The following is a 129,838-nucleotide window of genomic DNA, read 5'->3' as shown; positions in this document are numbered from 1 at the left end:
TCAAGTCGTCGAGGAGAGAGATTTGAATTTGAATTTAGGTGAGTTTGGTTCAGCTTTTTGAAGTTGGGTTTTTTTAAAAAGTTGAGTTTTCAAAAAGTGTATAATGAAAAAGTGATTTTTCAAAAAGTTGAGTGTTTGGTAAAAACGATTAAAAAGTGCTTTTTGAAAAAGCTAAGTGTTTGGCTAGCATTTATAAAAGTGGAGGTTTGAGTTATAAATTACCAAAAAGGACAAGATATATATATATATATATATAAGAGAATTCTTTGTTTCAATTATCTCTCTTAATGCAAGTTATGGACACAACATTTTTACAAAAATTTCACAATAAAGTCTATATGACGAGTTTTTAATGGTAGATAAAAAAAAAATAATGTCATTAGTAGGTCCAAATGAGAACCAATAACAACTTACTGTGTAAAATTTATTATGAGAAATGTTACGTTCACAACATTTTTCGCAATATTTTCACAACAAAATTTATGTGGAAAGTTGTTACTAGTTCTAATTTGAACCCACCATTGAAATTACTTTTTTTTCTAACCAATATTAACTAATAACAATCTGTTACTTAAAATTTATTGTAAAAATATTACGGTAGCATTTCTCAATTAGGATTTTTTATTTTTTATATTATTTTTCCTTTCTTCATTTCACTTTCAGCCATACGTTTCATTTCTTTTTCTTTTTTTTCTCCTCCACACACGTGTCCACTATCTCTACCCCCTTCTTTTATTTTCCTTTTCTCCCTCATTCAGAACTTTCTAGGGAGCTCCATTATCTCTTTCTTTCTCCAGCTCTCTCTCTCTCTCTCTCTCTCTCTCTTTACTTGATTCCAAAACTCTCTCTACGATAAGAAAAATTTCCTTTTCTCCCTCATTCAAGAACATTCCAGGGAGCTCTCATCTTCGTGCTATTGCTCATCTTCGTCCCCAACCCAGTCCAGATGGGTCAGATGGCTTCTGTCTTCTGTCTTTTTTTTTCTTCTTTTTTTTTGCTTTTATTGTTATGATTTGATTAATTTTAAGATTGTGTTTTTGAGTTTGTATTCTGATAATCTGATTATATGATTGAGTTTAGAGATGTTTGAGAGAAAGATTGTTGTGTTTGTAGTGTTTATTTTGTAGCAGAGCAGCATGGAGAGGACCTTTGTAGCAGCACAGTGGGCAATTTGGTAATTTAACACTGCCTCAACGATAATATTGATGAAACGCGCATGGACTTTCTAATTATGGACCTCTGAGCTCCTTTTTGCAAATGTACGTTTTCTTCACAAACTCAAAACACAACTTTTAACAAAAAGTTGCTTTTTGAACCTAACCAGATGGGCTTTTTGGGCTGGGGGTTTCAAAACGTGCGTTTCAGCTTCTAAAAGCTGAAACAAACGGGCACTTAGAAACATTAGGTTATGCTATTGAGTTACAAGGTTCTTGGCATAATCAAACATGGTAAGACCCACTAAAAAATAAAAAATAAGAGGATGAATTTCTTAAAGCAGTCAAAAATCAAAAGATTGCTCAAAGCAACAAAGAATAGAGACACATATATCTTCTAACAACAGTATTAGGAAAATTCTTAATTTATATTGTACTATTAATATATAAGATTTATATTGTTTTTAAACAAATGCGTACAACATTGTACACTTTTATGCAAATGTGCATAATGTTATATTGTACACATTTATTTATTTTACAATGTAAATCTTACATTAAATCATTGATAGTATAATGCAAACATATATATAATTGTCCATAGTATTATTTAAGGCCAAATTAAAAATAAATAAATAAATTGCGTGCTTATTTATTACTTGCATAGGAGCCAACATATTCCTTTCCAAATATGTGTCCATTTGGAATATACTTATTTTGAATAACTTAATTATTTGCATAGTGTTACAAAAAGCTAAAAATTAGTTTAAAAAAAAAAACCACTACAAGCTAAATTATCCGTTAAAAAGCTGAGAAAAATACAAAAAGCATAACCTTTTTTAAACAACTCCCAAACTTTTTTCTCAACTCACTGAGTCCAGCTTATCACCGTATATTACTAGATTTAGTGTCTATTTGGCTAGAGCATATAAGATTAGCTTTTAACTTTTTAGTTTTTATGTATAGCTTTTTAAAAAAAGAATTTTTAAACTTTTTCTTACTTTTTCAAAATACAAGTATAATTTAACACAATTGCAGCAAAATTTTTTTTAGCAAAAAACTAAATAAGTTGTTCCCAAACAGATACTTAAAATGTTTTACAGAGGTGCCTAGAGCTAATGCTTTTATTTGATTCTTCAATGGAGGAGAATCTGGTTTAAATCCCCCTCACTTGTTGCTAAAAAAAAAAAAAAAAAAAAAATTCAAGATTAGAGTATTTGACAAAAGAAATTAATTTAACTAGCAAGTTGTTTCTTTTTTCAAATAAGTTTCTAGGAGTGAAGAAACTTTCGGCTTTACAATCATTTTAATTTGAAATTTTCTCATGTTAAGGCCCTAGGTTGCCAAAGATTTAAAAGCAAATATACCATTTTGGTCCCTATATTTTGATATTATTATCAATTTGGTCCATACATTTGAATAGCAGTCAATTTGGTTCCTATTATAATTTTTTGGGTGTTGCAATATAAGGACCTGTTTAGTTAGAGATTTATAATATTGTTGTTTAAGTATTGTAGAAATACGTGTAAGTTAAAAAGTGTTATGAAAATACGTGTTTAAACACTGAAAACTGTTGTTTAAACACTCCTACCAAACACTCCCTAATTGTTCATACATACATCATGTTTGTGGAGATTAAGCATAGTTCTAGGTTGTTCGAGAGGGATTAGAGATGCTTAATCTGACCCGGCGAATTGAGTAACGAGACACTTTCAGGATGTCTATACTTGTCTTTTAAGAATATTTGGTATAGTGCTCCCAACTTTTTCTACAGGTATGCTCGATAGTCACACAACCTATTAACAAGTAAGAACAAAGTTGAGAACTACTAGAGAGATGCATGGTTAGGCGTGCCCACTACGTGCAGAGAAGTTAGAACTTTGGTATTCCTTCAAAAAAGCTCACCCATTTGTGGCACAGCCTGTTAGCCAAGTTGGCTGTTACAAAGGGAATTGCAACCTTTTATATTGGCTGGTTGACCCCCTTTAAGTTAAGTGTAGTAGTGAATGCAAAATCTCTCTTGTTCACATCATGAACAAGAACATAGAGATAGAGGTATTGTTGGCAATGTGAGACAATCGGCAAACCGATCCTAGAGATATTTAACAATTTCTTTCATAATTGAACTATGAAAAACTCTTTAATAATAGTATAAAGTGGTCATACGTTTAGCAGTGGGTATAATTGTAACTTAAATTAGCACCGGGTATAGCTTTCAAATCACTTATTTATATACATACATATATATATATATATATATATTAATAGGTAAAAGTGAGAGAAAATCCAATTAGATTCTACAATTGAAGTACAATTTTGTGCCGTGCATCCTAAGTTATTTAATGGATAAATTGTAAATTACACCCCTAAAGTTTGGGGGTGATTGAATTTTACACTCTGAAGTTTCAGAATTTGGATTTTACCCCATGAAGTTTGGAGGTATTTAGATTTTACACTTTGACGTTTCAGAATTTGAATTTTACCCCCTATATTTTAAGAGTGTTTGGATTTTATTTTCCAAAGTTTTGGGAGTTTGGATTTTACTCCCTAAAATTTCAAATTTGAGGGTACAAAATCTCAATACTCCCAAACTTTAGGAGGTAAAATTCAAATTTTAAAATATAAGGGTGTAAATCCAAACACTCCAAACTTCAGGGGGTAAAATTCAAATTCTGAAACTTCAGGGTGTAAAATTCAATCACCCCCAAATTTTAGGGGTGTAATTTACAATTTACCCTTATATATTTTTAGAGAGAGTTTTATTTCTTAATTTTTGAGTCAAATGTGGGACCGCATCATAAATATCTATTTGTGAATTATTGCGTACAAAAACCAAAGAGTCTAGAATTAATAAACATAAAAAAATTTAAAATTGACAATTTACATTTTCTACCTAATAATATTCTTACAAGACTTTTTAAAAAGTTAAAAAAAAAATAAGAATGACTATCAATAATATTTAAATTATAAATGTGAGAATTATACTATGTATCTTAATGTATATCTTTTAAGTATATTCATGCCTATGCATGAGGGCACAAGCTAGTTAAATATAAAAGATTTATATAAAACGTAAATGCAAAAAAATAAAATAGTCAATACGCGGTTAGCCTAACCAAATGATCCTCATTATCAAAAAAAAAACAAATGACCCTTTAGCAAGTGTTTTTTGGCTTAGGGTTCCAATTAACTCAACCAGTAAAATTTTTTGTTTTCAAATAAAGGATTTGGCTTAAATTACACTTACACCAAAAATTGATTAACATATCGGTTTAATAGTAAAAAACAATCATTATAGAGTGAATACCATAAATTTAAATCCTATAACATCTATTAAAAAAAGCTTTTTTTTTTCTTCTTTTTGGGGTTTTCAAAGGGCTACTAAACAGCCCACCCGCGGCATGAAACTCATGGAGAAAACAATTTAAAAAAAAAAAAGAAGCCAAATAGAAAACAATCAAAATAGCCAAGTAGGTATAAGTGGGCTATATATATATATATATAGACTTCAATCCTATGCTCTACATGCACCTGGTGCACCACTTCTAAATTCAAACTAAAAGTCAATAAAAATAGATTTTCTTAGGTATTATTTAAATACAAAAGTATTTTCCATAAAACAAAATATCATGGGTACATTGAAAGGATTTCAAGTGAAAAGCATATTTCTAGTGAAGAATAGAGAGATGTATACAAGTGTAAGTTGAAATATGTGAGTGATCATACCTTAATGGTTGAATAATGGAATTTTTTTTTTTTTAAGAAATAAAAGCTATGTTTCAATGGCTTGAGCGAACTTAACACTCACTTGAACAAAGACATAGTGGGGATTGGGAAACAAAGTTCCTGGACTTAATGGGGAATATACGGAAAAACATTGAACATAAAAATTGAAGGGTTAGAGGCACAAGTGTATCGTTAATTTAAAAAAATATTTGCACCCACTCCATGTTTGTTTGCTAAAAGGGTTACAAGCAAATTCATCTCCATATTACAACTAAACCAGAATTATTCAAGAAGTAAACTTGGAAAATTCTGTGAATTTTTCGAATGGGTGTGCAAAAATATGTAAAATACTGAATATGAAAGTCTATTTATAAACAATGAAGAGTTGCTTTTCAAAAGACACACTTGAAATATCACTTTGGTTTATACAAACACTCCAAAAAGTTGCCTTGGCTGTTACTAGCCATTAGGAACTGAAAAATCATCTTTCCCTTGTTTTTCTGCAAACTTTTGTAGAATTTTCACTCACTGCAATTGCCTTAGTTTGAGTGATTATGACCTTGCTTGAGCACCTCACTCAAGCAGGTTTTCCATCTCGCTTGAGTGACTCTTGAGTAACAATCATGCAAGCTCTTCCATGACTTCACCCATATTCACTTGTATCTCACTCGAGCAAGCTCTAGCATGGGTACATTTCAAAGAATTACTTTGCAAGCTTCCAACTCTAAGGGTGAGTTTGGTTCAGCTTTTTGTAAAAGTGCATAATGAAAAAGTGGAGTTTTGTTAAAAGTGCATAATGAAAAAGTGGAATTTCAAAAAGCTGAGTGTTTGGTAAAAACTATTAAAAAGTGCATAATGAAAAAGCTGAGTGTTTGACTAGCATTTATAAAAGTGGCAGTTGAAGTGATACAACTCATAATAAGCTTGGTGATATTGAGGGGAAAATGAAAAGCTTGAAGAACCTTGTAAATGAAACACCATTCTAATCGATCATATTCCTTTTCTAAGTCAACCTTGATGGCCATGAACCCTTCCTTCCCCTTTTTCCTGTCTAGAGCATAGATTAATTCTTGGGCAATTAGGACATTGTCTAACCCTCTTCTTCAAGGAATGAAAGCAGCTTGCATAGGCGATATAAGATTACTTAGAAGCGGTCTAATGTGGCCAACTATGATTTTGGAAACCACTTTGTAGATCAAATTGCACAAACTAATAGGTCTATATTGAGAAATGAACTCCGGATTTTTACATTTAGGAATAAGGGTGATGAGAGTTTCATTCAAGTAAGCTGGCATTGAACTGTATGTAAATATGTTCTTAATTTTTGCGCAAATAGAGTGCTTGACGTCATGCCAAAAATGTTGGAAAAAACCCGCATGAAGACCATCTAGGCCTGGAGCCTTGAATGCCTTTAAAGCCCACAATCCTTCCTTGATATCCTCCTTTGATACCTTTCTGCCTAAATTATCCTGCTCCTCTTTCGGAAGGACTCGACAAGAGAAATATGATACATTAGAGCTGAGCATAGACACTTCCATACCCGTGGAGTACAGGTCAGAGAAACCCTTTTGAATGTGTTCCCTGATTTTGTCTTCCTCAAATATCCACTCCCCCACCCTATCTCTGATGCCTCTAATTTTATTTTTGTGCCTACAGACAACTGTTGATACATGAAAAAAGGCAGTATTTCGATCTCCAAAATTGGCAGTATTCAATTTGGATTTTAGGGCTCAAAACTCCTCCTCCTGAAGCAAGATTGAAGCATATTCTTCGATCAATTGCTTTTCTAGCCAAAGAAGGGACTCGCTGGGACTAGTGGCAAGACTTTTCTACACCCTATTAATTCTAGCAAGCACTCTTCTCTTCTCTTCTCCTTACCTTCTTTGTAAAATTTTCTATTGCCTCACGGAGACCAAAATCTTTAGCCCAAGCATCCTAGACCACTCTGGGAAAATCCAGGAGGAGCAACCACATGGTTTGGAAACAGAATGGCCTATTTGAGGCATTGGGGGAAGACCTATTCAGCTCCACTAATATAGGGTGATGATCAAAAAAAGTATGAGGTAGATGGGTAACAACTGCTTCAGGGTACATAATGCGCCATCCAAGATTAGCGAAGCACCTATCAATCCTTTATAAGATAAGATCTGCTACAAGTCTTTTGTTAGTCCAAGTATACTTCGGACCAGCAAAGCCTAGATCAATCATATTGCAATTATCGATGCACTCCTTAAATTCTAAGGCCCTGTTGATATTCACTTGCCTACCCCACACTTATCCTCCCCACATAGCACTTCATTAAAGTTTCCCAATAGAAGCCAGGGAAGGTCATGTAATTTGGCAACTTCAAATAAATTAGACCACAAAATACGCCTTTCAACTAATCTAGGACTAGCATATATAGCTGAAATAAACCAAGATTGGTTCGAGGAACATACCTTGACGGTCGCGTGGATTTCTTGTTCTATGGAAGCAAGCAAATTCACCTCAGCATCTTCCTTTTTCCACAACAGCCAAAGTCCACCCGCAAAACCTGTGGTATCCATAGTAATGGACCCATCAAAGGGAAGCCCCTCAATTATTCTTCCCACTCTGTCACCTCCAACCTTGGTTTTAGTGATGACCATGATTAAACGTCGGTGATTAACTGCCATCTCAAAAATCCTCCTCTTGAAATCGGGAAGTGAAGTAATAGAGAGAGAGTGAAGTGGTAGGGGTTTGAAGAAATTTCCAAGTTTGATGTAGGAGGTGAAAGAGCAATAAGTGGTGGGCTTTGAAAACATTTTAGGGGCAAGACTGTCTTTTCATTTTTTGTTGGTGGAGTAAACTGAGTTGGATTTTTTGGACAGGTATCAATCATTTTTTGGTGAAGAAACACCAAACCAGATACTGACTTGGTATTACTGAAATAGGATATACTTTCTCATGGTTACAAGGCCCAACAAGAGAAAAAAAAAATTCTTCCTTTTTCGAGATAAAATATCATTCACAAACTCACAACTATGAGTCTGTTTGGATACTACTTATTGCTAAAAATTGAAAACCTATTGCTGAAAATACTGTAGCAAAATAATTTTTAAATGTGTGAATAATGCTATGGACCCAATTTTAAAGTAAAATTTGCTAAATTCTATACTTGCAGGTCCCGTGAACAGTGCATGAGACCCAAAGAAAAAATGCCAAATGTAAACGTCCCTTTTTTTCAATACAATCCAAACGAAGCTTATATATATCTTATTGTGAAGAAAGCAAGCCACAATAAAGTTCATTAGTGCTCAATGTCCGCCTAGTACGACATATAGTTGGGCTTCCTTATCTATTATAGTTGGATCTTTAGAACAATCCAAGCAACTTAGCTTAGGTTGCTGGTTTTCTTCTATATAGACTTGAATCAGTGAGCTTCTACCACTAGAACACAAAGAGGGCAAGTTACAATGGAAGTGACCAATAGGTACATAACAACTAAGACCCAAAAAGAAAACGCCAAACGCAGACGTCCCATTTTTTTAGTACAATCCAAACGAAACTTATATCTTATTGTGAAGAAAGCAAGCCACAATAAAGTTTATTAGTGCTCAATGTCCGCCTAGTACGACATATAGTTGGGCTTCCTTATCTATTATAGTTGGATCTTTAGAACAATCCAAGCAAGTTAGCTTAGGTTGTTGGTTTACTTCTATATAGACCTGAATCAGTGAGCTTCTACCACTAGAACACAAAGAGGGCAAGTTACAATGGAAGTGACCAACAGGTACATAACAACTAAGACCCAAAGAGAAAACGCCAAACACAATCGTCCCCTTTTTTCAGTACAATCCAAATGAAACTTATGTATATCTTATTGTGAAGAAAGCAAGCCACAATAAAGTTTATTAGTGCTCAATGGCCGCCTAGTACGACATATAGTTGGGCTTCCTTATCTATTATAGTTGGATCTTTAGAACAATCCAAGCAAGTTAGCTTAGGTTGCTGGTTTACTTCTATGGGTTATGTTAATGGGCACTGCACGGTGCCCGTTAAGCACACTTTTTTCTGACATAATTTTTTTCTTTTTCTTCAATTAATGTCACTTTTTCAGTTTTGTAGGTATTATTTCAGATTTTTTTTACTTTTTCTGATAAATTTTTTTTTGTCTTTTCTGCCCTTAACTAGCACCAAGCGGTGCTGGTTAACATTCTCCTACTTCTATATAGACCTGAATCAGTGAGCTTCTACCACTAGAACACAAAGAGGGCAAGTTACAATGGAAGTGACCAACAAGTACATAACAACTAAGACCCTAAGAGAAAACGCCAAACACAGACGTCCCCTTTTTTCAGTACAATCCAAATGAAACTTATGTATATCTTATTGTGAAGAAAGCAAGCCACAATAAAGTTTATTAGTGCTCAATGGCCGCCTAGTACGACATATAGTTGGGCTTCCTTATCTATTATAGTTGGATCTTTAGAACAATCCAAGCAAGTTAGCTTAGGTTGCTAGTTTACTTCTATGGTTTGTGTTAATGGGCACCGCACGGTGCCCGTTAAGCACACTTTTTTCTGACATAATTTTTTTCTTTTTCTTCAATTAATGTCACTTTTTCAGTTTTGTAGGTATTATTTCAATTTTTTTTTTACTTTTTCTGATAAAATTTTTTGTCTTTTCTGCCCTTAACCAGCACCAAGCGGTGCTGGTTAACATTCTCCTACTTCTATATAGACCTGAATCAGTGAGCTTCTACCACTAGAACACAAAGAGGGCAAGTTACAATGGAAGTGACCAACAAGTACATAACAACTAAGACCCTAAGAGAAAACGCCAAACACAGACGTCCCCTTTTTTCAGTACAATCCAAATGAAACTTATGTATATCTTATTGTGAAGAAAGCAAGCCACAATAAAGTTTATTAGTGCTCAATGGCCGCCTAGTACGACATATAGTTGGGCTTCCTTATCTATTATAGTTGGATCTTTAGAACAATCCAAGCAAGTTAGCTTAGGTTGTTGGTTTACTTCTATGGGTTGTGTTAATGGGCATCGCACAGTGCCCGTTAAGCACACTTTTTTCTGACATAATTTTTTTCTTTTTCTTCAATTTATGTCACTTTTTCAGTTTTGTAGGTATTATTTTAGATTTTTTTTTACTTTTTCTGATAAATTTTTTTTGTCTTTTCTGCCCTTAACCAGCACCAAGCGGTGCTGGTTAACATTCTCCTACTTCTATATAGACCTGAATCAGTGAGCTTCTACCACTAGAACACAAAGAGGGCAAGTTACAATGGAAGTGACCAACAGGTACATAACAACTAAGACTCACATTGATGGTGCACCTAAAGAGTCCCACTTTGAGCTAAAGACTGAAGCTCTTGCTCTATCAGTTGAGCCTGGATCCAATGTTGTCATAGTGAAGAATCTCTATGTTTCAATTGATCCATACCAGATAAACCGCATGAAGAGTCAGAGCTCCTCTCAAAAATCCATTAGTTTTGCTGTTGGCATAGCTCCCGGCGAGGTAAGCCACCATTTAATACTTCTTTACCAAGTTAGATGATGGTTAGTTACTAGGGCCTGTAATGTTTGAGATGTTTTGTGTATGGATAGGTTATTGATACTTATGGGGTGGCAAAAGTGGTGGCTTCTGGAAATCCAAATTTTGAGAAGGATGACTTGGTTGTTGGTCTTATCACTTGGGGAGAGTATAGTGTTCTAAAAGAAGGAACCATTTTAAATAAATTGGATCCAATGGGATTTCCACTGACTTACCATGTTGGGATTCTAGGTAATTAATCACAACTTATCATCATCAACTTATGTATCAAATTTGGGTCTTTTGGGCTCAATTAAGGAACCTTTAATCCTTCCATTATCAAATTTGCTGCTGACTTTAATTAATAACTCATTACTTGTTTGTTAAAGGGTTAAGTGGACTGGCAGCTTATGGTGGATTTTTTGAAGTATGCAAGCCCAAGAAGGGGGAGAAAGTGTTTGTATCTGCAGCATCTGGATCGGTAGGAAGCATGGTTGGACAGTATGCCAAACAGTTAGGTTGCTATGTTGTTGGCTGTGCTGGAACCAAACAAAAGGTCACACTCATTAATTACACTTTGTTAATAATTTGAAGTAAATTGGATGGTTTGAACCTTAGTAAAGAAAAAAAAAATGATTTTGATTCTTTATTGAAAACTTAATTTTCATAATGGACTTGTTATAGGTAGAATTGCTTAAAGAGAAGCTTGGATTTGATGATGCATTCAACTACAAAGAAGAAACAGATTTGCAGTCAGCATCGAAAAGGTTGGAACTTTCAGATAAATCAGGATTGTAGTCAGAAGCTGATTAACACATCATAAATGAATTAAGTTAGTTGATTGTATGCGCATGCATTTGATTCTACAGGTACTTCCCAGATGGAATTGACATATATTTTGACAATGTGGGGGGTGAGATGCTGGAAGCAGCCGTTGATAATATGAATACTTTTGGTAGAATTGCTGTTTGCGGGGTAATTGCCGAGTACACGGATGCTGGAAAGCGAGCTGCTCCAGATATGCTAAATGTTGTTTACAAGAGAATCAGAATCCAAGGATATTTAGCCACTGATTATTTGAATGTGTATGCAGATTTTATATCAACAACTTCAGATCACCTTCGTACTGGAAATATGCAGGCATTGGAAGACATCACATCTGGTGTGGAGAACATCCCATCTGCTTTCATTGGACTCTTTCGTGGTGACAATATTGGGAAGAAGGTTGTTAAGCTTGCAGATGAGTGAATTAGAAGGAAAACCAAAAGGGAAAAAAGAAAAGAAAAGAACAATCCATTAATTATTAGTTGCTGTTGTGGGCATGGAAATTGTTGTTGCTAGCAATAATTTCAGAAACAATTTAAGAGACAATAATCAAGCAGAGCATTAAAATTAAAAAAGGAAAAAAAAAAAAAACCCAACAGCTTCTTAGTTGCTTTGTGATAATTTTATTTTATTTTATTTTATTTTATTTTCATAATTTGATAGTTACAAGGGAGAGGGAGGATTTCAATTCTGCGTTGGAAATATCAAGAGGCGCCAGTTGAGCTACTAAGGTCATAACAGTTACTTTGTGATAAATAAGAATAATAGATAAGATGAAATCCTTTGTCTTTAACTTGCTCTTGATTAAGCAATAATATTCCTATTTTTTGGGCAAAACAAGTTACTCAATGGCAAAATATGGAGTTTATTGAGGAGGCAATGGCAAGCTAAGACTATTATCATAAGTTTGGTATTGGAAAATTCCTTATGGAAAATTATGTATCAAAAAGGGCTGTAACAAGTATGCTTATGTAGTTAAAAACATAATAAAGAGTTGCTTGAAGATGTGCAAGACTAGGAGTTTTGCTCAAGCGAAACTTGGATTTGCTCTATCGATCATTAAAGTAAGGTAGAGAGTTTGCTTGACTCTCACTCGAACGAGATTATAGAAAACAAAATTTGACTCCAACTTGAAAAATGATTCATGTTGATTTTGAATTTGTTTTTGCTTTTGAGATTCAATTAGGGCTCAAAATGAGGTCTCTCATCCCAGTCATGTCACTTTTGATGGAGACAAGTGCTCTCCTTGAGCTTAAGTTATGTGCAGTTTTCTCAGTGTTTGTTTGAGATGGGTTAAAATTTTTAGCTTATTTGCAATTTTTACTACTATTCATGGGTTCCACTACACTTTTTAATACTATATATGGGTCCTATTGTACTATTCAGCTTATTTTTCAACTTTTTTTTTTACACTTTTTGCAAAAAGTTTTTAGTTTTAACTAAATAAGTTGTTCTTAAACGGATCCTCATTGGTCACAAATGGTGGCTTTATGTGAGTGAACAACTCAAGGCTCTAACCCAGAAAAGTGAGAAATTGTTGGTGCCTATGTTATCCGCCTTGAGATTGGGATGGTGTCACCATCGATATGGAATTTGAGGACTATGACGTTGCCAACAAAGTTTGGGAAAGTCTTGCTTCTCGATTCGTTGGGTATGATGGTGCTCATCTTAGGGTAGCACCATCTTATGGTCACATTGTACAGCTACAACAGGATATGGGGGCACGCACATTATGGACTTTCTTAGTCGCATAAGGTTTCTCTAGGATCAACCAGCTACTTCTGAACTTATCATTGAGACAACCCTAAGGTCAAATTTATCAATGCACATCGTGAGCAAATATGTCTACATTAGTTTTTAATGGGACTTCTACATGAGTGAATCTGTGTGCAATCAGTTGCTCTATCTCACTCCAATGCTTACTGCTAATCAAGTTGTCAATGAATTGGTTCGTGAAGACATCCATTTACAATCTCATCACTCCTCATAGTCGCACTTGGTTTTCTCCATTCCTGCCTTTGTTACTACTGCACCTATTTTCTCTGCTCCATCAAAAGGCAAAGACAAAAAGAGGTCAATTGGAAGAATCCCCACCTCATCTACAAAATCTATAAGGCTAGGGGCCACACCATGGACCGCTGCCATACTCATGCTAGTATTCTTTAGAATTCTATAGCCTTGGCTAACTTAGAGCCAATTCCACCACCGGTTGCATCAACACCTAGACGTGTTGAGTTTTCCTCTTCAATTGCCCCAACCTTCTCTGTAGCGGATTTGTAAGCTCACTCAGCCAAGTTATGCCTCAATCTTCCAATGCATCCAATACTGCTCTTTTTATGACACCATCTAACTCCTCTGAATAGTTTTTTGACTTTGTTTGCTATAATCACATGAATCCCAATTTTGTTTACACAGCTGCACACACTCCCAGTGTCTTACCTACTGTTCACACAGCCGATTGTTCCACCATTATTAGTCATCAGGTTAATTCCATCTCTACACCCAACTTGTCTGTCGCTAACTTCTATCAGATTTCTCAACTATATCTCAATCTTTTATCTGCTACCCTACTAACCAAACTTTGGTTACTTTTGCTCTTTTCCTCCACTAGTTATGATATGTCAGGAATTCACGATCTTAAGCGTTTTCTTGGTCAAGACTTCGAAATGAAGGATTTCAGTTCTCTCAGCTACTTTCTTGGCCTTGGAGTTTCCTCCTCGTCTGAACATTACTTCCTTATTCAAGTCAAGTACACCTTTGATCCATCCCTTAAGCTGGTATAGCCGACAACAAGATAGTTGACACACTTATCGAGTACAACAGTCTCCTGAATGCTTATGATGGAGGACATGTTTCCTAATGTTATCCTTTATAGAAAGCCAGTTAGGATTCTACTCTATCTTATTGTTTCTTACCCACTTATCTCCTATTTAGTCTACATTATCAGTCCATTCATGGCTACATCATGGTCATCTCACTATGTTCTCAAAATCTTTTGGTATATGAAAGACACCTTGTTCCATGGACTTCACTTTTCTTTTTAGTCACCATTGACTTTCTAGCCTTACTGTATTGTAGACTGGGCTAGGGATCCCACATATTGTCGTTCCACTACAAGGTATCGCTTTTTTTGGTGCACTTCAAGACATCTCACTCGATGTGGTGAACATCCCCTTTGCTTTCACTATTAAGATTGCATGTGCATTTGGGATGCTTAAAAAAAATAGCTTTTTGGTTTTTGTCTAATTTTTTGTGCGCAAATAATCTGACGTTCAATTTTTATTTTATTTTTTGTTAATAATCTAACTTTCAGTTTTTTTTAACACATTTAACATAAAAGTTACTAATAACTATATATTTTGATAAATACCATGCAAATAAGCTATGGAAATAAACATAAGTTAAACACACTAGTATATAAGAATAAACCAGGAAGACGAAAGGAAAAAAAAAAAAAAAAAACCTTTTTAATGGTTTATAAATGTTAATGAACATCCGATTGATCTATATTTGTTGTTGTGGTGATGGTAATTGTTGTTACTTGCAATAATTTCTCTAACAAGTTAAGACAATAGGTAAACACTGACAGGGGAAAAAGAAAAGTAAACTATGCATCATCATTTATAGAAAATAAAATCTGAATTCTTAATCATGAAATAAACTATAGAGGTGATTTGTTCCCAAAATTACACACACATACCAAAAAATTATTGAATGCCAAAAAATAAACTCAAAATTTGAGTGTTCCCTAGTGCCTTTATAGAGTGGAATTTTAAGAGAGGTGTTTTGAAATTGCTAAAGGTGAAACTTGCAACTCCAATATATGTGTGATATTTGGTAATAGGAGTCCTTAAACCAACGACATTTTGTTCATCCCAACCATTTGGCTCTCACAAATTTTCGCCCTTGAAAATATACAGACTTTCAGTGATTCCCAAACATAGCAAAATCTCAACATAAGCCCTGAAGTCAAACCCTAAAGTCATAAGCCCTTTGTGGGACCCCAAACAAATGTCCCGCCATTTCAAATGATTCAAAAAACCGCGACAAACAACGCCCTCACCTCCCTAACACAGAAATGCAGAACTTTGAACCAACTCAAGCAAATCCATGCCCACCTCCTCAAATCCCAACTACCCGAAAACCCGTACGCCATAGCTCCGTTCCTATCCATTGCCGCAACTTCCAAAAACCCTTCTTTCCTTTCTTACGCTAGCTCAATTTTTGACCATCTTTGTCACCGCAACACGTTCATGTACAATACTATGATCAAAGGCCATGTTCAATTAAATTCACCGATACCCGCCATTTTGTGCTATCTTGACATGTTGAATTATGACCTTTTGGCTAATAACTATACGTTTCCACCATTGATTAAAGCTTGTACGATTTTAGTTTCTTCTTCGAAAGTCATAGGCAGTTTAGTTCATGCCCATGTTGTTAAATTCGGATTACGTGATGACCCTTTTGTCGTTAGTGCGCTTATTGAGTTTTACTCCGTAAAACATGACATGGGAACTGCAAGATTGTTGTTTGATAAAACTCCAAATAAGGATGTGGTTATGTGGACAACGATGATTGATGGTTATGGCAAGATGGGGGATTTGGAAAATGCGAGGACATTGTTTGATGAAATGCCTCAGAGGAATGTGATATCTTGGAGTGCAATAATGGCTGCTTATTCTCGGGTTAGTGACTTCAAAGAGGTTCTTAGTTTGTTTAGGAAAATGCAAGAAGCGGGTTTGAAGCCTAATGCGTCGGTTCTTGTTAGCGTTCTTACTGCATGTGCTCATCTTGGTGCAGTCACACAAGGGTTGTGGGTCCACTCATATGCTAAGCGGTATAAACTTGACTCGAATCCAATTTTGGCAACCGCATTAGTGGACATGTACTCAAAATGCGGTTGTGTGGAATCAGCTCTATCAGTTTTTGAGAGTATTCTTAATAAGGATGCTGGGGCATGGAATGCTATGATTTCTGGTGTTGCAATGAATGGAGATGCAAGGAAGTCGCTGGAACTATTCAATCAAATGGCTTCAACTGGAACTCAACCTACTGACACAACATTTGTTGCTGTTCTTACAGCTTGTACACATGCAAAGATGGTTGATGAGGGTCTTAAATTGTTTGAACAAATGGGTACTATTTATAGGGTTGACCCCCAGCTCGAGCATTATGCATGTGTTGTTGATCTTTTGGCTAGATCTGGTATGTTAGAGGAGGCTGAGAAGTTTATAGAGAAGAAAATGGGGGGCTTTGGTAGAGGAGATGCGAATGTCTGGGGAGCGCTACTGGGTGCATGTAGAATTTATGGGAACATTGAAATTGGGAACAGAGTATGGAAAAAGCTGACTGATATGGGGGTAGCTGATTTTGGCACTCGTGTTCTTTCATATAATATATATAAGGAGGCTGGCTGGGACATGGAGGCAAAGAAAGTCAGGAAAACAATCTCAGAGGTGAGAATGAAGAAGAAACCAGGTTGCAGTGTGATAGAGGTGGATGGCAAGGTTCAAGAGTTCCTTGCAGGTGATCTTTGCCATCCTTGTGCACAAGAAATATATAAGATGCTTGATTTATTTTCCAAAATCATGAGGTTAAGAGAGTTCTTTTAATTAATTTATCGGTGATTTTAACAAAGTGGCTACCCATTTTGTTTGTTGTTTGTTTGTTCTTTTCTTCTCAAGATATAACAAAAATGGAATAATGAAGCAAAGCAATTCAATTTTGCAGCTATTTCCGAGATTTATAACATATTCAAATATTTAACATTCCGCGTACAATTTAAGTATGTACCATTTTCTTGCATGTTTCAGTAATCACTGAAATGGTGGCCATTAATGTAACATGAAAAAAATCGCATCATGTTAAATTCATTATGGTGGGCTGTTCATAAGTTAAAAGATATACTGTCAATTGATTAGTGACAATCTGATTACTATGTAGTTTGGACTAAATTCAGGGCCGTTGCATGTATTGGTTTAGGTTTCATGGCTACACCATTGCTGGTTCACATACTAACGAAACATTCAAGAAATAGAAGGCATGCATAATGCATCAACAAATTGAGAAAGGATGATTCACAGATTCAGTAACATTTAATTAATATGTGAACCTACACTGGGTTATTGAGCTACTAAAATATTGTATTGGGAATAGAAGGTGAAGCTGAATAGTAAATTTAGGAAAAGGCAGTGATTTCACTTCCCCTCTTAGTTCCTAATTTATTGTTATCCGTCATTTTAGTAGTCCATTATTATTTGAAAGGGCAAAACTTAGATACAGTATTTAGGTACTGTTCCTTAAGTTCCCTTCTTAAGATTTTGCCACGTGGATTTTTATTAATGAGATGGAAGTGTATTTTTTAGTTAAGTAGCCACATAACTAAATCTTAAGAGAGGAACCTAAAGAACAACACCTAAGGTACTGTACCTAAGTTTTGTCATTTCAAATAATAATGGACTACTAAAATGACGAATAACAATAAATTAGGAACTAAGAGGGGAAGTGAAATCACTGCCTTTTCCTGAATACACTATTCACTTTATTAACGCTAAAGGGGATGGCCATATAAGTGTAAAATGGTTAGAATGCCTAGAAAATATTTTCAGATTTTACTGTGTTTGTTTTGTTGTAAAATTTTGGTTAAACTTAAAATATTTTTGGTAAAATATTTTATAAAAACACATAACAGACTTCGCCCCCCTCCTTTGGTGGCCTGGGCTACTTGTATGCCTATCTGGTGGCTTGGGTTGCTAGTCCGGTGGTAGGGCCGGCCCTAAGCATTAGGTCACCTAGGCCATATTCTAGGCCCCCTACTAGAGGAAGGCCCCAAATAAAAGAGCAAAAAAATGATTATATATATTTATTTATTTATTGGAGATATAAAAAAACTTCTTAGTTTCACATTTTACCTCTATTTTTAATAAGGCTAAAAAAATTGAGTAATGTTAAAGATAATGCAAATTTAAATGCATAGGTCTTACAAATAAATGTGTCACCAATCATAAGCAATAATTCAAATAAGAAAATTCTATAAATACTATAAATTTCACTATGTAGCCTTTACAAATTGATATGACAATGAATATGATTTATGAATTTCAATAACCTAATAAATGCATATTTGAATTACTTTTTGTGATTAGTGATACATTTTTGTAAGCCTCATATTGTAAAATTTATAGTATTAATCCCCAGCATCATTCATTCAAATACTCGTTTACTATTTTCTTGAAATGTCACCAGTCACATTCATTACTACATTAATTTGTAAGTTTTTTATAGTAAAATTTGTTATACCTTTAGTATGTTCCTAAAAAAAAAAAAAGTCAAATTAAAAAGTAGGAATAATGGATTTTTATTTTTATTTTATAAAAAAATTATGATGTAAAACAATAGTTAAATATTATTTTAACTGATAACAAGATGGCCCATTTGAAGCTATCACCTTGGGACTCCAAATCTGTTGGGTCGACTGTGTCCGATGGCTAAAGGCCAAGAACATAGTCAGAACTTTGAATTAGGGGGGCAGCTTTACTGTTCACTGTGTGCGGCAATTTCAACCTCTGATTTTGCTTCTATTTAGCTGCTGAGAATTTTTTTTTTTTTTTTTTTTTTTTTTTGTAAGAACAAAATTATTTTTGTTTAGAATTTTTTTAAGGGCATGGTTGTTTATTTCAAATAAAATTGGTTAATTGAGCTTCATTTTTTCTAGTTTTACTACTGGTAATTTTTGTTGTTGAGCTATTTTGATTTAGATTTTAGTTCTATAAATTTTTTTATGGTTACTAAAATGAGGAAAATACTAGAGCTATAAGCTTTTTTTTATAAATTACTGAGACGATAAGTGGTTACTAGTAAGTAAAAAAATGATGTGAGTGGTGAACCAATTATGCAAACCAATAAGAATTTGCTACCAAAACAGTTTGTAAAAATATTGTAAAAAAGTTTGTGAGTATAGCATTATGCTTAAAAGAATCAATGATATTATTTAAGGGAAACAAAATGTAATTTTATATAACAAAATTGCTAAAAATAGTACACATATATGCCCCCAGTCTCATTATAGCTCTGTCCCTGCTAGTTCCGCCAAGGGTAGTTGGGAGGCACTAATTTTGATTGTTTTTGCGTGGGAACTATTTTATGTTACACCAAAGTACCAAACATCTGAAAATGTTTTGCAATATAATGTTTTGCTTTAAAACATTTTACAACAACACAAACTGAGTGTTAATACTTAATACACGTTTATTGAGAGGAGAAACCTTTAGATAGAGTGGTGGCTACTAGAGAGAAGAAAATTAGTTTTTTCCTCTCTCTCCATCTTACGTCTACACGGATTCAAGGAATTCATCAACAAAGGAACAACCCACACTCTTGGCCTTATATATAGTCATTGAGGTGAAGATCAAGTAGTACAAAGTTTGATTCAAGTTATTGGTAAGAATCTTTTTGGTTTTCAAGGTGGATGCATCAAAGTATGCGTTTCTTCTTACAAATTTTAGATTCATGCTTGTTTGTGGTTTATGCAAAAAATGAAGTAGATCGTATTTTATTTCTGTGGCGTATAATTATGAATGACATACCAAAATAAAGTTGTCAATAATGAGTTTTCAAAGTAAAACACACACACTGTTTCTCAAAAAAAAGAAAAAAAAAATGGTAAAACACACTATACATGGAGGATAGAGCAAAAAAAAAAAAAAGAAGTGAAGTTGATAATCTTTTTTTTTTTTTGGTTTAAACGATTTTCTCCTTTTTGAGTGTACTTAAAGTTGTATAATTTTAATAGAAAATTCTCAACTGGGAGCATGGTTGTCAAAATCGCAATCCGGATCGTAAAATTGCACAATTTTACGATCACACCTCACCAAAAAGTTTAAAATCATAGTAGGATTGCAAAAATGGTAGGATCATATGTAGGATCGTGTAGGATCGCATAGGATCATAGGATCGTATGAGATCCTACCAATCCTAACATTTGGCTTGATTTTTTTTTTAAGTGGGATTTATTTGGGTAAGATAATTCACCTAAACCCACAAGCCCAACGGGTTATCAGAAGCCCAATAATGAATTGAAGTCCCAAATTTACCCCTATGTCAACATAAAATCTCAAAAAAACTTATAGTACTTAAGTTTAACGTTTTCAAAAACAAAATTTCAAATATTTAGATGGTGAAATGGGATATGACAATGACAGTAATTAGATTAGAAAAACCTTAGAATGAGAATTTTCTTTTGGATTTCATATTTATAATTAGCTAGTTTACCTTAAATTAAGAATTCTCTTTTGGATTACATATTGTAAATTTGTAGTTAGCTAGTTTTTATATGCTAACTAGCCTAACTTATTTTGGATTTGGAACTTAGAATTTGGAAAACATTTTCCACATGTGTAGATAATATTTTGGTACTTAGTTGCTAATTAAACATGTACTGAACTTTTTAGATACATTATGTCAAAAGTTAAATATATTTTGTTTCGTTAGAATGACATAAGAATGATGTAGTGTGTGCAAATTACATTTTATGATACAATTTTTTTTTAATAGATGGATTCATATTTTAAGTTATTATATAGCATACAAAGTCATTATCAATAGGTTTTTTGCTTAAAATCTGAAAATAGGTAGGATCTTACGATCCATGATTCGATCCACGATCCTACCTATCTCCCACGATCCTACGTAGGATCTCGATTTTGACAACCTTGACTGGGAGGATAATATACCAAAGTCATTTAGTCTTACTATTCCAAGGGCCCGTTTGATAACGATATTCTAATAATGTTGTTTGTATTTTTTAGAAATACGTGTGGGTGAAAAAATGTAGGCGTAAATGCACTTTTAGTCCCTACATTTTGACGTTTTTCCATTTTAGTCCCTACATTTTATTTTCTCCACTTTTAGTCCCTAAAACCAATTTACGCTTTCCGTTTTAGTCCTTGAAACACTGTTCTGTCACCAAATTAACGGAAAGACTGACGGATTAATAAAATATTATTAAAAAAATTATTTAACATTTTTTATATGCCAAAATTAAAAAAAAAATTAATTACTCAATTTTAATTTAGAACAAAAAACAAAAAAAAAATTATTTTCTTTCAAACAAAAATTTTACTTTCTTTTAATTAAAATGAATTTTTTTAATTCCAATCTTCTTCTTTTTTTTTTTCCAGAAGATCACCACCGAATCAAACCCAAGCAAAAGAATAACAACCTAGCAAAGCAAAAGAATAGCAACCCAGCAAAAGAACATTATTACTTAAACCCAGATCAAACCCAGCAACCAAGAACACAAATCTAGCAACCAAAAACTCAAACCTAGATCACAACAACACAAACGAAAAAAAAAAAAAAAGAAAAGAAACAGAGACCAAACACAAACACAGACCCAAAGTTCTTCGTGTTCTTCCCAGATCAAACCCAGCAACCGAGAACACAAATCCAAGTTCTTCGTGTTCTTCCCAGATCAAACCCAGCAACCGAGAACACAAATCCAGCAACCAAAAACTCAAACCTAGATCACAACAACACAAACAAAAAAAAGAAAAGAAACAGAGACCAAACACAAACACAGACCCAGATCACAAATAGAGATTAAACACAAACAAAACCCAAATCACAACCCAAGCCAAAATCATCAGCAGACCCAACCACCGATCCATGTTCACAACACCCACATGCAAGCCTCCAAATTTTTCCCATTGTTTTCACGCCATCAAGACCCCACGGACTCCATGATCAAAACCTCGAAGATCAGCCTCTTGATCTGCTCGCCGCTGGTCAATATCGGGCTCCAATACCGAATCGGTGACTGGGTTTTGTACAACGGAGCCATAATTACACAGAAATAAACTATGGGTTTTCTTTCTAGGGTTTCATACACCTAATCAACGGACCTTCTTGATGGGTTCGATGGGTCGATGGCAACGGAAACGGCGACGGCAACGCAGACCTTCTGGGGTTTCTTTCTTCTATGGCAATGGTGACCTCATCATTGAGTCTTGAACGAGTTCGACGGCGGCGACCTCATCACTGAGTCTTGAAAGAGATCAGAGAGAGTTTGGGTCAGTCAGAGTTTGAATCAGATCGGGGTGAGGAGAAAGAGAGTTTGAGAATAGAGAGAGAAAAGGGTTTAAAAGTTGAATGTTCCTCTAAACAAAAAAAAAAAAGAAGAAGATTGGAATAAAAAAAAAAATTCATTTTAATTAAAAAAAAGTAAAATTTTTGTTTGAAAGAAAATAATTTTTTTTTTTTTTGTTTTTTGTTCTAAATTAAAATTGAGTAATTAATTTTTTTTTAATTTTGGCATATAAAAAATGTTAAATAATTTTTTAATAATATTTTATTAATCCGTCAGTCTTTCCGTTAATTTGGTGACAGAATAGTGTTTCAAGGACTAAAATGGAAAGCGTAAATTGGTTTTAGGGACTAAAAGTGGAAAAAATAAAATGTAGGGACTAAAATGGAAAAACGTCAAAATGTAGGGACTAAAAGTGCATTTACGCCAAAAATGTATTGAAATACGTATAATGTTGTTTAAAAACTGCAAACTGCAAACTATTACTTAAAATGCCATACCAAACAGTAAATGTACTCCAATTACTTTCACAACTTGAAGAACTACATGTTAAGCTCAATATCCTTATAGCAAAAATTTTCAATTCAAGAAAGTCATCTCCATATGAGTCCCACCACTTAGTTGATACATTTATGAAATACAATGTCTTAGTCTTGAGATTACTACTTATAAAGTTGAACTAAAAAAATAAAATAAAATAAATAAATAAACTGATTTTTACATTTTGGTAGGATCGGTAAAATCCCATAAGATCCTATATGATCCTACACAATCCTACAATTTTTACGATCCTTGTGCGATTCTAAACATTTTAGTGAGGTGGAATCGTAAAATCGTGCAATTCTATGATCCAGATCGCAATTTCAACAACCATGGCTACACTACTGCTGGTTCTCATACGAAATATTCAAGAAATCAGTGGATGCATAGTTCATCAACAAATTGATAAAGGATGATTCAGTCACATTGAATTAATATTCGAACCTACACTGTGGACTATTGAGCTACAAAAATATTGTATTAAATACAGAAGGTAAAGCTGAATGGTGTATTCAGGAAAGGCCATGATTTCCCTTCTCCACTTGGTTCCTAATGCATTGCTATCCGTCCTTTTAGAAGTCCTCCATTATTATTTAAAATGTGGAGCAATGATCCACCAATGGTTACGAGGTATCAGAAGGCATCTTTCAGTAGTTGCCTTGCAGGAATTTTAAATGTCAAGCGCACTGCGTCTCATGAAAATCCTCTGCATTTAACAAGCCAGTGATGAGGCGTCTGAGCCTTGCAGCACCTGGACCTGGCTTAAGTTCAGTGGTGTTGGCTATCACCTGAGGTAGCACAGTTACGTTTGCATTTCCTTGAGAATTAAACCATCCACCAGGTACATATCCATCAGCATTGCGGCCCAACAGCTCAGAATCAATCCTCTCAAGTACTGACTCATTCCTGCCAAACTTCCTTGCGAAGGGGGCATTGCTGTCTACCATCCTCTGATAGTCATCAACAGTTAGAAAATGAGGGTGTTGTTTTGGAGGGTTGTCCCATGATATAAAATGGAGGTCATGGTTTACAGTAGTGTTCCGGAACTCTGGGGCATTGCAGATGACTGTGTGGAAATAACCTTCGGGTGAAGAAAGAAAGTTGGCATAATACATAAGGACTATCCTTGGGAGGTTGTCCCAGCCCCATAAACAAAATTCGATAAACGGGCGAGAGAGCATCATCCAAGCAGAACCTGAGGAAATTAATGACCAATTGACCATTGTCCATCATTAGATATAAGGTAATATGCTAGGATTAATATTTAAAATCCAGCTGACAAATATTCAAATATTTCACATAAAAGTGACATTTGAAGAGGGTATATCTAAACCTACTAGAGAGTTGCAACAAATATTAAGAATCCCCTCCTACTTTAATCCTCCCATTCCCTCCAATTTTTAACAAGATGAGAGAAATGTCACATATTAAAAATTCAATGGTCTTAAAAACCCCATGTAAACCACACAAAATTAAATAGATACCACGTGTCAAAAATTTGGCTAAAAATTTGAGGAGATCAAAGGATTTAAATGGGAGGGATCTCCCCCCATTCAAGAAAACTGGCTATGGAGATAACCAGTGGCCAGGGATCTTCAATTTAAATTATCAACACATTAGAAATGCCTTGAATGTAAGACATGGTGCTCTAAATTGTCTAGTGGATGGGTCCTTAAACCTCTTGAAATGCAGATAATTATTTTGATTCATACATTATCATAGCATCATTTAGACTTAAGCCAAAACTAGTTTTATTGATATCAATGTCATAAGATTCCCCTTTTTCCTTTCCGTTGTCCTAATTATTCAGTCACTTGTGAAATTCTATCTTAACATTCTAGCATGTGAAAAGCATAAAAGTATTAGGTAGGTAGGTGCCACCACAGGAAAAAGAGGGGGTGGGAGGGTGGTTGTGGAGGCATGAAGATTTAGTAATGAGAGGCAATAAACAAAAATCCTCACCTGTAAATAGCCTATATGCAGATGGTACACTCCTTTGCTCTGAGACCCAAAATACATCTGATTTATGCAAGCTATATAGACCTGGATCAACTATAACAGGCTTGGCTCTCTGATACCTGTGGATTTCAAAGAATTTGCACCTTTTAGGCAGAGTTGTATACAAATTTTGCAGGCAATTCGTGTGCTGCTTTCAAACTAATTCCAGCAAAACTAAAAATAACTAACAAAAAAGAAAGGATGAGCCAAATACTCCTTCCAGCCAATGTCACTTGTATGCTCGATAAAATTAAGGTTTCTTGGAATAGCTGACAATGTATGAAGCAGATCTGTGACACAGAAAAGAAATTTGCAAAATTGAATGCATCAGCTTACTTTTTGGAAACATTAATTAAGAAAACGACAAATTAGAAATAACATGCCCAATTACGGTACCATATCTAGTGAAATATAATTAGATAAGGATTTGGATCAGCTTTTCCCCCCTTATATAACATCAAATTGAATGCATTAATGCAGTTAAGTTATTAGCACAAATAGTAACAATAAAGTTCCTACAAATGGTCTCAAATTTGGAATTCATCAAAGCAATCCCAGAAGAACCAAAAAAAATTATAAATGCACCAATGAAGTCAAGCACCAGTTGCCACTCCCATAAAAAAACATAGACAATGATGAATGACCCACAAAAAGAAGAAGACCAAAATACTCAAAGTCTCAAATACCCATTTCACAAATTAAAAACATCAATACCAAAGCAACATAATTTAAAATATAAAAAGACCTTGTTGATAACACCAAGAAGCAAAAATCTGAAATTTTATCACCAGGGGGTTCAAGTTCCCATACCATCTTGTGTAACCAAGGGATAGTCCGAAGCACTCAAGTTGATAAACCAATCCCAATCCCCACCTTCCTTCAACAATATCGCCGCCGCGTGAAGCGTATTAGTCACCATAGTAGGGCCTCTATAAGTAACCAAATTGGCTCTCAAAACCATTCTCACATTTCCCACTTCCCTGAACATCGGCTCGTTCCTCACAAAACTCGCCAAGTCCATCCTCTCCTCTGCTGGGGCCTCCAAGTCCAAGTGCACAGCGTACTGATTCCTTGGATGATACAAAGCCTTTAGCGTCCTCTTCAAGCTCTCACCATCACCCATTGAGCCTGAGATTAAGTAAGCCAATCTTGGGACTGAATCCTTGGATGTCTCTGACACCTCTAACTTCGATTCCACAAAGTGTGGAACCTGTTTTTTCACATGGGATCGGCGGTAGAACTGTGTGGAGGGGTTTGAGGAAGTGAAAACAGTGAGGAATATGAGGATGGTGGAGACTAGAAGAGTGAAACCCAATGCAAGAAACCATTTTTTCTTCTTCTGTGGCTTAGTATTTGTGTCCATCCCAAGAAGTAGTAGTGATGGCTGTAAGTCCTAGAAGTAGTAGAGGTCTAGTAGAAGAGATGATTGAGCTTGAGAAAAAAGAGAGAGAGAGAGAGAGAGATTTTGGGGTTTGAGGTTGAGAGCATGAAAATGTGAGAGAGTGGATCTGGGTTGAATTTGGTTGGGTTGGAGGTGCAAAATGAATGAGTTCTGTAATTATTTGTGTTAGTGGGTGAGAGTGCAGAGTAGAAAACAAAAGAGAGAAAGAGACTGAGAAAGTTGGGTGATTATTCATATAAAGACTTTATGGTTCATTGAGGATTTTTGGGTTTTTTTTTTTTTTTTTTTTTTTGGGTTTCAATAAAGATATTGGTGACAATAAAATAATGTTATAATTATAATTTTATAATATCCCTCAATCTATTTATTAACTCATATTAGAGTAGACCCACCATTATTTGTAATTTTAAATTCTTTTTTTTGAAAAAAAATTTATAAATACATTGAGAGTTTTGGTTTAGAAAATATTTATAAAAAAAAAAAAGAAAAAAAATAAACGAATTTTCATATTTTTCATAAAAGTTGTATAAATTTTTTAAAAAAATAGTTTATTAATAAATATGTGAATTTTTTTTTATTTAATAACTCATATGTGAATTTTTGTGAATTTTTACTGTGAGGTAACTTGATTTTACTGTTTGGGTTTAGTGAGGGTCGTCAAGTTTGATTTCTTTTTGAGTGAATAATGATACTAATATATATATATATATATATTTTTTTTTTTTATAATGATATACTATAATAATATATTAAAGTTTTGATCTTTTGTTGTTTTAATTTTATTGATCTTTTGTATGTGTACCATGTATACGTGCCAATAAATCTGTGGCCAGTATGGGTGCTAGACTAGCTGTAAAGGATTGGCGTCCCTTTCTTCTTTCTTCTTTTCTTATTTATTTATTGGTGTTCTATTTGGTGGGTCCTGAGTTTCATATAAAGAAAAAAAAAAACTTTATATAATTTTTGTTCTTGTGCTCGTGGAGATTAATTTTTGTTTGTTGATGGAATATTTTGGCTGGTGGAATTTTTTTTTTTAATTTTTTATTATTACTTTTGCTAAATCTATGGTGGAATTTGTTTGACTTGAAGGTTGTTCTGAAAGTATCAACTTATCTCTTGATGAAGCTGTGCATTACAGTCATAAAGAATTAGTATTGTTTCTGGATTTGGAATGATACCTTTGTTTTGTTAGATTAGACACTTAAAATATCAGATTGTTTCAAAGACTATCCATTCTTTGAATCCATCGTAGAGATTTAGAAAAATAAGGGGGGGGGGGGGGGGGGGGGGGTGTGGGGGTGGGAATGAATCAATGTATCTAACATATCTTTATCAAAAAATAATCTAACATGTTCGGTAATTGGTTTCTCATTTAAATTATTAATAATTAATAAAATTAACATGTTTGATGTTTGGTAGCTCTATAGTGGTTTTAAGTTATTGATTTTTAATCATCTTAATTTTTTATATTCTTAAATTTTATTTAAACTTTAATTGAATACTAGCCTCTGAGCACGCGCTCACGCGTGTGTTCAGAGGCTTTTCTATTTTTTGGGTAAGGGTTAATTTAGAGTTTTTATTATAATTTGGGATTACTACATTTTTCAATCACAAAAAAACCTAGGGGTGTGATGAGTATCATGTGTGGATAAATAATTTTTTATCACACCCTTAGATTTTTTTGTGATCGAAAAATGTAGTAATCCCAAATTATAATACATGTTCTAAATTAACCCTTACCCAAAATCAAATAATCAATCGAACTTCCAAATTCCAAATGGAGTAATAGTAACTCTGAAAACTAAACCGAATGCTCATAGTAGTACAAATTTAAATTGAAAAATTAACATAAATTTTAAAAACTAAGAACTATCTACTATGACTATAGCTCATCACTCTCACCGCTATTAATGCTAACAACTATGTCGTTGATGATCAGCTACAACACTGCTCGGGCTCAACATTTTTGGAGACAACGTTGGCTTCATTTTAAAAATGGGTCACTCACCTGAGAAATAATAAGAAAAATTTTAGACATTTGCAAACCAAATATTTTTTACAAACACCTAGAACACGTATTTAACCATAAAAGCAACGTACACAACTCACCACATTCCCCAAATTATGAAATGCAGAAACATAAAAGAAAAAAAATGAAGAACAATCAAACGTGAAGAAGAAAAAGAATAGGAGGAAGAGAGAGCACCACTTAAAATAATTAGGGAATGCCTTTATCATCTATAATATACAATATCAACTAATTAGTCAATAATTTCAAATCGATAACCACAAAAACAAAAAAAGAGATAAAAATATTACCATTTCCATACTTTGAAAAAGAATTCGCACCAAAGTGAAACAATTAGAGAAAATATTTTAAAAAAAAGAACCAGTACCGCAAAATTAAAACCAAATAGATATTAAAGAGAGTGAAAAAAAAAAAAAAAAAAAAAAAAAGGTTGTTCGGTGGGAGGATATTACCAATTACCAAAGTCAAGTAGATGAGTGGATTCGGAATGCCTCTAGATCTAGACTCTAGAGTGGCAATAGAAAAGAAGAATGGCCAAGATTTGCTTTCTCTCCCCACTGGCCAAATCTCTTTTTGTCAGCCTCTTCTTCTCTCCACCTAAAAACAAAATATATATAGATACTGGATAAAAAAAAGATGAGAAGAAAGTGCATTTGTTTATATAAAAAATGGAGAAAGTGTGAACTGCAAAGAAACTGAAAAGGAACTGATGAAAAATGTATTTTACAATGAATTTGGTTTACAATTAGTTGTAAAAGGGAAAAAAAAATTTGAGTTTAGTAATTGTATAAGTGGAAAACGTGGTTGGCAAATTAAAAGCAATATTTTAGGAGTGAAACATGGTAAATCTAATCGGTTTTAAAAAGGGGAAAAATGATTTTTTTAATTTTAAAAGTTGGAAACGTTCAATCAAAATAAAAAGTGAAAAGTTATCCAAAAAAAAAAAAAAGTGGAAAACTAACGTGAGAGAGAAATGGAGAAGTGGGAGAAAAAACTGTTTTTTTTTTTTAGCTAAAAATTAGGAGTTTTTAAATTAGTTTTTAAATTACTAATTTTACATGTCTAACCCTATAATTTAAACCTTAGAAACAGATGAATTTGAGGGTATTTTGGGCATAAAAATTAAGGAATCCAAACAGGGAAAGCCCCTTAAATAGTAGTATAGATACCGATCAAATCAATGGCCCAAAACCCTACCAAGCCAATCAATTCGGGCAGTTTAGTCACCATACAATTTAGAATTTTTAATTTTTTTTTTAATTTATAGAAAGTGTACAATTTACTTAACTCCGTCCATTAAAAAAAAAAATTCTATTTAAACTATAATATAATAATAATAATAGATGAAACTGAGAAAAACTCAAATTAGAATTCCAAATTAGAGTTTCAATTTTGCGCCATGTGTCATAAATTTTTTATTCTTAAATAGTTTTATTTCTTAATTTTAGAATCAAATGTGGGACCATATTATAAATATTTATCCAAGTGGGTTATTAAATACAAAAACTAAAGAGTCTAGAATAAATGAATCGTAAAAAAAAAAAAAAATGCTTTACAATAATTAAAAAAAAAAAACTAGACAATTTACATTTTATACCTAATAATATCTTTACAAATTTTTTTTAAGAGTTAACAAAATATAAAAATGACTGTCAATAGTATTTAAAATATATATATATATATATATATAGAAATTATATTATGTATCTTATTGTATATCTTTAAGTGTATCCATGTATATGCATGGGGTTACAAGTTAGTAAGATATAGAGCAAAGTAAATAAAATGTTTTATCTTATTCTTTTAATTTTGAGAAATGTTGTGTCTATAATATTTTCACAATACTTTCACAACAAATCCTAAGTGATAACTTAAAAAAAAAAAAAAAAAAATTAGGTGTTAGGTTATGGACAAAACTTAGGTACAATACCTTGGGTGTAGTTCCTTAAATTTATTTCTTAAAATTCTGACATGTGGACACTTTACTAAAAAATAAAGTTTCATCACATGAGAAAAAATCCATATAACAGAATCTTAAGAGGGAAACTTAAGGAATAGTACTTAAGTACTGTACCTAAGTCTTGTCCTTAGGTTATTATTGGTTGTTACAGGTGAACAAAAATGTAATTTAAATTATTGTTCAAATTAGAACCAATAATAACTTACCACATATAATTTGTTGTGAAAATTTTGTAGACATAACACTTCTCTTTAATTTTTTTACAAATATTTCACATAAGAGAAAGTTATCTATTGTCCAAAGTTAAATTCATAATTAAATTATTACCAGTCATTTTGTTTTAAAAAAACATTAATAAAGATAGGATGACAAAAAACTTCATAATAATTCTAAAAAAATTTCAAATTTATATATTGTAGATAATGAGAAATGATACAGTCTTTTGGTGGACCATGTCACTTGTCCACTGTTTCACTAAAAAACTTCCACTTGTTTAAAATTGTTAAGTCAGTAATCAGTTTCTGTTTTAAAAATTTTTATAACTCAGCAATTTTAAATAGATGAGAGTCTTTTAGTGGAATGGTGGATCACGTTACATGTCCACTATGAAAACCTTATAATTTCTCGTAGATAATAGTCTGGCTTCAAGTGAGATATGAGTAGGTAAATGGACGGTGTTATGAAATTTTTATAAATTTTTTCTTTTATTCTAACTTTATTACAAAAATAATTTAGCCACACTTACTTTTTTTTTTTTTTTTTTTGAGAAATAATTACAACATGCTGCTAATCCCGCAGTTCGAACTCTTTCTCCCTTAGACCCCCAAACACTTTGTATATGGAGAGGTGCCAATTCAGTTACAAGGCCTTTGACAGCCACGCTTACTTTGAAATTTGAATGCTTCTCCCCCCTTGCTCTGCGGTGAGTTAGAAACTTACAATGCAACTTAAAATATACTGTACATAGCAAGGATAATACTAATTAAACAAAAGTTGGATATAGCTAGTAAACTAGACTTGTTTTTCATTAGCAAAAATATTAATTTATTTTATTTTTTTTTTTGAGTCTGCTTAACGAGTGCCTTTAAAACATTTGTTTAAAAAAAAATTTATACTACTTTTACGAAAAATCTCAAAAAAAAAATCATTTAAAGAAAATTAATCATTTTTTTCAAAAAGTATTAAAGGTAAGTTTGGTAGACTATAATGGACAGTATCGCTATTCAGTAGTTTGGTTTAGGGATGACAATTTTTCCCCGCCCCTCCCCACTTCGCCTCGTAAATGTGGTGGGATGGGGATGGGGTAAGATTTTAGCCCCGCACCACGAGGCGGGGCGGGGATAGGTTTGACTTTTTAGACTCATCCCCGCCCCACCCTTTCCTGTCCTCGCCGTCCTATGTTGCTAAGGGTTATAATTATAAAATTTTCATATCCTAAAACCCTACTATTTAAACAAACATATTAATATTAGCTATTCAATCCAATGTGGTTCTCTACCTTTATTTTGTCGTGTGTTATACTATGAGTTTAAAAAAAAAAAAAATTAATGATTATCTTGTTAAACGCTTGGATATATTATTCAATTTTTTCTAAAAATTAATTTGATTTTATATGATAAATTTAGTTGTAATTTCAAGTATATTTTTATTAATGAAATAGGTTTCATTAAAAAATTTGTACTAGTTATAGTGTAAATTAACAAAAAATAGAGTTTTACGGGATGAGGCGGAGCTTTGCGAGACCCCAAGAGGTGGGGATGGGGCAAAAAAAATTTCCCCATCATGTGGGGCGAGATGGGGACGGGGCAAGACAAAATCTTGAGGGATGGAGGCGAAGACCCTATCTTTCGGACCTGCCCTGCCCCATTACCATCCCCAGTTTGGTTATGTTTTTATTATAAGGAATAGTCATTCTTTATGAATAGTTATTATTTAAAATGAGGAATAACCATTCCTTAGTAAGTGTATTAATTTTTAAAATTAATATATTTCCAAATAAATAAACTTTCCATATACAAGTAACAATTATAAAAATAAAAAATATAGAAAATAACTAATCTCTCTTTCAAATTTAAAAAATATTATTTTTAGGAAATATAATTATACGAGTAAGATATTTCCTAAAATATACCTTAAGTTTGTTTTAAAATAATTTCATTCTATTGTCTTCAGGATTCTATCATATTACATTATCTTGTATTCCTTATAATACATATTGTGGGAGGGTTTCATAGTCTCAGCCCCCAATTAGCAGGTATTGTCCGCTTTAGGCTCGATTTGTTTGTGGCCTTCACGGTTTTGCTCAATCCCACATCGGGGAGAGACGCCTCCCACATGTGCCTTATAAGCCTGAGCCTAAGACACATGTGTACCACTACCCCCAATTAGCAGGTATTATCCGCTTTATGCTCGATTTGTTCGTGGCCTTCGCGGGTGTAGTAGTGGTACACATGTGTCTTGGACTCAGGCTTATAAGGCACATGTGGGGGGCGTCTCTCCCCGATGTGGGATTGAGCAAAACCGTGAAGGCTATGAACAAATCGAGTCTAAAGCGGACAATACCTGCTAATTGGGGGCTGAGACTATGAAACCCTCCCACATTAAAGTGTAGTAATGGTACACATGTGTGTTGGGCTCAGGCTTATAAGGCACATGTGGGAGGCGTCTCTCCTAGATGTGGGATTGAACAAAACCGTGAAGGTCACGAACATATTGAGCCTAAAGCGGACTATACTTGCTAATTGGGGCTAAAACTATGAAACCCTCCCACACATATTTTTATTCATATTTTTATGTAATTACTGTTACAGTTTACCAAATGTGCCCTAAAAGTGTTTCCTAAACAAGTACTTGTTAACAAAATTTTTATTTTTTCGGTAATTTGATAATTATAAACCCAATCTTCTAGAAAGAAAAAATTTGGAGGACCATAAATTATTCCACACTCATTTTTATTTACAATATGCAAAATATGACAGGGAGAGAGAGAAATTTAAAAAAAAAAAGAAAAAAGAATGTGGGTGCGGCGCACAGGAAATGCAAAAGTTAGCTCACACACCTGTACGGAGCAAATAAAGAAGGTGCGCACCACGTAACACGTTAGTGTGAAATGACGTCAACTTTATGCATATGGCAATCACTGTTGGCCTGTTAGGTGAGAAGCGCGTTGTTCGTGTCTTGTGGTTTCTTTTTTTTGAGAACGTGTCTTGTGGTTTCTGAATTGACTCCTGAATGGGTTTTATTTATTTATTTATTTATTTTTATAATTTTTATTTATTTATTTTTTTTTATGGCAATTGGCCTTTGTGTTGGGGTGGTGATATTATATAACATTTTATATGATCAATTATTTTATAAATGTTTCGCTGTTTTTTCTTTTCTGCCTGAATCCTGATGATGAGAAAGACTTGGGCACATTCCAGGCTTTTTCTGTTCTTTTAGGCCTTGAGATTCCAAAATTGTCAAAAGTGACTTTGGAATCCAACCGCAAGGAATCATTTTTTTTGTGGGGTGGCCTTGAGATAGAAGGATGGCCCTTAATTTGGTGTGATATGGTTGAGGCTTCATTGTAGTCTACCAATACTTTTGGCATGAAAATTGATAAAACACCAATTCTATTCAATTGTGACATAAAAAAAGACTAAAAGATTTTAATATATTGAATAACATAGCACAACTAAAGCAAAAGAAAAAGGTTGCGTAAGATAAGCTATTCTAATGCAACTGTCACAAAGATGTTTTGTACAGAAATATGATATAAAAGTTAAAATGTTCAACATCATGTTCTTGCTCCCAAACCACCTGTCTGTCTATCACTTACTCACTCAGATTAAAGCTCTCCATTAAAGAAAGTAAATATTCTTGTTAACAATGTTATTTTCTAGCCTCTGTAGTCTCAACGGGCCACAAAAAAAGGTAGCAAAATCAAGTCAAAACTCAAAAGCAACAATGAGGGGGAAGGAGTGGGATTGCAACTTCCAAGCTGGGCCTTGAGGGTCTGAGCACACATTTGAGGCTTTGATCTTAAAATAGAATAAGAGATCCAATAAGTCAATCATAGCCCACACCATGTTTGATTTGGGGGCTTTTGGGCCAGGCCAGGCTGCTCCGCTGAATGGCCACAAAAGTGACAAAACTCGTAGATAAAACATGAGAATTTTAATTTCTAACAAAATGGGGGTAAACGCGAGAATATCATCATAATTGATTAATTGTTGATTTGTTGTAATTACTATCATTTAAGATTGTTAAAACTCTTCACCCATTCCAATCTATTAATTGCAAGCTTGTACCAATGGATTACAAGGCAATTGATAGTCTAAATATGTTTCTATGAGCAAGAAATTAAATTATATAAGAAAAGAGAAATGATATGTTTACAACATTTTTACAATAAATCCTAAGTGGCAAGTTATTACTAGTTGTTATTGTTGGGGAAAAAAAGTAAGCTTAGCGTTAGTTTGAAATTTGAACCAATAACAACTAACCATCTATGATTTGTTATAAAAATGTTGTAGACGTAGCATCTCTCATAAGAAAATGCTAAAACTACTACGAATTTCATAAAAGAACTTATAAGTTGACATGACAATGAATGTAATTGGTTTCAAGATAAATGTCTTATTTTGTGTGTGTGATTTGTATTACTTCAACAATTAATAAATAAATGCCTGATTTAAAAAAAAAAAAAAAAATTTAGTGATCAGTGATATATTAGTTTCTAAGGTTTATGTAGTAAAATGTATAATGAAGTCATTTTTGCTTCTCTAGTCATCTCATTACTTGCAAATCTCACACTTCCTAGCATGCTGATAACATTATCAGTTGTGCGGGAGAGGAAAGACACAGAATATTAAGAGCTCAAGGAGGAAGGAGGACTTACAGGCCCTTGCAATCCAAGTTGGTTGTGGCAAATGTATTTCTCTTATAGCAATGCAAATCTAAGAAATTGAACAGTTGCTTCATCGTAACTTTTTGTGCTAAAATTGAGGTAGCATCCTATCAAAATGGTCAAATAGTCCGATTCGGTTAAAAAGTTTACAGTTCCACTTCTTTTGCCCAAGAAAGTGGAAGCTAGGAGCAGTTACATCTTCCTAGAATGAGGGCTGAAATTTGGAGATTGGTAGTAAGCGAACATATGAATAGTAAGCTAATTAGGACAGGGCCACCCATAATTAGAGGTGTGCATGGGTTGGATTTGGTTGGTAGGTTTTTTCAACCCTACTTATCATTGTCTTGAGAAATTTTTAATTCAATCAAACTTATCACATGTATAGAAACCAATCGAACCAAACCCATATGAGTAGGAGGATTGTGCATACATGTTTTATACATTGTAAAAATTTGGTTTTCATAAACTATTTAAACACTTGTATCAATAAACTATTACAATTCATATAATATGCTTAATTTATATTCCAAAGTTATCAAAACTAATTCTTAAAATAACAAAATTAATCAAACTAGAAAACTAAAATAAAGATAATAAAAATAAACTTATTTACATGGTGGGTCGGGTTATGTCGATGGGTTAAAAAAAATGTAAACCCAAATCTAACCTGACCCAAGATTCAAAATAAAATTTCAACCTAACCTAATCCATCAACTCACAAAAACCAACTCGAGACATCAAGTTAGGTTGGGTCGAATTGGTTGCAATTGGTTCGTGAGTTTAATGCACAACCTTACTACCACAACGTGTTTGAATGTAATATTTTATTCAATATTAGGTTGGGCAAAATGACGTTTTAATGTGAAAACCTATCACATGTACTATTTACTTCTACATACCTACTAGTAATTTAAAATTCAAAATTACAAGATAGGGAACTTTCACTTGTAGCCTTGAAGAGCCTACCCTACATTCACATCCCCGACTTGAGGGGATAATAGATTGTCAAAACTTCCCCTTTGTAGGAAAGTGTAGATGAACCCCACCAATAATTGCTTATAAAATATATATATACTCAATCTTTAAACAATATATTCTCAATACTTAAAATCACTAAGCTAGTTTCTTCTTCATTTAAAACATTCTAACCTAACCTTTAGAGAGGAATTGAGACAAACCCCCACAAGTTGATCATCAATCTAGAAAGTAGGTTCTTCATTTCTTGTAAGTAAATTATGACCAAACACTTTATTATTCTCGTCCGATTGAGTCCTTACTCCTTACGGTAATTCCTCCTATCTAAATCCCCGATCCATACTTCATAGACGGCCATTAGGACTCTTAGTTTTTTTGGTCACATATTTGATACAAGTGCCATAATTGTTTATTTATTTTTTGGGTACAAGTTTGGCAAAGAAAGCTACATATTACTTGTTTCTTCTACACTTGCTTCTCACACTATTTTTAGTTGTCCATTTTGGTGGGCATGAGCATCCCATCCACAGCCATTGGATGAGTTGAAAAGTAGTGAGATCGTTTTAGATGAAAGGGAAGACTCTTCCACCTCGTTCTGAGTGTGGCAAAATGTCAATGTATTAGTGGAGTTCAAGATATATATACACATTGTTTAATCAATGGCTAGATGAACTTGTGGGACACACCTCTATGCGCGCTAAACACGCACTAAACTAAGGAAGACTCATTACGTTTTAGTCATCACAAACAAAGTAAATGTGATCTTCTTCAATTAATTTTTATTTTCTTCCATGTACACTTTCTGCAATTCCAATCTACTACTTTTGCAAAACTATGCAAAGGGGCGTTAACATTTCACTTGCGAAATTCAAAGCAAGTCTCATGTGAGAAGAAACAATGTCAATCACGCAATAAAACTGTCACCTTTCTCCGCCCAATATTTCAAGCTGGCTTTGTTTACACTTTCAATCATTCCTAACTTATTCATCCAAAAAAAAAAAAAAAAAAAGGAAAAAGAAAAAGAAAAAGAAAAAAAAGGTCTTAATTTGCCTAATTGAGGCCCCCAAACAAAAATATGGGACTTCTCTAAAAAAAACAAAAAACAAAAATATGGGACAGGTGTAGTTCTATCAAGGGCTTATCTTTAAGTTTCTAAAAGAAAAGGGCTTATTGTTAAAGAAAAGAAAATAGTTTTAGAAACATTTTATAAGAAAAAAAAACTAATTCTTTAAATTATTTTTTTTAGATCTTCTCTAAAAATAAAATCAAAACTTTTTAAAAATGGTTTGTTAACAAATATTCGGCATCTTTATCGGACCCAATATAAAATAGTACTCTGTATTATATAACAAGAGAAGTGTTATGTCTATATTATTTTTATAAACACTAATAACAGTAAATCTATTATTGAAAACATTTTTTTACTCACTAACAACAGTAAATAATAATATACCATATAAAATTTGTTGTTAAATTATTATAAAAATTTTTGTCGACAGCATTTCTCGGCAGAAGGGATTTATTATCATGTGGTCGATTTTTCACCTCCATTTTGTTGATCTGTCAACGTCTTAGGTGGCTATTTTGGATTGGGCTTGCAAAAAAATCTGGTACGATCGAGTCGCCAGCTTCTTTGACTTTATTTGCAAGATCTAATACGTTTTATTCATTACTTCTTTATTTTTTCTGGTTCGTGCATTTACATCTAATTTTATGTTTGTTTTTATTTCTCCAAAAAAAAAAAAAAAAAAAAGGTCTTCTTTATTAAATATGCTATTAAATTATACAAACAATTTGCAGTTAAGTCTGTGACTACTTCTTTAACGATTTTTCTTCTTAATTGCGACACCGTTTTGCATTAAAAGAAGTTTGAAAGCACATAAAAATTAATCGAAAAAAATTCATAAACCACTAAATGTCTTTACTCTTGGCTGTTTGTAACTTTGTATCAAGTTGGGATCCAAATGAATTCAACCGGTAAAGAAAGTGATAAGGTATATTTTCATAATAATTAAGGTGTAAATTTCTTTAAAAAAAAAAGAGACTGAAATCCATCCTAATTAAAAATAAAGATATTGTGAAGTTATTATGATATTTTATTCTACCTAGATGTTCTCTTTCTAAATCTGTCTTCATGCTTAGCTATATCTTAGTGATTATCTTTATTAAGAAATCAGTCGCTTGATGACATACCCAAAAAAGGGTTATTTCCAATTAAATAGATTTTTCCTAAAATTGTCTTATTATTCATTTAAAAAAAAATAGATTTTCTAAAATTAAGTACTCTAATTTTTTGATTAAAAAAAAAGTACTAGGTTAATGAGCACAATAAAAGCCCATTAACTTTTAAGCCCATATTCTTCTACTCAAACTGTTACTCCTTACTCCTCTCTCCTTCACACCTCTTTCTTCTCCCAACAAGTCTTCTCTGATCTCATCTCGTTCAAAGTCTTCACCCCTACAAAGACACAAACCTAACCCAAATCTCTCAAATCTCCACAAACCATCTTAAAAAGCAAACCTTAACCCTTCACCCCCCACCCCCACATCCCCAAACCTCAAAATTTTCTCAATTTTCAGGTAAGGGTTTCCCATTTTTCCCAAATCTTACAAAACTCAAACACAAAAAAAAATGGCACTTTCCGAAAGTGTTGTGAAAAAGGTCCTTCTCTCCTACACCTACGTAGCAATCTGGATCTTCCTCAGCTTCTCCGTCATCGTGTACAACAAGTACATCCTCGACCGCAAGCTCTACAACTGGCCATTCCCGATCTCACTCACCATGATCCACATGTCCTTCTGTTCCTTCCTCGCCTACCTTCTCGTCAAAGTTTTCAAGGTCGTGGAACTCCCATCCACCATGACTCGTGACCTTTACCTCAAATCTGTGGTACCCATTGGAGCTCTCTACTCCCTTTCCCTCTGGTTCTCCAACTCCACCTACATCTACCTCTCCGTCTCCTTCATCCAAATGCTCAAGGCTCTCATGCCCGTCGCGGTTTACTCCATCGGGGTTTTGTTCAAAAAGGACTCTTTCAAATCCGACACCATGGTCAACATGCTCTCGATCAGTGTCGGTGTCGCAATCGCGGCTTATGGGGAGGCAAAGTTCGATTCTTTTGGGGTCATGTTGCAGCTGTTGGCTGTGGCTTTTGAGGCCACCCGTTTGGTGATGATCCAGATTTTGTTGAATTCCAGAGGTATTAGTTTGAACCCCATCACTTCGCTTTACTATGTTGCGCCTTGTTGTCTTGTTTTCTTGTGTTTCCCTTGGGTGGTTATGGAGTACCCTTTGTTGAGAGACACCTCGAGTTTCCATCTCGATTTTGTTATCTTCGGGACAAATTCGCTCTGCGCTTTTGCTCTGAATTTGGCTGTGTTTTTGCTGGTGGGGAAGACTTCGGCTTTGACAATGAATGTGGCCGGTGTTGTTAAGGACTGGCTGTTGATCGCTTTCTCTTGGTCGGTGATTAAGGACACTGTGACCCCTATTAATTTGTTTGGGTATGGATTGGCATTTCTGGGTGTGGCGTATTACAATCATTCCAAGTTGCAGGCTCTTAAGGCGGCCGAGGCGCAGAAAAAGGTGCAACAGGCTGATGAGGAGGCCGGCAGATTGTTGGAGGAGAAAGAAGGGGAAGGAACTGGAAAGAAGACTGAAACACAAGATTGATTCTTATTTGTTTTATTTTGTTTGCTTAGAAGGAAGGAAAGGAAAGGGCGATTGGATTGGGATCAAAGAGATCGAGAAAATTGAGTGTGGTGAGACTTGAGAGGCAGTTTTTGTTTATTGGATATGTGTTATTAGGCTTATTCTGAACTATTTATTTATGTTCTATGTCTATTTCTTTTTGCACTCATTTTAGTTTTAGTAGGGGTTACTACGTGTTATTGGGATTTCAGAGTTAATTTATGTTACCTATAGTGCCTTATGGATACTTTGAACTGCTTTCATTCACTTTTCAGAGTTTTATAATGTCTTCTTGTTGTTTGATTGCTTAGAATTCCATGGATAATGTCACCTACAGTGCCTTACGGATACATTCTTTTCAAGAAAACTAGGTGGATTCTATAGCATTTCTTGCTAAGCAATGTGCAATACTCCAAATTTATCAATGTGCCATATTCTGAGAGGAAATGCATTATTAATAAGATATATTTTGATATTTAGGAAGCTAGCAGTGATAGAATGTGATATCTTATTTCAATTTACATTCAAAAGGAGAGTCAGTTGCTTTGTATGCTTTGATATATGTTTAACTAGAAGCTATAGGCTGTGATCAATTTCCATCTTCAAGGAATTTGTTACTTTATTTATTCTATTGCAATGAAGTGAGAATTTATTCACTGTTTGTAATGTCAAAAAGGGCAATGCCTTTGTTTTCTTTTTTCTTTTTGATAAGAAAAGGGCAATGCTTTTCTCTCTTGAGTCTTTCTCATCCTAAGTTCTGTCAATTCACTCTTGTTCTCGCTTTTATTTTGGGGCTTCTAAATGATTGTAGTTTAAACCTTGAGATTTTCTAATGAGTCACATTCATTGCAGCTATTAGAGATTTTTGATTTGTTTTTAATCTTGCCTTGCATACCGTTGTCTTTGGGTTAGATCCTAAGTTACCTCTCTCAGGATTCTTCTTATTTGTTTTCCTGTTCATCCATGCTATGTTGCTTTGTTTGTGAAGGAAAAAAGGATTCATAAAGCCTACTATGTCATTTTTCTCTCTGTCATATTTGTGGCAAGTTTTGTTTTTGGAGATTTCGTCTGCCCCTCCCCATGAATTCTCTGTTGGAAGTTTATTTTGATTTCAAGGTCAATTGGCAATGTGCTTTATATTGTTACTTTGAAAAATTGCAGAGTGTTTGCATTTTCTTCTCCTTTTATACGTTCTATTTCTCATTCTCAAATGATTCATTTTTTGGTTCAGGCTATATATTACAAATTTAAAGGTTTATTTAGTGTCAGGTTATTTAAAAATTTTAAATTGATGTGGCACTTTGTACATTGGCAGATCCAGTAAATAAAATCTTAAAATGGAGAGGATCTTGTTTATTTCATTAGGCTCACTCGTTTTCATTATATGATTCTGTCCCCACGTCTTGTATCTTCAGTCTTGTTGGTCTTTGCAAAATATGGTTATGGGGGGAGCTGGTCCTTTGCAACTTGTGAAAGGGGTAAATAAAAGTGGGGTTTTTTTTTTTTTTTTTGCCAAAGAAATAAAAGTAATATTAGTCGCGGATTTATATAAATGTGAGTGTCACAATCTGTCACTTGAGCACGTTGGGAAAAAGTTGGAAATCTTTCCCATATGTGAATTGTGTGCATTGATTGGAGATTGAATCATCAATCTTTTTAGCTCTGTTTGGTTGAGGAGATGGAAAGTAGGAGGATAAAAGATAGGAAGGGGATAAAAAAGTGGGAGGATAGAAGAGATTTTAGTTAGCCTCATTTGTATTTGGTTAAGGGTGGAAAAGTTAAGGGATGAAAAAAAAGTGTTTGTATAAATTAACTCATATGCCCATATTAAAAAATGATACCTATTTTTTTTATTATAAAAAAAGTGGCAAACAACCAACAAAAAGAAATAAGTAATCACTCAAACTTATTAAAAAAGAAAAATCATATCTAGAAAAAAAAAATTATATCCAATTAAACCTTAAAAAAAAAAAAAACAAAAAAAAAGAGAAAAATGAAGAGAAAAGAAGAAGAAGAGCAAAGTTATAAAAAAAAAAAAAAAAAATCCAATAAACCTTAAAAAAAAAGGAGAAAAAATGAAGAGAAAAGAAGAAGAAGAAGAAGAGCAAAATGGAAGAAGCACCCACTTAATTGTATCACTCGTCCACAAAACAAAAAAAAAAAGTAAAATAGCAACCACATCCAGCTCGTAAGAGAGGGTAATTCAATCATTTGATAGCAACTATTTTCCTCCTCTATATTCTCCCGCCCCCGTGCGGGCTGGGTGGGTGGGGGGGATTGAGTTTTGGTGGGTTTGGGTGAAAACTCTCAGGCCCCACCACTTTTCTCTTTCCCCTCCTCCTAACCATTTTCTCTCATATTTTCCTCTCTCATTTTTTTTCCATCCTCCTTGAAATCATCCCAACTAAACAGTAAACATACCATTAAGAGCAACCACATCAGTCCATGCATTTTACACATCTATTTTTACACTAAAAACCTACTTTTTCTATTTTACACCTTCACTTTTACAAAATACCCACATCAGTTCATCTATTTTAACACCTCTTTTATTAAAATAATCGATATTCTCAATTTTTTTATTATTTCCTCAACAACCTACGCGCGCATTCTCTCATTTATCTGATAAAGCCCTCTCTCTCTTTCTCTCTTTCTCTGAACCCATTTTCTTTCTCATTCTCTCATTTATCTGATAAAGCTCTCTCTCTTTCTCTCTCTCTCTCTGAACCCATTTTCTTTCTCATTTTTCTGTTAAAGCTCTCTCTCGCTCTCTCTCTCTCTCTGAACCCATTTTCTTTCTCATTTTTCTGATAAAGCTCTCTCTCTCTCTCTCTCTCTCTCTCTCTCTCTGTGAACCCATTTTTCTTTATCATTTTTTCTGTTAAAGCTCTCTCTCTCTCTAAATCAACTCTCCCTCTCGGTCTATACCGATCCACAGCTCTGATCCACAACTCCCTAGCTCCGATCATCTCTATACCGATCTCCCTAGCTCCGATCCACAGCTCTGATCAGGCAAGCACCGATCTCCCTAGCTCCGATCCACAAGCACCGATCAGATCCGACCAGATCAGATTTGACCGAGATCTCCCTAGCTCCGATCCACAAGCACCGCTCAGTTATTGTATCTTCCTAGCTCCGATCAGGCAAGACCCATACCCACGAGCTCCGATCAAGCGAGACCCACGAGCTCCGATCGTTCCAGTCAAGTGTATCTTTGTGGGTTTTTTTTTTTCCACTTTTGAGCAAGTGTATCTCTATGTTGATCTCTGTGGATGTGTTTGGGTTAATTTTCAGTTGATTTTGGGTTTTCTGTTGATTTTGGATTAATTTTCAGTTGAGTTTGATTAATACTTTGTGCTAGATTGCGGTGTTTGCTGGTGGCTCTAGGTTTGGTGGTTATTCTGGCGTGCTAGGTTGTTGCAATGGTTGGGAAGGGAAGTGGTTTGACAGAGGAGAGAAAATAATATTAAAAAATTGTTTACACGGTGAACAGTAACCGTATATATATATGCACGGTTATTGTTCATTTTGCAAGACATCTTGTATATTTAGACATTTTTACATGAACTGATGTGGGAGGATTTTGGGGTAAAATGTGTAAATTGGAGCATTTTTTGTATTTTAGATGAGTATCCACGAGCTGGTGTGGATGCTCTAAGGAGTTAAGCTTGTGCACAACAGTTGGGAGTTCATTTGGTGTGGCCATGTGGATCAGCCTTGTTAATGACTAATGAGTTTTATAACTTTTATTTTTTTTTTTAATAATCAAGAAGCTTTCATTGAAACAAGTTGGGAAAAAAAAAAAAAAAAAAGCAGCAACAGGGTCATGTTTAATGAGTTTAATGACTAATTGAAAGTGCGGTTACACGGAGTTACAAGTCTTTCATATGTATAATTTTTAATTTTTTTTAATTCAATAATTACAACAGGGGGATTTGAATCCTAAAAGTATTTCGTTGGAATTATATAAAGTATCAACTGGTTGAAATTTTATGATAATAAATTATAAATTCTTTAAGAGAAATGCTAATAAATGCCCTTAGGACATTTGTTAATATGACATTTGTTAATAATCAATTTTAAAAAAAGTTTTTATGAGAAAAAAAAACAATTAATATTTTGACAGTTTTTCTATTTTCCATAAAAGTGGTGTCAAATTTTTTCTAAAATGGATTGTTACCCATTGCCCTAAGAGCACCTATTAGCATGAAACATTCTTTAATTGGACTGGAATAATGCAGTTTTCTTATCTACAACGCTGTGTTGGCTTTCACTGCAACAATCACAACAGGTGTGTTTGGATATCGCTTATCTTGCTGAAAACTAAAAATTGAAAACATTATAACAAAATAATTTTTAAATGTGTGAATAGTACTGTGAGACCCATTTTTAATGAAAGTTTTGGTAAAAAAAGAGGTTTGTGAGTTCCGTGCATAAGATCCAAAGACAAAAATGTGCTTCAAAAAAAAAAAAAAAAAAAAAAAAAAATCATACACACACGCAAATCTGCCCAATCCAAACGGTCACTACGTCAAGACTTGTAAAACAATTGACTCTTTCAAGACCAGCGAAATCTCTCTGAAGTCTTGGCCTGCGTGTGTTGTAGGGCAATGACCTTGTCCCCAAGAGCGAGTTTGTTGGGCACCTTCAGTTTGAACCGAAGGTTACCATATTTTCCAGTTATTATTATCATTAGATTAGAGTCATTAGACTGTAATTTACAAAAAAAGTAAATACCAATTGTACCGTATGTTGCTGATGCAAACATAATTTACATTGCATTTAACAAAAAAAAAAAAAAAAAAACCAATGGCATCAATAACATTATGCTTTTTATTGAAACTTCAATAATAACATTATGCTATGTTGTATTATAAAAAATTTGAACATTTGATGCTCATTTTATGATAATTGCTCTTAATCATCAAGCCAAAACACCAATTAATGTTTTGGTATAAGTATGATTCAAATTGAAATCGATTATAAAAGATTATGGTTGAGCAACGAAATTTGCATAAGATGCATAGTTTGTATGTAGGTGACACTTGTATCATTGTCTTCTTTCCTCTTATAGGCTAGTTAAACATGTATAAATGAAACAATATCAAAACGAGTATAAATGTATAAGTGAAACAAAGAATCAAATTCCTGAGATTAATACGATTAGTGAACCTAGAACTTTCAAAATTCGAATAATCTTTTCTTTTCTTTTTATTTTATTTTATTATATTTATGGTATTTGGAATTGCAGAAAATGCAAGTTAATGATTTAATTTTTTTTTTTATAGGATTAACTGGTAAAGTGTGGTTTTTTTGTTTTGTTTTTGTGGTGGTAATGTTACATGTTCACCGAATCAGTAACTTACATTAAAGAACCTCTCTTAATAGTAACTTCTCAATTGGAAAAAAACATTAAATCACCAAGTGATCAAAATTTTTATGATTTAGATCGGCCTCAAGTATCTTTGAGCATGTTTTTGTGGCTTATAAATTTTATCCCCCCCTAACATCAATATCTTACTCTGCCATTGCTTGAGTGGTTCCGTGCTATTCATAAATAAGGTGTAAGTGGGGAGGAGGCAATGACTACTCATGTGAGTGGGGAGGAGGCAATGACCACACATGTGAGCATCCTTTTTCATTCATTAAAAAAAAAAAAAACCATATGATCTTAATTTTAGTAACATTTGTTAAAGGGAAAAATATAATGGTAAAGGAGAATAACATGAAGAGAACATTGGAGAGGCTTTCATTATTAAGAAAAAAAAATGAAGTTTTTATTTTTTGATAATTTCAATCACTATTTTAAAAACCAGATTGGACTAATCAGCTCAACCGGGAAATGGACCATATACTGGTTTGATAAAAATTAGGAAAATTGGGTTACAATAATGTTGAATGCAATATTTGAACCATAGTTCTCCCATGCCACGAACCTACAAGTGTATTGGCAAAAGAGTACTCATTTTACTCCATATATCTTTCACTTTTGCTTCTTAAAATTTTTTTTTACTCCATATATAATTTTTAAATGAGATAAGGTCAAAGCCCTTAATATTTTTTGATAATATTTTCCCAAAAATGAGAATTTTCCATTTTAATTTGATACATTTTCTTAATTTGTATATTTATGAAAAACAAAATCATAAGTATTAAATAATGAGACATAATAAGAAGGATGAATTTTTAATTTTGTAAAAATTATTCTACTTTCAAAAAATTTAGGGAAAAATTAGATTTTAAATCCATTATTTGAAGGTTTGCAACAGATTAAATTCTATTGTAATTTTAAAAGTAATACATTAAATCCCAAGGTCTCAAAAAGTGACAAATTTATACTTAAAGTTTCAAAAGTAACAAAATATACTCAAAATTTTCAAAAAGTAACAAATTAAACCTTAACCCTATATTAATTAAACCCAAAGACACTGTTATTCCACTTAAATGAGCTAAGTTTTATTTGTTATTTTTTAAAACCTTAAAAAGTCGTCTTTGAACTCCACCGTCGCATGCTTTATTCTCAATTTTGATCTCCCCCACTCTTAACCCTCTTCATTTGCTCGATAGAATGGGTGGGATTAGAGATTGCATGATTTTTTTTTTTTTTTTTTTTCACTTAAAAAAAAAAATTTAATACAGGCGACATCAAGCCAACATAAAAATTATAATTTAATTTCACCTTTTACCATATTTGATTTTTTTTTTTTTTTTGATGTTCCATTTTAAATTTTTATATCCACCATTAGATGATGGGGACTATTTTGACAAAATGTCATAGTGTTAAAGATTTTGAAACATGAGGGAAAGGTGAGGGACCAAAATAGTAATTAAACTTTAATACTTTGACATAAATACAAATTTTTGGTGAGTGGAATGCTAAATGAATAAAATCAATTTCCTTTTAAAGAAATGCGTCAGTTGACAAAACTTTTAAAAACTATATATAGACACACTCACACACTTGTAACATTTTTTTTTTTTTTTTGAGAAACAAACACACACACAAGAAAGAGAGAAAGAGATTCTAACACAAAATCACACCACAACTCCACTTCAAAAAGGAGAATATAGGACTCAAATTTTATTCTTGAAATTTTTTGTAATAGAATTTTAGTTGGAGTGTAATTTTAAAATTTTCATAATCAAATTTTACTTAAATTAAATTCAGAGTGATTAATAAATAAATAAAACTTTATTTTTAATTAATTTTTTTTTAGAGCAACTTATGAGAGAAAACATTCCCAATTCTTAACAAACTAATACTGAGGACTTTAACAGCTCGTCTAGGAGGAGGAAAATGAACAAAATGGAAATAAATGGAAAGAATAATTTTAAAATATTCATTATTTTTCCTTGTTTGAGAGTTTTAATGAAAAGAATGAAAAATTCATTTATTTGTTTGAGAATTTAAGTGAGAGGGAATAAAATGAGTAGAAAGGAGTATTCATTCCTCTCTATTTCCTCAAAAGAGGAGAATATAGGACTCAACTTTTATTCTTGAAATTTTTTGTAATAGAATTTTAGTTGGAGTATAATTTTAAATTTTTCATAATCAAATTTTACTTAAATTAAATTCAGAGTGATTAATAAATAAATAAAACTTTATTTGTAGTATAATTTTTAATTAATTTTTTTGAGAGCAACTTATGAGAGAAAACATTCCCAATTCCAAACAAACTAATATTGAGGACTTTAACAGCTCGTCTGGGAGGAGGAAAATGAACAAAATGGAAATAAATGGAAAGAATAATTTTAAAATATTCATTATCTTTCCTTGTTTGAGAGTTTTAATGAAAGGAATGAAAAATTCATTTATATGTTTGAGAACTTAAGTGAGAGGGAATGGAATGAGTAGGAAGAAGACCTCATTCCTCTTTATTCCCTCAAAACTCCAAATATTCATCTCCCTAAAATTGGAAGGAATTGAAGTAAATAAAATTAGGTTTAATGATTTTTTTTATACTAAAACTCCAAAAATACTTATATATATTCAACTATTTATTTTAAAATAGGTGTCTAATAGTAATATTGTTGTAAAATGATATCATTCATGTTCTTTTATGTTACTCTCAAATAATGTTACTTACTTTCACTTTATTTATTTTAAAAATCAAAATAAGATTACTTAATTTCATTTCGTTTCTTAACTTCTTTCTATAAAAAAAAAAAAAAAATAAATAAATAAATCCAAACACACTAACATGTGTGTATATATAGTGTCCCGCCTAACGCACACGTAAATATAAAGTGTGTATTCTTTTTCGGCAGAGTAATACAGGATTACCATGGAAGTTGTTGCTGGCTCTGGTTCATCCTCTTTTGGGGTAATTTTCTTCCCTATACTTTTATATTTTTTGCCTTCCAATTTTTACAACATAAGTCACCACACCCATTGAAATTGATAAATTATATCACTCACCACATGGTGATGATAGTGTACCAAGCATATCTTGTCCTATATGATAATACTCATGGTAGTGAGTGCTTACTTCAATTCAATGGTTTATTTGAAAGTTGGATTGGTTCTGTTCTGTGAATTATGTTCACAATTCTTCACTTTTTTTCTGTGAATTACGTTACTAGTGCTATTGGTGAAGCAGTCATAAGAGTTATCCGGGTGATTGTATTACTTCTGATAGTTAAAGAGAAGGGAAAAGAAAAGAAAAGAAAAGAATGAAAGAAGAGGATGCAAATTATTCAAATTTTAACTACCCCAATTCAAGTTCCTTCATATGAATCTAGATGTAGATAGCTTAAAAATTTTCATTCATTGACTGCTTCTATTTGTTGGATATGGATGTATGATTATGGTCACGCTTAATGAGCATAATCTTTTACACTCCAACAATGTACACCCCATGTATATGCATGAGACAAATTAAAAGTACTTCTTCGTTGTTTGGATAGTGATGTATGATCATGAGCTCAATGAGCATAATCTTTTATACCCAAAAGAAAGTACATGCTCTATGTAAATGCACAAGATAATTTATAAGTACTTATTCCTATCAGAAATATGTAGTTTTGGAGCTTGGTGTATGCGTTTGCTCATACAGAGTTTTAGAGACAAGGGATTTTTATGCAACATGGACTGATTGTCATTGATTTGTATAGTCTGATAAGCATCTTTCTATTAATATGTCTTGCGTTATTAATTTGAGAAAATGTGAATTATAGATTTTGGCATGTATGCTATGCTTGATAGACTAATTGTGATGGTATAGGCTAGTCCTTTCCCCTTCATAATTACGTACTTCCTGTATCTTTCTTATATACAAATTGACACACAAAATGATGCTTTATGTGGTTCTTTACATGCATGTATCGCATAGGTGCATCTTCAACATTGGCTTACTGACAAAAGAGCTCGAGATCAGTTTCTCATTCAATGTTCTGTGGACCTTGAGATTTATTGGAATATTGGTGCAGGACATTTGAAGCCTGAGCTTTTTGATCATCGTACAGTAAGTTTTATACATAATCTAAGGGAGAAACCTCTCACCTCCCAATTGCTCTTGCTTGCAAGTTTCAAACTCTAGCTATTGATCTACATCCTCTCTGTTTGTTTGTCATACATACATATATTGTTTTTAGTAGTAAACCTTTGATGCATTATGATGATTAGATTTATTAGACATTAAGGAAGTTTCTAAAAGTAAAGGCATTTTCTTGGGGAAAACTAGTATGTATGCCTTGCCATACCCATTCTCTTCACCATCCCCACCCTCATACTTGATCTTCAAATTACAGTTCAAACTTTGTGATGCAAACTAGGGGAAAAGGCATGGGGATTGATTACTTTATCCTGACTGGTTCTCTTCCACTTTAAATATAAATAAATACATAGTTAAACAAGAAATAACTGTAAGAGAAGGAACATGAGAAAAGAACCTTGTTATTTGCAGACTTATGGTGAAAAGCAACTCAAATATCTATTGGAACCAGAATGTCTAATAATTTTTATTAATTTTAGTAATTTTATTCCTTGGATCCATTTCCTTGTTATTCCAGTTAAATTTGCTCTTGAAAGGAAATGGAAACATAAAAATCTTTCTAATGGTTAAAGAATGATCAAAATTTTCCTTTGCATTGCAGATTTTTCTAGAATCTGCTATGTGGTCCCCTTCTGGGACTTACTTGGCCACCACTCTCAAGACGGGTTCTGTCATCTGGGGAGGCGCAACTTTTTTTAAACCCTTAATGTTTTGTGATCACAACATGGTTTTCTTCTTGGGCTCAATTTCATATTTTTTTCTTTAACTTTTTACTTACCTTTTGTAATGATTTGGCATTAATCAAGTAATTGCAGATTAAGCTAATTAATTTCTCAGTTGGGGAGAAATATTTGGTCAGCTACAGCGAGCATGATAGAAAAGTGAGTTTCTTTATTCTCTTATTATTTTGGTTGTATGTTAGTAGCATGAATAAGCCAGTTCTAATGTTAACTCATTATTAGGGGGCTGTGCTTAAAATTTTTGATGTAAAAAGTGGAGAAGTAAAGATGGTTATCGGAAGAAGTCAGGGTGAGCATGCGACTGGGGGAATTGCAGGCATATCTCAAGTAGCCTGGCCTATTTTTAGGTATAAATTTAGTTAAATTTATGTTAAGAAAAAATAACCTTCTTAAGCATTGTTGGCTAGATTTTTTTTTTTTTTTTTTTTTTTTTCATGAATTGTGTTGCTGTTCTTGTAGATGGAGTGGCAGAAATGATGACAAGTACTTTGCCAGAATCGGAAAAAATGCAATATACATATATGAAACCAATACCTTTGGTCTCATTGACAATGAAACCTTAAAGGCTGAAAATGTTATGGATTTCTGTTGGTCACCTACCGATCCTGTAATAGCTCTATTTGTTCCTACAGATGCTGATGAGATGCAGCCTGCCAGGGTAAGTATGTACCTTTCTTATGGATATCAAAAACCCTCCCCCAACTTCTCTAGATGCATTCAGTCATGGAGAATCCCAATCCCTCAAAAAATCATATTTTTGGGAAGCTTAAAATAATGCCTCACTAAATTCTATACACACAAAAACCATATAATGTTTTATTTCCCTTTCTATTTTAGGTCAGTCTGATACATGTTCCCAATAAAGAGGAATTAAAGAAGAAGAATCTCAATGGTGTTAGAGATTGCAAAATGTTCTGGCAAAGCAATGGGGAATATCTTGCTGTTCTGTTCAACCAGTTCAATGGAACAAGGAGTACTACTTATCAACGTTTTGTGATCTTTGGTATCAAAGATCCAGGTATCCCTGTTGAGGACTTTGAACTTGAGAATGAGAATGACATGATTATTGCATTTTCTTGGGAGCCAAATGGCCAAAGATTTGCAGTCATCCATGCTTTAGATCAAAGGCAGAATGTGAGTTTTTACTCGGTTATAAAAGCTCAGAACAGATTCCAATTCTCAAAGCTTGTAACTCTGGAAGTTGAGCAGGCAGGTTCTCTTCACTGGTCACCTGCTGGGCGTTTCATTCTACTAGCAGCAATGAGGGGTTGTGGTGGAGACTTGATATTTTATGATGTTGATGCTCTGGGAACCTTAGCTATCGAACGTTTTGTGGCAACAAACATTGAGTGGTCTCCTACTGGAAGGTAAGTGATAAATATTTCAATAGCAATATTTTATATTGTTTGTTATTAAATGGTAAGCAATCTAGTAAGTTATTTCTCACTTAAGGCATCCTTACTATCCACCATTATAGTTCTTTTCTTGGATACATTATCCACCTCTATTTTCTAACGGATTTGGGGTAAGTTATTTCTCATTTATCGTATTCTTGTTTGCTGTAATTGACTTTTATTGGTTGGTAGTGAGCTAAAATTGATGAAAATACAATTAATTTGACTGTTCTAATCATGTCAACCCTTTCTGCAGGTATGTTGCAACTATCAGGACTTTATCTGATGATTTGGATGTCAGGCAAGAGGAATTTCAAGAAGGGGTCATGATTTGGTCCTTCTTTGGGGTGCTATTGTATCAGATTCCAAGGAGGCATTTAACACAGGTATAGCTAGAGATATCATGTGAGTGGAACCAAAATATAAAAAGACATATTTCAGTTAAAAGTCCAAGATACAGATATAATCTGTTTACTTAAACTCTTCCATTGTTTAGTCCATGAAAATTCTTGATACCATAATTTTTTAAATGTTTTTTAGGTTTAACATTGATTGATCGTTATCAGTTGTATCTGGCTATTTAACATCCTTTATTCAGTTTTTTTTTTATCATTAAGATAAATGTATCTTTGAGGGAATGTGGTAGGGCTGGGGTTGAGGTTGCAACTTAGTTAGCACAGCTCTACCTGCATTTATTACTATAAAAAGGAGCAAAGTTATAGGCATGGTACTGCTCCGGTCCCTACAGTCAGAGATAGCTGGATGATTTGTTTGACTTAGAATTTGTGTAGTTTTTTTAAACCTTGATCCTTTCTATGTTGCTATTCTTTGCTGTATGTGAGCCTTCCTTAGTATTATCATAGCTTGAAGCTTATGAAAGTAATATGTGCAGGGCTTTATAGTATTAGCACAGAGAGACTGACTCTATAATTACTCATCACAACTTTATTTCCAAATGCTTTCTTATAATTAAAGTGATGTTAAATTATATATTGAAACCAATTATCCCTATAATAATTTTAGAAATCAATTTATTGAGGTTTAAAGAGAATAAAACTGCAATACTTGTTTATATTTTTTGAACAGTTGCTTTGTGAATGTGTCCTAAGCTCCTAGCAAGACAATATAAAATGGCATAACAGGAGTTCCTTTCTAAAGTTCTAGCAAATGTTCTAATTCTAAAGATTGTTCATCGTTCTCATGTTACTTTGCAGTTTTGGTGGCGTCCGAGGCCCTCTCCCTCCTCTAGTACCCAAGAAATGCAAGATGTGCTAGAGGTTGTGAACGAACTTGATATTGACCTTGACAACGACCTTGATAACCTTATTCATTTTAATGACGTTGATAACAAGGACAAAGAAGTTTTCACATTATCTACAGAGCAGCTTTCCACTTGGAAAGCACCAGAGGGCTGGGATCAGTGGTGGACAGAGATTGGACGTATGATGAATAAAAATCGGAATGCAGCACTGAAGGAGCCTGAGAGGAAGGAAGAGAAGCTGGACGGATAGATGTTGATTGACAACTAATATATAAACATTCAGTATGATTGGTTTCTTTCAAGATTTTTGATTGAATTGGTTAAAGTGATGGTAAAGAAAGTGTAAGAGTATGTTGCACAAATTTATCATTTTTATTCCAAGTGGATTCAAAATTGTCTCAATTAAGAGGACTTTGTAATGTTAACAGTGATTACAATTTTATAAGTAAAGAAATTCACGATTAAGATTAAAAAAAAGGAAATAAAAGAAAAATCTTAGTTGTATCAATGAATTCTGACCAGTGCAAGGCTTTGTACAAGGATCCAAATCTTGAAAAACAAGTCCTATTATTTCTTTGTTACATTGTGTGTCATTTCAATCATTATTTTCCATCATGCTACTTGTTCATCAGAAGCAGAACTTATAAGTTGCTTTTCATCTTCTCTCTTGTTATTTGTTAAAGATTCTTCTCCCATGGCACCTAAGAATTTTCTTCAAACTTTAAAACCTTCAAATCTATCAAAAACACAGAAAACAAGTTCACAAAACTAATCTATCAGAAACACAAAACAAACACATAAACAAGCACATAAAACTCTAGTTCTTCAAGAACAAGCAATTTGACCACCAGCACTTAACCCAAAAGGCCTAAGCACAATGTGTATGAGCTTAACTATGTTATATTAACCGCACATTCTCTTCATCATTATTTAATGTGAGACTTCACTTACATGTGTAAACCCAACATGAACAATGTGAGCAACTATTTGAATTTAAAGAAAAGCCTGACATCCTAAAATTTCAAATTTCAATCAAACCAATTTCACTAAAATCAAGTCTCTCTCCCTCTCAAAAATTTCTCCAAATTCAATCACCTCTCATAAGTATACCCAAAAATCAGAATTTGAGATAATCTAGTAGGCTTGTGGAGAAGGGTATCAAGAGGATGAGGATGAGGAAGAGGAAGAGTTGGTAAGATTGCCCAGGAGGCTCAAGTGCAGAGCCTTCCACCGTGGGCCGAGATTATGCAAAGGTAGAACACCATAAGATTAATATGAAAAAAAAAAATATATATATATATATATATATATTTTTTGTGTGTGTGTGTGTGTGGTTAATTTCTTGCTTTCTTGTTGATGGTTTGCACACCCCACACATATGTTTTGGCCTTGTGAGTCCATAATTCAAAATAGGTGATCTAATGGCCGTTGCCCGACTAAACATACCAATAAATCCCAGTCCACTTGCACCCATGTAACTAGAAATTACTAAGTTTCGACCGAAGTCTGGATTCCTTTTACTTTTGTGCGTGCTAATGCTTTCACTCTACTTAAACATACTTGCACATTTAGGGGCAGCACTTTCTGGGAATTGATAGGTCCCTCTTATTGCACTGGATGACCGACAATCACATTGTTCGTACAATGCCATTAGACAAATGATGTAGCAAATTGAATTTTGTATGTGTTTTTGGAGAAATCATTAATCCATCGAAAGGACCTAGTCAACAATGTCCAGTGTCCTCCCTCCCTCCCAAGTTTGCCTATTAAGCGTTATTAGCCTCTCAAATTTGAAATAAGTGCTATTAGTCCGTAAAGTTCCAAAAGGGAGTTCAATTGATTCTTCTGTTAACAACCATTAGTCTCAATACCTACATAACTAACAAAGGTACAACTTGACAAATTTTGAGTGATGTGGTATCAAATTTGATATTAAAAAATTAAAATCCAAAATTTGACACATTAAAAAAAAAAAAAAAAAAATCAACCCATTAGGAGCCAATTTAGTTTGAACTGACCCGTTGACAAATGGGTATATCCCCAATCAAACTCAAAATTAAGGAAACCTTTTTGGGGATTAAAAGATTCATCAAATGAAGGTGGCAAGTTGGATGAGTTTGACCTAGTTTTGATACATGACGTGTGGACAACTAAATTTCGAGTTTGAAATAAAGTCAAACAAGTAAAATAGTTTCACAAATGCGAATTTATATTGATAAATGTGTGGTACAATTCTCTGTGATTACAAAAGAATGACCCTTTGATTCGATCTCCTTCTAAGACTTATTGATTGGAATTGTGGTAATTAATGTGATTTTGATTCGAATACCAAATATACTTCAATTTGACTGAAGAATGGATTGAAGATCTTTGAAACAGAATTACAATGAATCTTTGGCTTTGAGGTTGTTAGAAATCCTTTGTTCTTCATGTTCTTCGTCTTCGAAGGTTTGTGGTGGAAGTTCTTCCGGGCTTTAGAGGCTTGAATCCTTAGAGCTTCACTGATTTGTGGTTTGTTGAGATTTCTGGAGGCTTTTGAGCTTGATTCCAGTGAACTTTGAGATCTAGGAATATGATTTGAATGATTCCTCTTCGAATGTTCTTCGTATTTGAAGGTTTGTGGTGGAAGTTCTTCGGGGCTTTGGAGGCTTGAATTTGTAGAGCTTCGCTGATTTGTGGTTTGTTGAGGTTTTTGGAGGCTTTTGAGCTTGATTCCAGTGACCTTTGAGATCTAGGTAGGTAGTTTAGATGATTCTGCTTTGAATGTTCCTTGCATTTGAGGTCAAAGTTCTTGAAGTTCTTGGAGGCTTTAGGGCTTGATTCCAATAGAGTTTCAGTACTTCTAAATCTTCTTTTATGCTGCTTGTGCTCTAGATGGTTTGGTCTCTTGAAATGCCTATTTATAGGAATTTAGGGGTGGGTGAGCGACACATGGTAGAGTTTGATTGGTGACACATGTCATAGCCTGATTGGTCTGCTTATGTCATCGCTTACATGTGTTGGATTGCATATGTCTTCGCTTACACGTGCTGGATTGCTTATGTCATCGCTTACACGCGCTAATATGTGGTTGGTTTTTGCATGCATTTTATGCCTCTATTTCAATGACATTTGGCAAATTTCTGTTGGTTTCTGAGTGGTGATAGCAAAACCTAGCAGCAGTACGTGGCGCTTTGTAATTGGTTGTATTTTGTGGACTTGATAGTATGATATATTAGCTTGTGATAGGTTGGGAATTTTCCCTCTCTACAACATGTTCTTTAACATGGAGGAGATGACAGCCTCAGTGAAAACTTTGAAATTGTGTAGGAAAGTGTGTATGGAGTGAATAAATTTTAAAGAAATGGAATGAGTATAAAGAATAAAAAAGAAAAAAAAAAGAAAAAAGAAAAAGAAAAAAAGAAGAGGAATGGAATAGAACAGAGTAAATGTACTGGCATAGATTTTTTTTTTTTTTTTGGGTCAAACAAAAACCGTTAATTGGAAGTTGGATCTTGGATGTCCGAGAATAGATTTTTCTTATCTTTTGATTTTTGAAATATTTTAGTCTTCAACTTTTATATCTACTTCGCTTGGACATATAGAAATTTTTTGTCACTGTCTTGGTTTGTTTCTTGCGCTATATAATTTTAACAGTCCATCGAATAGACATTTTCATATCTGAGGTAATTCTATTTTTAGCATTAATTTCTCAAGGTTTATGAAAGTTCAAAAACGTGTACAAAACACCTTTGAACGTTTAGACCCCCAAAATACAACTTAACCAATACAAGCAATATGTCAAACAACTAGTGTGCGGAAACTTAACACATGCTATAATACGAAATTGGTTAAAGACTATCTAAGCCATAACAAAATAAAACCACAGCAGATAATAAAAAGGCAAAGATAGAGAGGAAGGAAGATGCAAACACAAAGACAACACGTGATATGTTATCGAAGAGGAAACCGAAGTCCTCGGCGAAAAACCTCTTATCCGCCCTCCAAGCGGTAAGCAATCCACTAGAAAATACAGTTGGGATACAAGGACAGCAATAGACCCTCCAAGCCTAATCTACCCAGTGCACCTAAGCCCTCCAAGTTTCTTGCTCCAACGAGGTTGCGCCGAACCTTTTTCTTTTCTAGCTTCCCGGATTCCGCTACTAGACCGTAGCATCAACCAATGAAGATTGGTTCCTTCCTAACTGCTTCCCAGAAATCCAAACAACTGTCTCACAGTGATGATGATGGTGAGAACCAGGTTTGATATAATGCCTCTCAAGGATTTGACAATGGAGAGGAAGAGAGTTGAGGAATTTGAAGAGACTCTAAGGTAGAGATTGTGGGTGAAACAATCTGGTTTTTCTTTAGGGTTTCTCTCTCAAAATTCTCTCTGGAAGCTCTCTTTCAATTGTGGGTAAAAGGGGTATTTATACTGGAGTGGGAGAGGAATGTGAAACGTCAGGTTTTACAAAACAGGGGTGGCTCGCGGCTTGACCTCACGGCTTGACTAAGTCGCGAGATCCAGTCGCGAGTTAATCGTATGGCCAGTTGTCCTGTTTTGTCCTGTAGTGCTCCAGCTAGCATGACTGTTCATCTTCCAGCATGCTTGGCACGTGTGCTGCTTCTGGCGGCTTGCAGCCGCGAGTCACCCGCGAGTCCCAGCCGCGAGTCTCTGTTTTCTTACACACTCTTGAGCAAACTTCACTCTATCTCACTCACTACCCTTACAACAAACCCACCTAAATACAGGGTTACTAAATGCTGAATTACAAGCAAATTTAGCACGGAATAAAGCCAATTAGATGGTTGAATAAATTCAACCTTACAGTTTAAATCTCAAATTTTAACTCATTTTTGTAACATAGTGTGATACTTTCACTTGCTGAAACTGAAAATCAGATTAAGATGAATGATATTGACCCTAAACTATAATGAAAATTAATGAATAATATTTCATGAAAAAGACCTAGACCTCTTGGAAGGCGAAAAGCAGAAAAGGGCTGCTTCCCATTGAAGATCAAACAGAAAATTGGAAAGCAAAAATTCATAATTCATATGAGAACCCAAATGAAAGACCTGTGCTGCAATTTTACCACTACACAACAAAGATTCTGCTGTTACACAGTTTCTTCTTTAGGAGGAGTATCAACAACAGCACCGTTCATCTTTGGAGAATTTTCAGTAGAATTTGGTCTAAACCTTATGGCGCACACAATATAAAATCCCAAGTTGATCAAACTCAATAGTGCTAGAAACCAATAAAAATAATCCAATCTGCCATCATTAATCCTAGGAGAAAGCCAATCGTGCCCACCATTGCGTCCAGTAACATTCCTTATTATGGTGACCAAAATTGTACTCAGATACATACCAAACGAGGTGGTTGTGAGGTAGAGACCAGTGGCAATTGCTTTCATTCCTTTGGGTGCATTGTTTGTGAAGAAAGCCATTTCTCCAGACAATATAAAGGCCTCTCCAATACCAACCAAGATGAACTGTGGAAGCAAAAAGAAAGCACTTATTGGTAGGGTTGTTGACCTTGTCATGGTGCCTCTATTGGCTCTAACAACTGACAATCTTCTCTTTTCTACAAGTGCCGCCGCTGTCATTCCTAATATGGAGAACAATAGGCCTAGCCCTACTTTTTGCAAATTTGTTAAACCTGAAAAAGAAAAAAAAAAAGGAAACTAAATAAATAAATAAAAGTAGCAATGTTTTCATTTATAAAAAAAATTATAATTAACTAATTTGAATCTGGATTCTTAATACCTCACAAGAAAGAACAATAGACATAAGGTTGTGAATGAGTCGTATTAAAAGTTCAAAAATTGTTCTTTTAATTTTTATTTCGAACACAAGAAAGTTTGAGTTCATCACCAAACTAAATTATATGTTTAAGTTTGATTTATTTTCTTGTCGAACAAGCTTAAACTTATTCACAAGTTACTCGATTAACTTATTCTTCCCGTACTACATATTTAATAAATATTAGAACTAAATTATTTTATCCTTTCACAAATCTATTCTAATAGTTGATAGCTAAATTATAGTTGAAATTATATTATTTGAAATAATTAGATATAATGATTTTTATTTATGAACATATAGAAATTAGATTCACCAACATCATATTGTTAAAAGTTTTTAATAATTTTTACTAAAAACTAGCTTAATTATATTATAAATAATTTACAAGTAATAATTTTATATCTTATGAACTAATTTTAAACTTGCCAACAAAATCCAATGTTAATTCTCAATAATAACTGTACTTTGTACTTGTAAACATATAATATTATATATACTCAAATCGACTCACACTCACGAACTTATTTATGAACACGTAATTATATTTGAACTTGCTTGTTTAGTGGTCAAACTTAAACTTAGAATTGAGTTTGACTCTTATGCTAAATAAATATAAACAAGTATTTTTTTTCTCAAGCTGAACCCGATAGCTTAATTTATTTATAGACCTAAATACACAAAGAAATCCCTTCCTATCCAATATTAACCACTTTTCATTATGTATATATGTATATATATATATATATATGCAACGTAAAAACAAATTAGGTCAGACGTATTCATGCCCCAATGAAGTAGGTTAAAGAAGTTTCTTATATTAAAAGTAAATGCAATTTGTTAATGTAAGAATTGAAAGTTCAAATAGTGTGAAAACACTATTACTTATTTAGACCCTCAAATTAAAACTTATGGCCAACTAGATTGCTTTTACCCTACTTAACTAAGTGTGGAATAAGAGTAAGTGTAACGCAATGAAACCGGAACAACTATCTAAGGCATAAGCAAATACTATAAACAAAAAAAGTAAAGCTTAAAGAGTAAGGAAAGAGAGATGCAAACACAAGATAACACCGAGACGTGTTATCGAAGAGAAAACCGAAGTACGACGCGAAAAACCTCTCCGCGGCTCTCCAAGCCCAATCGATTCACTAGTGAATAAAGTTGGAATACATGAATATCAAAAAGACCCTCCAAGCCTAATCTACTCAATATACTTGAACTCTCCAAGTTCCAGCTACCAATGGGCTTCACCGAACCATGTTTTCACTAGTTATCTGGATTCTGCAATTAGCTCCAAATTGCATCCGCCAATCGATGGCTTCTTTCAATGCTTCCAACACGCACCAAAACTTATCTCAAAACTTAGATTGGGTGAGATAAGTGTTTGAGCTATGAAACTCTCAAGGATTTGAGATTAGAGAGTTAGGAATAGAGGAAAACTAAGAGAAATTACGTAGATGATTGTGGGTTTGCAAGCTCTAACTCTCAAGTGTATTGCTAAGGTTTTCTCTTTGAAAGTCTCCTACAATTTCGTGGTTAAAGTGGGCTTATATAGTGTTGTTATAAAAATGAGAAAAACACACTTTAAAAAGTTCCAAGCTGAGAGTTTCGTCACTTGCGACTTGGGTTGAGTCGTGAAGTGACTCACGAAATACAGCCTAACAAAAGATTGTTCGGAGTTCAGTATGTGCTTCTCACGTGGCCTTTCATGGGTTGTCTAATTGCGAGCTAGTCACGAACTTCACTATTTTCACAATTCTTCACCAAACTCTCACACTCTACCCTCACATTAAATCCCACTAACATACAGGGAAAAAATTGAACAAAATACAATCAAATTTGACATGAAATAAAAGCCAACATAAAACATAGTTGTAAATTACAACTTTACAAAAATAAACATTATTCTTGAGTTCAACATTTACGTACCTTGACTTCTTTTATATTTTTTCATGAGAGGCATAATCAGGCGGTCATAAATAGCAAGAGTGGTCATTATGGACACAACAAAGAAGGCGTAGAGTGATGCCGGAGGAATTTGGAATTTTCCAATTGATCTATCCATGGTAGCAGCTTGCTGCACTGAGAAGCCAGCTAATTGTGTATGTATCGTCCAGAAGATAATTGTTGTCGCCCAAATTGGCAATAATTTGACTAACATTTTAACTTTTTCCACCTTTGTAACTGTGCAAAGTTTCCATGGGTTTGGAATTCCAGAGTCTTTGCTGGTTATGATTGCCGCCTTGTCCAAGCAACTGTCATGGAAGTATCACTTGTTAGCTTTGAAAAGATCCTTAAAGGTTCCTATTAAAATTACAAATTAAGCAGTGCTATGGCCATAATACTTTCACAACAAAGATTAGTTGTTTTTTTTTTGAGAAAGACAACAAAGATTAGTTGATAAGCTATTACGTACTGGCTCTCATATGAGCCTAACATTGATATTATTTTTTTACTTACCATTATTAGCATGTCATTTAGGTTTTGTTGTGAAAATGTTATACATATAGCTTTATTGTTACAAATTTAAAAATATATATACTACCATATCATTTAAAATTTTAAATAGTGTGACACTTAATTTGTACACCATTTGATCCAAAAAATAAAATTTGAACCATGAAATAAGCTCTCTCCATTGTATGAAATTAAGAGGTGTTAAAAATTAATACTTTGAAGTTTTTGTATGCATGTAGTAATTTCCTATGTATGTTAAACTTGTGTTCTTTATGATCATTTACTTGCATGTATAGGGGTAGCTCCATGTGTAACTCAGTGACCACCATGACTTGGAAAAAAAATGTTTATATATACTTGCAAAAAAAATATTATACTAAACTAACCTATTTTGAACACCCTAATAAAAATGTTGAACACCCTAACTTGAGAATCACAAGAATTTAGGTTCAACAAAAATAAAAGTAATACTACATTCACAACATTTTCATAATAATTTCACAACAAATTCTATATGATAAGTTGTTATTAATTCTAATTTGAGCCCAATATTGACATTACTTTTTAACCCACCAATAACAGACTTTTGTACAAGATTTGTTTTGAAAATGTTGTAGACGTAACATAATTTCAAAAATAATTTTAACCCCTCAAACATAATCCTTAATCGCTTAAAAAAAAAGCCTTAAATTAATAACAACAATAAAAATTAGTCCAATAAAAATAAAAATAACCCAAACAAAAACACGACTAGACCAAAGAACAACAAGTGAACAAATTATTCAACAAAAAGCCTATTCAAAATAAATAAAAATAAAAATCCCTAATAATTCAAATTTGTAACTCTTTCATTCAACCCATAAAATAAATATAATCCCCAATTTCATTGTTCCTTTAAAAAAGTATCAAAAGAAATACAGTAATCATGAGTTCATCTTGGTGGTGTTAGCAGTTATACTCTCTTTAGCTTTGTAGTTTCAATAATTTTGCTCTCCTTAGCGGCTCGACTCGTAATTATAGCAAATATCATTTATTTCTCTCTCTCCCCCATCCCCCAATTTTCTATTCTGTATTATCATTTCAACTCTCTTTCATTTTATTACTCTCATTTCAGCATTATCAATTCCCACTTTATCTCTTATCAGTCCTTTGTTTCTTTTTCACTTTGTTAGTAGAAATAAATTGTAATACATCAAGTATTTGATTGCATTTTTTTTTTTTTTTTTTTTGGGTGACGTTGATTTATTCAATTTATTTGCTTACTAGGTATGTGCATGGTGGACAAGTATAAGTGCTGTAATTTATGTTTTTAAAAGATATCCATGTAATTGGTATAGTAGAGAATCAATTAATTGAATAGAGAAGAAGAAATTTACAACCCCATTATCTCACCTTTATTCAAAAAATACCTTTGTCTTCTTAGAAAAAAAAAATTGATAGTAAAATCTTATGAGAAATGCTAATAATACGAACCCCATTATCAAATTTTAATGGCTTAATCACTTTAACCAAAAACTAACAATTTATCTAATGTAAGTTATTAACCAAGTTTCACATTGCCAACATAAACAAATATAAGCCGAAGTACATAAATAGCAATATGAAAATGCAAAAAAAAAAAAAAAAAAAAAAAATAAAAACAAAGCCAAACATCAAAAAGTGTTTACGAATAGGAAAACTAGAGCACCCAGACGAAAAAAACTCTCTACCTACCATATTGTCAGAAAATTTACACTAGATGGATAGTTGTAGTACAAGTAAGACTATGAGCTTGCAAGCCCATATCCCCCTATGTACTTGAATCCTTCAAGCTCATGCTAGCAACCAACTTTCTAGAGTCCTTTCTTCAACTACTTGCAGGAGATACCACCGTTGAGTCACCAACGGAAAGCCACCAATGAATATGAATTTTGTAATGACTTCTACGGTTTCTTAAGCTTCAACGCTTTCTTATAACACTTAGGGAATGTGTAGATGGTGAAGGTGGTAAAAATATTTCTCTCAAGGGTATATCAATGGTGAGAGAAATGGAGAAGAGAGGTTAGGAGTTTTTTAGCTCTAAGATAAAGGCTCTCTCTTTCTCTACAAAGTGGGATGGATGGCTTAAGTAGTGAAATGAGAGCTTCAAAGTGTGTATACTCAGATTCAATCACAAGCCACATCGAACGTGCACAGGATGTGTGTGTTGGACTATATGGAGAAAAGCAGAAAATGCAAATCAGGATAAAATAGAAAATTTTGTGTGCATGTGGTTCTCGACTTGTCAGGTCGCAAAGTCAACACAACAGGGCCTATCCAGACAGCTGCCTACTGGAATCTCCTGCCACGTGTTACTCGTGGGCTAGGCCAGTCGCATTAAGGCTGGCGGTCACATTGTTTAACTCGGCTCAAGTACTTTCTACCCAAATACAATATTGCCCAAAAGAAAATACATTAAAATGATAGGAAATATATAAAACTTTGTCATAGAATTAAGCCAACATTAACAAGAAAAAACATGGACTTACATCTTATGAGAAACTTATCAAAATCATTGTGCCCCTCTGTTCCAAAGCCAACAAAAGGATCATGTTTTTTGCTTAGTAATAAATAGAATGCACTATATGCATACTTTTTTCCCCTTTATTTTGAAAAGGCACTACATGCATACTTTAGTTATAACAATTCTGATCAATGTTTAGGAAACTTGTTAATGGGCTTAGAAAAAAAGAAAAAGAAAACCATAATCTAAGAGAACAGATTATTTTCCAAGAGAAAGAAAACAATATTGACAGCAAACTTCTAAAATATTAAGCAGCAATTCTAATGGTCACATACCGAAACTTATCTGTATGATATATTCTTGATTCTTGAGAAAGGTCTTCATATAAGGCACTATCATTAGATGGATACGCTACCTTCCTTTTCTTTACAGCAGCCACTATAACTTGAAGAATTTGAACTATAGGGGTTCCTAAACGTTGCTTGTACCTATATCTTTTAGTACCCAGTAGAAAGACCAAGAAAGCAAGTGTCATTGAGGCCGAGCAAATCCCATATGCCCAGCTTCTTCCAACTTGATCTTGTAAGTACACAAGTACTGTAACTGCCAATAAGGTACCCGAGCTGATAACAAAGTAGAACCTGTTGAAGAAATGTGCCATTTGAGCCTTTTCATTATCATCATTTTGATCAAATTGGTCTGTTCCAAGCCCTGCAACACTTGACTTTATTCCACCAACTCCTATATTAGTTAAATACAGAGCCATGGTGAAAATGCCCATTTGAAGACTATTGGCCTCTACGCATTTGTTGGATAAAGTAGGATTGCAAGGAGGCGGGCGTAAATTTGGAAAAGAAGTGGATATGGCTAACAAACACGTTCCCTAATTTATTATCCCGGTTGACAATCTATTAGTACAATTATCAAATATAGAACTTAGCAAGCAGGGAAGCAGAATACTTGGATTAAAATTCAAAAAAGAAAAAGAAAAAGGTGTAGCATATAAATATCACATTAGGAGTTAACTTGCTAAAAGTATACTCACCCCTGCATGAATCGCAGCAGCAATGGCTATCATCCAATATCGGCCTAAGAAAGAATCTGCAACAATGCCTCCAAACAAGCTTAGAAGATATGCTGTGCCCCCTGATGTTGATGCAAAATTGGAAGCACTTGCGCTAGGAAGATGCATTGTGCCAACTAAATATGTCACGAGGTTCACAATTATTGCCATTGTGGCAAATCTCTCGCATATTTCAATTCCTGTGAAAATTATCAAAACCAGTACGAGTATAATATGAATTAATTAAAATTTCAGTTTTAATTAGAGTCAAGTCTAAAACCAATTAGAAAATGAACTGAATCACGTTATTAGTTTTTTCATGATAATTAAAGGTTGTAATCAATCTTTATATATGCATTAATAAAAGAAATAGGACCCTTTCCCAAAAAAAAAAGAAAAAAGAAATCACCTAGTTTTTTAAAAGAGATATCCAAAGTTCAAATCTCCCTAATTATAACTATCAAATTATTTTATTTTGTTTTTATTTTTTATTTTTTTATAAAGGGAATCACTTGTTTTGTTCCCAGCCAAAGAATATATATTACGGTTAAGAAAATTTGAGAAAAATTGGAGTAGCTAAAAATTTAAAAAAACATACATAAAAAATAAAAAATTATGCACAATAAGAAAATGGAATTTACCGAGGATTTGAATAGCAGACAACCAACCACCTGTTTTGTTCCTATCAGCATGATTACCCTTGTGATCAACTGCATCTGGGACGAAGGAATTCATTTTCCCTTCCTCTGTGCTTTAAGGTGAAGATTTCTCACTAGAGTGTTTTTTGTTACTTGCACGACCACTATATATAATTCAGGCTGGTTATATACATATATGGTGTTTGGCTTGGGTCCAGTTGGGTCTAATGCACTGTACCTGTTACATTTCAACGTTAAAAAAAAATAATAATAAAAAGAAAAGAAAAGAAAAAAGAATACACTGTTTGTAATTAAAATCATTGTTGGTTTAATATGTTGTTAAATAAATCACCCATTGTAATTTCTATATTTTAGGCAAGACCCAGTTTTTGATGAATCGGTCTGGATTGTATGCATATGTACATGCCATAAAAGAAGATAAGTGGCTGAGAGGTTTCCTAAGAAAGGAAATGGAAAATGATAAGATACTGCTTGATCTTGGGATTTTTCCTTTCTCGTAAAAGCTATGTTCTTAGAAATGCATCTGTAACCTAGGTAATGCTCTAAATCGGGTAACTGATTAATGAGGCTGCTAATTAAATTTTCCCTCTATACATGAAAAAGGAAGCTTAATTAATTTGCTGCGTTTTATCTGTATATATTAAAAGGATTCAAAAAGTTAGTTATTGCTTTTTTTCCTGTAAAAAATACCCCTAAATTAATTAACCAACAACTTAAAAATGGGGTTAAAATAGTAAATTGGCAAAAGAAAATTAATTATTACTTTTTTTACTGTCAAAAATGCCTCTACCTAAAATTTAAAAATGGGGTTAAAATAGTAAATTGACAAAAATAATAAATTCATACTTCTACGTTGAAACGCCTTCCTGCTTCTAATAAACTTCTACTTTTACATTAATTTAAATTCCCACTTCTACTATCTAACTCTCTACAAAATAGAATCACTCTTTTGTTAGTTTTAAAACTCCTCCAATCTACAAAACTCACCTCACGTATTTTTTTTTTTTTTTTTTTTTTGTGATTAGAAAAAGTAGAAATCTCAAATTATAATAAATGCAAATTATTAATCTTTACTCAAAAAATAGAAGAGCCTTTGAGCACGCGCGTGAGCGCATGCTCAGAGGCTAGTATTAATTACTCCAGTATCATGCTATGCATCCGTACACTTACGGGTATACAATACAAATGCAAGACACTTCATAGAAAGTGGGCAGTGGGGGAAATGAATCTAATCTATAAAATACAACAAATTTAATTAAGAACCATCCAAATCTTTGGTTTCAACATGACAGTCAAATATAAAATATGGCTTTTATTTGATTCATAAATCTTTTGTTTTGTTTGTTTTTTTATTTTATTATTATTATCTTTTTTGGTCATGCTAACAAGTGCCTTTAGGGCATTGATTAACAATTCAATTAAAGAAAATTTTTATAATAAAAGAAAAAAAAAACAATTAATGTTTTGACAATTTTTTTCATTTTCTATAAAAGTGATGTAAAAACTTTCCTATAATGAATTGTTAACTAATGTCCTAAGGCCTCGTTTGGAAGGAGTGAATAGAATGGAATGGAAAGGAATGAAAAAAATAATTTTAGAATATTCTTTCATTCTCTTATTTGGGAGTTTTAATGGAGGGAATGAAAAGTCCATTCCCTTGTTGGGAAGTTTAAGTGGGAATGAATAAAATGAGTAGGAAGGAACACTCATTCTTCTCTATTCCCTTAAAACCTCAAATTTTCATTCCCTTCAAAATTGGGAGGAATGGGAGGGAATGAAATTAGATTTAATGAATTTTTTACTAAAACTCCCAAAATACTCCTATATATTCAACTCTTTATTTTAAAATAGGGGTCTAATAGTAATATTGTCATAAAATGATTCCATTCTATTCCCTTCATATTACTCTCAAATAAGATTACTTACATTCCATTTATTTTCATTCATTTCTATTCTTTTATTTTAAAACATCCAATTAAGGTTACTTAATTCCATTCTTTCCCCTTACTTAAATATATTTCATTCCACTTTATTCCTTTCCATTCCCTTATGATCATTCAATTCCATTCCTTATGAACTCTTAAACAAAGCCTAAGCGCACTCGTCAGCATTTCTCTTTTATATAAATATATATATATATATATATATATAAGAAAGTGGTGTTCAAGCCTTTAATCAGACTATTTTACTTTTTGTCCATAAGACACGACAGAAACAATATGAATGGATAATTGAGGCCACCACCCAAATATCTTTGTGAGGTTTTTGTCAGTAGATTATAGAAAAGTCAACTATAATATCTGACTATTACCAAAAAAAAAAAAAAATTTCAAAATGTTATTTTTCATTTTTTTTTTTTAAGGGTCTAGTTAACATATGCCTTTATGGCATTTGTTAATGTATTATTTTAGGAAAAAAAATTTATACCACTTTATAAGGAATACAAAATGCTATAAAAATATCAATTACTTTTTTATTTTCCCATAAGAAATTTCTAAAATGATTTTCTAAACCAATATCCTTAGGATATTCGTCAACTTTCCCATTTTTATTGATTTTTTGTTAATGTTAAATAGTTATTAATTTGGATTTTGATGATTTTTTTTTTTTAATATATGCTTTGAAATGAGTGTAAACAATAGAAAAGAAATGAATGAAATGGAACATACTGAGATATACTAGCATAGATTTTTTATTTTTGGGTCAAACGAAAAAAATGTTAGGGCACGTTTGGTAGACTGTAATAGACACTGTAATGTAATAGTTATTTCTATGGTTTAGCTATTCAATAGTTTGGTTATGTTTTTATTATAGGGAATAGTCATTCCTTATGAATAGCTATTCTTTAAAATGAGGAATAACTATTCCTCTCTAAAAGGATTGTAATAGCTATTCCTTAGTATATGTAATAATTTCTAACATTAATATATTTCCAAATAAATAAATTTTCCATATCCGCCTAACAATTATGGAAATAAAAAATCATCAAAAAATAACTCATCTTTCTAAAATTTAAAATACATTGTTTTCTAGGAAATATATTTGTATGAATGAGATATTTCCTAAAATAGATCATAAGTTTTATTCTAATGTTACAACTCACAACTAAACTAATGAATAGGTTTAATTATTCCATTACAACACCCTTTATTCCTGGTAATAAAGATTACCATTCCTGTTGTAATCCACATTCAGTGTACCAAACGTACCCTTACTTGGAACTTGGAAGTTGGATGCCCAAGCATAGATTTTATTTATTTATTTTTTTTTTTTTTGAATCTTTCAGTCTTCAACCTTTCTATCTACTTCCCATGGACTTACAGGAATTCAAGCTTTTTTCATTGTCTTGGTTTGTTTCTTGCGCTATATATATATATATATATATATAATTTTAACAGTTCATCAACTTCATCTAATAGACATTTTCATATCTTAGGTAATTCTGTTTTAACATTAATTTCTCATGCATTGTAGAGTGTATATGTTTAAATCTCAAATTTTAACAAATTTTTGTAACACAGTGTGATACTTTCACTTGATGAAACTAAAAATCCGATTAAGATGGATGATATTGACACTAAACTATAATAAATATTCTGATATAAAAATAAAATTTGCTTGAGCCGAAATTGCTTGAGCCACGGCTTTGATCAAAACTTCTTTTCCCACTTTGGACAACAATTTTTCTTTCCAACCCGCCAACACTTTCCCCAATTTCTCCTTGATGGCATTGAAGGTAAGTCTTTTATTTTTCCCCACCAAAGAAGGTAGGCCAAGATACTTCTCATGTAGCTTAATTATTTGGGCACCAAACCGATTTTTTATCTCCTCTTGAACTTCCCTTGAAGTGTTGCTATTGAAAAACAAAGATGTTTTTGCACGATTTAAACTTTGACCGGAAGCTTTCTCATACAAAGCAAGCAATCGTTGTAGTTCATCACACTCCTTTAACGTTGCCTTGCAAAAAAATCAAGCTATCATCTGCAAAAAACAAATGAGACAATCTAGGACCACCCCTACAAATTTTAACACCCTCCATTTGACCCTTATCCACTGCTGATTGAATCAAAACAGACAAACCTTCTGCACATAAGAGGAAGAGGTAAGGTGACAAAGGGTCTCCTTGACAGATTCCCTTAGATGGAATAATATGTCCTATCGGAGTCCCATTAATTTTAATTGAATAAGTAACCGTAGAAACACATCTCATGATCAAATCCCTAATCCAGTCAACAAAACCCAATTTCTCCATAACTTTTTCAAGCCAAACCCACTCTACCCTATCATAAGCCTTACTCATGTCTAATTTAAGAGTCATTTCCCCAACCTTTCCCCCCCCCCCCCCTTTTTTTTGGCTAATATGATGCATGGTTTCAAAAGCCACCAACACATTATCAGTAATCAATCTTCCATGGACAAAAGCACTTTGTGTATGACTAATAATTGAAGGTAAAAACTTTTTCAACCTATTTGCAATAGCCTTTGAAGCAATTTTATAAACAGCATTGCATAAGCTAATAGGCCTATAATTTGTTATCTTCTTTGGCTCTTTAATTTTTGGGACAAGAGTAATGTGAGTTTCATTAAAATTGGGTGGTGAAATACCAAAGTTCAGAAAATCAAGTACCATTTTGGTGACGACCGCGCCACAAGTGCTCCAAAAGTGTTGAAAAAACAGAGGAGGCATCCCATCAGGACCCAATGCCTTAAGTGGATACATTTGCTTCAAAGCTACATTCACTTCACACTCCACAAAAGGCCGAACCAGCCATTCATTCATTGCATGAGTCACCTTAGGTTGCACAACCAAGAGCAAATCAGAAAAATCCACCAAATTACTAGTAGAGAAAAGATCCCCGAAGTACCCAATTGCTATCTCCTCCATTTTATCTTCTTCAATCTGCCATACCCCATCATTATCTAGCAAACCCTCCATTAAATTCTTTCTATGTCTAGCCGAAGCCTTGGCATGAAAGAAAGCTGTATTCCTATCACCATTTTGGAACCAATCAATCCTTGATCGCTGTCTCCACATGTCATCCTCTCTATCCAACCAACAATTCAATTCAATTCGAGTATGTCTCAATGCTTCCACTACTTCCGTGGATGTGGGCTGCATCTCTAACCATTCTAATTTGGTTTGAAGCTCCCTAACTCTCCAAACAATTGTGAAGAACCCAATCTGATTCTATCAATTGACCACTTTCCCATGCATCCTTTACAACCTTTTCACATCTCAAGTCCTTCAACCACATTGATTCAAACCTAAAAAAAAATTTGTGTCTCCTTTTCTTCCGTTGTTGAAACAAATGAAGTGATAGTGGAGAATGATCCGAAACCGAAGAGGATAAATGGTGAAGCTTACTTGTTGGATAAAGAGACCTCCACTCCAATGTAGCCAAAGCCCTATCCAATCTTTCTCGGATTTGAACCCCACTAGTTGTTTGATATAGCCAACTGAATTTAGATCCAATGAAACCTAGATCACACAACCCACAATGATCAATAGTAGATACAAAGTCTGCCATTTGTTTTCTTGGACGGATACTTTCACCTTCCTTCTCCAAGAGACCCATAATCTCATTAAAATCACCAATGACCAGCCATGGTAAAGAAGACTTTTGTTTTAAATGCTTCAATTTTGCCCAAGATTCATGCCTTTTAGCCGTATCCGGATGACCATAGAAACCCGTAAAATGCCACCAACCAACTTCCCCACCATTCACCTATGCATCAATATGATTTTGAGAAAAAGTCTTAATATCTACCTTCAACTCTTCTTTCCATAACAAAATAAGACCACCACTGCTTCCAATACTAGGAACAACAAAACAATTTTTCATTTTACATTTTTCCTTAATCAAATCTAGCCAATCTTTTTTCAGCTTTGTCTCCATAAGAAAGACAATAATGTCAAGACCTACTACTGCTCGGCGGGGTTGCTGAGCAACCTCCGCCGTTGGAGTAGTAGGACATACCTGAAGCTTTTTCCTTTTTTCCCCTTCAACAGAATGATCTTCCTTTCTATCTAAATCAGCACTTTTTCTCTTCTCACCAATGTCAAGACCTGCTACTGCCTTCTCTGCAGAAGTTTCTTTCTTAACAGCAATACGTTTCCATGTTTTTTTTGGAGTATGGGCTATCTGTGAAGAGTTTCCCGAATATACCTGATTTGTATTCTCAGTATTCAACAATTCCCCCTGTGTGAATTTCCTAGGTCTTCCACGTGTGCTCTTTTTTTCTTTAGGAGTAGAAGTTTGGCCAACATTAAATTCCTCAATCCGGATTGCCTCCAAAGAGTCCGCATCATATCTGACTACCTCCTTATTTAAACCTTGAGCTGCTGTTGACACGTTAATGCAGGACTTGGCTTGAGAAAAAATAGGAGTAGCGTCCACATCATATCAGACTTCCACCTTATTTAATTCTTGATTTTCTGTTGACACATTAATGCATGACTTGGCATGAGAAAATATAGGGACAGCGACTGAAACAGCATCAGGATTATCAGTTTTCAATTTTGAAAGGTTTGGAGAGGAGTTAATCGCACTATCTAAGAGTTGTAACTGCCCCTCAAAATCCGGAACCGCCCTTGCATCATCCTTCCCTGTTTGCAGCGATCCAGATGGCTTCAAGGAGGAGGAAACGTGTTCATCATCATCCATAAACCCCTCCACACATCAAGGCACCAAGCTATTCTCATTTGTAGCACGGGAATCAGAGGTGATTGTGTTTTCAAAGCCCTCATTCAATCCCGGAACACTAGTAACTGAATCGTTCATTACACCAGCAACGCCATCTGTAGCACCACTGTTCACATGATCATATCCTTTAACTGCAACAAAAGTCTTTTTTGCTTGATTGAAAAGAGAAGCCCTAATCCACGGACCAAATTGCTGTTCTGCTACAGTCAAAGTACCCTTACTTCGCAGCCAGAGAGAACAGTCTTTATTATCATGAGAAACAGACCCACACCAGTAACAGATATTCGGCAATTTCTCATACATAAAATAAAAGCAGCCCACCCTTCATTATCCTTATCCTAATAGATCTTCCTTCCCCTACATAAAGGCTTTGAGACATCAACAACCACTCTCACTCTCATGAAATTCGGCCCCAACATTTCTCCCAAATCTTTTGGTTTGATCATAGGTCCAATAGTCTTTCCAATACTAAAAGCCGTTTCAACAGTTTGGCGGGGAAAATGCAAATTATGAATTTGCACCCAAAAGGCTGTTGATTTAAAACCCAATGTGTGAATAGGAGCAAAACCCTCAAAATTTTCAAAAACCACAAATTGTTTGTCAAAAGCCCACGGTTCACCTTGAATAACTCTTTCCGCATCAACTTCTAATTCAAAAGCAAACAACAGAATGTTTTCACCACCCACTGTGACATTGAATCCTCCTTTTGTGCACCATAAAGGTTTGAATGTTTTGCAACAGCCTCTATATTTAATGATCTACGGGTGAGGAATTTCCCTACCAGTATAAAATCTCTCTTCTTCCTATTCATTCTCAGTGCAACCTGATTTTCTTCAGATTCTGACAAAGATAACTTCTTCCAGCGAGTTGATAAATCCATCATTAAGACAAGTGAAGTTGACAAAGAGACAGATACAACAGACACGACTTGAAATAAGACAAAGAAAGCAAAGTACAAACTGACACAATTTGAAAACAAAGGAACAGATACTGACACGGTTTGAAGTAAAACAAGGAAAGCAAAATAGAAACTGACACACTTAGAAGCAAAAACAAATCTCCAAGCAAAAAATTTATACTTGAGAACCTACCATCCTTCTCAAAGAGAAGGGAAACCATATACTACAAGGAAGAGAAGCATAACTGCCACAGAGAAGCCAAACTGCTCTTTCTTGAGAACTTGCTAGTAATAATATATTGTTTTACCTTTTGCAAATTTGTTAAACCTGAAAAGAGGAAAAAAAAGGAATTAAATAAATAAATATTTTTAATTGTCAAAAATTTGTTATTTTGGACACAAAAAAAATTGTAATTTATGACTTGAATCACATTCTTAACTGAGTTAGACGTAGTACCCTTTTCAAAATCAGTCACTTGTCTATAACTACTTAACGGAGCAAATGTCATTAACACCATTTGTTTTCCTTTTTACCCCTATTAAAACCAATTCAAAAAATATATATCTCTGTCTCTCTTCTCTCAGATCCTGATGGACCCATATTTCTATCTCTCTTCTCTTAGATACCGGCAGACTCATATCTCTGTCTCTCTTCTCTTAAACCCTGAAGTATATTTAATTATTTATTACTACTTTTATTACAAATAGATGCAATTTTTTCATTTAGGAATGCCAGAACACCAATCTTAAGTTCACCATTTATGTAACTTGACTATTTCTAGATTTTTTCATGAGAGGCATAATCAGGCGGTCATATATAGCAAGAGTGATCATTATGGCCACAACGAAGAAGGCGTAGAGTGATGCCGCAGGAATTTGGAAATTTCCTATTGATCTATCCATGGTAGCAGCTTGCTGCACTGAGAAGCTAGCTAACTGTGCATGTATCGTCCAGAAGATAATTGTTGTCGCCCAAATTGGCAATAATTTGATTAACATTTTAACTTCTTCCACATTTGTAACTGTGCAAAGTCTCCATGGATTTGGAGTTTCAAAGTCTTTGCTGGTTATGATTGCCGCCTTGTCCAAGCAACTGTCATGGAAGTATCACTTGTTAACTTTGAAATGATCGTTCCTGAAATATCTTTGACACGACTAATTCTGACAATCTTTATTGTCAGCTTTTTTATTGGAGTATTCTATCCGAAAGTTCCTATTAAAATTTAAAATTGAGTAATTAATGCTACAAACACAATATTTTTACAATAATTTCACAAATTGTAGGTGGCAAATTATTACAAACTCTCATTTGAGGGAAAGTATAATATATGCCTGGCCGTGGTGGCTATAGGAATTTTTTTAGGAAGGTTATTAAGAACTTAAGTTAAATAAAATTTAATAAAAAGAGAAATTAAATTTATTGAGTTATTGGCTCCAAAAAACAAAAGCAAAAAAAAAAAAAACATACACATGTAAATTTATAATTTTCTTTTACGAGTTTTCATATTTCAAAATCCTTATATAGTTATATGTTAGTTCATTATCTGTTATTATTATCTATTGTCAACGTAGATAAATGTGACCATTTTATTTTGTTAAGTTTGTATAACATTTTTATTTTTATGCAGTTGTCATTTTCTATTTGTTATTGATTTATATAAAAATATTTTAAACTACATAACCAAAACTTAGCACTATATTAATTATTGATTATACAACCACACTCATTTATATATAAATAATACACTAAGTTTCTACTTAGTCAATCAAATGCTTAAACAATCACAAACTTTACTAGTTTTTTTTTTTTTTTTCTTGAATCACTAACTTTATAACAAAAATTATTATAACATGATAACTGTAGGGGGGCGGTTTTGGAGCTCAGGCCCAACAGGCGGGTGGTTCTGGCCCAAAAGTCCCTCAACAATGAATTTGTAGAGAGTAGGTTACAGAACTAGGTCTTTGACAGAGGAAACGTAGTTATGTCCAAGCCATGCAATCAGTTGGACGTAAGGATATTCCTTCAAACTTTTGGAATAACGGTCCCTGGGGCTGTTTCTTCTGCTTCTATCTCCTTTCTCTTTTCCTATCTTTTTCTTCTTTCTGCTTGCGATCCCCTTTCCATGGGGATTTCCTTCTCTTATATAGCATTCTTCCTAAGATCATGACCCTACACTTGTCAACCATCTGACCCTCTACTTGAGTGCCTGTCCCATAGGTCATCATTCCTCTTTTCTGTGAGTTGCACTGGCCAAGATGATTCTGCGTTCCTGTCCCTTCCACATTAATGCGGCTGGAAAAGTAGTTCCTTGGCATTTAATGCGGCAGTTGTGGTTGCCCCCCTTCCTGAACGTCACGCACTATTCCTTCGTATTGGGTGACCTTTCGCCAGGTATGGAGTGCGAATTGGACACTCACTTGGCGAGTCCGAGGAGGTACTCCTCCTCGGACGCCCCTAAGCAGGCCCGGCCCGTCATGGTTGGGATGGGATATCCTACGCCCATGCCTTTTCTTCTTATCGTGGCTGGGCTTGGTACATGTACTATGGCCCAACATCAGCTGACAGATTTTACCCCCCACAATAACAATACACACAAATGTAACAAATTCTTTGTATTTCCTAATTATTAAATTATATGAAGTTATATTATATTTATACTATTCACACATCACAATTCACACAAATTAACATTGTAAAAAATAAATAACACACACAATTAGTATCCAACACACACTCACATATATATAACATAAATTTAAAATAAAGAGAGACACACTCACAACTCACAAACATTTGCTCTTTACTCTTAGAGTCAGAGATATTAAGATACTCAAATAAAGAAGAGGGAGAGAGGTTTGTAATTTGTGATATGTGTTGTTGTTTGATTTTAGGCTGAGTTGATGTGATCAGGGTGTGCAAGATTTAAGTCGAGGTATACAAAAATATTTTTAATTGTTTTTTGGTTAAAGTCAAGGGGTCCATTTGAACCCCCTCATTGCCATGTAACGCTGCTCCTGACGCCTAGCATATAAAACCTATGTGAAAATGGCATGTGGACCTTGTAGTTGTATACGTTGGGTGTAAACAAATTTTTTGCCTCATTTAAGCCTACCACTAACGTCAATTTTATACCTACCATTTATAGCTTGCCACTTATGCTTTGTTGTGAAATCATTATGCTCACAGCATTATTGTTACAAATTTAAATATGTATTTATTATCATGTTCATTAAAAATTTAAATGATAGGGCACTCAGTACACCAATAGATCCAAGAAGTAATTTTTTTTACGATATTTTATAATTTTCATAAAAGTATGTCAAAACTTTTCTAAAATAGTTTATTAACAAATCTTCTAGGACAGTTGTTAATTAGGCCTGTAGGTAGTGAAAATGAGTAGTTTGTATTTTTTTTTCTATGCATGTGGTAGTTTCTTATGTATTTTAATCTCTTGTTCTTTAGGATCATTTATTTGCATGTAACTATTTGTTTGTTTGGCTAGCTTATTTTTTTCCAACTTATTTTACTATTCAACTTATTTTTGCTACTATTCATGGGTCTCACTGTACTATTTCAACTAACATTTACCTTTAATTACAGTACTTTCAACAAAAAGTTTTCAGTTTCAACAAAATAAGCGGATTCCAAAGAGACCCTATATGTGTGTATGGTGGACAAGTTTAAAGGCTACCATTTATGTTTGAAAAAAAAATCCATGTTATTGGTGTAGACGTGTAGTAGAGAATCTTTTTTTTAGAAACACATTGTACTAGAGAATCAATTAATTGAATATAGAGAAAGAAGAGTGTTGGGCTCTTAGGGATGGATTGTTTTTAGCTATTCAACTCGGCATCCAAAATCTTGAAGTTGAATTGGATGCAAAAGTTGTTGTGGATTTGATCAACTCTAACTCTCAAACTAATGCAGCGTATACTACTCTTCTGGTGGATTGCAGGTTGCTGCTAAGCCGAATTCCTCATGCCAGAGTGAGTCATGTGTTTCGGGAAGCAAACCGCAGTGCTGATGCGCTTGCAAGGAATGGTAGCATAATGGAGGAAGAATTTTGTACTTTTGATTCAGCCCCAAACTTTGTTAAGGAGTTGTTATGCTCTGATGTTAATGGGGTTAATTTTTGTAGGCTGTCTGCCGTGAACCTAGCCATTTTGGCTTCCTAGTTTGTTTTATCTATGTCCTTTTAACCAAAAAAAAAAAAAAAAAAAAAAAGAGAGAAAGAAGAAATTTACAGCCCCATTGTCTAAGAAAATACTTGCTACCCTCTTTAAAAAAAAAAAAAAAAAAAATTCTTTGATAGGAAAATCTTGATCATAGAAACTTATCAAAATCATTGTGCCCCTCTATTCCAAATCACAAGAGGATATGTTTTGTACCACTTACACTTAGAAATTAATAGGAGTGCACTATATGCATTTTTTTTCTTCCCCTTTTGAGAGGGCACTATATGCAAAATTTAGTTATTACGATTCTGATCAATGTTCTGAAAACTTGTTAAGGGGTTTGGAAAAAAAAAGGAAAGGAAAAGCATAATCTAAGAGAAGCGATTATTTTCCTAGAGGAAGAAAACAATATTGTCGGCAAACTTCTAAAAATAAGCAGCAATTCTAATGGTCACATACCGAAACTTATTTGTATGATATATTCTTGATTCCTGAGAAGGGTCCTCGAATAAGGCATTAACATTAGATGGAAACACTGCCTTCCTTTTCTTTACAACGGCCACTATAACTTGAAGAATTTGAACTATAGGGGTTCCTAAACGTTTCTTGTACCTAAATATTTTAGTCCCCAGTAGAAAGACCAAGAGAGCAAGTGTCATTGAGGCCGAGCAAATCCCATATGCCCAGCTTCATCCCACTTGATCTTGTATATAAACAAATACTGTAACTGCCAAAAAGGTACCCAAGCTGGTAACAAAGTAGAACGTATCGAAGAAATGCGCCATTTGAGCCTTTTCCTTGTCAACTTTCTGATCAAATTGGTCTGTTCCAAGCCCTGCTACACTTCACTTTATTCCACCAACTCCTATATTAGTTAAATACAAAGCCATGGTGAAAACGCCCATTTGAAGACTGTTGGCCTTTGTACATTTGTTGAATAAAGCAGGATTGCAAGGAGGTGGGCTTAAATTTGGCAAAGCAGTGGATATGGCTAACAAACATGTTCCCTAATTTATCATCCCGGTTGACAATCTATTAGTACAAATATCATCAAATGTAGAACTTGGCAAGCAAGAAAGCAGAATACTTAGATTAAAATTTATTAAAAAAGAAAAGAAAAAGTGTAGTATATAAATATCCTATTAGGATTGCAAGTTGACATGCTAAAAGAATACCCACCCCTGCATGAATTGCAGCAGCAATGGCTATTGTCCAATATCGGCCTATGAAAGAATCTGCAACAATGCCTCCAAACAAGCATAGAAAATATGATGTGCCCCCTGATGTTGATGCAAAATTTGAAGCACTTGCGCTAGGCAGATGAATTGTGCCAACTAAATATGTCACCATGTTCACAATTATTGCCATTGAGGAAAGTCTCTCGCACGTTTCAATACCATGAAAAATGATTGAAATCAATACAAGTATTATAAAATATTTGAATTTTTAGTTTAGAGTTAAGACTAAAACCAATTAGAAAATAAACTGAATCATTTTAATAGTTTTTCATGATAATTAAATGTTGTAATCAATCCATATATATGCATTAAAAATAGAAATGGAAATCATTGCATGTTGAGACGTCTAAGATTCAAATCTCTCCTCCTCATTGTGAGTCTGTGAGTATCGAATTATTATTATTATTTTTTTAAAGAAAGAAAAGGAAATAGAAATGTGAAGCACCTGTTTTGGCCCAGAACAAAGAATATAAACTACCGTAAGATTCAAATAAGAACATTTGGGAAAATTAATGTAGCTAAAAAACATACATAAAATATAAATATATACACACACAATACTAGAGAGTGTAATGTACCTAGGATTTGAGCCGCAGACAACCAACTACCTGTTTTGGTCCTATCAGCTGGATTACCCTTGTGATCAACTGCATCTTTGACAAAGGTATTCATTTTCCCTTCCTCTGTGCTTTAAGATCGAGATTTTTCACTAGTGTTTTATGTTACTTGAACGGCCACTTTAATTCAGGCAGGTTATATATATACATATATTTATGAAGTACTCATTTTAATATATGAAAGACCCAGAAAGTGAACAACACCTTCCCTCTCTCGGCAGAACCAGAGGCAATTCTTTGGGCTTTACAACTTTGTGTCATTAAACTCAGCACCAATTAATCATCTTGGAAGGCGATTCTCAAGTCTGCTGCCAATCCATCACAGAACAGGGCAGAGATATCCATCCCTTGGACAATTGAGAATGCCATTCAAAGTTCCCAGTTCCCTTTTCTATCTTTAAGGTGGGTACCTAGAGAATCTAATGTGGTCGCTCACTCTCTTGCTAAATGGTCATTGTTTTGTAGTTTAATTTTTATGGTTCTTTTGACATTGTTGATGTCATCGGGAGGGAGAGGGAGGCAGGCTGCCCTGTAGTGTTGTAGTGGTTTTTTTTTTTTCCTGAATAAAATTCTTCACCTTGTAAAAAATAAATTAATAAAAGATCCACAAAGCAAAAAAGTGGATCTGGCTATAGTAGGAAGGCTCAATGCACTAGGCAACTAAAAAAAAAAATTTCAAATGGCTTGTCTAATTAGAGATGACAACAATAGTTCCATGAGGGATGGCTCCTTGGAATCACTTTGCTCAGGTTCTAATGATGCTGTATCTCGACCAAAACCTGAGAAGGATTCATCTGCAGCATCCACACAACAGCACTCATCACTACTTTGTAGCTGCTACAGTTGGTTTCCATTTCCAATAGCGATTGCCCTTGTTGTTCCCATCTTCATTTATATATGCCCAAGCTACCTATCATATCTCTCTCACAAACTACCTACCATTTCCAATAGCAAACCCTTTGCTAGTTCTCATGATCTCTCCCACACCTACAAAAACTGCAAACTCTCTCTCTCTCTAACTGAAATTAAAACACACACACAAAAAAAATCAATCTCAAACCTCAATCTTTTTTTGGTACTCATCTCTCCATTTGAAACATGAAAAAGTGATTTTCTTTAAGCTTCATTGGAGCTTCGGACCTTATTCTTTGTTGAGTCTATTCCCTTATTTGTAGCTGCTTCAGGTTCGGCACTTTCTCTAAAACTTTGGTTTCTTTCTTGCTTTACTTTATGGTTGTTTTAACTTTTACTCTTATCTTGGTACTTGAATTTTTTTATAAGAAGATACTAACTTTCATTAAAAGGAAGATAAATTTAATACATTTTGAGCCAATGTAGACTCAATCATATTAATATTTTCATCTATCCAAATTACATAAATATAAATTCTTTTGGCATATGTGCCAAGATATGTGCTAGACGATTATTTTGCTGCTTTACGTGTGAAATTTGCACCATTCTAATCTCTTGTAGCTTCAAAGGAATCCCCACAACAACATTATCAATAGCCACTGGTTGATTACTATAGCCGGATACAGCGATACCACGTCTGAAACTATTTTGGAGTCACATTCAACACTGCATCACGGGATTTTTTTAGAAAATAACTATAAAATCTAAACAATATCATTAGTTAGCAAACGTTTTAAACTATTTTGGTTTCTAACAATTCGAGTTTATTGGAGTCGATTTGTGGGTTGTAAAATCGAGTTTAGTATACTCGATTTTCCTTTTTTGCAGTGAACGACGTGGGAAATGGGCGTACAGAAATCGAGTTAAATAAACTCGATTTCTATGCATACAAACCGAGTCCAATACACTTGGTTTTTACACATAGAAATCGAGTTAAATAAACTCGATTTCCATGCATACAAACCAAGTCCAATACACTCGGTTTTTACACATAGAAATCGAGTCCATTGGACTCGATTTCTGTGTGTAGAAAACGAGTCTATTAGACTCGGTTTGTATGTATAAAAACCGACTAGCGGTTTTTCTACACAGAAATCAAGTCCGTTGGACTTGATTTCTATTTTCTTTTGCCACACGTGTCTCTCAACAAAACTCTCAAAAAAACTCTCATTCAAAACAGTCTCAAAAAAACTCAGTCCTCCCACACTTTACAGTACTCTCTCAAAAAATACTCTTTAGTTCAAAAAACTCTCATTCCCTCCCACACTCACAGTGCATCACTCAAAAAACTCAGTCTCTCTCTCTCACTCTCAGTCCTCTTCAGCTCCGTCGCCGTTCCGTCGCACTCGATCTCTCTTCAGCTCCGTCGCCGTTCCGTCGCATTCATTCCCTCTCTTCAGCTCCGTCCTTGTCCGTCGCCGTCGGCCCTCCATCTCGCTTCGGTCTCTCACTTTCCGTCGCCGTCGCCGTCATAGAAACGTCGCCTTCGCCGTCAGCGTCTCCGTCTCCGTCGCCGTCGCCGTCCCAACAAACCGCAGGGTATCATTCTCATTTGATCTCTTCTTTTTGGGTTTTTATATCATTGTATGATTTTTGCTTATATGTTCTTTTATTTTTTTTATTTTTTGGGTGTAATGTGAATTGAGTTATTAATGGGTTTTTGGATTTTTATTTTTATAAAATGTTTATTATTTCTGTGATTTGAATGCACAAGTTATGCTTACCAGTAAATAGGTAGCATTGATTGCTGGGATGACATGATTTCTTATTTATTGAATTGCTGTTTGAACCTAGGGTTTTTATCATGTGGCCTTTTCAATGAACTTTTAACTCTTCACCATCTTGTGTGAAGTTGCCATAATCACGATATATGTTCCTTCCTAGCAAATAAATTGCTCTGATAGTTTTTTCTTGTCATGACTAGCATCTAACTGGGTCTAACGTATTTGTAGAAATATAGGAGGCATTGAAAAGGCCTGAATAAAAACATCTCTTTAATCTTGGTTTTCTGTTAGGCATTGAACGAGAGGGCAGGGATTTTCTTTATACATATGTACATATGTAAAGAATCTATTGATAGATTTCTCATCATTTGGAAATTAAAAAATTACGTTATTAACTGCTCATACAAGTGTAAATGGACTTTGCCATTAATGCTCCTCTTTCCAATTAATCGTTTTAGTTCTCAAATCAGCATATTTCTTCATTTTTGGCAGTTCCACATATATCATGATGCTTTAACTTTCATTAAATGTCTTATTCCTTTTTTTATATTGTTTTATGGTCTTTTGGTTTTATGGTCTTTGTTTCACAACTAGTGACGCCATTCCTGCATTTATAGTCTCTTTCTTATTGAACATAATTTTTTTTTTTTTTCGTGTAATTGTTTTGGCTGCTTTGTGCTTTTTGTATGTAGTCTTTTTTTCAATAAAATTATTCTTATAAAAAAAAGGCTCTCCTAAATATTACAATATGAAATTCATCATATATATTAAAATGTCTGTCTAGAAATTTATTTTCCTTTCTTCCTTCTTTATATAAGCATAGAAATGATGTTCATCCATATATATACGTATTTGAGGTGCTAATTGCATTTTATACCTTGCAGGAATAGGCTTGAAAAGGCTTCACAACATAAGCTTTTAGAGAAGGTAGTTGCATAGTGATATTGCAGGTAATGATTCTACTATGTTGCTGCATTTCAAATCTTGGCTGCCATGTTTGCTTTGTTACCTTTGTTCATCTGCTTTACTATACATTGCTGTTATTGAAGATTTTTTATTTATTTATTTATTTATTTTTTGTCCTGGTATTTAAATTTTGCATTATATTGTCTTATTTTTAACATCTGGTTCTTCACTTCTTCTGCATAGTTTTCACATGAATCTACACAGGCAATGCTGCAATGTTGAAATGATTTTATGATTTCTTACATTATGTTTGGTAGGATGAAGTGTAGAAATGAGATTTTTCGTACCTAGTTGTGTTGGGGTGGTAGGGTAAAGGCTTTGTTCACCATTGTACCCTGGTTTGGATGTTTTGTTGTGAGTTCAGACAATCAATTTTAGAAAGTCTTTTAAGAACCCACCCCACAAACTCCTCCCCCCTTTTTAATTTTTTCAGATCTTTTATGTAGCACGTAACTGTAGGGTCCATTTGGTAGGAGGGAAAATAGTAAGGCCAACTATGTGGGTAGCCCAAATTAATCAACGCGGATATGATTTTCCTTCATTCTTTTTGTCACCTTTTGTAAAACTTCATTGTAGCCCAAATTAATTTTATGAGTAAAGAGGACCATCTGCTTGTTGTCAAAATAAACTGAATCATTTTCTTGTTCATCACTTTCCTTGCCAATTTAACATGTGATTATATTACTCTTGACTCCCTAAACTTCGTGCAGTATGGCTGCTGTTCCTGCTCAGCTCCCTGATGAGTTTGGTCCTGAGCCCACTGACGATTCAGTGTTAAGGTTTATAAAAACACATCGAGCGTGCGCTGTTTGGGAAGGCAAGGTAAAAATGAAAACCGACCACCTGCTGAATATTCTCTTCTTATCCTTTTACATTATGTTGATTTTTTTTTCTTCCCATTTCTGAAATTCTAAGTGTCAATGGTATTACTAGCTTTCAATGCATGGTCATGCGCATTAGTTGGGTTAAGTTAGATTGGTTGACTGTTAGTGTGGGTGTACATGAACAAAGCAATCCTAGGTTCATAAGAGTTATTTTTGTTTGAAGCAATGTGACCTGTGATAATTTTATTGTTGCTTGGCAAGAAGTTGTTCAGGTTGTGGTTGTTGCAGTAATTTTTATTGTTATTATTGAGAACGCTAGCCTTTGCCTCTAGTTTCTTTTACTTTCCTCTATTTAGGTTGTTTATTTTCCATATCATGTCAAACAGAGCTAAATTTTTTTAAAAAAAATGTGCTTGAGATTGGAAGCAATGGTACATGCATAAAATATGATCCTTAGGTTCCAAAAGCAAAACATAGAAGTTTATATTTAGGAATCCATTTGGAATTACAACTTGTCTAACAAACCTAGCTTAATGAATCATATTGAAGACAAGCTTTTGTCATAAATCAAATAAAATCCTTAAGGACCCTTTTCACTTGAGTTTCTTACTTGCATTAAAATACTTAGTTAAGTAAATTCAAGGGTTGGACAACAACAGAGCTTAAGGGAAAACAAACACAAATCAGCAACTATGACAACGAAATACAACCAAATTCCAAGATAGTTACTTAAAGCTTCTTAAATTAATGAAATAGCTTTAAGAAGCCTTTTGACTTTTCCTGGTTTAGAGGCAGCAATAGGCTGGTCGCATGGGAAGCCTTTCATTACTAGACAAATGTATAAAGTGCATTGCATCCTTTTATTTTTCTCCCGTTGTTGCTTTTTTTTTTGGTTTTTTTTTTCTTTTTGGGGTTGATATTTTAAGGTCCCTTCATAATTGCTTTATTTTTGTTTTTTGGGATCAATAACTACAATCATATATACAAAGGTTATGGCATATTGCATCTCATCACCATAATTCTATCATGTGCAGGATCCAGGGCCACTGAAATGCCGCGGTCGTAATGACGAGTTCCGAAAACGACGCCGGATAGTGGTGGATGATCGTATCGTCGACATTGTGAAGAGAGTTGGATTAGAGGGGCTGTATAGGACCCCAGGTAGAGAGATTGATCATAACCTGATCACGGCCTTCGTTGAGCGATGGCGGCCTGAAACCCACACCTTCCACCTGCCACATGGTGAGACAACGATCACATTACAAGATGTGGAGGTTCTTTTTGGGATTCCAATCGATGGTGAGGCAATTGTTGGAACAACTGACTTGACATGGAAAGATGAATGTCAGAGTCTGCTTGGAATTGCTACTAATGACACCACGCTTAAAGGACAAAGGATCCAAATAAAGAAGCTACTAGAAAAAATTGACGAAGGGTTGCCCGATGATGCAACAGAGGTGGTTGTGCATCAATATGCACGGTGTTATATCCTAGCACTCCTGGCAGACACAATTTTCGCCGACAAGTCTGGTGATAGGGTGCATACGATGTGGTTGCAGATGCTGAGGAACCTTCGAAATCCACCTCAGTACAGTTGGGGGAGCGCTTGCCTTGCATGGCTGTACAGAGAGTTATGCAAGGCAACCGACAGAGGTGCTAGTCAGATTGGTGGGGCCTTGTTGCTAGTTCAGTATTGGGCATGGGTCAGATTCCCTTTTTTGTGCCCAAGGATGGACCTCCCACCAGATGGTGCATATGGCCCACCATTTGCACCTTCTCCATTGTCTATTAAGTAAGTCTCTTCCTTGACCGATTCTCTCTATTGGAAATAAATCCATAATTTTAAACACATTGTTAGACATAGAAAATAAAATTTTAACCTTGACAACCACGGAGGTCATATGTTATGATTGATGTATAATATAAGTCTTATTAATTTTTAGCTCCACCTCTAATCATATGTTTAGATAATCATTTATTAGTATAATCTTAGTGGTATGTACTATTAAATTTACGATTGCCCATCACTTATTGTTGTTGATTACTTCATATTCTCAATTCCAAGTATTGACTCCCTCTTTCGCAATTGTAGGACTGTGTGGGTTGTGAACACCTTGAATAGCCCCGCCGAAATCTGTCTGGTCCGGTACCGTCAGCTTTTAGATTGTATGCATCCAAAGCAGGTACCAACATTGTGTTTATTCTATTGTTTATGACTATTGTTTATGATTATTGTATTTATAAATGTAAAAGAGCTCATAGATATGGAACATTGCATAATGTGCTGCCCTTTGATTTGACTATTTTAGGTGGTGTGGCAACCATATGAAGCTGAATTAGACCACCTGCCTGCGTTTTGTGTCGCCGGAAGGGATGTATGGACGGCAAGGGTACCGCTTGTATGTTTCTGGCTAGTAGAGAAACATACACCGGACCGTGTTGTTCGTCAGTTCGGGATGGTACAAGAACCCCCCCCATATGTTGATACTGACGAAGCCCTTCATGCCATAGACCTGAGGGGGAAGGTGGAGGTGAATTGGAGGGACAGACATGATGGCCATATCCGAGTATGGAATACTCGAGCATGATCTCTATGTCTTGGAGCACGACTAGAGGGTGATATGTCGCCTGCTCATCCATACTTCGATTGGTACGATAGGGTGACTTAGAGGTTCGTCGACCACACTTCGGCTTCACTTATTATTATGGTAATTGCTTCGACCTTTCTTTTCAATTTTTGTTGCGTATCAGGAACTTCAGTATGATGTACTAATTGTATTTATTTACTTTCAGGTTGCCAGTCACAAGAAGTTGTTGAGACTTTATACAGTAGGCAGTCTTGAGTACAAGCATATTTCAGCTGTACTTAAGACAGTGGAACGCCTTCACCGTATAACTGCTCGACTTCCGTTGGAAGATATCGATGGGGCAAATCCAGAAGTGCCAGAAGATACTGGACGACCAAGCACGAGCTCAACTCGTGCCAGCCATAGCCATGGTCAGCGTGCTGCATCCCATCAGGTTGTCAGTAGGGCAGATCTCCCTCCACCCCCACGTGCATCTCCTGCCCCAGAGTTCCCTCCACCTCCACATGCATCTCCTTCCCTAGAGATCCCTCCACATACTGCTCATGCAGTTTCTGACCTAGATATCTCTCTACCCACTACTCCTGCATCTTTTCACCCCGAGATCCCTTCACACACCTCACATACATTTTTTGATCCTGCTCATCTTTCATTTACTCCACCATCCTTTGATCTCGGCCCTGATTTCAATCAAACCCCTCCTGTCATGCACACGCAATCCCCATCATACAACATTGGTCATATAGACCATGTACCGCCCCATAGTCACTCCATGTCATTCATGCCCACTCCTAGACTGCATATAGATCCCATGAGTACGGGCACTCACATTTCATTTGCTACACCATCCTCCCCCGCAGTTGTTGGGAGTCAAGCAAAACAACCAGCTGTGCATGTTGAGAATGAGCAGGTTGTTGGGTTACAGTCACCCCCACAAGGTCGACCTAAACGTACAATGAAAGCACCTCCTTGTGGGACAGGTGGTCACAAAGCAGGACACAACGCTGGCCCCACGGTATGACAAATCATTTAATGTAATAAATATCGAGTAACTACTGTTATGGTTGGTATTGGAATTCATGTAATCCATTGTTTGGTTGTAACTTCATCTTTGCAGCAACGTAAGGAGCCTCACGAAGGAGATGCAGTACCCCCTCCCCCACATACCAGACACTATACGAGACAGCATAAGCGTAAAATGCATTAGGATTAGCATCCCATAGAGGTTCGCTCTCTCTCTCTCGCTCTCTGAAATCACTTTTTTTTTATTTATTTAATTCTTTTAATGCTTTCAAAACATTCCTAATTATTTGATGTGGGTTTATCAAGAAACAAAGGAGGACACTCGAGAATTGGAGTTTCTGACCCTAAGTGATGATCAGCACTTAGCTTAGAAAACACCTCACTCTTTCTAGGTTGGACCTGAAAATGCTTCACAGGTTTGTTAGGATCTCTCTTTCTGCCATATTAATGGTGTTTTTAACAATTAATTTGAATTGACTTTTAGGTAAAATGATAATGTAATGCTTTCAGTTTTCAAATTTTGAACTGCACGTTATAATTTTTTGCCATGGAGCAGGTTTGTCCAGCCCCGTACTGAATGAAGGGGAGCTTGAGTCCTTGCTAAATGATCCCTCTTTGAAACCTCAAGTTTTGCCAACATTTTGAACTGCGTGTTGAAGTTGCTAGCAACATGTCGAAGGCAATATCTGTGAACTACTCGTTGTCGTCCATCATCATGTCTAGGCCAGTTTGCAATTGCACTTTGAATACCCTTATGTCGGTCAGAAATTATACAGATGTCCTTATCTGCTATCACATCCCCCAGTGCATTCCTGAGGCGTTCTAAAAACCACCCCCAACTAGACCCTGACTCTTTGTCCACAACAGCAAAGGCAAAAGGCAAAACCTTGTTGTTGGCATCGGTGGCCATTGCAATCAACAACACCCCTCGATATTTACCATACAAATGGGTCCCATCAATACTGATCACTGGCTTACAATGTCTGAATCCTGCAATGCATGGAGCGAAAGCCCAAAATATATAGCGCAATATTGTATCACCGAACTCGTCCCTGGGTATGGTGTGAAACCAGAAACGGGTGCCAGGTTCTTGATCCCAGTATGCAAACAATAACTTTTTCAACCTTTCGTAAGACTCTTCCCAATCCCCAAGTATCTTTGCAATACCTCGTTGTTTCGCATCCCATATCTTATAGTAAGAAAGAATATGCCCATAATACTTCCCTTTAATGAAATGTCTGAGGTGATAAATTGTTGTCGTGTGTTTCTCTTTCAACAATGGAACAAATTCTTCTGCTAGAAAATTACAATCCATCATTCTACCATCAAGGGCCGTGGCAAGGGGCATACAACTATGAGGACCCCTATAAGATGTGACCATCCATAGTCCGAGTTCAGGCTTCACAACTGCCCCAACGTACCACATGCATGATTCATCGCTGCATTTCACAGACAGTCTACTTGTGGTCGACCTACTAGTCACAAAGTTTCTGTTATGCTTTGCGGCGTAAATTGTTAATGCACGTCTCACCGCATCTTTATTAGCAAAAATCAACCCTTTCGCAAAATTCATGTCTGCATTCCAAGAACCAAATGATTGCTGAACAACTTCAGGATCAACCATATTTTCCCAAGTATTTTCATAAAATGATGAGGCAGGAGGTTCATAAACGAGGGCCGTATTTGTAACATGCTGAACTCTAGCATTAGCGTCCTCATCATCTTCATCACATTCAGCCATATCATCAACATGAGGAATGTGAGTAATTTCATGGTCATCAAGACCCCTGTCAAAGTCACCATCGTCAATCCTCTCTTCATACTCATCTCTATCCTCACAATCTTCCCTAGAACAGTCTTCGTCTTCATCTTCATCTTCAACTACTGGAACTGTAGAGGATTCATCTCGATGTGTACAAAATTGATCTTCATATCTATTTCCAGGTTCACTCTCAATTGTTACTGGTGTCTCTTGAAAAGGGGGTGTATAGCCTCCCAATGTGGTGCATTGATCATCTAGGACTGCAAACTGTAGAGATGTAGTTGTTTGTACAATTTCGTCTTCTACGCCGACTTCTGCACGAGGCTCCAAAGTGACATATAACTCAAAATCTGCTGCTTGTTTCCATTTGTCCATCTTACTAAACATGAATTTCACATGTTTGTCCTCTGTTATCGCCATATATCTGTAATTAATGCATTGATTGAGGACTTCATATGGAGAACGGAAAGTAATATGTATGTCATGCAAAGCAGGGTTCACTTGCAACTCTTCCATAATTTTTACTTTCAGCTCATTCAGGGTCTTTAGCTTACGGCGTATCATCATATAGTAGCACTGGATACCCGAAACTTGAAATGAGGCTCCATCATAAGGGTTGGCATTGCTAAGGGGTCCACCGTAGTATATATTTATATAGATCATTGTCAACCTATAGATCATCAAGTGCAATTGTGTTAGTGACAAATTTATAACGCTCAATCAACATCAATCACAAAACTTTGCGTATGAAATGCCAACAATACTAACCTCAACCAAATTTGCATATACTCACCTTTAGTAATCTTACAAAAATAGTCATTACCAATTTCATATTCTTTAAAAATTCTAAATCATTCTAGGGGCATGACTTTCAAAACCCATTCAAATAAGTTATGATGAACAAAAATATTATATACCAACCAGTTATCCATTGAAATCTCTGTTACAAATCTTAAACAAATATATCTTGAAATAATTTATGGTAAAAAGACTACTATCTTAGGTATCAAACTCATAATGTTATGATATATCCATGAGAAAGACCTAAAAGTACTAAATATTCCTAACAATTGATCACAATATTTAGTACTAAATATTCCCAATAATTAATCACAATATTAATTTTTTTTTTAACTTAGCATATTATCACAATATTTACACTAACAAACAAAACAAATATTCCCATATGTTGTAATAACATAATAATCATAATATTTGGTACTAAATATTCCCAATAATCACAATATTTGTAGTTATTTTCTAAAAAAACCCTAATGACTCCATTCTTTTTGCCAATATCTAATCCCCTAAAATCCTAAAGGGCTATGGAAATGGACAGCGTTTGCTCTCTTTCTATTTTTAAAGTCTGCTCCTTTTTTCCTAACTTGGAATGTTACAAATGGTAATAACACCAAATATTTGTAAATTTTTCACAAACTATACGTGCTCGGGCTGCACCATCCTTACACATTCATTCATGGTCATGGTCATGACCATTTCATGTTACAATTTTACTGTTGCAACTTCCTTAAAAAAAATAAAAAATAATTGGATTTATAAGATTTTGAGCTTCGAACCTTTAGCCAAAAAAGTTTTATATATTCTCTTAAATGAAAAAATAAAAATAAAAAGGAAAAAATTGCATATCTAGAGTACTCAAATTTTCACATAATAATCACAATATTTGGTACTAAATATTCCCAATAATCACAATATTAACTTTCTTAAAAAAAAACTTAGCAAATAATTTAATCACAATATTCACACTAACAAAAAAAAAAAAAAAAAAAAAATTCCCCAATATGTTGTAATTTAATCAAAATATTTACACTAACAAAAAAAAATTCCCCAATATGTTGTAATTTAATCACAATTATTTACTAAATATTCCCAACAATTAATCATTAAATTACTACTCATTATAGATATTTTTTCTTAAGTAGATTTATGATCTTATATAAATGTGTTATAACATTAATTTAAAAAAAAATAGCAAATAATCACAATATACTAACAAATAAATTAATCACACTATTTACACTAACAAATAAGAAAAACAAAACATTTCCTAATATGTTCTAAATTTTTCTTTAAAAAAAACCTAGCAAATAATCACAATATACTAACAAATAAATTGATCACAATATTTACACTAACAAATAAGAAAAAACAAAACTTTTCCTAATATGTTCTAAATTTTTCTTTAAAAAAAATCTAGCAAAATAATCACAACATTGTAAAAATATTACCTGAGAATGTTGTGTGATGAGTGTTCTGTGAGTGAGTTGAATATAGAGACTGTGAGTTGAAAGAGTGTTCAAGAGAACTTATATTCACAATACAGAGAGAGCATATAGAGACTGAGTTGAAAGAGTTGAAAGATAACTTATATTCACAATACAGAGAGAGCATATAGAGACTGAGTTGAAAGAGTTGAAAGAGTGTTTAAGATAACTTATATTCACAATACAGAGAGAGCATATAGAGACTGAGTTGAAACAGTTGAGAGAGCATATAGAGACTGAGTTTCTGATATTCACAATACAACTTATTCCCACGGCAAGAGAGAACTTATTGGAGCTGGGACCCACAGACACATGGAGGGCTGGGGACTGAAGCTGCTGTGGGGGAACTGTGATGCCCACGTGAAAGCTGCTGTGGGATGGGAGTGTTGCTGTTTGATGGAACTGATGCTGGTTTATAAAAGGAAATCGAGTCCAAAGGACTCGGTTCCTAAGCCTGAAAAACGAGTTCGTTAAACTCGACTTCTAAGGCTGGAAATCGAGTCCAATGGACTCGGTTTCCAGGCTTTGAAACCGAGTGCAAGGGACTCGGTTTCCATGCTTTAAAACCAAGTCCTTTGGACTCGTTTTCCAGCCTTAGAAGTCGAGTTCTTTTAACTCGATTTCTAGCAATAATAAACTAATAAACCCAGGAAATCGTGGATACTGAACTCGAGTTGCTATATTCCAAATTAGTTTCAAACGTTTCCTAACTAATGAAATAGTTTCGGTTTCAAGGTTATTTTCTAAAAAATCCCCTGCATCACGTCTACCCACAAATGACAGTTCGTAGTTGCTGGTGATAGGACACAAATGAAAGAAACATGCTTTTATGCAATGGTAAATGGATTATGGAACTTTGTTTTAGATTTACATGGTAAACAACACATGCTGCCCCACTTTTTTTCATTAAATTATTTTGTACATAACTCAAGACGGTCATTCACAATTTGGGGATGAGTGGGCGGGTAGCATAGGTTTTATAGAAAAAGGAAGAAGTAGTAATATATTATATATGTGATCCAGCCCACGCTTTTTTTTTTTCTTTTTTCTTTTTGGTTTTTTTAAATTATAATTTCACCTTTGTAAATTTTCAATTATAATTTCTAAATTTTCCATCTTAAATTCTCTCCCACCTCTGTAGTGGGTCGTCTCTACCACTGCTGTGTGGTCTATATCTACCACCTTTGTGTGGTCTTTCTCCACCATCCGTGTGGCTCTTCTCCACCATTAGTGTGTGGATTTTCTCTCCCCACTCTCTTTGTGGTCCTTTCCATCTAAATCAGAATCTTCCCATCAATCTTTCCCCAAATCTCTGTTTTCATACCCATAAATTCATACCCAAATTGCATGAGGTTGCTTAGGGAGGAGACCATCACTGCTCCTCAGTGGGTTTGGTTGGTTGCCTCTGTGTTTTGCCTTTCGTGGATCCTGGTTGCGGGAATAGCACTAATTCCACAGCCAGTGAGTGGATCGGCACCCCTTATTGCTGAGTCTCTGCCTTCTTTTTTGTTTATGATACAATTTCGGCAAGCTTTGATTCTCCTTGCTTGGCTTTGTCATGGCCTAGTTCAAGCTGAGTCGAAAAGATCCCTCATAGCCATTGTAAATAAGGCCAAAGTTCTTATTGCTCAGTTAGTCAGAATGAAGATTCTCATGTGGAATTGTAGAGGAGCTCTTAATCTGGAATTTAAGAGAAGGGTTTGTGAGTTGGTTGCGAATCATCGCCCCTCGATTATGGTTATTACGGAGACCAGAGTTGGTGGTGAGAGAGCTGAAAAAATCATAGAGGGATTGCCCTTTGATGGTTTTATTACAACGGACACTATTGGGTATGCTGGTGGCTTATGGATCCTGTGGAGAGGGTGCGGAAATTTCTCTGTTGGCGAATACGGAGCAGGAGATACATGCTACTCTTAAGGTACATGCTTCAAACCTTTCTTGGTTATTTTCTGCTATTTATCCTAGTCCTCATCTGGCTGAAAGACGAATATTATGGTCTAATATTGAGGAGGTGGGTTGGTTGCACTCAATGCCATGGCTTATGATAGGGGATTTTAATGAAGTCCTTTGTGATGAGGATAAATTTGGAGGGAACCAAATTAACATTAATCGAGCTATGGAATTTAAAGCTTGTCTAGATTCCTGTAGTTTTGTTGACTTGGGATTTGCGGGGCCCAAATATACTTGGACGAATAAGAGACAATTAACAGACTTAATATTGGAAAGGATAGACCGATGTTTTGGTAACCCCCTCTGGAGAGTTCTCTATCCTAAATCAGCTGTAACTCATTTACCCAGAACTGATCATCACCCAGTTTTGATTGAACTCTAGAAGCCCGAGACTGATAGGGCTAGCAGACCTTTTCGCTTTCAAAGTATGTGGCTATTACATCCAGAATTTCCGAGGGTGGTCAAAGAAGCTTGGTCTGAAGGAGGTTCCTTGCACTCAGCCACTGTGGGGTTTACAAGGAAGGTGAAGAAATGGAATTCTGAGGTTTTTGGGAATCTCTTTGCTAGAAAGAGGAGAGTCCTAAATAGACTGAGTGGCACTCAAAGAGCTTTAGCGAATAATCCTAGTGAGTCACTACTTCAGCTTGAGAAATGGTTAATTGAGGAATACTCTTCTATCCTCCTCCAGGAAGAAGAATATTGGGCACTAAAATCAAGAATTAATGCAGCTGCGTTTGGGGATCATAACACCTCCTATTTTCACATGTCTACTATTGTTAGGAGGCAGAGGAGTAAGATTAGATGCTTGAAGAATAGTGTTGGGGAATGGATGGATAATGAAGAGGCGGTTAAAAAGCACATCTTGGTGGGGTTTGAAGAACTTTACTCCACTGAGATGTGTATGTCCTCACGGCAATCCCTGATATCAGAATTTGTTTGCTGCTTCTTAACTGAAGAAGAAAGGGATTGGATTGGTAGAGATGTCGGAGAAGGAGGTTAAGGATGGTTTGTGGAGCCTGGGGCCATTTAAAGCACCAGGTCCAAATGGTTTGCATGCTGGATTCTATCAACAATTCTGGGGAGATGCGGGGAATTCGGTTTGCAAAGAAGTTTTGGATATTTTTGAGTATGGGAAAGTGCCTGAATATCTTAATGAGACCCTTATTACTCTGATTCCGAAGTGCCAAAGCCCTGAATCTTTGAATAATTATAGACCGATCAGTCTTTGTAATTCGATCTATAAAGTGGTTTCAAAAATTATTGTAAACAGAATTAGACCCCACATAGGTAAATCGGTTGCCCCTGTCTAAACAGCTTTTGTACCGGGTAGGAAAGGTATTGATAATGTGTTGTTAGCTCAAGAGCTGTTCTATGCTTTGGATAGAAAGAAAGGAAAGGAAGGGTATATGGCTATTAAAGTGGACTTGGAGAAAGCTTATGACAGATTAGAATGGAGCTTTGTTTATAAGGTGCTTTAAGCTTTTCATTTTCCTCCTAACCTGATCAAGGTGATTATGAGCTGTGTTACTTCTACAAGGATTTCGATCCTATTTAATGGGGGTGCTTTGGAGCCTTTCAACCATCAAGAGGGCTAAAGGCAAGGAGACCCGATTTCTCCTTACTTGTTTATCCTATGTATGGAGTTTCTTAGGCGCTTAATTGAGGAGAAATGTGTTAATGGAGATTGGGTTCTATTAAAAGCCTCACGGGAGAATATTGGAATATCCCATTTGTTTTTTACAGATGATTAATATTATTTGCTAAGGTGGAGGAGAAAGCTTGTGAGGCAATTTCAAAAGTTCTAAACATATTTTGTGAGGAGTCGGGGCAAAAGGCGAGCCTTGAAAAGTCGAGAATTTATTTCTCTCCAAATGTTCAAGAGGGAATTAGTGAAGAGATATGCTCTAAATTGGGAATTCAAGCCACGACCAATATTGGCAAGTATTTGGGATTTCCTATTAATCATAGAGGGGCAACAAGGAACCAGTTTAATTTTGTTGTGGATACGGTGATGAATAAACTTGCGGGCTAGAAGGCAAAGTTCTTATCCTTTGCAAGGAGGACTATCCTTGTGAAATCGGTCATGTCAGCTATCCCTAACTATGTGATGCAAGGGGAGGCATTACCTATACACTTATGCGAGAAATTGGATAAGATCAATAGGGATTTCCTATGGGGGTCAACTAGAGAGAAGAAAAAACTTCATTTGGTTAGGTGGAGTAAAATAATTAAACCAAAGGAGGAGGGTGGTCTTGGGATACAGGCAGCAAGAGAAAAAAACTTAGCACTCCTTGCTAAGTTGAATTGGAGAATGTATATGGAGAAAGAAGCTTTGTGGGCTAATGTTATTTTGAAAAAGTACTGTTCAGTAGATAGAAGACGATCAAGTAATCCTGACAAGCTTCCGGCCTCATCTAATTGGAAGGCTATTAAAGCTGGCTTCCAAACCTTTGCTGATGGTATTTGTTAGGGAGTGGGCAATGGGACTAAGATTAGAGTCTGGACGGATTGTTGGATAAGAGGAAAGTCTCTAAGGGAATTGATTGAATTGAAGGTCCCTTGAATCATCATGAGGCGGATATGATGGTTGTTAAGCTTCTTGGTGGACAAGGTCAGAGATGGAGATGGGAAAGGCTTTCATTTGAGCTGCCTTAGGAAGTTAAAGATTAAATTAAAGCTATACCTCTAAGTCAAGTTGGTAGAAGTGAGGATTTAGTTCTATGGAAACACTCAAAAGATGGGGAATTTTCTGCAAAATCAGCCTATTTAGCTAATATATCTCAGGATCCAGCCCCTACCTTCCTTGGTGCTTGGATTTGGAAGTTAGATGTGCTGCCCAAAATTGCGAATTTTTTGTGGCTGTGTATTCATAAGAGTGTACCAGTTAAAGATGTCCTTGCTTCTAGGGGTATCATTGAAGATAAGATCTACCCTCTTTGCAAGAATCAGCCTAAAACAATTGATTTTTTTTTTAGGGAGTGTGACTTTGCCCGAAATTTTTGGCATCTAATGAGCGTGGCACCTAATGCTGTGCAGTCATTCTAAGCCTCGGATGTGATTACTTGGCTACAGGAAAATTGTTTTAGTAACGCAAAGCACCAATCTTTGGTGCCATGGAGATTTGTCTTTCCTTTTGCTATATGGGAGTTGTGGAAACATAGAAACAAAGTGTCCTTTGAGAATATTCCTCTAAATCCAATGCTGTGCAGATTGTGTATAAATCAAGTCATGGAGTATTATTTTTGTGTGGGCAAGATCAGGGAACAGAGAAGCATGGCTGTCATTGCTGTGAGATGGGAAAAACCACCTCTAAATTGGTATAAGCTAAATACTGATGGGGCGTCGTGTGGAAATCCCGGGAGAGCAAGAGGCGGTGGTGTCATAAGGGACAGTGCAAGAAATTGGATAAGGGGCTTTGCTAGATATATTGGCTATACTACAAGCATAATAGTTGAGTTTTGGGCACTTAGGGATGGTTTGAAATTAGCCATTTAGCTTGGCATGCAAAATTTGGAAGTTGAACTTGATGCGAAAGTCATTGTAGACTTAATTAAATCCAGGAACTCTTCCAATACAGCATACTCTTCCTTATTGTTTGATTGTAGATTATTACTGGAATTGATTCCTCATACCAAGGTGAAGCATGTGTTTCGGGAAGCAAATAAATGTGTAAATGCTTTAGTTAGGAAAGGATGTCATGCTCATGAGGAATTTGTTATTTTTGATGGTCCCCCATCTGTTGATGTTTTTGATATAGTGTATGCTGATGAGATTGGGGAAAGTTTTTGTAGGCAAGTTGTTGCTAACTTAGCCATTTTGGCTGCCTAGTTTAATTTTATTTTCCTTTTCACCCAAAAAAAAAAAAATTTATAATTTCTAGTATTTTGTTGCTTAATCTCATAGATAGTGTTTCTTTTAGTAATATTGTATTGCTTTGTCAAATTCTTTGAATAATATAAAGAATATGGTTACTTAACCCAATTAATGTACTAAATTATATATATAAACTAGATTCTTCACCACTTTCTTACCCTTGGCACTTGCTTCTTGCATAGGACGCTTGCCTGCAGCTTGGGTTTGGTCAACATCAGTCTCCTCCGTAATCCAAGGAATACTATCCAAGTTGGGGGTGTAATAGTTATCATCAAGATGGATAGGAGCAACATCAGCGGCAAGCTCCTCCTCCTCCAGTGCACACTCTTCATCGGAGTTCAGTGCGAGTGTGTTTGATGAAATCTAAAGGTGCCCATTTGCAGTACTGGGGGCAAACAACTGCTTCAGCTTATCGTAGTCGGGGCATCCCTTCTTTCGCAGGTTATTTGCGTTCCGATTAGCCTACAACAACACAAGCATAGGAACAATTGTTAGGCATCAAAGTAATCAGAACAATACAAAGACATACCATACTAACATGAAACTCGAAATGCATAAAGTAACATACCGCCACCACATGTACCCAAACCTTGTCGATGCATGTAACAATTTGGGTGGCCTCATCCCACCCCAACCCCAACCCCATACGATTCAGCAATTGACTCCACTTGCATTGTTTACCCCAAAGCCTATTGTGCTTTTGGAAGACTTTCTTAGCGGTGAAATTTTTACCAGTCCTTTTATTAAGTTCTTGTGTCATTGTTTCCCACATAGGGCCCTTCAAAACACCATTCTCCATATTATCCTTTATTTGTTCCTCTACCATAATCTCTATAAATATGTGTTCCATGTGGGGAGGCCACATTTTACCATCCGCATCTTGGGATTCATGTGCCATCTAATTCAAATATCTCGCATGGTAAGATAAACACACTTTGTATTGATAGGTAAAAAAATGAATAAGGAATATTAATGTGTTACCGCGACCAAGTATGTTGTGTAAGGAGAAAGTGTACAAGTAACTCTACATAAACAAGCGGTACATGTAAATGAAGATAACACCATACTGACATATACTCCAATTCATAGCTAAACATGTACATTATGACCATGTAACATATAAAAAGTCAAAAGACCGAAACATTGTTTTATTACAAAAGTGGTCACTAATAGCCATAGAATAGTGCATGTGAAAGTGTACGCTAACGACACCATAGTAGTCTACAAACCATAGTGGGAAAAAAATAAGTTAGCAGAAACAAAATGGTTAGCTATGCACTACAATGCTTCTAAGTTCACCAATCACCTCTTACTGAGATAGACCAACCCCCCTCATTCGGACCCACCACTGGCCACCCACACCTTGGCCCATAACGAACTCCGTTGGCCCTACAATACTCCCTCCGAACCATACTGAACCGACTCATAACCTGCCTCTTGCGGAAATCCTTCCCAGTCCGAGCATTGAGAGTGTTTATGATCACATCCCACAATGGCTCATGGGGAAGCCTTGCCGCAAAATTACCCAGCAGGAATTGGCCGAAGACAGTGTCACATAGTTCATCGACACAATCATCATCCCACCTCCTTAAATCCCTAGCCATCTAACAACAACCTCTAATCATGTAACAATCACATGTAAACAATAAACATTTCCATATATTCAATCAAAGTCAGACAATAGTGTTTAGGGGTCTTATCTTAAGGTGCAATAGTTTTTACTTGATCCTCCCTTAAAAACGCACCATATTGTTTATGGATACAGTTAGCTATGTTACATACTCTATTGATCTATTGATGTATATTCTATCTATAGCTACATCTTATCAGTTAAACTAAGTAGTAGCTAAAGTAACAATCATAATAAAAAACAAGATAGAGCAACTAAGGCACATCCATCTTTGATTTTTTTTTTTGAAAAAGGTACATCCATCTTCCATTATAAGAATATCACATGAACCATGTCGAAAAATAGTATAATTAGTAAGCAAATAAGCAGGGGAACCCACAACACAGATTAAGCAAAGAAAAAAAATGATGATTAGTTTTCTTAAAAAATGAGCAAAGCAGAGATTGTTCATAATACTAATATTAGAGAGTGAGCAAAGCAGACATTGTTTACATTCTTCAAAAATGAGCAAAGCAAGGGAACCTACAACATGAGAGGGTGATTAGTTTTCTTAAAAAATGATGATTAAAAAAACTAAATCTAAACCTCAAGGAATCTGTAACGATGTTTTGGTAGAGTTTCGGTACAGATAATTTTTTTTCCCCAAGCCAACAGCAGAGCAAAGCAGACATTGTTCATAATACCATGGTTGTAACAAAGGAACAAGACAGAGAAACCTCTAAAAAAATAAAATAAAAACAAAAAAAAGAGGCATAAAAGCTATACTTGAGTAGAGAGTAAAAAAAGATGCATAAAGAAACAAGGATTCATAGCCAAGTGAGCCAAGGTCTCAATAAACACAACACAAAAAAATGGAGGAACATGGAAAAAACAAGAAATATCAAAATAAAACCTTGCAACTTCGAGCATGTAAATAGATGGAAGGGGAGCGTTTAGGTCTCACTGAAAAATGGAATCGATGAACGGAGCTGACCTGGAGCTGGGCCTTGTGCTGATCGACGGAACTGGAGCTTATTTCAGTTGTGCTTATGCTGTGGGTTTGGGAGAAGGAAAAGGGAAAGTGATGAAGTGCAAGTGGTGTGGGTGGTTGGGTAAGTAATGAGATAAAAGATCCGTTGAAGCTTTAGCCTGCATTGCAGTGATGGGACTACACAGGACTCGTTTGTGCTGAAAATTTATGAAAATTGCCACTGAGTTAACATAACCCATAACTTGAAAACGCGTTGGAGCTGTTTCTGAATTTATTAACCCATATCTCAAAAAAGTGAGATTTGTTAACTGAGTGAATTGCTTGAAAATCATCCAAACAATGTCACTACCCGTGGGCCCCACCGATTTTAGGTTATGAGTTAACAAAACTTAGATTTGTTAACTCAGTTCACCAAAATCCAAACAAGGCCTAAGGCCATGTTTGGTTTAAGCATCACTCAAATTTCATAATTCATATCTAAGTTTTCATCATTCTTAACTCACTCTCATATCTTAGTTTTAATTTCCTATTTTCTCTTAATGCATTCCACAGCATTGTTTGGCACCTAAGAATCCATTTGGTTTTTGGTTTGAAAAATCTCATTTTTATCTCATTTGGTGGAACCCACATGTTAGAAAACTCATAACGGCTATTTTTGAATAACTGAAAAAGCCAAACTCAATTGCAAAATAATACAATCCACAGTAACAACAGCAACTACCACAAAAAAATAGCAACCACCACCAACCCAATCCTCACAACCACTACACAAAATATGGCAACCACCACCAACCCAAACCCAACAACTACTACACAAAACAGAGCGACCCTTTCTCTCTTACCCGCGGTTTGAATTTTTCGCTTTCAGATTTTCCCCATTCCAAAACTCACAGCCAAAGAAGCCCAAAAAAATACCGTATAAAATCCATAATCCCCCCCCCCCCTTCCACACACACACACACACACAGAGAAATGTTACCATAAAATCCAAACAACTTCACATCAAGAACCCAACAGCAAAGAGGTTTGAATCAAAAAATAAAAGGAAGAGTTGTTCAACAAGAATCACCTGAGATGGAGGGAAGATCTAGTGAAGTGTGTGTTATGGTTTGCACAAAGAAGAAAGAAAGAATCACCAGAGTGAAGAGATGAAAAAAAAAATGCTAAGAGAAGAGCCGAAGTGAAAAAAGAAAAAAAGAAAAGAGAGAAAAGGAAAGAGTTGTTGGTGTCACGGCTTGAGTGTAACAAAACATTGTAATGGCTCCCACGATTCATTTTAATTACCAAATTTCCATTTAAAATTACAAAAATGTCATCACAACTCATTTTCATAACTTGTAAACTTCGAAAAGTTGTTCTCATTTTCCACAATTCTAACTCAATTTTTTGAGTTATGAGTTATAAAAATTGAGAAAGAAAACTAAACCAAACAACTTCACTTAGTGTGGGGTCTAATGTTTTAAATTTCGTTTCGTCCAGGTCAGAATATTTTGTTTCGATGCTTAATTTGGTGCACTTACCCCCTTGTTCCGTTTCGGTCTAAATTTTGGTTTGTTCCGAACTATTCCGGTGTTTCAGATGAATTCCGGTTATTCCCGTCTCTAAATTCTGGCCTATTCTGAGATGTTCTAGATTGTGTTGGATTTTTTCATACATTGAAACCCAGAATTCATCATTTGATTCATTCTATTCCCATATCATATTTTAAATTTTGATTCGGTTAATTAGATATAATGAGATATGAAATTATAAATATATAAATTATGTACATATGTGTGTATATATATCTAGTGCAAGATCAAAACAATGCACTAAAACACACCGGCCAGTACCGGAGTATTACATTCCAATTGTCAATTCGAAACGGTCTTTGGAATGAAATTCAAAACCTTGGTGGGGCCCATCATGGATAATTTGTCCTTGTCATGTCTACCGCGAGGCTAATGATATGTTGGTCAAGATATGAAGAGACAAAATGGACTGCTTAACAGAATAGTAGCAATACCCTTACTTTGTAATGAAACCTTTTTGTAGATGACCAAAGGGCACTTGGACTCTCTAAAATGTGCCCCCCTATTGCAGTTGTAATTGTTGAACTAGTTTTATAATAAATTGAATTGAACAAAGTTTTCCTCCAAATTGAGAATCTCTTCTAATCGATTACATGACGATTCGTTAGACCATCTAAAATATATTTTTTAAACAAATTACATAATTCATTATAAAAATCATGTGACTAAAACTCTAAAAATACATGTACAATCTTCATGTAGGATGTTGGAGAAAATTTCTTTCAAACCAATTTAAATTTTGTGTGCGTTTGGTATGGATTATTTTTGCCAACTTATTTTACTATCCAGCTTATTTTTGTTATTATTTATGGGTCCCATTATACTTTTTGATACTATTTATGGGTCTCACTATACTATTTCAACTAATTTTTATATTATCCACAGTACTTTCAACAAAAAAATTTCAATTTCAGCAAAATAAACAAATCCCAAACAGATCATTTGCCCAATTGAACTAAAACTTGGCAGGCAAGCCAGAATCTCAAGTTTCTACATGTTATATAATTTTGGTAAAATGAAGTCACATAGACAATTGAATTGATAGCTCGGTGTGCAATTCAGCCCAATAGTTTGGGAAGCTCTTGAGAGGGTTTGACTTAAAAATCACACCATAAATTGAGTAGAACACAGAATTGGCCCATGTTCGCTACACGTGTGCATGGTTCTTTCACTTCACACGTGTGGACTGATTATTGTAGTAAACAAAATACAAAGAGTTTTATCGTATTTGTCCAAAGGGCTTTCTCATGATTTCCCGCCAACTTAATTTGAAAGTCCTTCACGCCAAGCCACGGACAAATAGCCTCAAAAACTTTCACTCACTCAAACATGGACACCACATGTTCGATCAAATTCCTCACCCAAACGCTGCCTCCACTAACCGTTCCATGCTCGATTGTTTGCGCAAAAACCTTCCATTTCAAGCTCTTGACATCTTCAAGAGGCATCTTCAATTGGGTTTTGTCGACAATGTTGATCACGTCACTGTGGCGCTCGCGCTCAAGGCTTGTCATGGAGACCCAAAACCCGGGTGCCAAATTCACGGTTTTGCCGTTTCTTCTGGGCTTGTTTCGTACATTACGGTTTCGAATTCCTTGATGAATATGTATTGTAAATCTGGAAAGTTTGCAAAGGCTTTATGTATCTTCGAGAATCTGAGTGATCCCGATATTGTTTCTTGGAATACTGTGCTTTCGGGGTTTCAAAAGAGTGAGGACGCTTTGAGTTTTGCTCTTCGGATGAATTTGAATGGTGTTGTTTTCGATCCAGTGTCTTATACTACAATTCTTGCATTTTGTTCAGATGATGAGTTTCTTTTTGGGTTGCAGTTGCATTCCCTTGCAATGAAATTTGGATTTGATTGTGAAGTTTTTGTTGGGAATGCGCTTATATCAATGCATTCAAGATGCAGACAGTTAGTGGAAGCTCAAAGACTGTTTGATGAAATGCCAAATAGAGATTTGGTTTCGTGGAATGCAATACTATCAGGCTACACTCAGAAGGGAGATCACGGATTAGAAGCAATTTTTACATTCATTGAAATGGTGAGAGAAGGGATGAAGCTTGACCATGTCTCATTTACTAGTGCAGTTTCAGCTTGTGGTCAAGAAAGAAACTTAGAGCTTGGGAGACAGATGCATGGTTTAATTATGAAAACAGGGTATGGGAGACATGTTTCGGTTTGTAATGTTTTGATGTCTTTGTATTCAAAGTGTGAGGTCGTTGAAGATGCAAAATTAGTCTTTCAGATCATGAATGATCGCAATGTTGTCTCTTGGACTACGATAATTTCTGTGAATGAAGAGGATGCAGTGTCGCTCTTTAATGAGATGAGATTGGATGGAGTATATCCAAATGATGTTACATTTATTGGATTAATCCATGCTATATCAATCCAGACATTGGTCAAAGAAGGCCAAATGATTCATGGGTTTTGCATAAGGATTAGCTTTTTGTCCGAACCGAATGTTTGCAATAGCCTAATTACCATGTACGCTAAGTTTGAGGCCATGCAAGACTCACTGAAGGTTTTTGAGGAGCTTAACTACAGAGAAATCATATCATGGAATGCTTTAATTTCTGGATATGCTCAGAATGGGTTGTCTCAAGAAGCTCTGTGCACGTTCCTTTCAGCAATCATGGAGTCCAAGCCAAACGAATACACATTTGGTAGTGTCTTGAGTGCAATTGGTGCTGCTGAGGATATTTCTTTGAAACAAGGCCAGCGATGCCACTCTTATTTAATAAAATTTAGACTTGACACGGACCCAATTGTGTCAGGTGCTCTCCTTGACATGTATGCAAAGCGTGGGAACATTTGTGAGTCTCAAAAAGTCTTCTGTGAGATGCCTGAAAGAACTCAATTTGCTTGGACTGCAATAATCTCTGCCTATGCTAGACATGGAGACTACGATTCAGTGATAAAATTCTTCAAGGAGATGGAGAGGGAAGGGGTAAGACCTGACTCAATCACTTTCCTTTCTGTACTAACCGTATGCGGGAGAAAGGGGATGGTTGATGTGGGCCGTCAGCTCTTTGACTCTATGGTCAAAGAATATCAAATTGAACCATCCCTGGAGCATTATTCTTGTATGGTGGATATGTTGGGTCGGGCAGGACGATTGGAGGAGGCAGAGGACTTGGTGAGTCAGATTCCAGGACAGCCAGGATTGTCAGTGCTGCAAAGCTTGCTTGGGGCTTGTAAAATACATGGTAATATGGAGATGGGTGAGAGGATAGCTGATGCTTTGATGGAGATGGAGCCCACGGAGTCAGGTTCATATGTGCTGATGTCAAACTTGTATGCTGAGAAGGGGCACTGGGAAAAGGTAGCCAAAATTAGAAAAGGAATGAGAGAAAGAGGGGTGAAGAAGGAAATAGGGTTTAGTTGGGTGGATACTAGTGTTGCTAGGGGTTCCTTGTGTTTGTATAAATTCTCATCAGGTGACATGTCCCACCCACAAACTGAGGAGATATTTAGGATGGCAGAATGCATAGGATTAGAAATGAAATTTTTGAGAGAGAGAGAGAGAGGGAGAGAGCATTTGCAAGATAACCTCGTATAAGATAGATAGGTAGGAGCCCTCCAATTTGGAGGGTTAAATTTTTACATAAAATTGTTTGAATGGAATTCATGATTGTTTCTACTCTTCTTTGTGGGAAAAAATGCTTTATTTAAGCAGACACATGATGGATGCATACTGTTTAGTCATTGAAACAAAGTGACATTCAGGAATATACCCAATTTAGGTACAGAATATATGAAGAAGCTCAACCTGAGAGTACAGGTAAACAAACTTGTTAATAGTCTCAAACGAAGCTTTTATAAACTGCCAAATGATTTCAATATAAAAAAGCTGTGAGCACAGAGGAAGATGCACGCATGTTACTGCAATATGATTTTGACTCAAAAAGAGCAAAACGTGGGCGGCAGGATTCGAACCTGCGCGGGCAAAGCCCACATGATTTCTAGTCATGCCCGATAACCACTCCGGCACGCCCACTTGGTTGTTGATGTTGACCTCTCATTTTCATATTTAACAGTAAAACATTACTGAGCTTATGCTATCCTCCTTTGTATTTGGACTTGGGAGTTGTGGCGCACAATGATAGCCATACCAATTACAAACACAGAGAAAACTATGAAAATATAAAGATCTATAATTCATTGCTCAAAAATGTGTATGGCAATTTATGGTAAAAGTTGTCTTATAAGAAGACAAACCAAAAGATAAAAAGAAAATTCTAAAATGACTATAAGTGTCCTTTCTTATAAAATGATTATCTACGAATTTTATCATCTATAAAAAAATGTCTTACAAAAGCTTATCTAACTTTTTGACTATATACAATTCATGTTCTAACACTTTCAAAGTTACAAAATACTAGTACTTATCGATTACAAGAGTTAGTCCAACACACTCAAGGGGAGGTATTGCCCCTTGGACCTCTCCCAAAACTCATATATTGTAGGATTTTTAGGAAAAAAAAAATTATATTTCCTTACACACCCAAAGAAATAATATTTCTTGATTTTTGTTTAGGTAAATTAATACTCATGTTTCTCAAGTCATGACACTTTTTTAAGTTTAAATCAAATTGATCTAAAACTCAAAGTAATTGGTTCTATAATTTAAATTTAAAAAAAAAAAAAAAAAAAAAAAAAAAAAAAAAAAAACCTACACGTTTTATTTCACAACACTAAATCCTTGATGCCTCTATCCCTCCATTAATCCTTTCCTCTTCTTCTCTTGACTCTTTCACATTTTCAAAACTAAGCTTTTGCTAGAAATCCAAAATTTAAAAAATTTGAAGATTGAAAAAGAAAATTTAATTCTACACAATTTTTTTAAAGCATACAACTTTTCAAGTATATTGCTATACTATTTTACATTGATTTATTTTGAGTAATCAAATTACATTTTAAACTTTATGTGTTTAATTGATATCTTGAGTTGATTGTTACGAGCTATAAATTTATTAGTTTTATTAAATTAAGTAATCAATATTGTAGATTTATTTTGTATAAATGTTGATTAATTTTTTCAAAATAAAATTTTCTTACAATCTTGTCTTTTTAATCTTGCCCCTCCCAACTAAAATACTCGTTCTGTCATCGCTGGTGTACGTGGAATGAAAGAACTATACACACCCAACAAATAATCGTGTGCTAAAAAAGTTCTGACTACCCATTTTATTTCAAAGAAAGATCAAGATTCAATCAGGCTCAGCCCCATCCCGTAGCCTTGGCAAGGTGTATAATCATCTTATAAAAATAAAAATCGATTCTAGTGATTTTGAATCTATAAATTGTCACCGACAAAAGATGTGAACTTCCCCCTTTCTCCCGAAGCCTTCCCAAACCATTTTCTAGTTTCCCTCCGAAGCTTTACTTTAATGATCATTGAGTCGCAACTTGCTAGCCAAATGCCTCTTATTGTGGAGAAAACCTGACCAACTCTTCCTTCCAAATACCAATGTTACGAGTTAATGAGCCCCATCCAGGGCGGAGGATTAGAGAAATGTAGGATTATTGGTATTAGATTTTTATAATGCTTGGGTATAAGAACATGAGAAACCCATGGATCAACAGAATCCACACCTCATAATGCTAAGATCCCCAATTCGAATCTCCTCTCTCCTCTCATTTTGGGACCCGAAAATAAAGGAAGTAGAAAGAAAAAATGTCAAGAAAGATATGGAACTGTGGAAGGTATGGGTCATAAAACTTAAGATTTGTATAAATATTGATCGTGTTTAAGATTCCGACAAACCCTATCAAATTCTAAAATTTGATCCAAAACCCTTCCATCAAATTCCTACCCATGTGGCAAAAACTAAAGAGTCACATTCAGTTTATCAAATCAATAGCATGAAAAAGACAGGTAAGGGAGGCAAAAGAAAAACGAAAAAACAAAAAGGAATACTCATTGATTCCTTAAACTACTACAGCCAAAAAGCAAACAAATCACATTAGGCAGGTTTTAACATTAATCAAAGCATCAATTATCCAAACTCCTAGCAGATACATTTTAAGAGTATTTTCCCCAATTGCATAGAGATCAAATCTTATAGGTCACTAGTAGCACAACAACTTCATCAGTCAAAGCCTCTAAAGGAGCGTCCACTATGATCCAAGAAGCCCATCATACCGAAAATATGCACCCTATAACACTTCAGATCAAGAGCTTCTCAATGGCATCCTACATTTCACAAACAAAATCTCAGAATCCACAACCCAATTTCAACAAAGAAAGGACACAAGACACAAATTAAACATGACAGCATATAAGAATGCAATTAGAACAACGACTACCTTGAGTTGCTCTATTTGGGGTTTCAATTGGCTTCCCTCATTTGATGTCACAGAACAGGCAATGACAGGTCTGGTGACTCCACAAGCTCGGCCAAGTGCTTCCTTCGAAGGGACAAATACGTAGGGTACATTCTACCAAATTCAAATAGAATTATAACATGGATCAGGACACATTTCAGGGAATCAAAGAAAATAAAATCCAATTACATTGTAGCTATAAAATCCTAAAACTCAATTCTTATAGTCTAGTATTTAGCTTAGGGAAACAAAACAGAGTATCTTGAGGTCAAGCTCCATGTCCTCGACATGAAATAACTGCAGGGATAGGTAGTGGCACCTCTTTCAAATCTCAGAGCTAAGACCCAGCTCAAATTAAACACGACAGGTATCCAAAGTTAACTTCTTCATTAGTCATATGACCAGGATGAAAGGTTTGCTGTTAATCAAGACTGCTTATAGTTTGCATATGCTAATTTGCCAGACAAGTCATGAATTATTCTACTTTGTAAACAGATTCCAATTGCAATCTTTCTAGAATCAACAGCAAATGTCTAATTGTATTGCATGTTCATAACCAATACATGTTAGAAGTCACAAAAATTTTGTGTGTATAGATAAGCAAATGACCCTTAAAGAAAACCAAACAATCAGTATTATCTTCTAGAGGTACAGCTTAGGACAATGATATGAGTCAATATTTAATTAAGTATACAGTTTTGTTATTTATAAACAAATGAAAGCATTTAAAATAAAGTTAGATGCCCACATTAGTGAAAAACACATGCCACCGGTGTAAACCTGGCAACACAAACATTTAAGAGTCACAAATCTAATAGCCCATCAGGAAGCTTCTCTAGATCCATTTTCCAAGCATGATAAATCCAACATTAACAAACCTGGGAAAAGTTTTTCTCCAAACTGAGTTGAAAGAATCTCCAACCCATTATGTGATGCTTTATAGGACCATTCATGTGTAATAAACACATGATTCATTAAATCATTTAAACAGGTAAAATGACTATTAAGCAGGTAAGGAGACTAAAAGTACACATGGGAAGTTTCTTGAGTTGCCACGTAATGGATTGGAGGAACTTCCCTCCAAACCGGTTTAGAGAAAAATTTTGTCCAACAAAAAACTTGACTTCAGAGAAGGCATTTTTATTCCAACCGTGTGATATCTTCAAGTTGAACATATTACATTCATATATATGGAATTACAAATAGCTCACTTAGCTTATAAACATTTACCATCATAAATCCAAAAATATACTCCTTCCAGATCTTGTTCCAAAATCTCCATTGTTCATCTTGTAACAATACTAGTCTAACTAATGGAAAAAGTTTTTGATTAATGGGTATTTCTTTTCGTAATTTGACAGTTGGGAGAGGGGAGATTTGAACTCTAGACATTGCCATTGGAAACACCAGGAAGCTTCATGCCTTTTGGCTAGTTTAATTAATGAAATATTATCCACTGACTGCCTCAGTTTATAAGAGCCTGAGAATACTAAAATATTTTAAATGAGGTAAACCAAAGTACAGCATGTTAAGAGTCCATAAAAGGTAGATTACTAGGGGCCAAGCTTTCATAGGTTCAGGATTCATTGTGAGACAGGTTCTTTTGTTTAAATAAGAAACAAAAAGCAAGAAATATAGCCAAATAAAAGGAAAGAGAACAATTGACCCATGCTTTAAGGTCCTGTCTGGATTGAGGGGGAGGGAAGGGGAGTAGAGTACCCTTGTTCAAACCACTAATTATATTTTTATTTTTATTTTTAAAAAAAAAAAACAACCAAGTGAATGTTTCTCACACTTACTCTCTACACCACCACACTCCAAAAGCTTTACAACTTCTTTCCTCCACATACATCCATACAAATAAAAATCATAAACCCAAAGACACTTATCAATTAAGCTGTCTATTCAAAGACACTACAACATTTCAAATTGGATCTCATCAACTGCAAGTGTCCAAATAAAATCAACCAAAAGGACAACAATGACTAATATGCTAAGAAACACAGACCATCCACAAGTATATAAATAATTAAATAAATAAAGTATATGAAAAGAAACTATTTGCTACTACAAAATCACATACTCAACCCAAGTACAAAGCTAATTCCAACTAAAATTCATGCCATATAATCATATATTAAACACTTAAAAAAACAAGTGCATTTCCCACACAGTGATCAAGGAAAAGAAAACTACCTTATCTTCAGCAAGCAATGGGAGATGGAGAAGAATCTCAAGTGGCTCAGTGTCCGCAGCCATCACTACAATCTCAGAAATACCCCTGTTCAATGTCTTCGTAGCTGAAACCCCCCAATTAGAAAGCAAAACCCATATCAGTAAAAAAGAAAATATGACCCAACAACCAAAACAGCATTAAAAATCAAAACCAAGTTCTCAAATTTACTTTTTTGCTCAAATCAAATGAAACTCAAGAAAACCCAATTTCAAAAACTTCACAAAAAGGCATTTTAAAAAAAAAAAAAAAAAGAAAAAAAAAAAAAAAAGGGAAGAGACCTTCATTAGCACCCTTTTTGAGTTGTTTGTAGTTGGCGGCTTGTTGAACAATGTCCATTATTGAGATTGTGAGCTGCGCATCAGCCAAAGGGTAGGCTTTTGGATTCACTGCCTCTCCAGTCTGCAAAAAATAAATAAATAAATAACACAACAAAAATAACACAAAGAAGATTGTCTATTTACTTAGTTAATATCACAGAGAGAGAGAGAGAGAGAGAGAGAGAGAGAGAGAGAAAGTACCATTTTCTTTTTTTGGGGGTGTTGAAGAGTGGTGGGAGAAGATGGGGGCTAGGGTTTTTGCTGAGATCGAAATTAGGGTTTAAGATAAGAACAGTACCAAGCTGCCTACAATCCTTCGAGTATCGTAAGAGATCAAATTAATGTATTTATAGAAACAAACAGTGGATCGGACTGGGTTTAATATTTGACAAGCGGGTTTTTTAATTTTTTTTGGGCTGAAAATTAGGGTGAGGTTTGTGGAATTTTGGCTGAGCATGGCCCATCTGGCCTGATTAGACTTCTTCCATTTGTAAAAATAATAAAATTGTACTTTCTTGTGGTTGATATTATCACAATTTTATTCATAAATTTTTATATTTTCTTAGTGTGGATAAAATTTTTAGGGTTTCGCCTAAAGTACTCCTAATGATTTCATTTTAATCCAAATCATAGAGAATCAAAATGTAACCATTAAAAAAAATTGTGAAACTAAATTTTGATCCAAGTCAAATCCAAATAAAGGTAATTTGTTTGTCAACAAAATGTAAAATTTATTAATTTAGACGAAACCTTAAATTTTTCATTTTATTCCAAATTTTATGGGTTCAAAGATAATATTTAAAAGTTTGTGAACTAAATTATGATGCAGCCAAACCATAAGGAGGTAAATTGTATTTTATCCTAAAAATTATTGACCCAAATTTTCATCAAAGATAATAATAATAATAATTAAAAAAAAATAAGGCTCCATTGGTAAAATATTTTATCATTGAAATCTAAGAAAAAATATATTTAAAAAGGGAAAAAGAAATAGAGTTTAATTTCCCCAACTTAAATATTATATATAATAACATAAATTTTAGGTTAATGTCAAAATTTCAACCACAAATATGGATAGGATAGTTTGCTTTATCCTAGTAATTAATATATATATATATATATATATATAGAGAGAGAGAGAGAGAGAGAGAGAGAGAGGATGGAATATGTATGCATTTCATTAGATTTCAAGATTAAAAAAAACACACACACACACTCACAAAAATTAGAAATTAGGAATAAAAGAATGAAAGAATCTAAATAGATCTATTTATGGGTATATTCAATCTGAAAATAGCTTAATAGCTCAAAGAAAATATTCAACATTATTATAAGAACTAGTTTGTAACACTATACAAATGTGTGGGTACATTTAAAAATAAATCTATCAATTTCTATAAACAAATATTAAAGCTCTTAAAACACTTTTCTGGTAGTGCATCTACGCATCCTTTTATCATTCAATCATATTATAAGAGAATCCATTACTATTTATCAATCTTAATTATCTTTGATTCATTAATAACTCTAAGCCCTCATTTGGGAGAAGGGAATGGAATAGAATGTAAAGAATAATTTTAAAATATTATTCCCTTCCCTTGTTTAAGAGTCTAAGTGGGAGGGAATGGAAATCTGGGGTTCAATTCCCACCTACACCAAAAAACTTATTGGTATCTTAGTCTGATGATAAAGAACTGTCATCAGGAGCGGATTCCATAAATTGAAATTCTCTAAAAAAAATAGGAGGGAATAAAATGAGTAGGAGGGAACACTCATTCCTCTCTATTCCTTTAAAAACTCAAATTTTCATTCCTCTTGAAATTGGGAGAAATGGAAGGGAATGAAATTAGATTTAATGAATTTTGTATTAAAACTCCTAAAATACCCTTATATACTCAACTCTTTATTTTAAAATAAGGGTTTAAAAGTAATATTGTAATAAAATAATTTCATTCCATTCCCTCTATGTTACTCCCAAACAAGATTACTTACATTCCATTCATTTATTTTAAAACATCCAATCAAGGTTACATAATTCCATTCCATTCATTTCCCTTACTTAAATACATTCCATTCATTTCCATTCCCTTATGATCATTCTATTCCATCTCTTTATGAACTCCCAAACGAAGCCTTAAGTTTCTAATTTATGAAGACAACATTTGCTTTACCAAGCACTCAAAATGCTAGAAGCCAATAAGAGAAAATGATATTTAGATTTTTTATGTGGGGCTAAATTTGGTGTATATTAGAAATACCAAAAAACTGGGGTTCAATTCCCACCTACACCAAAAAACTAATTAGTGTCTTAGTCTGATGATAAATAACTGTCATCAAGAGCGGATGCCATAAATTGAAATTCTCTAAAAAAAAGTAGGAGGGAATGGAATGAGTAGGAGGGTACACTCATTCCTCTCTATTCCTTTAAAATCTCAAATTTTCATTCCTCTTGAAATTGGGAGAAATGGAAAGGAATGGAATTCGATTTAATGAATTTTGTATTAAAACTCCTAAAATACCCCTATATACTCAACTCTTTATTTTAAAATAAGGGTTTAAAAGTAATATTGTAATAAAATAATTTCATTTCATTCCCTCTATGTTACTCTCAAACAAGATTACTTACATTCCATTCATTTTCATTCATTTATTTTAAAACATCCAATCAAGGTTACATAATTCCAATCCATTCATTTCCCTTACTTAAATACATTCCATTCATTTCCATTCCCTTATGATCATTCTATTCCGTCCCTTTATGAACTCCCAAACGAAGCCTTAAGTTTCTAATTTATGAAGACAACATTTGCTTTACCAAGCACTCAAAATGCTAGAAGCCAATAAGAGAAAATGATATTTAGATTTTCTATGTAGGGCTAAATTTGGTGTATATTAGAAATGCCAATCATAATAAGAAGTCACTTTCAAACTAAATTAAACTAATAAATACATTGTTTTAGTTTAAATTTAAAGCAATAGTTTTAAAAGGCATTTATCAAAATATCTAGAGAGCAAATGACATTGTCTAAAACAATTTTTTTTTTTTTTTTTGAGAAAGATTGTCTAAAACAGTTAGTGACACACTAATTGATCAAAACTTTTAATCAATGATTTCTTGTGACTTACCTTTCTTTTCTTTTCTTTTCTTTTTGAGTAAAAGTTAAGTCACACAAGGTGGTAACGTAAATAGTAAATTATCATGTTGTCATACTATTTCATATAACATATAAAGATAAATATAGATATATAAGACTATAGATATTTAAAGAGAAATTTTGTGGACAACTTTTGCTTCACAGCTTTTGTCACAACATTTATGTGGCTAACTATGAGTGGTAGAAACAAGGTAATGAATTTATGCAAAAAATAATAGGTAATGACTCAAAATTTATTAGTAAATCAAAGTTGTGAAAAAATTATAGTTTTATAAAAAAAAACTTACATAATGTCAAAGCAATAGTTACATGTGAGTTATTACTAGTCCCCTCGGTTTTTGTGCTTGGCGCCAAAATTAAAAAAAAAAATTAAACAATTAGAATTTAATTTGGATTTGATTTAAATTCTATTTATGTTTCGAATTTAATATAATACATGATATGACCATTTGATATTTAATATATAATATAAATAGTCAAACACGAAACTAAAATATTGATTCTGATCATAATTATCGTATATAATAACAATCCTTTTTCTTTTTCTTTTTTGAGAAAGTATATTGTAGGGGCTCGTGTTGGGGCCCAGGCCCAACAAGTAAGTGGTTCTAGCCCAAGAAGCTCTAGACAATGAATTTGTAGAGAGCGGGTTACAGAACTAGACCCTAACAAAGTGAGTATTAGTTAACTTTGGACCATACAACAATTAAACATAAGAATGTCCCCTTCGTGTCCACTGGATATTCGGTCCGAGGAGACGTATGGGTGCACCTCTGTTCCTGATCAAAGGCTATGGTTTTTCTCTCTTTCTTCTGCTCTTTCTTCCTCTTTTTTCCGATTCACATATTCATAGGGATTCCCTTCTCTTATATAGCCCCCTTGAAGTCATCAGAACCTTACACTTGTTGATCATCTGGACCTTCACTTAAGTGTCCGTCCCATCGGACATCTTCCCTATCTTTCTGTGAGTTGTAGTGGCTAAGGTAACACTGTTCGCTGTTCTCTCCACATTAATGCGGTCAGAAAAGTAGCTGCCCTGCATTTAATGTGGCAGCTGTAATCTCTCCCTTGACATCCTATACTCTCTTCCCTCTCCCGGGTTTGTGGGAATCATCCCTACTACTAATACTCGTTGGAGTGATTCTTTATTTAATAGGATGCATGTTTGAGCCATACTTGGCACGTCTGAGCAGACATTCCTCCTCGGACCGCCTTTTAAATAAGTTTGGGCCCATAAGAATTGGGCCGGGAACCGTTTTGGCGTCCACACTTTCTCCTCGAATGTAGTTGAACTCTATATGGGGCCCAAGGCCCATTGTTTGATCTGGGGACTTTACCCCTACATATATAATAACTATCCTTAACACAATAAACAATTATAGTATCACCAAGTTTATTAAAATTTAGTCGAGTTGAAATATTTCCGTAGAATATAAGAAATGTTTAAGATATGTTTAATATGTTCAGTAAGCAAAAAAAATATTTTTAAAAATAAGTACATATGTATAAAATACGACATAACACACATTTTAGTAGGGAAAAACCTGTTTTACACTTAAAAATGTGACCTATTAAAGTTACATTTTCAGTTATAAAACTTAAAAAATACAGTGTGTAAAATACCATTGCTCATTTTATTAACTATTAGCAATGATCTTGTGTGATGTGCGAATAATACAGTAAGCAAGATAGAAATTCTACACTAGTCTAATCTAAGTGTATATGTGTGTAAATCTTCTTCCTAAAAACTTGAACTCCGACCCTTACCCCTCACACCCTACAAGCACTTATACTTGTAGAGTGACCATCGTGCCAAGAATACATGGTGGTAGGGGATGGAAAATTCAGATTATAGAGAAAAAATTACATAAATTAGAAATTATTTATTATGTGGTAATCTTCTCAAAAAAATGTGGTGTAGTAAGTTGATTGTTGGTTTAATCATTTATTTGTTTGATGAAATTTTTAATCATAATTTTTGTTTCTACATTGGCTTGGAGTTAGCATAAAAAATTTGTAATTTCATGTTAATGTTTTTTTTTTTTTTTTTTTTTTGGAGGGAGTTGTTAATTAGTTGGCATATGGAAATATTATCCAAAATTCAGTGAAAATAGTGGTAGGTTAAACATTCAGTGAAAATAGTAATATCCTATTAATAGAATTTTATTATAATCCAAAATATGTAAAAAACTTGAGGTGGAAAGCTAAATGAAAAATTACTTTAACAAAGCGCCACACGATAGAACCGCATGGTCTCTCAAGTGATGTTTTTTCTTTCGTATATAATTTTTTTTTTAAAACCATATAAAATTTATATATATAAATATAAATTAGTGCATACCTATAGATAATTAATGTGTATTTACTTCATTGACACATTCAATAAACTAAAAGTTACATAAATGTAAACTTTGATGAGATGGAAGCCTAGAATAAGAGAGTCTCAAGAAATGTCACTTGGTCCCACATGAGGTTTTTGCTTATTTATATAAATATATATATATATATATATATTCTCGTATTGATTATTTTTATCATGTTAACAGCTTTGTTTGAGTTCACGTAATAACATGTCCAAAACGCTCTTCTGCCTATAATTTGAATTAGACAGACCACCCATTCTTATTTGGCCAAAACCCCCAAACACAATTTGAAATCGCAATGATGACTTTTTGCTCCAAAAAGCTAAACCAAACAAACACTTAGTTAAAACATGAACAAGATAAGATCTTTAACCACAATTGCAAACAACACATCTCTTTTAACTTAACTGTTAAAATCTCTAATGGTTGAATAAGAGATTTGGAGTTCAATCTCTGCTTATGCCAAAACTAATCAATACCTTAGTCTGATGATAAAAGAGCTACCATCAATTACATGATGATTATTTTTTATCATTAGACCAAGATATCAATTAATTTTAATGCCACTAATACAGCTAATTGGATGTAACAAAAACGGGCCACACTACATCTCATCTCGTACAAAAAAACATGCATAAGCCGATTGACAACACATCCCTTAAAACAGCATAGTGACTTAGTGAGTACTACAATGTAATGCCAACTAACACCACCGACTAAATGTAACAAAAACGGGCCACACTATACATCTCATACAAAACTGGACCTAGCCGATTGACAGATCACCATAGATCCATCACCAATACCAATATCAGTATTAAATAGACAGCAAAATATAGTACTCCAAAAATATATCTTCTTTGTTGATAAATTACACACCTGATGGATTTAGAACCCAATACTCATTCAACAATTATTAACAGGGCAATTCAAACATGTAGCGTAGAACTATGTGGACAACATAATTAGATGAGAAAAATACCTCAATCGCAAGACAGATAAGACCACAATTTAAAGTAGTTGGAGGGAAGTCATCAAAGTCAGATGATGTGAGCATTTTATAGCTGGCATTTATGGTATAGATATGTTAAGTGAAGCATGTATACTGAATAGACTCTAGGGCATCTGATAATAGCCATAGATCTATAGGAATGGATAGAACCACATGATATATGTGATTATAATCCAGAATCCAATTGATAATCCTGGGCATGGGAATCACTCTAGGCACTGAAGTCAGGGAAAAGTATGAGCGAACTGGGTACCATTCAGAATCAGAGCTCTCTCTCTGATTCTGTTTGTCATCAACCAAGAGAACAAAAAGGGTGAAGGAGAGCCATGTAAACTGAGGGGGCCGAAACAAGCATATCACAAAAAACATTCTTTTTTTTTTCTTTCTAGAATTTCTAAATGTTCTTACAAATGTGCCTATGTAATTTCTATCTTAATCTTACAAAATGAATCGTTCAAAAATCAGTTAGCAAAATATCTTGAAAAGAAGGTTCCGAGTTGCTCGCAATATGACTTTCATTTCTCGCTTCTCAGTACTAGGATTTTGGAACATCGTCCTCCGCTTGATCAAAACAGAAAAGTGATGCCAAGCAAATTAAGACATCCGCAAGGATAAGACCCACCACATCGAAAACAAACTTAGGAGCAAACAACCCCCACACCTGTCAGGATATTATGAACATATCAGTATGGCATCATATGTGCACAGATTGATATAAATGAAACAATCCAGCTAGTGTTTACCATTAAATGCCGTCTGTGAATTGTGACACATAACATCGTGACTGTAACTGTAGCAGCTGTGATGAGCCCATACATCATATACGCCTAAAAAATATAAAAAAGTAATCAACCAACTTTCTTTTTTCCTAAAGTAAATATTTGTGGGAGCACGCTGCAGGTAATCAAACCCACTCTTTCCCCATTGGGGAAAAGCAGAGTACCTTTTAAACCAAAGAGTTTGGTGGGGTAATCAACCACCGTTTACCACAGGTAGACAAGCTAACCATATCATGACCCAACTAAAATGATTCTCTTTTACAAAAATATAAACATAAAAATAAAATAAGGAAGAAAATTTGATAAACATATAACAAAAAACCCAGCAACTGGGTTTGGCGGGTGGGGTCAGTTACTCATAGGTTTTACTGGCTAAAGGCAATTCCAAAGGGCTATTCTTTAAAAATGTTCCCTACGTTAGTGAATAAATAAACATATGACAAAAGGACAAACACATGCAGACAATGAACTTACTTGAGATAACCGCACTAAAATGAATCGTTTCTGACTCAACATATATTGGCATGCGACAAGAAATGGCAGTCCAAATATCGGGAGGATGTGCGAAAAACCAAATGTGTCAATTGTAAGAAGAATTGCTTGGCGAATAAGAATAAACTCATCAAACCTGAAAATTAATAGTGTCAAATCATTCATTGACAAGGCAATGGATATTATAATGAACATGTGAGCATTAATAATGGTAATGACATGACTGCATCACCAGTGGGGGAGTCAACAATTAATGAGATCTCATGCTCAAGCAAGAACTCAAAAGTGACAGCTGAGTTGTCACTTGTCACTCATTTGATTGGGTTAGTTTGGCTAACTACCTTCACATGGATAATTCAAAATTCTATTTAGGCTTGTAGGCACAAGCCAATGACTCACCCGATAAATGCAGCACCATATCGAAGGCCATCAAAAGCACACCTGAGGAAAACATTTTAAAAGGTTATGCAAGACAAATGCGTAAATGAGTGAATGCTAGCCCACGTGCATAAAAAAAAAAAACAAAAACAAAACTCGTATTGGTGTAAAACCAAATGAATTTTAAGGATGTAACATAAAGAATACCAGAAGTAGAATCAGCAAAGCTACAACCTGAAACGTAGAGAACAAGCAACATACCAGTGACCAGTGCAGAAAAACAGACACACAGCTAAAAGGTTCCATTGTGTTACAGACAGAGGATCAACAGCCGAAACGTCACGAATTTTGTCCTTGGCATCCTTTTCTATATTATCCAACCTCACTATGCAATAACCTGAAACGACACAATCTTATATATACCAAATTCTATGAAAAAAGCATGCTAGACTTGCAAAGCTGATATTATCCAATATGCACACAAGTATCATCCACTGATTGATATTTTTTTTAATAAGTACTGATTGAACTTCTTTGACTAAGCAAATACAAATTCTCTAAATTCCAAGGAGTAAAAAAAGCTTAAAAAAATACCTTGCATTTATGTGAATATAAAATTGCAAAAAGCATGCATCTAGCCTATGTACAATTGAAACTAGAACAAGGATTTAGGTACAAAAATAATAATCACCTCCAATTATTGATGTTAAGGCAACCAAGGGACCTTGTTGTCCTGATAGAAGAATGACTATTGAACTCCAAGCAGAGAGCATCCCGATTGTCTTAATAACTAAGTTTTCCTTGCCATCTAAAAATTTAACTTTGTTTAACTGCCAACCAAATGCCAGTAGTAATAATTGCCCAAACCCAATTGTATAAATTATTTGAGGGATGCAATTTCTGCCAATGACATTAGAAACCAGAGCAAGACTCCTTATGCTACTTTCTGAGGCCCAATGCACTGCTATGAGCAAATAACTTAAAATGGTTCCCATGATCACGTACTTCCAAATCCCTTTACAAGATCTGCTAGAAATGGTCTTGTATAGCAAGTATGCCAATAAAATCAGCACTAGCAATGGCACAACCTCAGCTATAAATGTCCAAGAAGGAAGCCCTGAGGCAATACTGGTCATCAATGAAGTAGATTCATTCAGAAATTGTGAGGTGGCAGCCTGCTTTGATAGCCCAACTTCAATAGAAAATCTGCAGAAGGTGATCAAAAGAAGGAAGACAACTGCCTGCAATACATGACTGAAACATTAGCTTCAAGAGAAACAAATCTTGAATAACCTTCTGTAAACGATATTACAATATTAAATACAAAAGTATTAAGAGGGTCTAACGAACCAAAAAAAAAAAACCACACAAACCATCATTAGTGTAACTGATTTTGATTTGGTATTATTTGGTAAAAATCATGAACAGGGTCTCAATTTGATGTTTAAGAGTTAAAAATTTAAAACCAAACTAAACAAAATCTGAACTTTATCAAATACCAACCTAGATTACTATACAGTCTCGACAAACTTGCATATAAAAATACATGAGTTTAAGTCGAATTTTTCAGGATGAGCACAGAAACTAAATCCTATGCTTTGCAAACATACCCTATGTACAAATTATAATATCATACCCACAACATTGAAGGTTGCTGAAAAAATGAATTACAAGAATCTCAGGCAAAATACCTACTTCTAATAGCATCTTCTTCTTCATGATTGAATAACGTAACTTAACAAAGCCAGTTGTAGCCAAAAGAAAATTTGCTACTTTTCCTTCTTCCACTGATCCCAAGGTTCCCAAAAAACAAGGTTGCAAATGTCAGCATATAAGATGGAATGTGCAACCATAAAGCCATGAAAAGTCAGAGACTAAGAGCTTACAAATATAACTATTTGAGAGGAAGCTGCTTGCACGTATAATTACTACAAAACAAGCACAAATTAAGCCAAAGGAAATCCCAGAATCTCCACGTGAAGTGAAAGAAGCACCATACTGCTTGTTCACCCTCTTGATAGCAAGAAAATGGATAAGGAGCGATACTAGCATAATGCCAAAACCAATACCCATCATATTTAGATTAAACTCAGTCCATTTGGAGCGTGCTAGCTCTGCAACACTTGTTAGGAAATTAACATACAAATCAATTTGCCTCTTAAGAGCAGGTAATAATGAATCACAGCATTCATTTTTATCTAACAATGATTTCTTTGTATGTGACCAATTCTCCTCTGCTTGAGCATATACGTCTGCTATTTGCAACAAGTCTTCATGGGAAAATCCAATGACTGATGACGCTGAATAAACATCAACATACCTTTTCACCTAAACAAGAAGAGTCCTAGTGTTACCGAAGTAATGACTAACAAAAACAAAAATGTGTCTCTAAATGAAGAATTTGTAGCCAGCTAATTATTAAAACAATAATAAAACAGAATTAAAAAAATCGTGGCTTTCTTAATACATAAAGGTTTGGAGGCATACCCCAATGCAAATTTTTAAGGATATAGATCTCTATGCATATTGATGATATTGTTATGCGAACCTTTTTCCAAATTACATGTTCCACCATTCTATTTACAATATTTCATAACTTAAGCCAAAGGAGCCATGGGTTTGGATGGTGTAACAAGATTAACATATGAGAAGAGGTCTTTGACATGAACAGGGCAAAAAAAGACAAGCCCAGGGAGAACTTAGGAGATGGCAATTACATCTCTCTTTGTACAATCTAAACCCCATAACCAAGAGGTAGGAAAAAGCTTATAAGGCATTTTCTTGGCTTGTAAAAATTGAGTCTAAGTACCATCATCTAGACTCAATCATGATTAGCACCACCCAACATAAAGAAGGGGGGAAGAGCTCAGTTTTGATGTGGAATCAAAGGTTTCTGAAGTGTGCATGGTTCTTGCACTGCAAAGGTGGTTGAGAATCAATATTGTGTCTCAAAAGCTTGATAATGAATTAGGGGATGCTGGAAAATAGAGGTGCCAAATATGTGCAGGATCAACCTTCATAAATTTGTTACGAGGAGCAAATGACTTTTAGGGAGAAGTTACCAAATCTTTCAGAGATCTTAGAGAATAAAGAAGCTTGGGTGAGGGTTTTTTTTTTTTTTTTTTTTTTCAGTTTGGGGGGGGGGGGGGGGGGGGGGCCTTGAACCCACAACCTCACCCTCCATCCCTTATTAAAGGAGGAGGAAGTGCCAGTTGAGAAATGGCTCATTGGCCAAGCTTGGACGAGAAATAACTAAAAGCGTTAGGGGAGGAAGGATTAGTTCTGCTGGCACCTTTTCAATATAAATTTCCATGCCAAGAATTTGAAAGCATGCAAAAGTTCTTCAAATGCTTTACTTGAAAGTCATGTTAAAGTCCACCACCATGATCACATGTTATAACCCACTAAAGTAAATGGAAAAGAGATGAATTGTGAGATCTTTGTTTATGATCTAAAGCCAATATGAGATGTACCTGCCAAGAATTGATACAGAGTACATTGACGTAATTTTGCATCCATTGTTCCAGTTTTGACTGATTTTGGCAATTTTCTAAACAAGCATCTTCCAAGTTCAGTGTATCAGCAACTAAACCATATAGATCGGCATTAACACGCCCAATGCTGGTTAATAAAGAATTTCATCAGTCATCAGTGTTAATCCTAAAAGAGAAAATGCCCACAATAACATTCAAGCCAAATAATGACATAATGGAACAAAAGTGAGTTAGTGGTCTAATACATCAATTCTCTCATATAAAAGAACAAGTTTTTTAAGCAATAAGAGAAAATAATCTCATATATGTTCAAATGCCACTTCCACAAATATATCAGCCAGTATAACCCTCAAAAAATTCTTCCCAGGGACACAAACTAAATACCACATCATATAACCCTTATAAAATTAATCTAATATGAACAAACTCCTTGATCTTAAAATAATCACAGTAAAATGCAATTCTGCACTTACATGAATGTCATAGAAGTTCATTACAGTCACAGATTCGTGTAATTTGAACACAGGGTGCTTTGCAGTTTCAAAAATAAGCAAGTATGAGCATCAAGGTTCACAAACAATATGAAGGGAACAAATCCTATCTTCATTCAAGACCAACCACCTCTCCCAGAGATCGCAAAAGCAATAGCTTGTGCACTAGGTACAACCATTTTAATCTTAGGCTGATCTATGGTGATCGTATCCCATTAACATTATGGACTTGCAGACGGAGGATTTTGCAAGCAACCTACTGAAGACTTTTGAGAGTCAGCAAAAGCTGATTATAATGCTCAAGTTTTAGCTTTAAAAAAATAATGCTGATATAAGGCCAACCAGGGAAGCTCCATTTATTTTTAATTGTGTCAAGGGTTAAAGACTTCCAAATTTTCCAGAATGAGCTTTAGTGGGCCCACGAGCATTTCATCAGTATGTGAGTCTAGATCTGCTTTTGGGCTTTATGTCCAGCCTATCATGGTCTATGGCTGGTTTGAACTGCCAAACTTTCTAAAGATCTTTTAGTTTCATATTTAGGAGTTCTAGTCAAACTGTCAAACAGAACAAGGAATGCCAGATTCCTACAGCTTCGAAGCTTTGCTAGAAAGTATGATTGCCTCCATTCCTAGGTACAATTGCTTAGGAAATCTGGGATTAATTTACCTGAGGTTTTTAATTGGGACTAGAAGGTCTGATAATTACATTTATTTCTTTTTCCTCCAGAAAATCAGAAATAAAACCAATTAAACTTCCTCATGAAAATCCATGCTACATTGAACTCTACTCCACCAAAGTGTAATTATTGAAGCCATTTCTACATTAAACCAAATTTAAATATTAAATATACAATTTATAGTTCTTTGTCCAAAGGATCCTGCATCACTGACAAGGAAGTGAGGAAAAATAAAGTTGAGCTTGGCAATCATTCATAAATCCATCCTATAAGTATATGAAAAATAAGATGAACATATATAAAAGTCGATACCAATGGGATGCTTACACTGCACCTTCCATAAGGAAAGGGGACACCAAGCAGTGCTGTCATTGTTACTGCAAAGTCAAGCTGCAGAGAGTGACTTGACTTAATACAGGTCATATGAGAAATATAAAATAATTAAATCAAGAGAAAAGAAGTTTAAAGATATGTCATCAGATAGATAAACCATTTCAACCTGTTGGATAGAGCTGATGCAGAACTTCTTCCCATCCTGAAAGTGGAGGATGAAAAAATTTATTCCAGAAGAAAAGCGACCCACTAAAAAATACTTGGGCCTTGACTCTAAAAACCCAACACTTGTTTATCAACTGGAAATGTCATGCTTGAAATCAACCAACAGATTACATTGTCTATCCATATATTCTATCTCTAAAACTCTACAAAAGCCACATCTAATTAAGTTTCATCCACCTTTAACACTTTCTCTAGTTGAATATTTTCTTTTTTTTCTTTTTTGGCAGAAGAGACACGAGCAAAGAAAGGAACAACTCTAAAATGAAGAAATTTCTCATCCTCCTAAAAGTAGAGAAAGGATAAGAAAGCCAAGGGGAAGCAACCAATTGAGGAGAGAAATCTTGAAGCCAACAGCATGTAAGAGAAAGGCAATACCAAATCTTGTTCACAAGTTGGAGTATGAAACTCATACGGAATAGAAAGAGTAGGCTTCTTAAAACTCATGGCAAACATTGATGTTTCAACCTGCATTATGTTACCAGAGTTAGCATGATTAATGGATTTCTTAACAGCAAAGTATAGTAGAAATATATATATTACACCTCTTCAGGACTCCCTCCACCATGATCACCATTTAAGGTTTGTCCATGGTCACCCATCACTAGAAGAAGCGTATTCTCATGTATGCCACCTGGTCCAGATTGGCTTTCCAACATTTCAATTACTTTCTGAAACAGAATAAGTGATCAGTCTGTTGAAGTAAGCAAAGACAGAAAGAAGGCAATGTTAAGCAGGATTTTAGGTAGTTCAAGAAGTACAGCACCAAAAATACAATCTTATAAAAATAACTTGTTATGCACCTAAAACAAATATTCCACAAAAACCCCACTATTTCCAATAGTTAATTTACAGTAACATCTAACAGCATAAGAACCAGCAGAAACTTTGATTATTGTGGGAAAAATTATAAATTTAAAAACCTGAAAATGTTGTCATTGCAACTTGATGTGTGCCAAGCCGAATTGCAAGAGAACAAGGATAAGGAATTCACCGAAGAGAAATGCAAGATTTGTGTGAATATATTCAACAAACATACCTCTAAAATGGCATTGTATTGCTCCAATTTTTCTATCATTGGAGTGGAATCAACACCAAATATGTGGCCCGCATGATCCTGAATCACATATAAATGATCAAGGAATATTAGTTTTCCCCTACAGCATGCAACTATATACACCAAGAGGAGGTGATAATTTGTGACTCATGAAGCTCTAAACAACTTGATGTAACTCTTTAGGAGAAGAAAATAGCAAACATTACATCGTTTGTGTCAATGCAATAAAACAAAAAGGTTAAACAAGGGCAGGCCTAAGCATGGATGATACTGATTGACTTTGTTCTAGCTCTTTAAATGAGAGCAAGCTGATTAAATAATTAGTAATTACCAAGTACCAACCAGGTAATGCTTAACTTCAACCCTCAAAGAGACTTGCAACAATTATATACGAACAAGACAACTCTTGGTCACCCAACATCCCTCTCTTAAAAGCATAGTTGGTCTCATTAAACTCTTTAAGCGCCTCAGTTTATTTTAGAAATCATGCAGCACATTGAATTTGAAAGTAATTTTTTCTTTTAAGCCATGCATCTCTAAAGATATGAGAAACATGATATGACTTTAATTGCATTTTCTTGGAAACACTGGCTTTGACATGAAGTCCATACTGCAGTCAACTTCTGAAAATTACAAGAGGCTAGAGTGCATGTCTAGTGATAAATATATATAAAATTCAGCTTGGAGAATAACTATCAGTGTCTAGAGTGCATGTCTAGTGGTAAAGAGAGATAATCCTAGAGCACTCCTTCATATCCTTGTTCTCATTGTAGAGTCACCACATCCTAATCTTTTGCAACCAGAATATTGCCTGACTAACACAAATTGGATATGGTCAAATTAAATAATTTATAACCAATTCTTGCCTAACAAATAAAGTCAATCATACCACACCAAGAAAATGTGCTATAAGAACATCCCAATCTTCTTCATACAAGGTTGGAAGTAGGTGGTCAATGCATCCATTGTCTACCTGTAATGATCAACTAACAACATCTTACTCAATCAAATATTATAGGGAAGAAGTACTTGAAAGTTAAACATACATGTAAACATGACATACCGTATGGAGATCTTTAACATTAAAAGATGGGTACGGAAAAGATTTTTTGAAATGATCAGGGAACAACTGTGTCCATGTATCATCCCCCATCATCACTACTCGCTTTCCATTTTGAACCAACTGCAAGCAGGCCCCTTATATTAAATTTACATCACAATAAAAGGAGCAAAATATTTTTTTTTGATAGGTAATCAGAAAGCTATTATAAATGAGAGAAAAATGAAAAAACAAGAAGTTCATGATGATGAACAACAAGAAATAAAAGAAACAAACAGCACAACAAACAGAGGGTAGTCAGGAAACTAAGCTAAGGGAGGACAAAAACTCAGAGAGAGAACAATCCATAAAACCCCAACAATGAGACCACTCCAAAAGACTACGATGGCATAAAACCTTTAACTCATCCAACGTCTTCTCTTTGTCCTCAAAGGATCAACAATTTCGTTCCAACCACACAATCCACATTAAGTACCCTGGAACCAAGTTCCAAATGTCCGAATAATGCTTCCCAAGCCACTGATGCCAACAAGATAACAAACCCGCCACCAATCCTGGCATAACCCAATGAATACCAAAGGCCTATAGCATAAAAGTCCATAGGGAATGGGTAACAGGACAATGAAGAAGAAGGTGGTCAACCAACTCCCCATCACAGCAACACATACAACACCTATTAGCCAAAGGGCAACCCTTAATCATTAGATTATCCAAAATGAGGATCCGACCATGTACAGCTGTCCACAAAAAGAACGCCACACACTTAGGAATCTTTGGTTTCCAAACACCCTTCCAAGGAAACAAAGAATTCGAAGCACCCCGAATTGCATGGTAGTAAGACCAAGTGTCAAACTTACTGACCTTTAAGTCACCAATAAAGAGTATCTCTCCTATCACCCCGAGGAATACGAGTTTGGATAAGCTGAAGTAGAGAAAAAGATGCAGCCAACTCCCAATCTTTAAAAGCTCTATAAAACCTTAAATTCCACACTCCAATAGTACCCCCTTCTGGAATCCACAAAACCTTAGAGATACAAGCATCCTTGACCATTGAACACACATAGAGCTTAGGATAGAGAACTTTTAGAGTATTGTCACCAATCCACCTATCATGCCAAAAGCAGATACGAGTGTTTTACCCCACTACAAAAGTCAGATGCTTAGAAAAGCTCTCCCACCCTACATTAATGCTTCTCCAAAGGCCACACCCATGAGTCCTCCTACAAACATTAGTACTCCACCCCCCTTGACCCTCACCATATTTAGAGGAGATAACTCGCCGCCAGAGATGGGTAACTTCACGACCGTATCTCCACAGCCATTTCCCTAATAAAGCTTGATTAAAAGGCACCACACTTCTTATCCCCAAACCACCCATCTCAACGGGTAAACACACATTTTCCCAAGCCACCAAAGGATATTTGAAACTCCCCTCAGAAGACCCCTAAAGGAAATTCCTCTGAATACTTTCCAATCTAGCAGCCACAGCTTTAAGAATAGTAAAAAGAGATAAAAAGTACGTTGGGAGACTTGAGAGAGTACTCTTAAGTAACATGAGCCTTCCACCCTTAGATAAATAGTGACGCTTCCACCCATATAGCTTCTTCTCCATTTTCTCCAAAATAGGATTCCAAATCGAGGCTGTCTTAAAAGAAGTTCCCAATGGCATCCCTAGATATTTCATAGGCAAACTGCCCACTCTACAGTGAAGAATATTAGCCAGAGCATCTAGATTATTCATCTCCCCAACAAAGACAATCTCACTTTTCCCTACATTGACCTTCAAACCCATAAAAGCCTGAAAACACGACAACACCAACCTTATGGACAGCCGCTGATCCCTAGAGGCATCACAAAATAAGATAGCGTCATCAGCAAATAACAGATGGGAAATACGCACACCAACAGAGTTCACAACTCCCACATGAAAACCCCGAATAGGATTACACTCCTCTGTCTTCTTCAAGAGTCTACTTAAAACCTCCATAATCAAAAGAAACAAAAGCGGGGATAGTGGGTCCCCTTGTCTCAACCCACGAGAGCTTCCAAAAAAACCTTCAGGGGATCCATTTACCAGGACTGAAAAATGGACAGACGAAACGCAAGCCTTAATCCACCCCCTCCATTTTAAACCAAAACCCATCCGGCCCAACAAATAAAACAAGGCCTCCCAGTTCACATGGTCATAAGCTTTTTCAATATCCAGCTTGCAAACCACACCCAGCATTCTGCTCTTTAAACTGCTATCCAGGCATTTATTTGCAATAAGCATTGAATCCAGAATCTGCCTTCTGCCAACGAATGAATTTTGAGTCTCAGAGATGAGGTTATCCAAAACCACCCTCAACCTATTAGCCAACACCTTGGACAGCAGCTTGTACACACTACCCATCAAACTGATGAGGCGAAAGTCCTTAATGTGAGCAAAAGAAATCAAAAACCCACCTGATGTATAAAGTTATCTTCAACAATTGCTGGAGCGCCAAAGCTATTCCCAACATCAATAAAAGTGGGCAGTCCACCAGTTGTCAGGCCCTGAAAATATTACAAGAGGAACAAGACATTATTAGAGGTAAAGCTCATGCTTCACATGTAAATTTTGTTCGAGTCCTTCACGGCCAGTAATACAACTAAAAGTATTGAATGCTTTAAGGAAACCAACACATCCAAAATTAATTGAAATTCCACCGAAACCAACAAACTCAACAAAAGGGTCTCCATAGGAGCTGCATTACATGACACCTTTTCATCACAACAAAAGAATTTATCATAATATTTTCAACTACATTACTATCTGAATACCAGTTAGCTCAAATCTTCTTCTCTCTTTTTTTCCATTGGTAAGTCGTACACTCACTCGGAGAGTCTTGACTCTTGAACCCCACCCGTTACTAATGCAAAGAAGAAGTGACTGTTATTTGAGCTAAAAGCTCACTGGACACATTGAATTCCAGTTCTTAGCATCACCATATTAATAGTTTTTTTTTCTTTTTTTGAATAATAATAGTAATGAATAAATAAAGTGCAGACCAAAATTCACACACAAATACAGATAGAAGAAGTAAAGTATTAGTGATTGTGAAGTAAGGAAAAGAAGTAGACTTTCAAACGCTGCAAACTGGTGGTAGGTGGATCCGCAATAGCTTTGAAAATCCTAGCCGATGATCCTCGCTCCGAAGCCAGTCTTTGTATCACTTTCAATTTGTCCATCCATGGCTTCGACTCTGTCAAACATTCACTCAAACTCAATCAATCTTCTTCTTCTACTTAATCCTTTAAACCCTAATCCGAAACAGTAAAAACGATCACTAACCTTCGAAAAATGTACTCGGAGCAACGAAGTCAAACCTAAAATTCAAAACAATATATATAATAATTTGAAAAAAGAGAAGAAGAAGAAGAAAGAGAGAAAATAGGGATAGGAAATACCTGAGTGCGTCGAGGACAATGATGACGAGGCGATCGATGGCGGGTTTGGTCCAACAACGCGAAGAATTTGAAGGAGAAGAAGAAGAAGAAGAGAAGCAAGGTGATTGGGAAGCATCGGAGCAATGGCTGTAAAAGGGAAGCTCAGTGCGGGTGAGGAGGAAGCCTCTGGTGAAAATGAGAATGGAGACGATATGAAGAAGCAGTATCAGCCATGGCACCCATTTCTCGCTCCCACTCCGCCACCGCCACCATCGTTCCATTTTGCTTTTCTTGCTTGACTCCAAACTCGTTTTAACTAACTTGGAGTTGGATTCAAATTTCGCCATCTAAAAAAAAAGGAAGAGGGGCATAGCACTACAAAAAAATTATTTATAAATTTCAACCATAAAGTTTTGAGTATTTCTTAACTTACCCCTTTTAAATTTAAAATTTTTGATTTGGTCCCTATCCACACCTATCGTTTTAATTGGGAGTTTTTCTACTCGGCCCATGCCCCCAACACCCCACAAGTACTAATACGTATAGAGTGACCATCGCACTAAAGGTGCACAATAACATGTCACACTTTTGAGTTCAGAATGATGTAATTTAGTTTTGATGCAATTAAAACGAGGCGATTTTGTCTGATAAAAATTGTTCATAATAACACTCATAGCACAACCTACTACACTACACCCACACCATCTGATCTCTTACATGACCCAATTTATAAGTATGCATCTAACCCTTTCTTTTTTATTTTATGAAAATCTAACACTTCATTTAGAAGTTCATGGAGGAATAAAATAGGTAAATCGTAAAAGAATGGAAAATAATGAAATAAAATGTATTTAAGTAATGAAAAGAAAAAAAAAGAATATAATTAAGTAATCGTGTTTTGATGTTTTAAAATAAAATAATGGAAGTTTGTTCTATTTAGTTCAATCAGTAAAGTCTATTGTCATTAAATAAGAGATCTTGATTTGATTATAAAGAACAATAATCATGAGCAGATGTCATAAATTGAAACTCTATCAAAAATAAAATAATGGAAATGAATGAAATATAATAAGTAACTTTGCTTGGTTCAACATATAAGGAACAAAATAGAATCATTTTATAATAATATTACTAGTACACTCTTATTTTAAAATAAATGACATAATGTATAAGGGCATTTTGGATGTTTTAATAAAA

General features: G+C 34.6%; 10 protein-coding genes, 2 long non-coding RNA genes, 1 other non-coding gene and 1 pseudogene across 13 annotated transcripts; 8 read left to right on the top strand and 6 right to left on the bottom strand.

Annotated features, from left to right (window-relative positions):
• Positions 1 to 8,169: 8,169 nt before the first annotated feature.
• LOC126715375 (2-alkenal reductase (NADP(+)-dependent)-like) lies at positions 8,170 to 11,805 on the top strand. Its single transcript, XM_050415949.1, has 7 exons — positions 8,170 to 8,241; positions 8,542 to 8,589; positions 10,122 to 10,374; positions 10,464 to 10,641; positions 10,779 to 10,945; positions 11,074 to 11,156; positions 11,259 to 11,805. The coding sequence occupies exons 3-7, from the start codon at positions 10,141 to 10,143 to the stop codon at positions 11,635 to 11,637; spliced, it is 1,041 nt and encodes a 346-aa protein (XP_050271906.1). The 5' UTR covers positions 8,170 to 8,241; positions 8,542 to 8,589; positions 10,122 to 10,140; the 3' UTR covers positions 11,638 to 11,805.
• A 3,223-nt stretch (positions 11,806 to 15,028) lies between these two features.
• On the top strand, positions 15,029 to 16,950 carry LOC126715374 (pentatricopeptide repeat-containing protein At5g66520-like). Its single transcript, XM_050415948.1, has one exon. It carries the CDS (start codon positions 15,243 to 15,245, stop codon positions 16,827 to 16,829), a length of 1,587 nt encoding a protein of 528 aa, XP_050271905.1. The 5' UTR covers positions 15,029 to 15,242; the 3' UTR covers positions 16,830 to 16,950.
• Positions 16,951 to 23,206: 6,256 nt separating this feature from the next.
• Positions 23,207 to 26,460, bottom strand: LOC126715372 (beta-glucuronosyltransferase GlcAT14B-like). The gene is made up of 4 exons (XM_050415947.1): positions 25,649 to 26,460; positions 25,053 to 25,128; positions 24,803 to 24,918; positions 23,207 to 24,035 (listed from the first exon to the last, which is right to left on the bottom strand). The coding sequence occupies exons 1-4, from the start codon at positions 26,199 to 26,201 to the stop codon at positions 23,518 to 23,520; spliced, it is 1,263 nt and encodes a 420-aa protein (XP_050271904.1). The 5' UTR covers positions 26,202 to 26,460; the 3' UTR covers positions 23,207 to 23,517.
• A 12,004-nt stretch (positions 26,461 to 38,464) lies between these two features.
• On the top strand, positions 38,465 to 40,033 carry LOC126715371 (probable sugar phosphate/phosphate translocator At4g32390). The gene has a single exon (XM_050415946.1). It carries the CDS (start codon positions 38,728 to 38,730, stop codon positions 39,766 to 39,768), a length of 1,041 nt encoding a protein of 346 aa, XP_050271903.1. The 5' UTR covers positions 38,465 to 38,727; the 3' UTR covers positions 39,769 to 40,033.
• An 8,026-nt stretch (positions 40,034 to 48,059) lies between these two features.
• LOC126715370 (eukaryotic translation initiation factor 3 subunit B-like) lies at positions 48,060 to 53,147 on the top strand. Its single transcript, XM_050415945.1, has 9 exons — positions 48,060 to 48,110; positions 49,119 to 49,250; positions 49,882 to 50,007; positions 50,096 to 50,161; positions 50,243 to 50,367; positions 50,480 to 50,678; positions 50,858 to 51,387; positions 51,671 to 51,800; positions 52,629 to 53,147. The coding sequence occupies exons 1-9, from the start codon at positions 48,072 to 48,074 to the stop codon at positions 52,923 to 52,925; spliced, it is 1,644 nt and encodes a 547-aa protein (XP_050271902.1). The 5' UTR covers positions 48,060 to 48,071; the 3' UTR covers positions 52,926 to 53,147.
• A 4,627-nt stretch (positions 53,148 to 57,774) lies between these two features.
• Positions 57,775 to 71,791, bottom strand: LOC126704393 (protein NRT1/ PTR FAMILY 6.2-like). Its single transcript, XM_050403387.1, has 10 exons — positions 71,543 to 71,791; positions 71,105 to 71,293; positions 70,681 to 70,852; positions 70,509 to 70,605; positions 69,732 to 70,171; positions 65,109 to 65,213; positions 64,450 to 64,667; positions 63,740 to 64,287; positions 60,395 to 60,720; positions 57,775 to 58,319 (listed from the first exon to the last, which is right to left on the bottom strand). The coding sequence occupies exons 1-10, from the start codon at positions 71,789 to 71,791 to the stop codon at positions 57,775 to 57,777; spliced, it is 2,889 nt and encodes a 962-aa protein (XP_050259344.1).
• Positions 71,792 to 71,806: 15 nt separating this feature from the next.
• LOC126704388 (protein NRT1/ PTR FAMILY 6.2-like) lies at positions 71,807 to 82,430 on the bottom strand (annotated as a pseudogene).
• Positions 82,275 to 86,791, top strand: LOC126704378 (serine/threonine-protein phosphatase 7 long form homolog). The gene is made up of 6 exons (XM_050403363.1): positions 82,275 to 82,345; positions 83,072 to 83,183; positions 84,220 to 84,977; positions 85,278 to 85,368; positions 85,495 to 85,584; positions 85,979 to 86,791. Exons 2-6 carry the CDS (start codon positions 83,073 to 83,075, stop codon positions 86,789 to 86,791), a joined length of 1,863 nt encoding a protein of 620 aa, XP_050259320.1. The 5' UTR covers positions 82,275 to 82,345; position 83,072.
• Positions 86,792 to 86,902: 111 nt separating this feature from the next.
• On the top strand, positions 86,903 to 87,433 carry LOC126707382 (uncharacterized). The gene is made up of 3 exons (XR_007648935.1): positions 86,903 to 86,995; positions 87,100 to 87,209; positions 87,350 to 87,433. It is a non-coding gene; the product is annotated as an uncharacterized LOC126707382 (long non-coding RNA).
• Positions 87,434 to 91,974: 4,541 nt separating this feature from the next.
• Positions 91,975 to 98,478, top strand: LOC126715369 (uncharacterized). The gene is made up of 2 exons (XR_007651851.1): positions 91,975 to 92,758; positions 96,846 to 98,478. It is a non-coding gene; the product is annotated as an uncharacterized LOC126715369 (long non-coding RNA).
• Positions 98,479 to 101,885: 3,407 nt separating this feature from the next.
• Positions 101,886 to 104,498, top strand: LOC126715368 (pentatricopeptide repeat-containing protein At4g32430, mitochondrial). The gene has a single exon (XM_050415943.1). The coding sequence runs from the start codon at positions 102,082 to 102,084 to the stop codon at positions 104,398 to 104,400; it is 2,319 nt and encodes a 772-aa protein (XP_050271900.1). The 5' UTR covers positions 101,886 to 102,081; the 3' UTR covers positions 104,401 to 104,498.
• A 258-nt stretch (positions 104,499 to 104,756) lies between these two features.
• TRNAS-AGA (transfer RNA serine (anticodon AGA)) lies at positions 104,757 to 104,838 on the bottom strand. The gene has a single exon. It is a non-coding gene; the product is annotated as a tRNA-Ser (tRNA).
• A 1,900-nt stretch (positions 104,839 to 106,738) lies between these two features.
• Positions 106,739 to 110,087, bottom strand: LOC126715367 (uncharacterized). Its single transcript, XM_050415942.1, has 5 exons — positions 109,923 to 110,087; positions 109,683 to 109,803; positions 109,365 to 109,468; positions 107,151 to 107,282; positions 106,739 to 107,037 (listed from the first exon to the last, which is right to left on the bottom strand). Exons 1-5 carry the CDS (start codon positions 109,923 to 109,925, stop codon positions 107,011 to 107,013), a joined length of 387 nt encoding a protein of 128 aa, XP_050271899.1. The 5' UTR covers positions 109,926 to 110,087; the 3' UTR covers positions 106,739 to 107,010.
• Positions 110,088 to 116,607: 6,520 nt separating this feature from the next.
• Positions 116,608 to 128,979, bottom strand: LOC126715366 (uncharacterized). The gene is made up of 20 exons (XM_050415941.1): positions 128,663 to 128,979; positions 128,547 to 128,581; positions 128,336 to 128,457; positions 127,679 to 127,768; positions 125,237 to 125,356; positions 125,063 to 125,146; positions 124,156 to 124,233; positions 123,662 to 123,787; positions 123,495 to 123,584; positions 123,061 to 123,096; positions 122,896 to 122,951; positions 121,374 to 121,521; positions 119,787 to 120,228; positions 119,596 to 119,687; positions 118,592 to 119,141; positions 118,162 to 118,297; positions 117,922 to 117,963; positions 117,505 to 117,658; positions 116,995 to 117,078; positions 116,608 to 116,912 (listed from the first exon to the last, which is right to left on the bottom strand). Exons 1-20 carry the CDS (start codon positions 128,920 to 128,922, stop codon positions 116,787 to 116,789), a joined length of 2,871 nt encoding a protein of 956 aa, XP_050271898.1. The 5' UTR covers positions 128,923 to 128,979; the 3' UTR covers positions 116,608 to 116,786.
• Between the last annotated feature and the right edge of the window lie 859 nt (positions 128,980 to 129,838).

The sequence above is a fragment of the Quercus robur genome, chromosome 2 (assembly GCF_932294415.1).
Source record: "Quercus robur chromosome 2, dhQueRobu3.1, whole genome shotgun sequence".
NCBI classification, from domain to species: Eukaryota; Viridiplantae; Streptophyta; class Magnoliopsida; order Fagales; family Fagaceae; genus Quercus; species Quercus robur.
The sequence above is the reverse complement of the archived record's forward strand: the minus strand, read 5'-3'. Positions and strand labels throughout refer to the sequence as shown.

What these genes read in the sequence shown, in the direction of transcription:
- LOC126715375 (XM_050415949.1), top strand. Translation starts at nt 10,141, where the DNA reads ATGGAAGTGACCAACAGGTACATAACAACTAAGACTCACATTGATGGT. An exon ending in TTGGCATAGCTCCCGGCGAG is followed by an intron (nt 10,375 to 10,463) that starts GTAAGCCACCAT and finishes GTGTATGGATAG; the next exon opens with GTTATTGATACTTATGGGGT. An exon ending in GTGCTGGAACCAAACAAAAG is followed by an intron (nt 10,946 to 11,073) that starts GTCACACTCATT and finishes GACTTGTTATAG; the next exon opens with GTAGAATTGCTTAAAGAGAA.
- LOC126715374 (XM_050415948.1), top strand. Translation starts at nt 15,243, where the DNA reads ATGATTCAAAAAACCGCGACAAACAACGCCCTCACCTCCCTAACACAG.
- LOC126715372 (XM_050415947.1), bottom strand. Translation starts at nt 26,201, where the DNA reads ATGGACACAAATACTAAGCCACAGAAGAAGAAAAAATGGTTTCTTGCA. An exon ending in TCCCTTGGTTACACAAGATG is followed by an intron (nt 25,129 to 25,648) that starts GTATGGGAACTT and finishes TCTGTGTCACAG; the next exon opens with ATCTGCTTCATACATTGTCA. An exon ending in AGTGACATTGGCTGGAAGGA is followed by an intron (nt 24,919 to 25,052) that starts GTATTTGGCTCA and finishes TGAAATCCACAG; the next exon opens with GTATCAGAGAGCCAAGCCTG.
- LOC126715371 (XM_050415946.1), top strand. Translation starts at nt 38,728, where the DNA reads ATGGCACTTTCCGAAAGTGTTGTGAAAAAGGTCCTTCTCTCCTACACC.
- LOC126715370 (XM_050415945.1), top strand. Translation starts at nt 48,072, where the DNA reads ATGGAAGTTGTTGCTGGCTCTGGTTCATCCTCTTTTGGG. An exon ending in AGCTTTTTGATCATCGTACA is followed by an intron (nt 49,251 to 49,881) that starts GTAAGTTTTATA and finishes TTTGCATTGCAG; the next exon opens with ATTTTTCTAGAATCTGCTAT. An exon ending in ATGAGATGCAGCCTGCCAGG is followed by an intron (nt 50,679 to 50,857) that starts GTAAGTATGTAC and finishes TTTCTATTTTAG; the next exon opens with GTCAGTCTGATACATGTTCC.
- LOC126704393 (XM_050403387.1), bottom strand. Translation starts at nt 71,791, where the DNA reads ATGGATGATGATGAACACGTTTCCTCCTCCTTGAAGCCATCTGGATCG. An exon ending in AAAAAAGGAAAAAGCTTCAG is followed by an intron (nt 70,853 to 71,104) that starts GTATGTCCTACT and finishes ATTGATGCATAG; the next exon opens with GTGAATGGTGGGGAAGTTGG. An exon ending in AAAATATAAAAGAAGTCAAG is followed by an intron (nt 58,320 to 60,394) that starts GTACGTAAATGT and finishes TTTCTTTTTCAG; the next exon opens with GTTTAACAAATTTGCAAAAA.
- LOC126704378 (XM_050403363.1), top strand. Translation starts at nt 83,073, where the DNA reads ATGGCTGCTGTTCCTGCTCAGCTCCCTGATGAGTTTGGTCCTGAGCCC. An exon ending in GCGCTGTTTGGGAAGGCAAG is followed by an intron (nt 83,184 to 84,219) that starts GTAAAAATGAAA and finishes TATCATGTGCAG; the next exon opens with GATCCAGGGCCACTGAAATG. An exon ending in ATTGTATGCATCCAAAGCAG is followed by an intron (nt 85,369 to 85,494) that starts GTACCAACATTG and finishes TGACTATTTTAG; the next exon opens with GTGGTGTGGCAACCATATGA.
- LOC126715368 (XM_050415943.1), top strand. Translation starts at nt 102,082, where the DNA reads ATGATTTCCCGCCAACTTAATTTGAAAGTCCTTCACGCCAAGCCACGG.
- LOC126715367 (XM_050415942.1), bottom strand. An exon ending in CATTGCTTGCTGAAGATAAG is followed by an intron (nt 107,283 to 109,364) that starts GTAGTTTTCTTT and finishes TGAATTTGGTAG; the next exon opens with AATGTACCCTACGTATTTGT. An exon ending in CCCAAATAGAGCAACTCAAG is followed by an intron (nt 107,038 to 107,150) that starts GTAGTCGTTGTT and finishes TGTGAAATGTAG; the next exon opens with GATGCCATTGAGAAGCTCTT.
- LOC126715366 (XM_050415941.1), bottom strand. Translation starts at nt 128,922, where the DNA reads ATGGAACGATGGTGGCGGTGGCGGAGTGGGAGCGAGAAATGGGTGCCA. An exon ending in TCTGTATCAATTCTTGGCAG is followed by an intron (nt 120,229 to 121,373) that starts GTACATCTCATA and finishes CTTCTTGTTTAG; the next exon opens with GTGAAAAGGTATGTTGATGT. An exon ending in TTCACAGACGGCATTTAATG is followed by an intron (nt 116,913 to 116,994) that starts GTAAACACTAGC and finishes ATATCCTGACAG; the next exon opens with GTGTGGGGGTTGTTTGCTCC.